At 50.7% G+C, this 142,826-nt stretch overlaps 3 protein-coding genes and 1 long non-coding RNA gene across 4 annotated transcripts; 1 reads left to right on the forward strand and 3 right to left on the reverse strand.

Moving 5' to 3' along the window:
- Positions 1-7,706: 7,706 nt before the first annotated feature.
- On the reverse strand, positions 7,707-30,175 carry mkxa (mohawk homeobox a). The gene is made up of 7 exons (XM_030099733.1): positions 29,868-30,175; positions 28,589-28,907; positions 26,395-26,554; positions 24,527-24,680; positions 22,794-23,156; positions 10,082-10,115; positions 7,707-9,996 (listed from the first exon to the last, which is right to left on the reverse strand). The coding sequence occupies exons 2-7, from the start codon at positions 28,762-28,764 to the stop codon at positions 9,795-9,797; spliced, it is 1,089 nt and encodes a 362-aa protein (XP_029955593.1). The 5' UTR covers positions 28,765-28,907; positions 29,868-30,175; the 3' UTR covers positions 7,707-9,794.
- A 12,567-nt stretch (positions 30,176-42,742) lies between these two features.
- Positions 42,743-89,066, reverse strand: odad2 (outer dynein arm docking complex subunit 2). The gene is made up of 21 exons (XM_030099558.1): positions 88,946-89,066; positions 83,958-84,144; positions 83,527-83,684; positions 83,089-83,281; positions 82,880-82,986; positions 80,284-80,420; positions 79,228-79,344; positions 75,137-75,354; positions 74,477-74,608; positions 72,765-72,918; positions 67,369-67,515; positions 66,891-67,100; positions 65,509-65,727; positions 64,604-64,714; positions 64,367-64,521; positions 57,615-57,795; positions 57,467-57,528; positions 54,238-54,352; positions 50,625-50,813; positions 48,394-48,615; positions 42,743-42,856 (listed from the first exon to the last, which is right to left on the reverse strand). Exons 1-21 carry the CDS (start codon positions 89,064-89,066, stop codon positions 42,743-42,745), a joined length of 3,249 nt encoding a protein of 1,082 aa, XP_029955418.1.
- Positions 89,067-104,552: 15,486 nt separating this feature from the next.
- LOC115394549 (MAGUK p55 subfamily member 7-like) lies at positions 104,553-142,105 on the reverse strand. Its single transcript, XM_030099893.1, has 7 exons — positions 142,072-142,105; positions 129,616-129,786; positions 117,359-117,439; positions 115,810-115,903; positions 112,374-112,482; positions 111,237-111,380; positions 104,553-105,254 (listed from the first exon to the last, which is right to left on the reverse strand). Exons 1-7 carry the CDS (start codon positions 142,088-142,090, stop codon positions 105,075-105,077), a joined length of 798 nt encoding a protein of 265 aa, XP_029955753.1. The 5' UTR covers positions 142,091-142,105; the 3' UTR covers positions 104,553-105,074.
- Positions 125,010-126,161, forward strand: LOC115394552 (uncharacterized). Its single transcript, XR_003932112.1, has 3 exons — positions 125,010-125,149; positions 125,259-125,344; positions 125,695-126,161. It is a non-coding gene; the product is annotated as an uncharacterized LOC115394552 (long non-coding RNA).
- Positions 142,106-142,826: the final 721 nt, after the last annotated feature.

Raw genomic sequence — 142,826 nt, forward strand, 5'->3', positions numbered from 1 at the left:
ACAGTCCGAAGGCTGGAGCGTCGCGCAGCAGGCTCCGGCGGTGTTCACACTCGCTTTTGTCTTCACGAAGGTGGAAAAACATCCGAATGTTTGCATTTTCTACAACAACTGGACTTGATTCAGGTTCACATCCAGGTCAGGCGGATATTTTGAAGTTAGCTGAAGTGATGTAAACAAGTCACTTCCTGGAAAGCAGCTGCGAAGCTGGAACTTCCACACGACTCGGTGCATGCACAGACACGAGCCGGCAGGAGCGTGAAGCTCCAGCACTTCGCTTCACGCCTCCCGAGGTTTGTTACTGTCACTTTCTCTTTGTGGCAACAAATGCACACACACACACACACACACACACACACACACACACACACACAATGGTAATGCGCAGTGGTATTTGTTTCAGCTTTTTCCAGAAGTGTTTGTGAAACTGCCAGACATTAAATCATTTTCAGGATTTTAATTATTTCATGTCAGTTCATGTATTTGAAAGTTTTTTTTTTTCCATAAAGCAAATAACACCGTGGATCTGGTGGTGAGGAGAGTCTTGGATTTGTCAGAGATTAGCAGCATAATTGAGCTGATTGTAATAATATTGTAGTTTTTAGAGCCAGATTCTCCATTTTTACCCTTCTGTCCAAGAATGCTCCAGCAAGTTCCATTTAAAACACTTTTTAAAAACAAACCTTACTGCTGCAGCAGCATGAAGCCTTTCTGCATTCTGCAAAGTGAGCATTTCATTTAGAAGAAGCGTAGCGAGGCTTGACAACTGTACTGCACGTCGCCACATTTAACCACTTTTCCATTGTATTAGTTTCATTCTTACATAAAAATTCCCTCTTTGTCCCAGTCATGTACCGGAGCCAGGTGGCCCCAGTGTGTGTGTGTGTGTGTGTGTGTGTGTGTGTGTGTGTCTATGTGTGTGTGAATGTGTGTGTGCATTTACTGCTCCAAACCTTTACAAGTGCCAATTAAAGACTACACCTACACCAAGAAACACCTAGATCTTTGACACATTAGAAGTCAGAAACACAGAAAACACAGCTTCAAAAAACCTGCTCCCTCAGTGGAACTTTTCAAAAACTCTTTGACTTTGTGGAAAAGGGAAAAAGTGCAGCTTTTTGAAACCGCAGCTCCTGCTCATGCGCACCATGAGCCGCTGTTCTGGACATGCTCAGTCGACGGATGTGAGAAAAACGAGCTCAGATTGTCTGCTTTTATTGTGAAACAGGAAGTACAGCCTCCCGGTGTTGTCACCTTGTGTCGGTTCCTCTCTGAGTCACATGCAGGTTCTTTCCAGTGGCGCTGTGGTCGGAGTGCACTCTCCACCTTAAAATAAGAACACAGCGCCATCCACGTAATGTCTTGTTGTCGTGACCAAAGCGGCCGGCCACACCTCAGCTTCAGACCCACTGCAGACAGTTAAAGCAGCAGCACAAAGAAGAAAAAACCTCTTTCCACCACTTCGGTCACGTCCTCACCCGGGCCAGACGCTGGAGAGCTGCATCCCGCCCGTCTCTCCTCACTCGTCCTCTGCTGGAGGCCACTTCCTGTCCGCTGTGTTTCTGTGTGCTGAGTTTTCTGCAGATCGTCCAGTTTCCTTTCAGCCGTCCAGAAACTGTGTCTGGGACTAATCTGGGCCGTCCTGTCTCTGACGGTCCTGTGATGGACGGCAGGACAGATCAGAACAGAGGGGCTCGTCACAGCGAATCATCTTTACTGTCTCTACTTTTCACCAGCAGCTTGACCTCAGAGGTCGCTGGAGGATTCCTGCTCCTCTACCCAAGCTGCTCGGTGTTCCAGGTTCTGGTGAAAGTGAGAGCAAAACGAGGGCCGGGCACAGCCAGGACCTCGGTCCACCTCTGGACCACAGTCTGGATCAGCTGGTGAGCGTGAACGAGCTGAAAGAAGAGACGGCGGACTGGGAACATTTTCCGGGTGATTTCCGGGACGCCGAATGTCGACAGCGGACTTCATGTGTATGAAAACAGAGTCGGCGCTTTAGCTGTTGTTTGCTCCCCACAAGTGGGAGCAGCAGTCCGGCCCTCCGCGGGCCCTCCGCGGCCCTCGGCCTTCCAGCTTCGCCTTCATCCTGCGCTGGCAGCTGTTTGCCGGCTCGCACCTCTGGAGGGAGCCTCATTGTTTGCAGCAGCTGTTTTTTTTTTTTTTTTTTTTTTCCAAGCCGTTTTGAGGCGCTCGCAAAAAGAAGAGCACTTACTGGGATTTAGGCGGTTTGGAAACAGCCGAACCTCCTGCTCCATGCTGCCGTTTCTGAGCGTGTGTGACTCTGGGACGGAGGAGGAAATTCAAAGGAATTATGCAAACAGGCCGCGGTCCGCCTCATGGTGAGGTGCATGGTGGGATGTCTGAGGCTGGGGGGAGCGATCGCAGCGAGCCTGACGGCGGTTCTGCTGCCGAGGCTTGAGGCGAGGCGGATCCTGGGATTCTGAGCGTTTACAGCAGGGGAGAGGAAATGATCTGCGAGGCCGGATTCAGCGAGCGAGGCGAGAAGCGGCCGCGGTCGACGGAATCAGGGGAGCACAGACCAAAACCGGACCTCAGGTATCAAAGCGGAGGTTTGCTGCCGCGTCTCTTTCCTGTTCCGCTGGGTGAAAACGTGTCTCGCCGCTCTGTGTTTACTCTGGCAGCGCCGCCGTCTGCCTTCACCAGGTCACAGTGAGCGCCGCCGGCTCGAACAAGCCCAGCTGACCTCTTTTGTTCATTACTGGCATGTGTCACATTTTTCCCCCTTTCCACAAAACAAAGAGGAGACGCCGTCCACCTGGAATAACACCCGGCATGTCCTCGTTTGGCCAAAATCAGCCTCTTCTTGCGGTCTCGTGTAAGCACGGCGCTCTCACTCCTGTTCCCGGCGGTTTTCTGAAGACGTTTATTATGAGAAATGAAGACAGGAAATATTTTTCAACTGCCTCAGGTTAGTTCAACAAGGAGGAGCCTCACGACAGACCGACCCGAAGACGAGCAGAGAAACGTGGCTTCGTATCATAATGGAATCATGGAGGCAAACACAGAGCGTGCTGAGCTCTTTAAAGAGGAAATGATTTATAATCAGAGTCGACTTAAGAAAACACGAAACTGATCTCGGAGAAAGGATCCAATTATTTCTTGGGTGAGAAGATTGGCACAATCTAAGAAACAAAAACTAAACTGATGCTGAAGCGCTGCATTGTTCTCTGTGTGTGTCCATTTTCTTCATTTCACTGATGGTCTGGGACGAAGCAGGACACACCAAGAGAACAGGAATCACACACACCTCACGGAAACCTGAGAGAGAATACCTGACAAAACATGTAAACCCCACAAAGAAGAACATCTGCCAGAAACCCAAACCAGGAGTATTGTGAAGGAAATCTGTGAAGTAGTGCAGTGAAAGACTGGTCGCTTACGGAGGGTGTCGACTGAGAAAATCTATTATCTCAATACACTCTCAACACTCCATTGTGCTGAGAGTGTATTGTTCTCTGTGTTCTCCATTGTTAATGTTCGGAGTGTATTGTTCTCTGTGGTTTCCTTACAGACAGCTACAAACAGCAGCACCTCCTAGTGGACCAACATGCTAACTACATTGTTTTCAGTATTTCTGCCGTTTCTGAGGTAACAGACATGGTTTTTAGAACGCCGCCTTGTAGACGTGAAACCTTCTGAAAGAGAAACTAACAAACGTGGCGTCTTCACTCGAGACGTGTAAACAGGGCTTCAGTCTGTGACCTCTGACCCCTTGGCCATGGGTCGGCTCAGCAGGAGGACATTAAAGAAGTGAGGACTACACCTGAACAGCATGTCTAGATGTGGAAACCCACCTTCGCTCCAGCTCCACTGCTCCGATATGAGCTGTGAACACTGGGCCCTGAGGGAGGCAGCGATCCCCGCAACGCGCCGTGGAAGACTTTAATAGTCCATGTCAGGTCATTTTCATTAACATAATTCATTCAGTCAGTATTCCTAATGTCTCCTGAATCCAGTGGAAGCTCACGGTGCCGTGTGAGCTCCGACGTGAAGACTTGAAGGAAAATATGCTAATTTGTGGAGTAGTGACGCCTCTCTGGCACCGTCTCCCCTGTGATTAGCTCTGCTTCACACCGCGTCTGTGATCTGACTGCCTCAAACACCCGTGAAGTTTACATCTGATCCAAAACAGCCCGACTCCCCCCAACCTGATTACAAGGCCGGACCCAGTTTTCTAATCAGTCAATTCTTTCAGGAATCTAACAATCACGGACGGTTTGCGTCCAAGGGCAGAGTGAGCGGCTCTAATGAAGCATCCTTCACAGCAGGCTGGCTAATTACTTCAGCATGCTGCGGGGGTCGTGTTTCCTCATCAAACAGGGAAATGATTTTCAGAACGTCTGCGTTCTTGGATTTTGTTCCGTGTGGTTTCACCCTCCGTGGCTGAAGCCGGGTTTCTGGCGTTCGCGGCGGCCAAGGTGAAATCTGGAGTCTGTCAAGTCCGGAGCCGCGCCAAGCGAGAATCTCCACTTGTCCGTCTCGTGCTCCGCGATAACCGTGCAGTTCCTGACTTCCCTCAAACCTTTCAGCAGCGCGCTGGCGAGGCACGGACGGAGAGGGGGAAAGAAATCAGGCGGTGTGGAATTTCACTGAGGTGTTCAATGGAAAAAGTGTCTCAGCGGTTCTGGGATTCAGCCAGGGAGGTCAGAGGAACCTGTTTGAGGAAGTGTCGGTCCAGAGGCAGCAGACCTGCGGGGGAAGCGGCGGGGCCGCTCCATCGCCGTGTCCTGATTGGTTCAGTGGTCGATACTGGAAGAAATCTGAGTCCTCTGTAGAGTTACTGCTTCTCGCTGTCAACATCTGCACTGTTTCTGCAGTCCTGGCTTCATCCTCGGTCCACTTTTTATTTATTTTCAAAACCTAAATGCAAAACCATGATTAATTGTTGTCATTGTTTGGTATTATTCCTTGTTCTTTCTACCATTTTATTCATTTTTCTGACTTTCTGAATTGGAAATTTACTTATTTTTTTAAATTAATTTTCTTGCTATTTTTGGTTACTGTTTATATTCAGCCCATTTTCCAACCATAATGATGAAAACCGTGTCATCATTTCAACAGGTTCCAGTCAGAATCCAGCATCAGAAATGTGAGAAACTGTCACACGGAAACAGTTTGTTTCCCAGTGGCCAGCTCTGCTCAGCTGTCACTTTCACTACGACTTGACTTCTCTGGGATAAAGACACTGATCCGTTTAGTTTATTCAGTTTAGGATGAAGACGATTCCAGGTCACACTGGGTCAAATGTGTTTCCAGTTTATTGGGTCAACGTACTTTAAGGATAAAGTTCAAATTCTTCAAATTCATTTGAAAATCTTAGCCTGGTCGGTAATACATCCATAGAATAAGTCAAATTCATGAATTAAAACAACAAAAACAACTAGTCTGAATCATGTACAAATCATACAACAATTAAAAAATAGGAAAAATTTACCTTTAACATGGAAAGTATGTTAGTACTGAAAGAAAAAGAGCAGTTAAACTGAGAGAAATGTCAAATATTAAAGAAACAGGAGCTACTGCTGTTCCTCCTTCGTAGGTTTGGGCTCCGAGTGAAAAAGGGAGAAGGGAGATTTTCCCTGAGCGTGAGGACACACTTCAGAGATGTGGAACAAAGTTCAGTCTTTCCCAGGTTTCCCTGAGATGGAGAGAACTCTGCACAAAGCCTTGGTTGTCTGCTGACACTATCGTGCAGGATCCACAATACCGCAAGTGTTGAGATTATAGCTGCCGACTAGTCTCGGTATCCACGTCACGGCAGCGGATATAGAGGACTCAAACTTTATGAAATCTTTATTTAAAGACATTTATCTCCCACTGCTGCTGCCCTGTTGAACTCCTGGGAAGCAGATTTCCCTCTGATCCCGGGTCAAGCAAACACCCAGCATCCTTGCGAAGGCAGCAAAAATACACAGGAGATCGGCGGGGCCGGGGCCCAGACCGCTAATGTGTGGCGTGCGGTCGACGCTGCTGTATACATTGGGCTCTTCCACTGGTTTGTCATGATTAGTTTGTTTAGCTCTTAAAAACCGCCCCGCCTTCGCTCGTAAACAGATGTCTCTGGTGCCGTCGGTGGCTCGCGGCGGGGATCCAGACCTTCACTCAGTGACAGCAGCTTGAAGTGGCCGTTCAGCTGCCACGTGCTAACGTCTGTGTTTTCTACAGGTTAAACCCTGACAGAAAAGCTTCTGCCTCCAGAAAAACAGCAGATCCAGGGTCAATATGTGTACGTTAGCAGTAAATCTGTGGTACCGACGGCATGTGAAGGAGGTTTAAACAAATGGCTTCACGCTCTGAGATGTCTTCATTAAGTTCGCATGAGAGCAGTTTAAAGAGAATTGTTGTTTTCTCTGTAGTCAGACACATAAAAACACAACGGATTTGATGGTTTCATTTTCATTGCAGACCTGTATTTTCAATCAAAGTGTAAAGCTGGGGTCAGGGTTCAGAGGTCATGCTCAGGGACCCAGCAGTGGGATTCAAGCCTAAAGACTGCTTCTATTACCGCTAAAGCCACCAAACAGAACGACACAGTCTGAACTCATGGAAAATGTTCATAGATCAGAGGTGGATCATCAGTTTTCTCGAAGGGCCACATCAGGGTGGAGCCTTCGGTTCAACCAGCACTGTTAAAACACATTTTTTGTTTTCTTACATGATTTCTATGAGCTACTGTTAGCATGCGTCACTTTTTCTTTTCTAGCCCTTTTCTGAAAATCTTTACATTTTTCTAAATTTGAAATTCAGGGGGAAAAAATGAATAAAAAAAGATGTCTTTTTTAAATGTTTGTGTGTGTGTGTGTGTGTGTGTGTGTGTGTGTGTGTGTGTGTGTGTGTGTGTGTGTGTGTGTGTGTGAACTAACAGTTGTTCGCCCTGCAGGCGACCGGATCAACGTTTTCTTACCAACCAGGACATTTTCAAAGCTGCAGCATCAAAATTGATCCAGAAAGAAACAAGAGAAAAACGCTGTTTACTTCCGGGAGACGTCATTACGTCACAGCCGCCGTGTCCAATCAGAACGCTTCACAGACCCCGGCGTGAGAGAGGAGTTAATCCTTCGTTTTTCCCATGAAAACATGACGCCCATGAATATAATTCTGAATCACCTAATTCAGAATAAACTAATTCCGAATTAAAAACACCCTGAAACCACACTCATCTATTACTGAAAGCAGAAGCTCTGAGGGTGCTATCCTGAACTTTGCGTGTGTGTGTATGTGTGTGTGTGTGTGTGTGTGTGTGTGTGTGTGCACATCTTTTCAAAAAGGAAAAAAAAAGACAAAGTACCATGAAAGAAAAGAAAGAGAAACCCTCAGTAACCCCCGCTGTTAGTGAGGTTGTTTAGTGAATAAATCAACATTTTCATCACATAGTCTCTGCACTACAACAAATAAAGACTTTACATTTCATTCTAAAGGTTAATATCGCACTGTTTTACCGGTTCAGCCCATTCAAAAGTGTGTTTGACACCCCTGATCTAGAGCATGGAAATCACTGGTTTGAGGTTCAGTATTTCGTTTTCTTTCCTGTTTGTTTCCACTCTGGCAGTTCTGTTCCTCATCATTCGCTCTTCGTTTCCATTTCAATAAAGAAAACACCAGATTTGAGTCATTTCATTCATTCATTCAGGTTTATTCTTTGCGTTGACCAAGTAACAACCAAGTGTTTTGTTCTTTAAAAAAAAAACAATTTACATGAAAGCAAATCGGACAATAATAGGAGATATGCATTTGGTCATTGGATTGAAAATCCAGTCTCTATCAAAAGAAACAAAGAAAATAAAACTAAATATAACTTAACAATAAAAAAACAAACCATGGTCACCACTTTTCTTGGTTTTGACAAAGCCTGCAGTAATAATTTATAAGCTTCATTACATCCCGGTGCTTCATGAGGGAAGGTGCGTACAGTACCGAAGTGATGGCTGTGGAAGGCCCTCTGTCAGCTCCCGCGGTGGGAGCGAGAGGCGGCGGGACAACGGAGAATACGGAGGTCTCCTTCGGCCTCTGAAGACTCTGAACCCTCTTTCGACCTCGTGCTGGCTCTCCTGGCCGTCCTGTGAGGAGAGAGTCACAGGCGGTCCGGAGGTCCGGAGGTGTGTGTGGAAACACCCTGAAGCTACACACCCGGCCCGGGCGTGGAAGGCCACGCTTACTCAATAATTTCAAGTGAAAATTGAAAACTTCCGGATCGTTTCGGGGTCCGGGGTTTACATGACAAAGGTGATCAGAGCCACTGAGAACACAACTTTCTGAAAATGCTTCGACTCGGTAGAAACGACAGATGTCATGTAAACGGGCCCGAAGAAACCCGCGGAGCCCACAAACCTCTGCATGAGCAAATAGTGCGATTTATTTCATCTAATTTCCATAGGCACACTAAAGGAATACTTTCAAGTTGTCCTTCATTTCTTTGACATTTCTAAAAACTTTTAAGTGCAGCTTCTTCTTTCTTTTTTTTTTTATTTGCACATTCAAGACATGTAAAAAGGTCAGGAAGTTGCTTTCATGCAGCTTCACTTCCTCTTAAAGTCCTTGACCAGAGGCACAGTCTGGGTAGTCGAGAAACAAAACAAAAAAAACACAACAGAATTCCGGAGTGTACATTTGGACTCACATGAACAGTACCTTGAAGATATACATAACATGAAAATGTCAATAGGAGCCGTACCAGAGCGCTTCCCCCACAGAGCCAATCTCTAGATCTTCATGCGACTCGGCCGGGCAGACGTACACAGCCTGACCGTATCGACACTTGGAACACTTGTTTGGTGGACAGAGAGATAACACTGACGGGTGTTTTTGAAGTCAAGAGAAAAAAACTCACAAAAAAAGAGTGAGAGTGGGGGGAGGAATCCGGACCGTGGAGCCTCTGGCTCCTTGTAAACAGTAATTTGAATGTAATGCCAAACAGCTGAGAGAGCCGGGATCAAAAGGCTGCGAGCGCCGCTGCCTGTGCGCACTCCCACTATCTTGTTCGGAAAACAGAAAGCAAGTGAAGCACTGATAGCGCCAAGAACACATCCCTTTTCGGTCACGGCATTCCTCCCGCTGCGTACGTCTGCCGTGGTCTCCTGGCTCTCCGGCCCAGCTGAGCGCCCGCTCACGTTTCAGCCGCCGAGGGAAGATAAGGCAGGAATCCTTCGCCCGTCGGCAAGGCCGAGATGTTGACGAGCATCCGGCGGCTTTATCTGCGGATCCAGCGGGCCGCCGTCGGCCTGCCAGCGTTGGAGAGTCCTGCTGAGACAAAGCAGCGCCGAGTTTCCAGTCAAAACCAAAGGCTCCAGTCAAAACACGGGAAGAGCGACGCCTTCGAGGGAATTCGCACAACGCTGCCCCAGTTCATCAGCGCCTCGGCCGCTGAGCTCACTCAGTCCGTCTTAAGGCACTGGCTGTGGAGGGGGAGGTTTTCTCATTCACTAATCCTGAGTCCAGAGCCTGTGCTCTCCAGAGGACCTCGGAATCTCTGCTGCACGGGCGGCCAGTTCGTCGCCTGCTCGGACGAAGGCACTTTGGCAAAACGCAAACATTTCATAGTGTAAAAAAAGGAGGAGTAACAAAAAAGACTCGTAAAAAAATAAGTTAACATTAGAAAAGTGTCTCGGTTTAGGAAATACTGCTGATCAGGGAAAGGATGGTCAAGGCCTCTTTGAACTGTTTTAAGACACCAACAACAACGGCTTCTCCCTTCAAGCCTCCGCCGACGGGAGTCCATTGGAAGTCCAGGAATGTTAGCTGGTTTGCATAGCGGGACGGGGAAGGGGGCGTCGGGGTTAATACTTCTGCAGCAGCACCGGCACTTTGACAGTCTTGATCTCTGCTATATGAGAGGACTTCTGGATGATGCAGCTGGTGGTCCCGGGCGCGCTGTCCTTCCCTTGTGCCAGGTTGGTCAAGGCCATGGCGGCGTTGATCTCCTTCCAGTAAGTCTCGTCTTTGCCCTTCACCTTCTCCTTCTGCGCAGCTCCGACGCCACTGCGGAGAAGAGAAACAGGAGTTAGAGGTCGACGCGGCGGCGGCGTGACGGATGTGACGCGGCTCGCAGAGGAACGCCACTCACTTGTCACATTTACTGGAGGCATGGTCCGTGGTTTCTGAAAACAAAAGCAGAGAAAGAAAAGCCGGTTAATTCTGAGTTCTCTGGGGTCAACCAGGATTTATTGGAGGCTCGGCGAACACACACACACAACACACACACACACACACACACACATGTTCGCAGTGAGCCTCTCTGCTTTCTCTCTGCTCCTCAGATGCTGGACACGAGGGACGTTTTGCAAGAGGCCGTCAAGCATCAAGGTGACTAACAGGACGGAGCTGAAAGATGTTCCTGATGACTCACAAACTCCATTCCCTAATATTTAGTTGGAAAACAAATGGGGCCCGGCCAGAGTAATTGAGTTGTCTGAGGAAATCAGATCGAAAGTGACGGAGCGTACGAGATTCGAGGGGGAACAAAACAATGGCAGAAAGATGGATGGCTGATTGTTTTCTTTGTTTCTTTGTTTCTTTGTTTTTGCGCTCCTCTGTATCTCACATGTGAAACATTAACGCTGGAAAGAGCAAAATCATTAAACAATGAAAGCAAACTGCTCTTCGGTGTTTATTTCAGAGTGCTGTTCACGCAGTGTGTGTTCACGATAAACCTGCATCGAGTCTCGTCTGGGGTCTTGGATCGGATCTGGGTCTGGGACCGGGTCTGGGACCGGGTCTGGGTCTGGGGCCAGGTCTGGGACCGGGTCTTGGTCTGGGGCCAGGTCTGGGTCTGAGACCGGGTGAGATTCAGCCCGTCAGTGAACATGATGACACGGGCCTGGCCTTTCACGAGGCGTGAAGCGCCTGGCGGGCGGCGGGCCGTGCGGCGCTGCAGGCGCTCTCTTCAGGCTGAGGAAACACTGGCTGCAGCTCCGTCAGCTCCTCAGACGGCCGCTCTCCAGCAGGTTCGGCCGGCTGACGCCAGAAGAATGTTCACAGGACGGAAACTTCGTCCACGCTGCACGGGGCTTCAGTTTCCCCTCAAACCTCTTTTCACGCCGACAGTCCGCTTTGACCAAACTTTAAGGTCATCAGGGAACATTTTCTTCAGTGTGTTGACTCGCGTGCATGTTTTCTCTGAGACGCATCTCAAAGCGACTGATTTAGGTCGACTGGGTTTGATCGTATGTCTTTAAAGAGAAGTTTGTCTAATCAAAGCAGCGGCTTGATCTGATGAAGCCCTTTAGATAAAGGCCAAAACATCCTCCAGTCCACCGGATTCGATGACTTTGACGACGTTTACGCAACATTTCAAATGCAATAGTGTTGTTTTTGAATTTCCATTTTAGAAAAGTTTCTCAATAATGTAACTATGCTTTGAAAATGAAACGGTCATTTGGCACAAACGTTAAAATCAAAGTAGCCATCATGGTGGTCCACTGTTGTGTAATGAAACCACACACACACACACACACACACACACACACACACACACGCTGTAGAGAACAATACACTAAACGTTAACAATGGAGAACACAGACACTCATATGGACAGAACACCAGGTTGGATTGTTGTTACGGTGACTGTCAACTATAAAACTACCAAGTCCAGGAGAATCTGGGACCAGGACCAGGACCAGGACCAGGACCAGGCGAGTCTGGACTGGGAGTCATGACACTCTGGAGGAAAACACTGTTCTTTTTGGCGCTTCCACTGTCTCCATGATGTCCATGTCGGGCCCCAACAACTGAAAATGGTTGCGTTTTCAAAAAGTTCCACGTTGGAAGCTGGTTTCAAAAAGTTCCATTATCAGTGGCTCTGAGCACCGTTGTCGTGGAAACAGACATCTGAAAGGCAACGCATTTGCTGTACAAACCTGGCCAATAAAGCAGATTCTGATAAGCAGTTAACGCTTGACATCAAAAATAAAATCCTGGAGTGGTTGTTCCTCACGGTCCTCTTTCTGGAGGAAGCTCTGTGGAATCAGGTTTTCCCTCCAGAAAGAGGAGCGGTGAAACACGAAGCTTGTCGCTGATCTAAACTCCACCACTTGTCTGTTTTCGACCCGACATCATGTTCAGAACACACATTCACACCCGCTGGCCACTTCGGAGGAAGTAATTCACCTGTAGTACATGGAAACCACACGCTTGTAGGGAGAACATGCAAACTCCACAAAGAAAGGCCTGGAAGGCAGACTCCACCCAGATATGCTCTGCTTCACATATTCAGGAACCACTTGCCTCAAGCAGCTGCGCCAAAACAAACGCTGCGTTTCCCGTCTGTTTTTCTGAAGGAGACTCTGCTCTGCGTCAAGAAGACGTTTCACCTGGAGAGCCTCCACCAGCCAGCAGTAAAACCTCGTAAACGTCCATCAGTAACGACCAGCTCCTGGTCCTCCACAGACGTTCCACATATGAGGACCCAGAGGAGCTGCCTCCTCATTCCCAGCGCCTCGCCCTTGTCCCGTTCCAGCATGGCGCGACCACGGCCGACACTACCTTCCTCTGTCTTTTCACAGAGGCCCTGGGCTGATGTGGGCCTGATTATGACATTTCCTGCACTCCGTTCTGTAATGGGTGTATTCCACGGAGAGAGATTGACTTCAGTCTACAGTTCTGAGCGGGTCACTCTAAGACAGGAGAGGAGGAATGTGTGTGCGAGTGAGATGAGGACGAGATAACCCAGGAGGACAAACCGCAGGACAGCGTTTTGGCTTTCAGTGCATCAAGCCATTTCGGCTAAAGCCTGGTATTTTGGCCTGGCCACAGCCCCCTGCTGCCCCCCGGCGTGTCCCTGGTCCTCACGCCTCTCGCTGTAATGCCTACAGCTCCAGGTATTCACCGCCGCCCGGCCAAAAGAAACGCTGCGCTTTCCGTCTGTCTTCCTAAAGGGCGACTCTGCTCTGCGTCAAGAACAGGTTTTATTGGAGGAACCTATATCATCCATAAGTCTCCTCGTTTTACATCTCCTGTGTTTTTTCAGTCATTTTTCAAACTTAATTTCCCAGATAGTGAAAGTCGACTTCATCCTCTTGATTCTGGCCAGCGCTGATTCACAACGCGCCCTCCATAATTACAGGCCGACCGTCCATAAATACATTAGTTTACTGCCGTGCAGCCGTTGGGCTCAGGTTGGCGGAGGCGGCGAGAAGGTAGCGAGCAGCGGCATCAAAGCGCAGGGCAGAGTGTGTATTTGTGTGTGAGTCTTTCCATCCGCAGCTTTAAGTGTTCCCAGCGCGCCGCGCGGCCGTCGTCCGCATGCTACGCTAACAAAGCAGCGGCGCTTTGGTGTGGACGCTAAACCGGCGCCGCGGCCCACCTGGGACCAGACACCAGGTGTTGGGAAACCCGGGCCCCAGAATCTGAGACCGGTTGACTGCAAAGGAAAAAAACCCAACAAAACATCTTATTTCCAAAGCCTGCTGCCTAAAACATCTAAAAGTCAGATTTTTTAAAACAAGAACAGCGCCAAAGACTCAATAAATCTCCAATAAATCAAAGAGGACCTTTTATTATTTTCTCATTCTTTTTCCTTGTTTTTCTCTCCGGGTTTTTTAAACTTTAGTACTGCGCTACTGAACACTCCGGCGGCTCTGCTGTTGCCTTTGGGCTTCGCTGACAGCGGGGGTTTCGCACAACGCCAGAGGGGAAAGCTAAGAAGCCTGATGGTTTCTGGCATCGTGCTGGAAGTCCAAAAATTCGAGAAAAAAAATCACTTAACATGACGGCGGGGTGACGGAGGGAGGGCGAGGCGAGAGGGAAGCAAGGCTACCTTCAGGAAAAGCTGCTGACAGCCAGGCGGCGTGGAGCGGGCGCGAGGCCTCACCTGTGCAGGCGGCCGAGCGGCAGAGCGCTGCGCTATCGTCATTACCATCTGCTGCTGTTGTTAGCAACACGCTGCAATAAACAAGGCAGGCCCTGTTACACAAACCATGGGCTGGGCCGAATTAGGCAGACAAATAAACACACGAACGCACACACATGCAGGCATTTTATGAGATTTGAGGCTTTCAGCTGGCGGCCTGATCCAAAGAGACTTAAAATAAGTGTCAATTCTTAGTCACCCAAAATTGCATGCTGCCAAAAATAAGTCCTCGGTAGGTTTACAATAATCTCTAAAAAACAACAAGGTCAAAAAGACACGACAGATACGAGAATGGACACTGCTTTTATTGGATGGTTTGAGCTGTTGGGGAAAACCGGTCCTGCCGTCACGACTTAAAGTGTTGCTGCTGATGTGAGTTCATGAGCCTCCCGCTGCATAAACTCTGGAACAGGGTGCCTGCTTCGCTTCCAAGTTCAAATGTCTGCTAATTAGCACGGCTGGACTCTCAGCGCCGGTCTGAATGGGACGGCGTGCTCCGGAGTGCTGCACAGTGAGTGCTGGAACAACAGGGCGTGGCCACGTCTGCTTCAGTTACACCTTCCACACAAGTCTCCTAATTCATCGCTGCTGTGTTTTGGGCCTGATATCAGACCAGTTAAAAACATTTTCACTGTTGAGGCTGGAGAGTGGGTTTGCCAAACACCAGTGAAAGTGACAGCTGGAGATCAGGTCTGGATCAGCTGTTTCACAACAAATCAACAGTTTCTAAATGACAGAAATGTGGAAAAATGTCCCGTCTTGGAAAATCACGAATCAAAACACTTCAATCAGAAACAGGAATCATCTAATGAAGTTTTTCTGATCTGCATGCAGACAGTGAAAACGCAGCTTCAGTCTCCTCTTGACGCCGACGCCGACACGGGACGGTCCACGGTACTGATGAAACTCCAACAAGAGGAAATATTAGCCTGTTTGCTGCAACCTGTTAGTATAATTACGCTTTCCTGTCATGCAAGTGATGTAATTTGTTATGGCTGGAAATTTCAAACTCCAGTAAATTACAAATAATTTGCAGATAAGTAGTTGCATGCAGATGAGATCATGGCGCAGGGTGACTTATCTCCAGGAGAACAGAGACTCCAGTCATTCATATGATCTCTAATGCTCTTTAACAATGGAATTGTTTTCTCTCGCTCTCATTCTTCACGCTAACCCAAACTCGGCTAAATTCTTCAAGCACTGCAGTCATATGAAAACGTCACAACAGATACTCTGACCATGGTTTCCCAGAGTGAACTCTGATTAATAACAGAGCCAATTATTTCTGCTCAAGTAGCAGAAAACTACTCCTTTTTTTTTTTACTGTAGCAAAACAACATTTGTCTTACTGGGAAGAAAACAAGCAGACTGATGACTTAAGACGCTTTTTACAAGAGCAACCTTTGGGTTTCTGGCTACTGACTCATAATAAGTCACTCAGAAAACTGCCAACTGCAACGTTTCACTTTACTCACTCTGAATTTTTAGCTAATAGGCTCCATGCAAAGAAAGTTTTCGGATAGCTTTTTCCGAGAAGCGTCGATGGACTTAAACGAACTCAGACCAATCCAAGCAACTGTAGAAGTCAGGAAATGAGCTCAGCTGATTTCCTCTGAGAAAAAAAAAAACACCTGATGAGGAGCGGACCTGACCTGCGTCAGCAGAGGTCACGCCGACCGGCACGCCATCAAGACGAGTCAGGAGTTACCGGCACCGCAGGTGAGTCATGACGGATCCATGACTCCTCAAACCCATCTTAACCTCAGGCGAGTCAGAAGGCTGTGAAAGGACTCCTCAGCTCGTCTTCTGTCTGAAACAAGCCCACTAACATCACACTCAGATCAGCCAGCTTCCACCAGACCTCCATGGAGCATTAGGTTCTTGTAATTTGACACCAACCTCATCACATGCCCAGCTGCTGCAGCGAGCTCAGGAAGAGGTCACGGCGGCCTGAAAGCTGGAATCACGTAAACCTGCAGGGAAGTTCGCTACTCGACGCTCTGGCCGTGTTTCTAGTGAAGAGAAAAGTGGGTGGAGGCACGGAAAAGCGCGGCCGGTCCTCAGGTCGAGACGCCGTCGTGTTCCTCAGATGTGCAGACGCCACCGCAGCCGTCGACCACCTGCAGCCAAGGCTTTCTGGTTTCCAGCGGGAGCGGAACGGCGTCGCTGATCTGAGCTCCAGGCTGCAGCCTGAGGTGTGAGGCCGCTCGCTTCAAACATCTCTCTGATGATCTGTGCCTTTTATAATGTCAAGAGGAGTCTGTAAATGAAGTTAGAGATGCTCTGGCCCGGCGGCGGCGGCGGCCTCGCGCCCTGCCAGCACCCCTCCCATCCTCTTCAGTCTGTCGGTTCCACGGCCCGAGCCAAAGACATCATCCCTCTATGAGTTTATTGCTGTGTGTGTTTGCCCTGACAACACGTCCACCGCTTTGAAAACACTGAATAATTAGCTCTCGCAGTATTAAAGGGAACATCCACACAGACAGCCCGGAGATAGAGTCTCTGCCCGGGAAACACTTTCCAGCCCGCCGCTCTTCCCCCTCCTCCTCCTCCTCCCCTCCTCCTCCTCCTCCTCTTTCCGAGTCTGCCCAGCAGATGACACACTGGTGAGCCTGCGGTCAGCCCGATAACCGGGACCCGGCCACCGGGACGGCCTTGTGTCTCTTCGCTCGATGCAGGAATAATAACAGTGTTGGAGACGTCTAAACGCTGCCAGGTTGTCATTGTGTTTACGAGTGCCAGTAAACACAGCGTAATCAGGGGCCCCGTAAATCAGACCAAATGAGGAGAGCGTCTCGACAACGGAGGAAATAGACTGCTGCGGCCAGTGTGTGTGTGTGTGTGTGTGTGTGTGTGTGTATGTGTGTGTGTGAGGGGGGGTCACAGCATAAACACAAAACAACAACAGGATGATCAACAACAGCGTGTGCCAATCACAGAGCTAACCAGAGCCTCCCATGAGGCCTCAGTGGAGCAGGGTGGGGTTCAGGCATGTTCCCTCTGGGGGGGGGGGGGGGGCACAGCCGTCACCTCACATCTGGAGTTGGAGGCTTTTCTTGAGCCTCGTTTCAACGTGTTCAAGTGAAAACGGAAAACTCTCCCTGCATTCTGAGCGTCTGTGTACAGGACAGCGGCGCTCAGAGCCACCGAAAACACAACTAATGACTGAATGAATTCATGACACTGTGCAGCCGTGCGATAACGGACTTCAGCCTGCTGCCTGTTGCGTTTACAGGTTTACAGTGTTGCTTCGTAATTCAAAGTAATGAGTGTTTATTACGCTCACATTAATGGAGGACTGACAGCTGGAGGAGAGAGTGCTCAGGCCGACCCTGACGTCTCTGATGAATGAACCCAGAAAAGCACACACACATTACAGAGAGCAGAAGGAAAAAGCCCGAACCACAAGTGAGCATTATTGAGATTTTTAAGTGTTTACATGTGCACAAAAATAGCTTTTTTTGGGAGCTGCAGGCCAAATGATATGTTTTCGCTGCACTCACTGCATCATTATGTAGCAATTCCTCACGGTGGCAGTGGAACTGCTGTGTAACACTGGTGTGTGTGTGTGTGTGTGTGTGTGTGTGTGTGTGTGTGTGTGTGTGGGGTCACACCTCTCGCTCGCTCATTAAGCCTCTGCTCGCCCTCCTCTGTCCCGTGGGAACACGACGGCAGCCCATTGTTCTCCACACGGCTCGGGGTTTTTTCTGCTTTTTGTTTTTTTCAGATGGAAACAGTTTGTGTTTTATAAGGAGCGGAGCGGCGCGGCAGCTGCGCTCGCCCGATCTGATGACCTGATTGTGTGTGTTTCCAGAAAAGCCATGGCGTGCCGGGGATTTAAAAGCCATCGGGTCGTGCGGGCCCATTATTCCCAGCAGTCCCTCTGCCCGTCTCGGCAGGCTGAAGCGTCTCCGTCTGCCCGGCGGTCGATCTCACCGTCCATACAGGCTTTCCATCCACCTTCCTGCGCCGCAGCCTAACGCCGGGATTACAGCTCACCTCTGCCAACGGCCGCCGTTCCCAGCGGAGCGGCGGACCACGCCCTGCAGGACGTGATGGAACCTTATCTGATACCGACCGACTCTTCAGGAAGACTTTCCAGCAAGACGCACTCATTTCACCAAATCTGTATTTATAGAGTGGTTCTCAACATGGGGTCTGGGACCATCTCAGAGGACGCCACACATCACAGCAGGGCCTTCTGGCTTCCTCAGAGTCAGAGTTTCACATGTCTGACAGGGTTTTTAGCTCCACTGTCAGGACAAAGACTCCGGGAGCTTCTGTAAATTTATTTTGATGCCTCTGAATTTTAGTGAAAAAGATCAGGAGGTTCAATAAAACGTGATTCTACAGCGACATGAAACACAGAAGCAGCAAGGAGGTGGATGAACCACCAGATCACACTGTGATCCATCCTCCGACAGGGACTGGTGCTACGCTACAGCGTTAGCACAGCTGGATTCAAGCACTCATTTATTAGGATTATTCCAAGCCATGCACACACACACACACACACACACGCACACACACACTCCGCTCGCCTCCAGCGCACTCGTGCAGCTCCCCAGGCTCATTCTGTCCTGTTAACTTGTGCAGGGCCAGACAGACACAGGGAGCCCTGTTGTGTAATCTGGATGAACTTCACCTCCACCTCGCTGTAATGATCGGCCTCTCCCTCTCCCAGAGTCCCCGGCCTGTTCCTGTAACGCCGTCTCCAGCAGCTGTCCTCGCTTTGCTATCTCTGAGAGGAAACTCGCTCATTTCTTCCAGCGTAGTTTCTGAGTGTCACCCTGCCTCTGCTCTCCCAGCAGCCCCCACCCTCCTCCTCGACACTGATTTCTGAAAGTCTAACCTGAAACCAGCGACTCCTGGCAGCGCCGGCGCCTTGGATCCACATCGCCGTCCCTTCCACTCTCTGTCCTTTTTCTTTCCCTATGAATCTGTGGAAAAGGCGAACCGTCGCCAGGTTCTCCTCATCTCTGGATTCCTGGGCCGACGATCCGTCAGGACTCGAGTGCCTGACTGTCACATAAAGGGCCTCTGTCGAGCGTTATCCTTCCCGTTGTCCTGAGGCTGCGCCGTCGTCCTCTGAGACTTCCACTGCTCTTAAATCAGACACGAGAGCCGCCGACAGCCGCTGACGTGACCCAGTAAATCCTCACCGTCCGTTTTCTCTACGGAGACCAAACGAGACCGACGTCCATTACAAAGAAAATCACGTTCAGGAAAATGAAAACAGCCATGATGGAAGTCTCTCTTTATCGCCGGCGACCATCACCGCTTTTCACTTGTGCGCCTCAAGAAATCCAAACACACCGGGGATTTTTTTCCACTTCGCTTTTCTTCCACTAACCTTAACAGCGCCAGCGTCTCGGGGATTCAAGAGCCGCCGTCGGATCGAAGTGGCCGAGGCCGGAGAGCCGTTGGGACGTCAGAGCAGCTTGAAGCAGCTGAAGAACCTTTAATGCAGTCTGTTTGACGTAAACTCGATTCAGGAATCACCGGATAAAACGTGGTCGCTACTTCAACTAGAATCCACTGTCCAAACAGGAATGTATTCATTCTTTGTGAAAGTTGGGACAGGATAATAACTTGGTGAGTCTCTTCCTACGTTACACAATTTGGTGAATCAAACGAAGCGAAGACCAGCCTTCCCCAAACATCCACAACAGCTGCACAGAGCAAGAAGCACAGACCATCACTTTTCAATGAAACGAAAGTCATTTTAATTATTTAATAAAGAAATATCTGACCTTCTCCAGCAGAAACCACCTCCAGGTATCACTGCTGCTACATTCTGATCTGGAGCTGCTGGAACTTCGGACCATTTTCAGTGGAGTTTTCAGTCTTCTCAGCTCCTGGTGCTCTTATCGTCTTGCTCCACTGCTCTTACACGCGGTTTACAAGAAATCTATGAATACTTCTGTTCGGCTGACTCAATGCCTGCAAGATCATCGACGACAGGATGTCTGCGACCAAATCAACACTGACTCCGCCTCCCTCCACCTGGTGCACCAGAACTGCTTCCTCTGCCGAAGCCTCAAATCCGTCCTCAGCAGGACACGCTGGGACCCCAGGACACCTGTCTCTTCTGGACAACCGGAGCTGGTCCCTGATTGATTTACTCTAAATGGAGCTGTGGCTGAATTAACGGATCACCACCACGACTTTGAACCGCACGCCAGGCTTTACCGCTTCCTAAAAACAGCAAAGGTGGACCTGAATGATTTACACCACAAAAATCAAGTCGAAGTCATGTGTATACAAAAAAAGTCATTATCTTATTTTATAACACAAAAACAGGCACATAAAAAGGCAGCTATTGGAAACTTGCAGCTGGTGGCTGTCTTTTCTCCAGCTCTTGATGTTTCTCCACATCAATAGACGGATTGGCGAGCGGTCTGCGCTCGCCGCCGGGCCCCCCGAGCCGGGCTGTAACCAGAGTCCATAAAGGAGAGAACCTGAGAAAACGAACCGACGTCAATCTGGAGTAGAGCGTCTGACCGAGATGGCCGTCCGCAGAAGCGTTTGGAGTGGTCGAGCGTGCAGTGATCTGTATGATACCGGACGGCGGCGAAATCTGGTACCGAGCGAGAAGGAAAACACCGGGCCAGATTCCTGCCATTTAATATCCCATTAAAGGGTAATTTGGCATGAAACCCCTGGCATGTGTGATGGAATTCTACTGCTCCTTCTGTTCAATGGCATTCCCCACGGGCTTTGGTGTGTGTGTGTGTGTGTGTGTGTGTGTGTGTGTGTGTGTGTGTGTGTGTGTGTGTGAGGGGTGTTTGTACTGGACGTGTGCGTGCCTGTGCTTGTACGAGCGTTCGTGCACGAGTCCTTTCAAGCCGGCAGAGGTTTAGTTTTCCGCTGGGCTAAATCTCCCCTCTCCATCTCCCGCCACGTCTGACTGCCCTCGGTGGTCACAGGGCTCAAGCCGCGGCCCCCGGCCCCCCGGCGGGCCCCGGCAGCCCGCCTTCAGCCAATGGCTCCCCACTCGCCTGGCACGCCACTTCTGCTCCCACCAATTAGCAGGAAGCAGGACGGATCGGTCCTCCGTCCCGCTTCACCCTCAGCGTCTCTGGTATCAGGACCGGTGCAGCCGAGCTGCTGTCGGAAAGGCTCTTCTCTCATGATGAAAACGCTGTGAAACTATTTGTAAAAGAGGAATGTGTTGTGTACAGAAATATCTGGAATGTCCAGCCCACAGGAGAAAAAAGGAAATGATGCAAACCGGGTCTTAAAACGATTCCTCTTCTCCACTCTCTCATTTGTTCAGTCTGCGGCGGCGAGATCAAGACGCAGAATTAAAATTTCATTTTCTCTGCCGTCTCTGCTCGCCGGTGTGGGGGCGGCGGGACGGCGTTGGGGGGGGGGGCGGCAGGTGTTCCATCCCATGAGTCAACACCGCCTCGGAGAACTTTCCAGAGCCTCTCGGATGTAACCGAGCAGCACTTCTGTAAAGGTGCCAGAGCCGGGAAACCCAAGAGGGAGACGTCAACGCCAAGAAATCGCATTAACCACAGAGATAAAATAGTTAGTCTCTATTAGAAACAGCAGGCCGGCCAGGTGAGTTCATGCTGTTTTGGGGGAGTTCTCTTATTAAACCGAGGCAGAGGGGAGTTATGGGTCTCTGCTGGTCGATCCGCCGCTCGGCCTCGCTCTCCATCTGTGCGCCTCGGCAGGTGCCTGGCCGGGGAGCGGCTCGCTCGGGTCGTCAGGTTTCGGGTTCTCGGGCCGGAGGACTGTCGCGCTCGCTCAGGCGTTTCACACACACTCCGTCACGCTGCGATAATACGAACCACATTGGTCCCCGAGAGACACTCCGCCCACGCCTCCGGCCGGCCGAGGCGAGCTGCTCCCCTTCAGGAACCCTCTCCTCCGGCCGTCTAGTGACCCGACTTAACTGAACTCTGAGATCAGACAGAGGAATACCGACTGAGACGCCACGCCGCACTTCACTCCTGAATTTAATAAATCCAGAGAAACCGCACAGGCACCCTCATCCCAACTCTTCAATTAGAGACTAGAAAGGTGAGTCTATCTGTGCCCCGGTAGGGAAATACAAAACCACCAGTTCAGTCATACGAAACTTTTCCCAATATCGAGATCCGAAGGGATTTCATGCTCTAACTCGACTGCAGAGGACAAAAAGCCCAATTCTGTCGGAGCAATAAAACGATGGCATGATAACCGAGGAGCAGCGGAAACAGAACGCTCCGAGTCTTCATGGAAAGTGGCACAAGCTGGAAAAGGAAGAGGGTTTCTGCAGGACTTCAGCCTCAGTGAAACAGTTCCCCGAGTGGAAAAGTCTGGAAGTGCACTGTCGTGATTCTTTCTCACAGTTCAGGAAAATAGTAAAAGGTAAACTTATACGGAGGTGCTGAACAGAAGCTTCGGCCTTCTTCTGAACGGCGAGTTAATTCTGTCAGAAACCTCCTGAAGTCCTTCACTTTTGTGGTATTTTTGGTATTTCCTCCCGAATCAGAGGGTGTTCCCTCCGTCAGATCAAGGGTTTACGTTGTTTTTGTGCCGTGTCACACACTCGTGCACGGTCTGCTGCTCTCTCAGCACGACCTGGAGTCCGGATCAAAGCATGCCAAACCCAGGGCCGAGAGCCAGCACGCTGCACACCGCCCTGTTGTGTCTGGACTCTCAAAGCCTGCTCACAGGAGCCGGCTGCACACACACACACACACACACACACACACACACACACACTCAGACAGGGTGTATGTGAGGTGACAGCCAGCCAGATGTAATCTAATGAAAGTCCGGTTCAGGCCTCCTCAGTGCGTCTCGATGTCTGCAGTCACGAGAAACACGTCCAGCGTGACGGAGGGCGGCGCCGGCAGAGCCGCTGCGACCCGGTGGAAGAAGCAACGGAGCAGCCGGACGGAGGCGGCAGAACGAGGCGGGCGGGGCTTACCGGCGCGGTAGACGAAGTTGGCCTCGGCCTCGGAGGAAGACGGCGACAGCAGCTCGTCGTCGTACTCGTTGGAGCTGAAGGAGCCCGAGTGGTTCCTCTTGCGGGCGTCCATGACGGCGTTGGCCACCATGACGTGACGCAGCGAGTCGTTCAGGTAGCGGTGCAGCAGGCTGCTCTTGTACTTGGGGGGGGACACGTAGTCGTCGGGCTCGGCGGCCGAGCGCAGCGCGCCGCCCATGCCCATGCCCATCCCCATGGCCATGCCCACCATGGAGGAGCCCTCCTTCTTGATCACACTCTGGTACATGGAGGGCTTGCTGAGCTCCTCAGGGCCGCTCTGTGTCCTCTGAGGATTGTCCCCGTCTGAAACATGGAAAACATCACTTCAGACCAACAGCAGCAGCGTCTGGGAGCATTTCCATGACTCTGTCCTGCAAATTCAAGACATCACGATGAAACAGAAACAAGCAGAAATGAACACTTGACAGAATAAATGATCAGTGATCAGAGCTCTATGGCTGTATCTCTATCTGCTCTATGATCAGAGCTCTATGGCTGTATCTCTATCTGCTCTATGGCTGTATCTCTATCTGCTCTATGGCTGTATCTCTATCTGCTCTATGGCTGTATCTCTATCTGCTCTATGGCTGTATCTCTATCTTCCTGCTCCGCCCTCAGCCGGACTCCAGAGGAGGAAAAACCAGCTGAAAAGTGAGTTATAGTAACAGATCTGAGTCTCATGTTGCTGTCAGTAACAGTGACGGGGCTGTAATGCTGGGAAAACTAATTATTGAGATTACTGGTTACCAAAAATGGTAACGCCATTTATTTTAACCCAGTTACTCCCATCACTGGTCATAAAGTCCAGATTCTCCTGGTCCTGGTTTAGAGACTCCATGTTCTCACTGTTAAAGTTTAAAGTGTATTGTTCTCACACAACAGCACCAACCAGTGGACCAACAGGAACGTTTTGCGGTTTTCAGCATTTCTGCCGTTTCTGTCTAAACACACATCGTTTTCAAAATGTTGTCACTGAAACACAAAACTTCTCCAAAACGACAACACAAAAATTAGGGGTGAAAAAAACTGGGCCACAGTGTTTGTTATTTGACACCAGCCTCGTGACAAGCGGAACTGTTATGAGAAGCGTTGTGGGGAAAGCTGAGTGAGCTTCCCAGAAGGAGCCGGACCGTGTGAGGACAGAGGCAGGAATGTCGGCAGAGGTCGCCGGGGTCAGCCGGGAACCCAGATATAGAGCCTGGAGGGCGGAGGTCAGCGGAGGGAGCAGGCTGTGGACGACCATAATGCGACGGCGGAGGAGAGTCGGGGCTGCAGCGAGGCTCCGGCGGCCGCAGGCGCACACAATGCAAACACCGTGCAGCATTCTTCCGCCGCCGCACGCCCGCTCGCTCTCCGCTTAATTAGAGATCAGCGGCGCTTCGGCCCCTCGCTTCATCCTCACACTGCTCTCAAGAAATGTCTCCCAGCATGCTTTCGGGGAAAGCGCGACCCCCCGCAGCAGCGCGGGACCGGCTGACGGACAGCCGCCGCTTTCCAATTGCAGGCTGTGAAGCCGGAGGCTGCGTTAATGACAGCGTTCCGCCGCCTGTACCGCCGCCTGACTGTCACTGCGGACAGCACTGGACATTTTCTGATGCTCTGTTTTGTATTGCTTGTCTTTGTTTTGGGGTCAGTGGAGACTGTCGTCCTGCCGTCGAGCCGCAGGTCCTTACCTTCCGAGCAGCTGTCGTCGCTGCTGACGCTCAGCCTCTCGGCGTTGCCCTGCACGTATTTGTTGTAGAGTTTGATGCGCAGCGCCCAGCTCAGGTCCGGCTGCCTCACCGTGTTCTTCAGCCGCCGCCGGGCGTTGGCGAACCAGTTGGACACCTGCGAAGAGGCGAGGGGTCAGAGTCAGAGAACACCTGTGACCGTCTGATTCTGAGCTGGCTCCAATGAAGCAAGGCGGAGGGTCCCCCCCCCCCCCCCAACCGTCTGAGCCATCCCGTCTGAGCCGTCCCCCTCGTCCAGAGCGGAGGAAACGTCCCAGACGCTCTGCTGACTCCTCAGCGAGCGTCTTCAACGCCGCGCAGGAACATCTAACAGCAGGCGAGCGCCGGACGGCCAGCCAGCACAAACGTTTCATTAACCAATGTTCCGACCGAGATGTGCCCCCGCCCCCCAAACCCCCCGGCCCCCCCTGCTTATTCTGGCCTCGCACGGCCTTCCTCCAATAATACATTTTTTCCAACACTGTCTTCAAGACGCAATAAAAGAGACACTCGATCCGGCGCTCGTCCTTCCACTGGGGAGGGAGACCATTCGATGTTATACTAGAATAACTTTTCATGCTCAATAGATTTCAAGCGGCTTATGAAGGGGCTGGGGGGGGGGGGGGGGGGGGGGGGGGGGCGTATGCTAGAGTACTTATTTTTCTCATCCTCTCTTTCAGTGTCATGTTTCCCTTTAACTGAGACCATCCCACATGCTTTTGTCTGCAGCCCGGCGCTGTGGCACACCGGAGGGGGGGTGGGGGGGGTTGGAACCGTCATCGCTAATAAGGGCAGCAGGCCGGATGTCAACGAGGTGAGGGAGGACAGACAGGATGGCAGGCCTGCCCAGAAGACGGCCGAGCGCTACACAGAAAAGGATCGGGCCGTCCAGCCGACACACGGCGAGGAGCGCCTGGTGCCGGCCGGCCTTCCCCGGCGAGGCGCCGGACTGGACTCCACTCTGGAAGAACCATGTAGCCGTGAGCCTCCATCAGCGGCCAGGCAGAGGAACAGCAGCACAGGACGAGAATTAATACATTCCTTCACATCACGTGACTGAAGGTTGTTATTTTGAACACATGATGAATTTTCAAGGTTTGTAAATGTCAAGAAAACCGTGAAAAATGCCAACCGAATGACTCAAGAGCAGCTTTTCTTTTAATGACTTACTTTGTCTGCAATGCCGTCCCAAACTCTAATATTCTTTTTTTTTTTGTGACAAAGCTCAATAAAAGGCAACTTTTTTTTCCTTTTTGCAGAAAGTCTTTGACAAATTTCTGGCACTGGGTTTTCCAGCAGACTCCGTGTGCAGAGAATCCACAATCAGAGTAATTGAACAGGAGACCTCCATCCGGCTGAAGAATGTGAGAATAATTCAGCAGATCGTCTTCGCCCAGCTTCTACAAATCCTCCTGCTGACCTCTGACCCTGCTGCTGCTGCGTGTGTGTGTGCGTGTGTGTACAGTGCAGCATCCCCGGTGTCCAACACAAAGCATTCCTCCGCACTCGGCTCGCTCTCCCCAAAACAAACACCTCCATCAGGCCTCCCCAAATGAGAACCAGATTAAGCGCCGTGGACGGCGGCCCGAGACGGACTCTCTGAGGCCGTATCGGTGGCCTTGTCGGCCAGATGATACTGCACACACACACACACACACACACACACACACACACACACACGAGTGGAAATGAGGAATCACATAAATGAGGACTGTGGATGGACTCAAACCGCTCTCTCCTGGATGTGGAGGAATTAAAGTCACTGGAGGTAACCTCCATGCTTCAGGCTGACACTGACCACACTGTTCCTGCGGACCGTGATGTGGACTGACCTGGACCAGGGTCATCTGGGAGCCCAGGGCCAGCAGGATCTTCTCGGTCTTGGTGGGGTAGGGGTTGTCTCTGTGCTTGTAGAGCCACTGCTTGAGCGGCCGGGCCATGTCCTGAAGGGCCTGGCGCTTGTGCCGCACCTTCCCGCCGCTGGGCCGACCCCTGAGGAGAGAGAGCAGGCTGTGAGGGCGGGGGGCGAGCCGGGGGGGTCGGAGCCCCCCTGATTCAAATCCCACCATCATTAATCGCCACAGGCTGAAAGCAGAGATTTAAAAAACTACAAATTCCCTCAGACCAAGTCTCCTTCCTGCCTTCAAATTACCGAACAATTAAAGAATGAGTGAGATTCTCCGTCAAGCAGGTTTACAGAGCAGATCGTGGAAGAGCTGGTCTGCTGTGTTTACACTCCTCTGCCATTGCATCAGTAACAGCTGGTAAACAGTCCTCAGCAGAATCCGGCCTCCCTGTAATTGGGAAACGATCTGGGCATTCTGGGCCATAAAGGAGGAATCCGGACGGTGCCGTTTATTGAAGGGAACCGAACAATGCTGTGCAGCCGCGAGCGCAGCGGCGATGGCTTATTGTCTGGGCGCGTTAGACGTGACACATGAAGATCCAAATAGCTCCGAATCCGTGCGCAATTTTGTCACCAGGCGTAGCAGAGAGAGAGGGAGAGAGAGAATGAGAGGGAGAGTTTTATTGCGTGTCCCCACAAACCACAACACGTTGCAACGAAACAAACAAAAACACTGAGCATTTCTTTCCCCCGATCGGCTTTTAGGCACCGAGAGAGGAGAAATTACGCACAGTGTAGCTGGGTCAAGGTCACAGACAAAGCTTTCACACACTCAAACACACGCTCAAATAAAGGACAATTTACACTTCTGCTTTTTCCCTTCAGGGAATAAACCAAAGGGCGGGGACTAAAAAATAAAAAAATACAAATTACTGAAAAAAGCGAGAAATACTGAAGAGACGAGAGAGGATCGATAAATCCGTAGAATTGGGAGTAACTTCAGTTTTTGTACATCTCAACATCTGTAAATGAGATTTATTTAAAGCCCGTCCACACACACGTGAAGCTGTGTGACCGAGCCTCACCTGCGGCTCCAGGTTCCACAAACCTGTAGATGTCAGTGTGGCGCTGCGCTCCGCTTCGCTTTATCTCACCAAAAACCAAACGGCACCGCCTGACTGCAGATGTGACATATTTCAGTCTAACCTCACAGTCTGCCCGAGCTCCATGTTCTACAAATATTTTCCTTGTAATCTAGATCGCTATGAACATCCGAAAGGACATTTCACTGCATGTTCTGAACTTTTGGTTCACACACACACACACACACACACACACACACACACACACACACACACACACACACACACACACATGCCTCAGTGTTTAATATTTGAGTGTCCCTCATTAGTACAGACGCTTCCACTGTACAGTCGCAGGTTCAGCCTCGTGTTTCTCCTTGAATCATTATCTCTCCGGTTCCCGGTAAACACGCAAATATAATCACATCTCTGACACCTGCTTCCTATCAGAAAAACAAAGAATGGCATATATATTTCACACACACACACACGCACCAGGCCTTGATGTGATTGACTAGACCACACAGGCAGCTGAAGGGTGAATTTATTTATTGGAAACAGATGGAGACCTCTATAAGACGCTACTGAACCAGGCTGACCTACTTAATAATTCCAGCATCAACACCTAAACAAAAACCAGACTGGAACGCGGTAAATATGCATTTTCTGAGCCATCGCATCCTATCTGGGAGGAATAAACGAGTCAAGCTGGAGGACTGAATTTGTTTCAAAGAGATAAGATGGCGAAAACAAGTGGGAACGACAAACCACCGACTCAGGGCGGATTTTAGCGCTGCGTAAATGTCTGGTTTGAGCACACAGACGCGTAATTACGCACAAACTCAGATACTCTTTAATTGAAATGTGGAGAAATGTGCACGTGCATTAATCAGTAATGTGCTTTTAGTTTGTTCCCCAATAAGTCTTCTCTGAGGCTGATATTTCAACTGCGGTCTAAACAAACAGGCGATGAGACAATCAAACCATTCTCCTCTACTTTTCTCGCAATAAGAGTGAAACAGAGGTCTAACCCCGGAGGAGATCACAGACTCCACTTAATCCACATCCACATATGCTGAGCAGCAGCGCAGAACTCACCCGCTCCGCCGGTGCCTGATGGCCTGGGTGTCTCTGATGGTCTGGTTGCTGGAGAGCAGGTCTGGATGCTGCCCGTCGATCACTTCCAAGTAATTTCTGCTGCTCATTTCCACCTCTTTCGCTTTTTCCTCAAAGAGGACCTGACTGCTCAGCTTGTTGAACACGATGGTGTTCATCTTTGGCTCCACAAGTCCACTGTTTCCTCTCTCGCGTGAAAAAGTTAAAAAAACAAATAAAAATAGTAATAAAAAAATAAATAAAAAATATAAAGAGGAGGAAAAAATCTCCAGGGGATTGTCACAGTGTCCACCCGTCTCTCCTGTGGAAGAAATGCGAATTTGTTACAAAAGAAGCTTTAAATATAAAAATAGAATTGAATTGGCCTTTGGTCCGAGAAGATCGGTCGAAAAAAAAAAACACAACAATTTTAATTCCTGGAGAATGAGCCAAAGCTGGTCCTTGAAAACACGCAAAGTCGCAGATAACTGATAATTTCACTGTGATCTGTGGAATTATTGTCCGCAGCGCGCGCTCACACACACAGACTGAATACAGCCGTGCGTAAAAGGCTGTTCTGATGCGTCATTAAAATACAAACAATTCCATATCACCACAGAGTGTTTACACACACTCTCCGAAGCGATGCAGGTGTGTGACAAAAATCTCAAATAAAAATTTCAAGATCGGCCCGTGGAAACGTTTCCCTTCAGCTGCACGCAGAAAATCTTTATTCTCCCTTTTCAGCCTCTTCATGTCACTGAGTTCTATTTAATACAAATCAATTTTCTGTTTTCCAAACAGCGGAGGCTAAACGACATTCAGCAGTGCAAGTTTGGACTCTAAACATCAAACCTGACTTTTAAACAGAATTTAAGAGCAATCTCCTGTCCTGCTGCTCACTGCGCTCTGATGGTTTATTTTAGTTGGTTGCTTTTCCCACTTTCTAATGCAAAACAAACAAACCTACAGACTGCAGAAAAGTGGCATGTTGTTTTATTCCTGCCTCCCATCACTTTCAATTTAGGATTCCTCTGTGCGGACTCAATACTGAAGCTGTCACGGATGGAAGAGGACGCAGTGATGCGGTGCCAGCTCAGAGAGAACGGCAGATCAACACGGGTAAAGGTTCTATTTCTGAATTCCTGTGTCACATTATTGAGTCATGCAAACTGCGGTTCATTCAAAGCAGGTCATGAATTGTTGAGGTAGATTCATCCTGCACTGCATCCCCGCTCTCCAACTAGAATAAGAGTGAAAACGGTGATCTCTGCGCTCTTACCTGCCCCGGGTCCCTCCTGCGCCTCTCTGCTGTGTGCAACAGTAATCCCGTATCCAGTGGCCCATTCCCTGCTCACATGTTCCCCTCCTGAGGTCCTGAGCTCCAACCGCACGGACCGCCGTCTCCTCCTGCGCTTTATCCGGCGGCCTGCGCCGCGCCGCCCGGGACTCTGAATATCTCACCCTGCTCGTGTTTCCTAGCACGCGGCCCGAGCCTGCGAACATAGCGTGGATGAGTTACACCGGTTCAGGGGCCGGGCAGCGGGAGAGGGAGGGAGGAGGAGGAGGAGAGGGAGGAGAGGCTGCAGAAAGTAGGCTGTCTGAAGCACGGAGAGTCTGGAGGAGACTGGAGGAAGCACCGGATAGAAACCCTACATCTATCTATCTATCTATCTATCTATCTATCTATCTATCTATCTATCTATATTACAGAGCATCTTCCTCCTCTAACTTCATCTAACATCCAGATCAAACCATACAGCTTGCAGTGGTTTGGGTTTGAAGCGGGAATCTGGACTGAGTCTCCTGATTCTTATTCGATATTTTGAAGCAGATGCAGATGAACCTTCACCCTGAGCTGATGTGAGAAGAGGAGACAGTTGCTCCAGACAGAACAGAAAGCAGGACTTGTCCATCGAAGTGGACTCACAGTGTGACTCTGAGAAAGAGAGAACTTGGATGAAAGAGTTGGAAGACCAAACCAGGAAATAAACATTGGATGAAGAGGATGCGGTCTGCACTTGTTCCAGCCTTGAAAAACCTGATTACCAGCAGACTGACTTTAATTACATCCTCAGACCTTCACTGACAGAAGAAGAAGGAGCACATGATTCTTTTTTTAATAATCTGTTAACTGACATGAACACTCCTGTCTGTTGTGGGAATGTAAAGACATGAAGCTGTTTTGTGTGATGGGATGAAGGTAGCCGTCCTTTATTTAATCTCTTGTTTCCTTCTCGAGCACCGCTGCTGCCGTCTAGATGCTGGAAATGCTCTTCAAACCCACTTATACAATTACTGGGCCTCAGTGAAGAAATACGCAGCGTAAGGACATTTTGTTTGGTGAGTTGTTTCTTTGTTGTATGTTTTTGGCAGTACCAGTAATACTGCTGGAAACCCTGCTTCATTTCTGCCTCGTTTGTAGGGAACATGCATTTTTGGGATGAGCAGCAGAGCTCCAAGTTCAAACAGCACTTCTTCACAGTGCTAGGTTCTTATTACCAGAGTAAACATCGAGGTATCGAACATCACGAACACAACCGAGCAGATGTGAACCGCAGGACAGTCATGTAAATATCCAGAGACGCTTTAGCTGCAACTGAGAGCGACACAAACCACAACTCAGACCAGACGGAGAGAACTCACAGCAGGACTAGATCTACACCCAGCAGAACCAGCCTGACGGCCCAGCGTAGGTCAGACCAGTCCCCGGGTCAGGACCAGCCAGGGAACCAACCAGGGAACTCACAAGAGAACCAACGAGAGAACCAGCCAGGGAACGAACCAGGGAACCAATCAGAGAACCAACCACTTAGGAGACAGTTCTGAACTAAGTTCCATTACAGAACAATTTTTTGAATGAAACAGAGAACTTTTGTTGTGTTTGGAGAAACAGTAGTTCTGCATATGTTCAGCAGCCCATGGACATTAAAGTTTTATTACATGCTTTTCAAAGTGTAATTAAATGTATTGCATAATTACATGCGCATTACAGTGTAATTACAAGTGCGGTACAGTGTAATTATTTGTGTTTCAAAACGTAATTAAATGCGTTGTGTAACTACTTGTGCATTACAGTGTAATTACATGCATTTACAGCGTATTTACATGCGTTTTAAAGTGTAATTAAATGCGTTGCATAATTTCATGGTACAGTGTAATTACATGCATTTTAAAGTGTATTTAAATGCATTACAGTGTAATTACATGTGTTTTAAAGTGTAATTAAATGTGTAACAGTGAAATCACGTGTTTTAAAGCATAATGCAATGCATTCCGTAATGAATAACAAGCACGTTAGAGTGTAATTACATGTGTTTTAAAGTGTAATTAAATGTGTTACAGTGTAATTACAGGCGTTTTAAAACGTAATTAAATGCGTTGTGTAATTACATGCGTTTTAAGCGTAATTACATGCGCTTTACAGCACAATTACATGCTTTTTAAAGTGTAATTAAATGTGTTACAGTGTAATTACATGCCTTTTAAAACGTAATTGATTGCGTTGTGTAATTACATGCGTTCTAAAGTGTATTAAATGTGTTACAGTGTAATTACATGCCTTTTAAAACGTAATTGGTTGCGTTGTGTAATTACATGCGTTTTAAGCATAATTACATGCGTTGTGTAATTACATGCGCTATACAGCACAATTACATGCGTTTTAAAGGGTAATTAAATGTGTTACAGTGTAATTACATGTGTTTTAAAGCATAATTAAATGTGTTTTAAAATGTAATTAAATGTGTTGTATAATTACATGCGCGTTGCAGTGTAATTACATGCATTTTAAAGTGTAATTAAATGTGTCACAGTGTAATTACATACATTTTAAAGCGCAATTGAATGCGTTGTGTAAGTACATGCAAATTACAGCGTAATTTCATGCGTTTTAAGTGTATTTACATGCGTTGTGTAATTACATGCGTTCTGTAATTACATGCGCATTACAGCATAATTACATGCTTGTTAAGTGCAATTAAATGTGTTACAGCGTAATTACATGTGTTTTAAAGTGTACTTAAATGCGTTTTAAAGCGTAATTAAATGCGTTGTATAATTACATGCGCTTTGCAGTGTAATGACATGCATTTTAAAGCGTAATTAAATGCGTTGCATAATTACATGCACGGTACAGTGTAGTCACATGCGTTTTAAAGTGCAATTAAATGCGTTGTGTAATTACATGCAAAAACAGCGTAATTACATGCGTTTAAAGCGTAATTACATGCATTGTGTAATTACATGCGTTCTGTAATTACATACGTTCTGTAATTACATGCGTTTTACAGCATAATTATATGCTTTTTAAAGTGTATTTAAATGTGTTACAGTGTATTCACATGCGTTTTAAAGAATAATTATGTGTTGCGTAATTACATGCGCGTTACAGTGTAATTACATGTGTTTTAAAGCATAATTAAATGCGTTTTAAAGCGTAATTAAATGCGTTGTGTACCAAGCCCTGGACTTGGTAGTTTCAGAGTTGACAATCCCCGTAATAACAATGTCTGTGTTCTCCAGTGTCAGTGTTTAGAGTGTGTTGTTCTCTGTGTTTTCCGTTGTTCATGTCTAGGGTGCGTTGTTCTCTGCAGCATGTGTTTGTGGTTTTATTACAAAATCAACCAACAGCACCCACCAGTGGCCTGACATTCTAATTATGTCCCTTTTAGCGTTTCTGCTGTTTCCGTGTAAATAGGCATACTTTTCAAAACGTTGTTGTATAAATTTGAAACTTTTTTGAACAAATACTCAGAAACAATGGTTTTTCATAACAGTGTCTTGTAAACAGGATCTCAGTTTTTTCCTGCTCCGGTGAAAAAACCTTTTTTGGCAGTCATGAAATCAACGGAACAACTGTTCCTAATGACTGATGAGCCAAACAGCAGAAACAAAGCGTTTTAGATAAACAACCAACATGCACACAGCAGCAAACAACCTTTTATTAAAGGAAGTTAAGGTTTATTTAAGGGACTTTCATTGCAAGCTAATGCTAAAGCTAACATTCGTTGAGGAACAAAACCAACAGAGACAGCAGCTCCACACTTCAATTTAAAACTACATTACTCTGATGTTTTCCCTTATTAGAATTCAGATTGTGAATGTGTATTAGTGTGTGTCTGTGTGTGTGTGTGTGTGTGTGTGTGTGTGTGTGTGTGTGTGTGTGTGTGTGTGTGTGTGCCTATTCTCCTCTTTCGCTCTGTAAATTGTAGCACCTGCTGAAGTCGTGCTCCAGCATTGTAAATTCACTCTTAATGAAATAATGATGTGTGGGCGTGCAGCAGGGTAAACACCCAGCCGCTAACTCCTCTCAGAAGAAAACGTGGCCGTCACTCGCAGTATTTGTTTTATGGCTTGTGCACCGTGCATGGAGTCTGAGGCAAACCCACTGTCTGCTGCAGACACACTTTACAGTCCTGTAAACCTGTTGTTGATGCTTGTAAAGGGAGTGGATCATGCTCCGTCCCAGCAGGACTCCGGTCCTAAACTCTCTCATTCTAATAACAGCTTCACCGACCTTTTTAAGCATCTTCATCTTCATCAATCAGCAGAATGAGAAGCTCTTCTTGAGACCATCCAGGGATCCTCTGGTGTCTCTGAGAATATAAAAAGCGAGCGATCCTTCCTGTATATAGCTGTGCCACTGCTGATTACTGCTGATGCACCCTCTCATTGACTTCCATTATAAACCTGTCACGTTAGGGCTCTGAGTCATGGCTCTGAAGCTCTCCGCTGTGTGTTCCTCTGGGGTTTATCCAAGGTAGTGATTCGAAGGTCGTGACTAAGCAGCTGGAGCCATATGAAGGGTTAGGGCCATGTGTAATTATTGTTTATTTGTGCTTATTTTCATTTAACGGGGGAAGTTCACTTTTACTAACAGCTTGTGCAAACATGCTATGAAAGGCCCCAGTCATGTAATCACTTTAATTAAGGTCGGGTGGGTTTATTTGCTCGGAATCTACACAATATGTAAGTTTGACTTCTCCCCCGGGGTGAACTTCTGTTACCTCCCTCGACCTCCGCGCTCTTATCTAAACCTGCGGCTCCACGCAGCCTTCTCTGGGAAAACACAGAGGCTTGTTACCGGCATCTCCTTCGCCTCCTTCATCCTCGCCGAGGCGTCCGGTAGGTGCGGTGTCCAGTGTGTGGGCGACCAGATCGGTTCAGCAGGTAGCAGGGCCACATCAATCACGACGAGCCTGGTCATCGGGGTTGGTGGCTCTGCGGGAGATTCCTCTTCACGGCTGTTTCATCTCAGGCTGGAGTTCATGAATTCCTACAACATCTGCTTTCTTCTTCTTAAGGATCTACAATCCAAGGTTTGAGAGCCCCTCCAAGGTTCCTGAAGCTTTCACACAACTCATGTAAATGAACTTTTTCATCAGATTTCAAAGGCTCTAATGAGGCAACTCAAAGAAAACAAGGTCTAAGATTTGTAGAGCCTCCTAAAATGTAACCAAGGAACAAACTAAATAAGTACTAAATGCTAAAAAGTTGTCGTGTGAACCGACACCTGAAGTGCAGCTGAGGTTTTGTTTTCACTTAAGAACATTGTGGCGTGAACCTTGGTTGCAGGTCGTCACCACCAGAGCTGCAGCCCAGCCCCCAGCAGCTGAGGATAACGCTGAGCCCAGCTTGGCATCGTGACCCCAGTCCAGCCTTCGTTATCAGCAGACAGTCAGAACAAGTCCTGCCACCTGCCAGGGTTTGAAACTTCTTCCTTCCTCTCAGCTGGAATGTAGCTGAGTCAATACTGGCTTGTTAAAAATGAACCTCTCGTGTCCTCAGACTCTGACTGTTAATATGAGAGTGACAAAATAAAAGATGTTTGTTCTGAATACTTCGGATGTCTTAAAGTCTTTCTCAACATCTGGAGCTTCGTCTTCTCGCCGCTGGTTTAACACGGCCCGACCTCTCTTCCAAAACAATTTGAAGGGCGAGTCGTACGTCAGTGTGATTGGGGAAGTTCTGGACCTGCTTCAAATCTCTGCATGTTTTATATACAAGCGTCCCTCACTCTTGTATTGTTTTATATCACTCCGCTGGAGTCGGTTTGTATGTGGGTTTGGTCGGGGCTGCCAGAGGAGCGTTCGTAGTGAAAGTTTTATTTCCCGGCACTCATAACATTTAAATTTCCAATTTTTCCTTTTACGGAAAAAGACAGGATTCTTTCAGGACATCAAATATCTCTGCTTTTTAAAACCTGAAGGACTGAAGACGAGGAGGGCAACCAAACTCTAGTTCTCTGTCCTTTACATGTGGCTGTAAGCAGGAGGTGTAGAAGTGAAACAGACACTCAGGACACACCGGGAGTCCAGCTGGGAACTCCCTCTTCTGCCACTTCATCATTCCCGGAGCTCTGAAGCCTCTGACTATGAGAGGTGGCAATTACATGAAATCAGTGTTAGCTTAATGCCACCACCGTGCACCATTACAACCCAAACGATTTCTAACACTCCAGCCTGCTGCACACATAATCTGCCCCTCATTTAAGACCATGTTTTCACTCCAGACTGGGACTTTAATTGCTCCATGTAAACCGAGTTGGAATTACATAGCGTAGCGACTTAAAGTCTGTAAAGCCACGGACATATTTGTTCAATAGTTCACCAGCTTCAGTGGAAAGTGTGACGGGTGAGAAAATTTGCAGGTTGTTTGAAAACGGCCCAATTACCGTCTTCAGAGGAGTTTTATACTTTTGGGACACTAATCAGTGAGGTGAGGCGTGCGCCGTCCACACGTCTCACAGTCATCCAGAAAACACGTCCTAAACACGGCCTTCCAAGAGTACACGGCTGGCCGCTGAGTGGCGCACAGCAGGAGGTGATGGACGCTCCTGTCAGGGAGCACGCTTCAGTCCAGAAACGAAGCGCACGTTTTATCAGCACAACTGATCCCAGTTGAATCAACAAAGCATTCTTCAGTGCCAGAAACCTTCCGCCATGAGGCGCGTTTGGACCGGCTCGTCTGTGATGCCCGCACATTGGTGTGTCATGGCGTCCTCCGCCCGTCCAGCCTCCAGGTACTCTTCCTGGGAAGCAGTCGCTCGGTAAAGGGAGCATCGGGGCATCCTGACGGACGGCGGCGAGCTCCAGTGGAACTGGGGTTATTTATGCATCAAACAGTGGGAAAAGACATTTGTTAGGTAGGACAAGCACGCTGGAGCAGAGAGGTCAGACAGAAGGTCACGCCACGCCACATCAACAGAAATCCACGTCTGAACGTCGGCCTCATCCAATCCTTCACTCTATAGAAACCCAAGCCGCCGGCGTCCACCACGGCGTTGTGCTCTGTGCTCCGTCTGGAAGTGAGCAATCAGTTCCAGATTTAAATAGGATGTCCCATAATGCCTTGCTGATGATTTGTTGATTTGGTGCTATTCCCCTCCGTTACATGTCTTCGCCTCAGGTCTGCCGCTGTGATAGCTTGATGAAAAGGCGCTGATGAAAACTCTGGGATAATATCATTTTTGGTTGGGTGCCACGCTGAGCTCTCAGGTTGGTTCCCGGTTCCTGGACGGAGCTTATGGCTCGCAGCTGTGCGGCCGAGAACGAGTGCCAATTCATCACTGTCCGCTGCGTGACGATCCCGGCAGTCTGGAGCGTCTTGACAGGGAATTACCTTCAGTCTGCAAGTGAACGGAACGGCCGGCTGGCTGTGAGCATCCGCAACTTCAGTCCAGTGTAACTGTAAGAAGGAAAAAGCTCCGGAAAGGCTGCGGGTCACGGCTAAACGTCTGTGAACATAAATCTGAAAGATGCGATGAGCATCAACACTTCACACATCGAAAGGAACGCTACAGGAAAAACTGCATCAAAGAAAATAACCACCAACATGGAGTTCCTCTAAATAAAATGCAGTGACCTCATGAGCCAATCAGCCTTTTTTTAAAAAGTAGAGTCATCCAAGTTTCATCAAATCAGAGCAGCGGTCTCTTAGATTTCACAATTTCCTCAATTTCAAGGTCAGGTAAAGAAACAAAGCAGTGATCTGTTAATGCGGCTGACAGGCATATCGTGAACCCCGACCCGTCCTCCTGCTCCAGCTCAGCCTGCTGCTGCAGATCCGGCCGGCCACGGCCGTTTCCTTCGAAACGCTTAGATGTTAAATGCCGTAACAGTTCACCGTGATTGCTCCGTGAAGCCTCTTCCAGTCGGATTTGTTTCTTCCATCTGCGGCATGTCGGAGTTGGAGATGCGGGAGGAAAAAGCGGCGCTGTTAAACACATCACAAATCCACAGTTTAACGGCCTCCGCGCAGCAGAAAGCAGCCAGCCGAAAGCTTTCTCTGCGTCTTCCTCAAAACAAAACAGATTGGTCACGTCGTGCGATCCAACCTTTATCACACCTTTAGGTCTATGGAGGTGGAGTCCGGAGGTCCAGGTCTGGTGCCAGAGACTCCTGAGGGAGCAGCAGGTGGAGCGTCCACAGCTCAAACCCACTTTTCACTCTGCCGATGAAGTGTTCGCTGTCTTCAGGCCAAGAGCTAAAGCGCTCTCTGAGGACTGCCCATGACAGACCACGTCTTCTCCTCTGGCCACAGATTCACAAAGACCTCCAAATAATTCTAAATCAATCATTAAAATAGGAAGAAACTCTTCCAGTGGTGTGGATTTCAAACGATGGCGATTTCCTTGAGACTGAAGGGAGAAATTGATGAGACGAAGTCGGAAAGTTTCCCCTCATGATCTGCTCTAATAACTGCTGCTGTCGGGTTCTGGGGCTTCATATTCACAAGATTAGACCTCCAGGGAGAAGACGATTGGGTCGGAGACTGTTTCTCTGTCCTCTTTATGCTTGTGTGGTATTTCTCCACAAAAACCTCCCATAATGCAAAGAGAGGCTGAATAATTTATAGATGGTCACAGCTGTGTGGCGGACTGAGACCTGTCCAAAGATCTGAACTCCTGCCAGCGTCTGAGAATTTTATGAAAAACAACAACAGAGGAGGAGAACATGCAAACTGCACTGAGGAGATCTGCCAGGCCTGGTTTTCTTCCTCTGACGCAGGAGGGCTAACCAACCCCACGGTGCAGCCTAAACAAAAACACCGAGGAAGCGGGGGCAAGGCGAGCCTCGAAGGCAGAGTTTATTTAGAAAATTCCATCAAAAAAGCCACGCTCCCTTTTGGTTGTGCTCAAGTATAATTTTGGCATAAATTTCAGGTTTTCTAGGTGCATAAAATAAATTACATCCTCAGAACTGGGACAGAAATATTCCACAAGGGGCCTTTTCAGAGCAGGTCTTGCATGCGGCTGACACTTGGAGCCTGCTGTCAGGAAAACAAGCCTGACGCTTGTAATGAACCGACGTGAGCGTCCAGCTTCCCCTGCTGTCACTGCCCATCCAGATATGATGAATCACTTCAGACCCTGATGGTGAAACTGCGCCGCGGCGTTGAAATGCGACCCAGACGCTGCGGTGTTTGCCCACTCGCTCCTCTGTTCATCTACCGTCGTGCCAGCTTGTTATTTACACTTTATGGAGAGGGAAGGTGTGAGAGCCCGTTTCAGAAACGCTGTGTGGGAACACAACGGGGCGACGCTTCACTGTTTGAGGAGCAGCGAGTTCGGCACACATTCAGCAGATCTGAGGCGTGAGCAGCTGGAGTGATAGGAGAGCTAATTTACAGGTGGAGAACAGAAGCCGTGTTCACCCTCCGGGCCGGCGAGCGGAGAGCGCTGCCCTCCGGACGGAGCTCTGAGAGGCCGCTGTGTTCCCCGGCAGCTAGCATGTTTAGCATGGCAGCGCAGGAAGAAAACCACACCGCTGCTGCTGCTGCTGCTGCTGCTACTGCTGCTGCTGCTGCTGCTGGTTTGTCATTTTTATATTAAAAGTGCTCTTTAGACACAGGACGGGGACGGAAAGCCACTTCTGATATTTGGAACCGAGTTTTACTGTTCATTAGTTTCTTGTATAAAATATTGCAGCAGGACGCCTGTGGAGATGTGGGATCCTTTAAAACAGACTTCAAACGGAGAAATTGCATTTTAAAACAATTGACTTAGTATCACAACACACAGCGAGTCCTCAAAAGGGTTCCACGGCCGTAAAAAGAAGGATATATATTTATTACTTCGTCCGCCCCAGATGTGGACAGATGGGTTTCACAAGCGTTTCCACACATCGGTCTTGTGTAATGTGTAATAAAGCGCCGGCGTGCGGTTCCATCCATCACTCTGACCGGTGGGAAAACGGAGTCTGGACCGGAGGTCAAGGTCGGGTCGCTGGTGGGACGTAGCAGCTGAGATACAGGGGTGTGGCGCACGCCACGGCCCACATGTTCCCTCAAAACAGGACCAGCGACATCAGGGACATCCCTCCGCCGTTTCCCCGCCACGGGAAGCTCGGGAGCTTGAAGGGCGACCAGGAAGGGCCGGAGCCGGACATAATTGCGGCCCGTGCTGAGGCGTGGATGCAGAACCTCTAATTTCCCTTGAATAATGTCCCTGCGCTGGACGGCGGGCCGGAGAAAGTGGCAGTTTGTGTTCTCAGAGGGTTCGCAGCCTCGGCTAATACGCTGTGCTGTGGCTTCATGAGCGATGAGCCCGAGGGCCGGGCCCGGAGCCGAGGCGCCGCCGCCTCCCGGCCTGACCCCGCCGCCCCGCCAGGTCCAGCGCACGGCGTGAAGCACCACGTCGCCGCAGCAGAACCGTGCACGTCGGTTCACTCGCCACAACATGTGCTGGTTGGAAATCTGGCTCCAGGTGAGTCTGAAGTGGAATTTCACCCTGTTGACTTGTCCCCAAACAAAACCCAGAAGCCTGGAAAACCTCGAGCCGACTCCGGTTCAGCCAGAGCTCTGCAGCGTCCAGCCTGGGAGCTCCAGCAGCGGGGATGGCTCACTCTGCCCTCTCTCACTCTCACCCCTGTAAAGTGTGACACTGGGGAAGTTACAGGAGCAGGACATTTTTTTTTCACACTTTAATGGATTTCTGTGCGAACACGGTGCCATTAATACACTGAGGGTTCAGATTGTTGAATAAACAGCAGTGAGATGTGTTTGTGGCCTGTGGAAGACTGAGTCCAGGCTGCCTCTTAATCAAACACAGCCTTTTCTCTGGACACTCGGTGTGTCACAAACAGGTCCTGGTTATGAGAGGTAGAGGACCTGCAGATCTGCTATATTAAACAGGGATAAAATTATTTCAGCTGAAAGTTCCACATGCATTTTAGCTGTATTTAGTACATGAACAACATATAAAAATCTCACAAATGTAATGCGAATTAGGAAAGATCTGGAAAGACTCATATCTGTCTATATCAGGTCCCACAGCTGGACGTTCATGTCAGGGCAGAAACAAAGCCTTGAAGCCAGAGGAACCATCTGCAGACCTCCAGGACAGGATCGTATAGGACCAGGTCTGAAGAGCTCAGTGGGCTCCGTCATTCAGAACCACCAGGACCCTTCTAGAGCTGGACGCCATCGAGGGAGAAGGGTCCAAAGCCACTGGCTGTCCTTTCTAATAAACAAGCTGACTTCAGGCGGGCTGCTTCTCTGCTCTCTCACCGTTCAGGCTATGCTAAGCTACTGAAGAAGAAGCAGTGAGGAGACTGATGGGAGTGAAGGGTGAGCCGGGTCGGAGCTGAACTGAAGAGCTCAGTCTGTCAGTCTGAATAAAGGGAAGTCTAAACAGCCACTCAGGAAGAAAACAATGTTTCCCTCTTTGTTTGTTTAAGAGCCGACATGCTTTTCCTGAGAGCGATTCCTGACAATCACGGCTGACATGGGCTCACGTGGCTCAGGCCGCAGAGCGAGCAGCGAGGAATTAGAGTTCAGATGAACGGCTGAGCCTCTGCTGCTGCGAGCGGTTTGCAGGCAGCCGCTGCCTCTGTGCCTTTTGTTCTGAGGAAGCTGCTTCTTCAGCTTCAGTAAGCCCTCCCCGCCGCGCTCTCCCCTCCGTGCTCTCGCGGTGACCTCCGCCGGCAGCTGGGAGCGTTTAAGCTTCAAAGAGTGATGAAGATTTTTTGACCACATATTTTGGGTGTCTTGCTAATTTTCAGATTTTTGCACGCGGCCGATATTAATGGTGAACGTCCCGCGAGACTCTGCGGCCGGCTCTCCGCGGTCGAGCGCCGAGCATCTGAGAAGCTAACCGGGACCAGGACAGCGGGATCATGGGAGGGGGGCGTAGCCAGAGGGGGGCTGGTGGAAGACAACGGGCTTTTCTGGGGGGCAGACATGGCCTGTTGGTGATGAACAGGAAGACAGAAGGATCCAGACGAGCAGCTCTCAGCGTTTCTAGCACCACAGAAAGCTCAAACTGGAGAACCAGCTGCCCCGAAACGCCGCCAGCAAACGGTTTTATAGCCGGCTCTGTGCTCTGGTACTGATATGACCCCGGCCGGCCAAATATCTGCAACATCTGAACTTTTACAGACAGAAATAATGAGCCTGTTTAGAAAATCAGTTTTACTATTTATAATAAAGATCCCTACAAACTCTGTAAGTAAACGATGGAAAATCAAATATCTGCGCTGGAGACAGAACACGCTATTGTGTTACTCATCTCTTATACACCAGCGGGGCCTTGAATTTATGTGCTCACGTTATTGGAAGGTATTTATACACAACACTGGCCAGCATTGTAGTGAAATATTCTGTTTACCTGAACCGTCTGGTGGCAGATTGTGTGATTTGGGGGCCGGGGTACGCTCGCACAAGTATGGCAGAGTACACAACGGATAAGAGGCGGTTGAGCAACCCCAGCAGATGTGGGCGTTGTTTAGACATTGTGGTCTCGTCGGGATTACTTAAAGAAGGTCTCTGCACAGAAGGTGGCTCCAAACACTCCCGACGAGCAGCGCGGCGTTTGGCAGGAGAAGAGAGGCGGCGGGGAAAAGCGCTCGCTTTCGGTTTTATCATGGCAGAATTAGCGAGTGGAGAGGAGGGCGAGTGTTTGTATGAGCTCACTGCTGCAGACGAGGAGTCTCAAAAGACTCACAAAGACAATAAACACTCAGCCGTGCAACACCAGAACATGGTTTTATTTTATTTTTTTGGATGCTTGAAGTGGAGCCCGGCCTGCGTCGTATCGGCAGAACCTGGAGAAGATAAAAACACTGGTGAGGAATGTCACTGAGAGCGGACAGCAGGGATTATCTGAAGATTATTCAGAATTACTCTCTAAAAACCAACATTGCCTCCTGATCGTCCCTAAAGCGATCGGCTCTTCATGTTGGCCAGCGCCAGCATCCGGATGTTCCTGACGCATCCGGCCGCCGCCTCCTGGAGCTCCTCGTCCTCGGACGCCATGATGACGATCAGCGGCTGCGGGAGGCAGACAGGTCAAAGGTCAGCCTTCAGAGACGCACGGCGGCTGGTGTGAGCGTGGCAGTGCCTCAGCACAGGGCTTCAGGCTGCGAGCGCACATGCTTCTGGGAGTCTGCTCAGATGAAAGTGGCGCTGGAAGCGTGAAGCACGCCACTGCACAGCCTCTGCTCCACTCCAAAGGTCAGACTCTATCCCACTATTAGTGGCTTGTGTAATGGATCTGGTCAGATCTTACTGCAGAACAAGGTTTGGAGTTCTCCCGAAATCTCCACTTTTGGAAGTTTATGTTTTGGTTATATAAAGTTGAACATATAAAAGGCTTTTCAAAGAGCTGTGAATCATGAATGTGGGCCTGGGGAGGATAAGAGAGCTGACTGGATGGAGGGAATGCTACTGAGGGGCATGTGTTTCTGGGGTTTTGTTTTTTTTCACCCGTTTTATCTGCAGCGAAATCACTACATTATGTTTGTGGGCGGCTGCGGGGCTGAATCAAAATAAAAGTAAATGTAAGCATAAATACGCTGGTGCAGTGGATGCCTCTAAATTTGTTCAATGTGTGCCGTGTGGTAAAATCACAATGGTGTGCCACTGAGGTTTCCCAAGCCACACTCGCAATTATTCCAGATAGTCTTGTTTACATCGATAATGAACCGAAGGCAACATTACATCCCTCAACTGAGCACTTAAGGACTCTCCGCTCCTAAACACAACACAGCCTTAATAAATGCAGCGCGGAGACGTTCAGCTGCACCAATCAGGAGGCGGTTTGCAGCAGAGCGCTGCAGCAGGCCCGTTCGGACACCATCTGGACGGTTCCCTCGGCTGGGCTTCGAGAGGGACCGCGCTCACCGCGGATCCACACGTCAACACAGGAAGCGACCGGATCCCTTTGTTTTTCATCAGACAAATAACATTTCAGTCCAACAATGTGCTGTGAGCGAGTCTGATCCTGCAGTTGGTCGGTTTGGTGTAACTTGGGGAACGAGCGACACACGAAGGAGGCTTGAGCTTCGACAGCGAGCCGGAGAGCCGGGCTTCACCTGCAGCTACAGCTTCACTCCGCCGCGGCCAGACTTTCACCGCATTACCGGGTCTGTTCACACATCAACAGAGCTCGGAGCCGCAGGAAGCAGAGTTTTCAAAAGCAGCTTTTATAAAATGGTGTAAACAGACGGAAACGCAGATTTCTGGAAACACTCTGAAACGCTGTTACTGTGCCAACCATGATCACTGACCCGCTCCGGGGACAGTGGCAGGTGGGGAGTTGGACTGGGGCGGTACACCTGTCAAACGGTAACGCAGGTGTCCTGAGGCGAGCTCAGGGAGGACAGAAACCTCCCGGAGAGCAGAAGGGCAAAAGCTCGCTTGATCCTGATTTTCAGTATGAGTACAGGACCGTGAAATCGGGGCCTCACCATCCTTCTGACTTTTTGGGTTTTAAGCAGGAGGTGTCAGAGAAGTTCCCACAGGGAGAACTGGCTTGTGGCGGCCCAGCGTTCATAGCGACGTCGCTTTTTGATGCTTCGATGTCGGCTCGGAGCCTTTAAACCTGCTACCTGCCTGTTAAAAACGTCTCAGATGCCTCATTTTCCTGGAGGTAAATTTCCAGTTTGAGAGCATTAAGGTGAATTTCCTTCATTCAGAACTTTCTGAATCCATAGTTGCTAATTCGTGCAACATTTCAGCGGCAGCGGCTCCCTCGAGGTTCTGTTTGTGTGCGTGAAGAAGAGCTGAGATTGACTCCTAATTGTCTCCATGCTACATGTGAACTGGAGCCACCACGTCACTCCATTTGCACGGCCCGAGAAGCGGAGCGCAGACGTTTCCAGGATTTTCATGCAAACGTAAACAGTTAAAGGATAACAGATGAGAGCTGCAGTGAGTCAGCTCGTGAACCTGACAGCAGCCGGCCGGTGAGAAACTGAGAAACCAATATCCTTCCCCCTGATTATAATCACAGCGTTTTTGTGGAAAGGCCGATCGGCGGTCCAAGAGGCCTGCCGCTGCCTCTCCCAGCCAGCCAGGGGAGAGGAGGACATGTCCAACGCTCGGAGCTTTATAGGATTTTTAAATAGCATCCAAAACACCTCCGAAAGCAAACTTACATCCACGAGCCCCAGAAAACATGCAGCCCGCCGAAACAAGTCTCTTTTGTGGAAGCAGAGGATGCCTGAGAAGTGCCAGAGGCGGCGCTTTGGCCGGCCTCAGAGCGTGTCATTCAGACGCCGCCAAACGGGGTCCTGAGGCTGGCCTGAGATAAGCCTGTCTCTCTTCGCCGCCGCGCTCCTTCCCTCCCAGCTGGGATCTGGAGGGACATAATACACCGCTTGTTGCTCGCTCCCCGACTGCGGTAACACGAACACTCGCACCACGTTTGGAGGGAGCTCCGGGAGCGAGCGGCGACCCCCCCGGCGGAGCGGTGAAAACACAACTTCTCCTTACAAAAACATCCAACAGCACCAACTACTGGCCGGCGTTCCTGCCGGCGGCGTGTAGACGTAGGACACTGTTTAGAACGCTGTGGCTTGAGTACACAGGAGGAGGTGTGACGGCGTGAAGCGTGCTCCGCCGGGTCCCCGAGCCGGGTCCCCGAGCCGGGTCCCCGAGCCGGGTCCCCGAGCCGGGTCCCCGAGCCGGGTCCCCGAGCCGGGTCTGACAGCCATGACAGCCTTGCCGGCCCCTCCGGCGAGCTCCACTCTGCACCGCCGGGGCAAACGCCACAAACAGACAGCAGTGTTTAGCCGGCCGGAGGGGAAGCCGGAGAGGTAAACAACATTCCCTGCAGCCTCCAGCGAGCCGGCGGCGGTCTCCACAGAGGAAGGAGGAGGGCAGCGCTCAATTCACAAGACTTTCTGAGGAAGGTTTTGCTCTCAGCCATGTGTGTGTTTGTCTTAAAGACGGCTGAAGGAGTCCCAAACATCACGCTCCACGGATGTGAAAAACATGGTAGTCATAACAGAGCGCTGGACCGCCACACCCCCGACCTGAAGTCATGTTTCACACCAAGCGGAGGAAGCTCAGGCCCTCTTTACATAACCACCTTCCCACCAGGAAACACAAAAACGATGCCTTTTCACTGAAACGGGGTCTAAAGCTGTGATGAGTCGATTCCTGCGCCGACACGCAGTCAAACTCCACAACCACTGCTCCAGCGTGTCAGAGAGAGAAAACACTGAGGCCGACAGGCTCGGCGTGCCGGGGGCAGGAGAGCGCTCATGGCAACAAAAGTGCAAACGTTTTTCCCATTTAGATTAGCTTAAAAGCCTAAAATACACACCAGGACCTGGCAAAGGCTGCGCGCTGGAATACCTTCACATGAAAATTGCCAATAATTACCATCTGCATTTTGTAATTTTCATCAATTTACATTGCAAAGCCCCTCTTATGAAAGAGGCTTTTTAATACAAATAGCCGGCCGAAACCTGTCGACGAGGATTTATGGCCCCGGCAAACAATCCCCAGTCCCCCTGGAAGCCCGGCGGAGCGCAGAGGAGCGGCCGGCCGGGCCGCCAGGCGACACAGAATGAAGCTCTCTGGATAAAACTGCCAGATACCAAGAGAGGATGTCAAATCAAACAGTGTGATTCATCTGTGGGCCGCTCCCTCTCTGCTCTGACTGAAAGCACCTGAATCCCTGTTTGTCAAACAGACTCGGAGCTGATCCAACACATTCCTCCCTCAATCTGGGTAACCCAATCAAAGCACAAAAGCAGGTTTTGTCTCAAACAATAAAATTAAGCTGATTTATAAGTGTTTAACGCTCGTAGCGCTGAAAGTAAATAGCAGGGAGGATAAAAAATTGAATGTTTTGGTTAGGGCAGGATAAAAACACCGGGACGGGTCACTAATGTGTTTTCCAGTGTGAAATACTTTCTTTTCAATGCCTAATTTCCTCTGAACCTTGAGGGACTCGGCCATGTACCATTAAGCGTGCGGCGGAGGAAAGTCGTCCTCTGCAGCACAGACCTGCTCATTTAACACGGGGCAGGCCGTGTGGGCGAGCGTGTTTGGAGAGCTTCTCAGAGGCACAGGAACACGCTTTGAAATACAGTTGCACAAATACCGGAGGCAGCCCGGAGTTTTACACCGGGCCGTAAATCAGACGCGGCTCCCGATTCAATCCTGGATAAAACCCATTCAGAACTATCCTGGATATTGTTTTAACAAATTCTTCCGCGCGGACGCCTGTATATCACCGCCGAGCCCCCGCCGCCGGGCGCGGGGGGGCGAGCAGGTGAGGATCGGCCTCAGACGGGCCAAGTCCGCAGCCAGACCGAACAATGAGGCTGCCTGTGTTGTGTTTCTGCGGCGGAGATTTAGAACAAACGCAACACTGCTGCAGTTACGTGGCCTTTGGTGATTAAGCTCTTTAAAAGTCCAAAAATACATTATGGAGTAGTGCTGAGGCTCTTAGCTGGTACATTAATAAGGGCAAACACACAGAGGCAGATTAAAAAGGGTGGCATGCTTCAAATTCACACACACACCCTTATTCTCACATTAGATCTTAAATATAGAGAGCGGGAGGGAGAGATCGTCCACTTTTTGTCGTGGCGCAAACTACAAAAAGCATTCGGCTTAACGACTTCTGCAAATTGGACATAACTCCTCTGGAACACCCAATGTTTAGCCCGGTGATCCAATTATGGCGGCCGTGGAACCACACGCACTATAAGAGCACATCGAGCTGAAGCGCAGCGTTTAATGAACATGGGAAAGAAAAGATCTGGCTGCGACCGGATAACCACTTTGTAATTTGTATCACAGTTTTATTTAAAAGAGGGGGGAGGGGAAAAAGTGACCACAGAACGATTTCTCATGTGAAACTCTAGTTGAAGTAAAGCAATGTGCAGGACTGAAAAGTGACAAGACGTCAATAACGGAGCGCCGTGCACGGGAGGCGGGGCTGAGCCTGGAAACCAGCGTCACGCTGAACAATGCTCCTTCCCTCCACTGCCAGCGTGGAGGAAGCGGGCGGATGTAGGCCGGCGGAGCCCATAAAAACACATTGTTGTGCGTCGGCCCTGGAGCGGCCGCGACCCCGCTCGCCGGCCCGCATTCTGCCCCGACGTCCAGGAACAGCCCGGAGCAACAGTTACCCCCGGCTACAGCCCTTTGACTCCCGCCGCCGTGGCATCCAGGGTCTCCCCGGCAAACGGCGCTTCGCACACACACTGAGCTGTTTGCTTTTCTGGATTCCCATGACGGCTAGAAAGCGGAGTCATGTTTCCGCCGTCGGATAAAATTCGCTTTGTTTCTGCTCGCTCCGGTCAAAGGCTCTGGAAATAGCTGCTGCGCTTCAAAGTTTATTACTCTGTGTTTTTCACACTTCACTAAAACAAGAGACCAAAGCGCCTTTTCCTCTGCAATTACCACAGATTTAGTCTTAATAGCACTAAATAAAATAAGAAACTGCTGCAGTGGTCAGAGCAGATGTAATTTTAGATTCTCTCGTGTTGCTTTACTCGATTTAAAAAAAGAATATTAATTTTTGACACATTTCTGGAGGGTTGGTGTGAGTCAGCAGCACTGACCTTGACCACTCCTTTCTCATGCATGGTGATGATGTTCAGTGGGTCCTTGGAGAGCTGGTGCAGGGCCATGGCCGTGCTCCGCCGGACGGCGCTGTCCTTGGACCTGAGGAAGTGCACCAGCGGGGCCACGGCTCCGGCCTCGCCGAAGTCCGCCCTGTTGCTGCTCCAGCGGCAGCAGTGGCCGATGGCCTCGGCGAGCGGCCCGCGCAGCCCGTCGTCCGTCTGAGGAGGAGAGGGAGGGAGGCATTGGTTACCAGAGACCGGACTTTACAACCAGCTGTGCAGCAGAGCAACACCAGAGAGGCCCAGACAGGAAGGAGCAAGACCGCGGGTCCTGATGGGGTGAGCCCCAGAGTGCTCAGGACCTGAGCCACCCAGCTCTGTGGAGTACTCCATCATGTCTTCAGCATGAGACAGTCTGTGGAGGGTCCCTGTCCCCAAGACGCCGAGTCCCTGTGGCTCCAGGGACTGCAGGCCTGTGGCACATCATGACCCTGAAGAGACCGGTTGAGGAGCAGCTCCCTGGTCAAACCACACTTGGGCCCCCGACAGTTCACCTACCAGCCCAAACCCGGAGTTGGGGATTCCATCATCTCCCTGCTCAACCATTTCTCCTCCCACCTGGACCAGCCACCAGCACTGTGAGACTCATGCTTTCTGACTCCTCCACTGCCTCCAAACACCGTCCGTCCGGCCCTGCTGGGGAGGAAGCTGACGGCGAGGCAGGTGGACTCCCCCCTCGTGTCCTGGATTCTGGACTACCTGCCTGGCAGACCAGCGTTGGTTTTCCTGCAGCACTGTGTGTCAGACAGTGGTCAGCAGCAGCAGGGTCCACGGCGGACTGTCCTCTCTCCCTTCCTCTTCACCCTCTACACCACGGACTCCACTCCTCTCCAGGAGTTCTGGGATGGCTCTGCAGTGGTTGGGAGGATCAGTGGGGGATGGGGCTGAGTACAGGGCTGCGGTGGATAACGTTGTCACACGGTGCGAGCTGAACGACCTGCAGCTGACGTGATGAAGACCAAGGAACTGGTTGTGGACATGAGGAGGACTAAGGTGCCGGTGACCCCAGCGGGCCGCGGAGGACATTGTTGATAATTACAAATAATAGGACTGCGTGTGTTTACATGAGACTTTTATTCCTCTATAAATACCAATAAAGTCTAATTCCGCTCTAAGATGACCACAAATGGCTGAAAGCTTTATTCAGAAGTAAGTTTAAATCGGAATAGACCGGCGGGTTTATTCTCCTTTGGAAGCAGAGTTATCTGCTAATTCCGCGCCGCTTCATTCTGCTCGTTCTGCGCATGCTCTGTCATGATGACGCAATTTTCCAAGATGGCGGCCCGCAGCCCACGTTTCGGCTCAAATGGAGACGATTTACTTAACGGCAGTTTAAGAAGAACTGGATACAAACAAACGAGCGGCTTGACGGGCGCTTTACAACGCGGACATTTCCACAGCTGCAGCGTCAAAGTTAAACCAGAAGAAAAAGAAGAGAAAAACGCTGTTTGCTTCCGGGAGACGTCGGTACGTCACAGCCGCCCCGTCCAATCAGAATGCTTCACAGACCCCGGCGTGAAAGAGGATTTAATCCCTCGTTTCATTTTCGCTCATTTCTCTATTTTCTGAGGCGACTGAGGTCCTTCAGCGTCTGCAGGCCGATGCTCAGGATGTCCTCTGAGTCTGTGGTCGCCGGTGAGGGGGTCTGACGCCAACAGGCTGATCTGCAGAGCCGAGACCAGGCGGGAGTGAAGCTGGACTCTCTGACGGAGGGCTGCGAGGAGGATGGTGTCCAAGCTGCAGGTCATGTTGGACAATGTGTCCCTTCCGCTCCACGACCGGCTGGTCAGCCACAGGAGTGCATTCAGGACCAGACTGGTCATATGAAAAGACACCAGAGCGTCACAGGACACCATGTCCGCCTGTGACCATCAGACAGTAGAACTCCTCACTCAGTGTAGATCCAGAGCAACGCTCGTTCAGATTTGTCTTTTTGTTTCGGTCTATTTATTTGAATGTGTACTTATGTAAACTGATTTATATATTTTGTGCTTTGCTTCTTTCTTTGACCTTTGCATTATGAGCGTCTGTGACAGAGAGGAATTTCCCTTTGGGGATGAATGAAGTATTTCTGATTCTGACCCTTGGCAGTATCTGAGCTGCTCTCATTAGCTGGATTTGCGCGGCAGTGAGCGGGAAAAGCCGGAGTGTTTGTGAGCTGTTCTTACTGTTGCAGTCAGCCTGGCCAGCAGCGGGACGACCCCGTGGTCGGTGAGGACTGCCAGGTTCTCCTCGTCTTTGGCTATTTTAGTGATGACGCTGCAGATGCTCGCCAAGACCTCTTTGTTTGTTGACTTCAGCAAATTAACAATCACTTCCAATCCGCCGACGAAGGAGCGCACCATCTCCCCCGAGTCCTGCAGCGAAAGAGGCTGTTATTAACCGGAGTGAGCGATGAAGAGACAGGCAGGATAATGACAGAGGGAGGAGAGAGGCTGGCAGGGAAATCCACACACTGCAGACAAAACAACCAGCAATAAATAAGTCTAAACATGCAGCGTTGCATGCAAGGCGACACCCATTCCGACAGCAGATCTGTGGGTGAGTGAAAGTTTGACGTCTCTGTCAGCGTCCTCGCCTCGCACCCAAGCTTGTCATAATAAAGATGGAACATGACATTTACAGCTTAGGGGCGACGTTTGAAACGTTTCTCGCCACTGAGCCGACGGTGAGCAGACACGGCGTGACTCCACGGCACCGGCGGCTACCGCGGGACTCCTCGGCCGCCCGTGGAGCCGTGCCTACTGAAAACCCCAACAGCGACCGCAGAGGAAGAGCTGGCGCGGACGTCGGCTGCACTAAGGCTTTGGCACGTCAGGCCGCCGTTTAAATCACAGCTCACCAGACTGCCAGAGCACATGAAGGTGCCCGGGTTTGTAATGTCCACTGCTTTTGAAAATAGAATGGAAACTTCCCTGGAAAGCATGCAATTATGGATAGATGCATGCAAATGACAAAGCGCGCTTAATTTGAGCCCATCATGACATCAATGTACTGAAATCCAACTGCAATCACACAGTTTACTGGACACACTGCTGCCTTTTGATTGTGATGCACACAAACGTTGGGAGGGAGGGCTGAGCACGGTGCGTCTGGGTCCTGTGATGGCGTGCCAGAGGATGAGCCATGTGAAGAGAGGGAGGGGGGTTGGCCCAGGAGCTGACCCCCCACCCCCCACCCCCACCGACACACAGGAAGCTCTTCCTCAGGAATACAGATGACGGCTGGCCCAGGAGTCCCTGCGACAGAGGAAGCTCTCTCAAGCCACCAGCTGCGACAGACTATCCAGAACCTCTTTCATGGCCTGGCCGGCCCCCAGATCTGAAAACCACCGCATTATGAGGCTGCACACGGAAAGGCCTCTGCTGCCGCCTCCCCTCCCCTTACCCAGGATGAAATGAAATAGGAAACACATTATCTGCTGAGCGTGATCTGAGGGGCTCTGGCATTCTGAGAGTTCGGCCTCCAGTCAGTAACCTGGAGAACGACCCCGTTTACACCACAGCCGTTCAGGAGAAAACGCATCGCTTTCTGGCTTTGGCTTCAGAAAAGTTTCATGTCTGCATGGCAACCTTTGAAAATGATGTTTTTTTTACATGGAAATGACAGAAAGGAGGTAGTGAGCATGTCAGGCCACGAGGCTGAAAACTACCAAGTCCAGGAGAACCTGGACTGGGACCAGGACCAGGACTATACTGACAGGAAACACTGTTCTGATTGACCATCTACTGAGCATGTCCAGACCGACTGGTCGCCACAGTCTCGTCACACACGCGTTTCCAGGGAGACGGAGCTTTTTCAAAAAAAATTCCATCATGGGATTCGCTCTTTAAAACGACCTGATGAGAAATTTTGTGTTTTCACTTGAAATTGCTGCCATGTGGATCGCCAGCGTTTAAATGTCCTTCTGTGGGAGGAGAAGGATATGATAAGTTACTTTCATGCTACTGAATGGACTGAAACTGGCCTGGCAGCACAGCGTCTGAGTGGAGGGGCGGCGGTACAGTATGGAGCATCCAGTCGACGCATTTATGCCGCGGCTCTTCCATAAATCCACTATAGAGCTGCTAACTGGAACCACATGAGGCTTTATCTAAACAGCGGCGGCTGTATCGGGTTCCTCCGGTCGATGGGCACAGAGCACTCTCTCGCTCTTGTCATTGCCCCCCGTCCCAGAGAAATCACCCCAAAAGCATGTTCGTGAATTTCCCCCGAAATTGGCACGCTGACGTCCAGACAAACATTGTCAAACTTTGTTAGCGCTCAGCAGTGGCTCTACGCTCTGGCTCCATATGGCCGCCATGCATCGTCTTTGCTTCACTCCTGGGCCGGAGAAATTCCAGCCAGCGGGGAAAAAAGAGAGAGCTGGATCCCGAAGACACCTGCCTGGGCCCCAGGATATCTGTTTAAACTTATCCAGATTGTTCTGCTGACAAGCTGTTTACCCTAATCACAGTGATAATCTAATAGAACAACATTACGCTTGGAGCTGGAGACCATGCGAGTGCCCGTCTGATCAAAGACCCGCTGATGTCCGACTGAAATTACAGCTGATTGACAACAGCGCTGCGCAGCGGCCTGCTGACAATCTGAAACAATAACACACAGGCGCACGGCTCGACTCAGCGCTGGACTCGTGCAGCAGTCTCACTGACGACAGACGTCCAGAAGGCCGAGGAAAGGAAGGGGAACATCAGTGAGGCGCAGACCGAGGTGGACTCGTTTCCACCCTGATGCCAAACTGCAAAACGGGTCTGAAACGAATCAAAAGCAGGACTGGAACTGCAGTAACCACGGTTCAGATCAGGGTCAAAATCAAGTCCCCACGTGGCGTGAAGCTAATCCTGCCATACCTGCCTCAAAACCAATGCAGAACTGGGGTGTGAGGCGAGGATGCAGCTCCTGGCTGAGGAATCAAGCTGACAGTTTAAGGTTAAGCTAAAATGTTCCTATTGCTGAAACTGAAGGTTTTAAAGTGAGAATTACCAAAAAAAACTTGGCGTTTAAAACGTACAGCCTCAGATCATCATGGTTGTGAAGTAAATATGTGAAAATACAGGTGAGGACAGAGGAGGGACGTGAGTAAAGCGCATTTAGACTTTCTGGAGAGCAGTGATGCTGCTGGGTTGTTATCACAGCAGCACGGTTCTCTTCCAATTCCCCAGACTGTTTCAGTCTTTTCCCACTTTCACACTCGCAGTCTTTAAACCGGTACAGACGGGACTCGGGACGTTTTATAAGACGCTGCACAGCTCAGCGCCGAGCCACAACAGCTTTACACAACATTGTTTGCATACAATAAACAAACTGCAAGAAAGCCGCAATGTTGTGCTGCAGAAAGCCTGTCGGCGCGCCGCACTAACGAATCTTTCTGCGTTATGTAAGCAGAGTTGGATGAGCCTGTGACTTCGCTGCTTTCAGACGCTGCTCGGCACACGGTGCTCTCTGAGCGGATCTGTAACCAGCAGCATGTCGAGGGGAGATTTTCAGCTGGGAAATCACAGGATATTACTCAGTCTCTCTCCCGATTCACCGATCCCGGCGTGCCAGGCAGCCTCCTCTGCTTCTTATTAGCGCAGAGTTCATGTAAGCCTCCTGTGACACGGCGCTGGCCCGGCTCGCCTCCCAGCAGCAGCGGCAGGTCGCAGCTCCGGCTCACCCCTTCCTGCTGAAACCACACCAGCTCTGCAGGCCTCTCTGATTTACGGGCGATCTGTGTGCCTTTGGTGTGCTCCGACAAGAAGACAAATGTATTTTCAAGCAGAAAAAAAACCCCCCTACCTTTGCGTTCTGGATGCATGGACAGAGAGCCCACGCGGCGCTGGACTCCACATCTGCGCTGGGGTTTTTCAGCAGCGACCACACCAGGCGGACTCCGTCAAGCTGGTCGATGATTCTGAAAAGAAACAGAGAGAAATATTACGATCCCTCGCCGTTCCATGCTTGAGAAAATGATTTCTTTTCAGCAGTGATCGTCAGCCTGGCCTGCAGGAGCTCGGAGCAGCTGCAGCCAGACAGGATCAAAGAGCCAATCGATTTCAGCAGCGGCTTTTCATCACCACTTGTCTGCAGTCCGGCTCGCTTCCTCTCCAGGCCTTCTCAAACCCACCCACTGTCTGCTCGCTCTGATCGCGCTCCACAGAGGAGCTCGCCATGCCAGCGGGCCAGAGGTTAACTCACAGCGCTCCCAACGCAGACTTATAAATAGAAACCGAGACAAACTTACACTTTATGTTGGTGGCTTGTTTTTAAGCCCCGGCCAAAGAGAGGACTCTTTTCCAAATCAAACAGAGCCAGAGACAGGTCGCTCTATATTTCATAGAGTCTGAGTGAAGTTTACTTAAGCATGAGCAGTATTTCATGTCGTATACATGACTGTTTTCAAAACTGCAGTCAAGGTCTGAGAACTGGGAGAATTACACCACAGAGCAGCCGTTGTCTGGTATAAATAACATGTAACGTGTTCCCCATGTGTGCTTCCACCAACAAGGCCGACATTGAATGCTGTCATAATTACTTAAACACTCCCTAATCACAGTATCTCCGTGACTGGCAACGAGCGAACACTCATCGGGGACGTCCCCAGCGCCGTCTGTCTTCCGTTTGCACATAAATCAGTCTAGAGGGATCTTAGCATCAGACCCGGTCTGCGGGGCTTCTGTACTCCGGACCCAAAACAAGACGCAGAGCGTCACATCGGCCGCCAAAACAGCTCCGTCTTCCAGCGAAGCAGGTATGCAACAGATTAGCGATGCAGCGGCGGACGACAGTGATGGATTGGAGGAGGAGACCACAAACCTTCCAGGCATTAAACAACGAGTGTTCGCTCGTGTAGCTACACAGGACCGCATGCAGGAAGCGCTACGTCACCGACCGCACGCCGCCGCCGAGGAAGACAAGCGCGCCACTGTTTCACGGAGGACTTGAAAGCCGTGGCTGTTTGTTTTGGGATTTGAGCAGTTCTGAATGACCTGAGTGGAGAAGACGGTGAGAGCACGATGGCTCTGGTCGTTTATTCATGCTAACAGACAGGAACGCTGTAAGCTAACCGCGCGGCGTCGTACGCACATCAGCGTCATATCTGTTAGCTGGCCAGGCCCCGTCGATCGGGGTTCATCTGGAAAACGGCGCCGGCCGTGTCGGTCTGGAACAGGAAGCAATCCAACCCGAGCTGTGCTAATCGCTCGGCAAACTCCAGCACACCGACGAGTCTCAGGCTGAAATAAGACCTCTGTGTTTACGGCGACGTGTGAAGCCTGACCTAAATATTCATATCGTGAGAAAACATGGAGGACTAGTCCAAACATGGAGGAATACACTCCTGCGGCTGAGTGGAGCTCGCCACAGCCGCTGACTGTGTTTTGACGTGATTCACTCCAAACAATTGCAGCAAACTTATACAACGGCGAGCAAACAATGAAAGCCGAGCCGCAGCGCCGTGTTTGTGTCCAGTGCTAATTAGGAGGGGTCTCAGAGTCCACAACAGCCTCGTAAAAGCAATGAGGCACAGATGGAGGCTGCGCAGTCCCACAGCATCGAGGTTACACGAAACAGCCGTGGACCGGGGCTGGCTGTGTTTTCCCATGCAGCGCTGGACAGGCCAGGGCGTTAGGTATGCCCGTCTGACCGGCCCAGCTCTGAAGGCCGACCGCAACGCCGCACTAAAACACCGGGAATTAAACCACAACCATATTTAACGCAGCATGTGCAATAAACAAAGCTTTTAAAATCTGTCATTAAGCCGAGGATGAAAGGGCCAGCTACCTGCGCACTCGCAAATTAAACCGGCGGTAAATTTCCTGAGGCATCGGCCAGTGACAGCTTAATGACACTTCTGCTCACGCCGCCGATCGCTGTGAAAACACGACAGCAGGACTCAGCTCAGGAACATGAGCTGGAGATGCTACTGTAGCGACGGCGAGGAGGTCAGGAGAAATCCACACGGGGCTGGTGTCCACAGCTGGAAACATCAGGCGACGCTTAGCTGACTGGACCGACAGCAACTGACAGCAGCCGGAGCAGCCGGAGCAGCCGGAACAGCCGGAGCAGCCGGAGCAGCCGGAACAGCCGGAACAGCCGGAACAGCCGGAGCAGCCGGAGCAGCTAGAACAGCCAGAACAGCCGGAGCAGCCGGAACAGCCGGAGCAACCGGAGCAGCCGGAACAGCCGGAACAGCCGGAGCAGCCGGAACAGCCGGAACAGCCGGAACAGCCGGAACAGCCGGAGCAGCCGGAGCAGCCGGAGCAGCCGGAGCAGCCGGAGCAGCCGGACAGCCGGAGCAGCAGGAGCAGCCGGAACAGCCGGAACAGCCGGAGCAGCCGGAGCAGCCGGAGCAGCCGGAACAGCCGGAACAGCCGGAGCAGCCGGAACAGCCCGAGCAGCCGGAGCAGCCGGAGCAGCCGGAGCAGCAGGAGCAGCAGGAGCAGCCGGAGCAGCTAGAACAGCCAGAACAGCCGGAGCAGCAGGAGCAGCCGGAGCAGCCGGAGCAGCCGGAGCAGCTAGAACAGCCAGAACAGCCGGAGCAGCAGGAGCAGCCGGAGCAGCCGGAGCAGCAGGAGCAGCAGGAGCAGCCGGAGCAGCTAGAACAGCCAGAACAGCCGGAGCAGCAGGAGCAGCCGGAGCAGCCGGAGCAGCCGGAGCAGCTAGAACAGCCAGAACAGCCGGAGCAGCCGGAGCAGCCGGAGCAGCCGGAGCAGCTAGAACAGCCAGAACAGCCGGAGCAGCAGGAGCAGCCGGAGCAGCCGGAACAGCCGGAGCAGCCGGAGCAGCAGGAGCAGCAGGAGCAGCAGGAGCAGCCGGAGCAGCTAGAACAGCCGGAGCAGCCAGCTCGGGATCAGCAGAGCTTCCTCTTCATGCTGGAGTCTGGAGTCCAACAGCGACGCTCTCAGGTGAAAAAGGACAAACTTCTTCGTTCTGGGCGCCGTTTCCAGGTGGAGCGTACTGAAAACCCTGAAAAGCGGCTCCTGCACACGAGCACCACGGCCGCAGTCAATAGCCGACAGAAACTCACGCCATGTTTTCTTTGTCCGTTGCGCACGCTCCGATCGCCTTGGTGACGTTCACAAGCAGCATCTGGTTGGACGACAAAAAGCACGCATGAATGGATCTGGGAGGCGTTACTCAAAATCGGTCCAGGATGAGTGTTGACGTTCTCCGACCTGGTTGGTTCTGGAGAGCAGGTCAACCAGCCGCCTGATGCCTCCACACCGGCGGATGTGGGCTCTGTTCTCAGGTAAACGGAGGAACTCTCCCAGAGCTCCGGCCACGTTCACCAGCACGGCTTCAGGCTGGTCGCTCAGCAGGCCCACCAGCGTCTCCACAGACATGAACTCCTGAAACCTTCGGGGGGAACACAGGAACAAACATCCGCAGGGGGCAGATCAATACGGGGCAGCTGCTTTACCTTCGCTATGAAAACAAAACGCTAATGAAAACACTGGAAAACGTCTCGTGTTGCTTCCCTGTCATGCCTGAGGAGTGCGGTGTGAGCGGCAGGTAGCGGCCGCTCGGCACAGGACCCGTTGTGTAATTCAGCCACTTTTCCCACGGCTCCTCACAGTTGTCCCTGCTACTCGCTTTGCATAACCAAGGCTTTGCTGTGGCTTGGAAGCCGCTCCTCCCTCTTTAGCTGTGATTCTGGCCTGTTTGCCGATGCTACAGAGTGGTAAACTATCGTAAACATTTAAAGGGGTATAATGCGGTGGCGGAGGAGAAACCTCAACAAACCTCTGATGTACGGTTAAGCCCGGCGACTGTTTTTATTCACAGTTACGGTTGCTGGCATCGCGGCCCCGCGAGCTGTTGTAGAGGGCCAAGGTCATGTGGTGTTTTTGGTCAGGGTCCATCGGGAGGCAGCCTATTCTTGCAAGTGAAAACACAGCTAATGAACAGAGCGGCTGCCAAAGCTAACATCGGAGACATTCGGCGTGTCGAAACACAATGGCGTGCCTGTGTCATCGCCGGAGCGTCATCGCCGACCCGGCGCGGCAGAGTTATGTAGCAATCACACGTTTGATAAATGAACATCCAGTCATGTCTATTTTTGTTAGGCCGAGCCCGGCCGAGGTAATTACGTGATGCGGGAGCGGCGTTACAGGAGGCTGCGCAGACCTGGAAGCCTCTCAGCTGCTTCTGTACGGCACCGCTTCAGGACCGACCGGCCGCCTCTCCCCCTCTCTGCACCCCAGCACACCCGGCCCAGTGCAGAAAGACATTCTGGATGCTGTAGCTCTCATTTTAATCTCTTTCTTTTAGCCATTTAGGATGTTTCAACTGTCTTTTCGTCTCCAGTTTTGCCTTTTTGGAGCTTCTAACAGGATGTTTTACTGTCTCTTCACAGATATCTAATACAAGGCAAACCAGCATTTTTTTGCACTGAATGTAAATGAGTCTGTTTAGTTATTCTGAATTAATTTAAATGTCACATTTGAACCATAAACTGCAAGTTAAGGTAATTTGATGTGCGAATAAAGGTAAGCTTGATGGTGTTTTTTTCCCTTCTAATTAGCTTAGAGTCCACTCAGAACGGGGTGGCAAACATAAGGCCCGTGGACTAAAACCAGCCTGCAGAAGGCTCCAATGCGGCCCACAAAACAACGAGGCAAATGGGAACAATTTCTGAGAAAACACAGATTTTTTTTTTTTTTAATTGCAACACAACACAACACTGAGATATCCTGATGCTGCCGAAAAAACACCCATAATGCCACAGTACCAAGTTGTTTCAGACACTTCACTGGAGTTTGCAGCAGAAAGTTTAATTAGAATTAGCTTTATGTTGAGTTTGCAGTCATTTCCTGTCGTGATTGTTCGATTTTGTGAACATGTGGACATTTTCAGCATGTGTCCTCGGCGCCACCACAAAAAGAACTTTAAAGCGGAGCCTTAAAGGTCATGATGGCTCTATTTGACTGAATATGGGGTGTATGTGGCCCCTGCACTGAAACGACTTTGACCCAGCTGCACTCCAGAGGAGCTGCAGAGCTGAACCCCAAACCGGAGGCTTCAGGGACTCTGACCTGCAAATTACTGTCAAGAGAGGACGGAGAGAGCACGGTCTGGAGCACCTCGGCGTATGGGCCGCACGTCGACGCAGCCATAAATATGCTCAGTGTTCCAGTGTTTCCAGCTCAGGCGATTTTCCCTCCTCACACACACACACACACACAGCCTTGGCCCAGGTATAATGGAAGTCTTAAGAAAAACACAAGCTTATGACAATGTGGCCTTTGAACAAACACAGCTAACGTTTTGAGTGTAATTATATTTCGGGGCATCGATGCGCTCTGGTCGTGATGCGTCATTAATCAGGAAAATGGCTAACATGTGCAGCTACCTGTCTTGGCTGGAGGCCCTGCCCCTCCATCCACCCCGACCCCACAGCTGTGCTGTCCAGACCGCGAGGACCGTCAGTCACATGAAAGAGAAAATCCTGCCGTGGCCCGCTTCATTTGACCATGAACTCCATGAAAGAAAGAAGGGAGGAAGAGAAGAGAAGGCACACTCTCTGCCTGCCATTACTGCAGAATATGTATTCCAAAATGATTTTCAGTTCAGTGCAGCCCTGGGCTGGTGATTGATTGTGAAATGAGCGCACGGCCCTGGAGCGCTGTTACCATTAGCAGCCGCTCCTCTCTGACAGTAATGGCTCGGCCCCTCGTTCCAAGCGTTTCTGCCTGACCCAGACATTTTAAGTGATTCAAATAAGCCTGAGAGAGCACGAGAAAACAGATCCACTTACGCATTCAAGTGGGCATTAAAAACATTTGCCCGGCATCGCGCTGGTTTCCTCCCAGAGAGGCGGCCAACTTCACCTCCGTTCACACCCAACTGCCTGCAGCATCCAGAAAAACAGGCCTCCAGAGAGAGCACCAGTCAGTGAGCGCTCTCTGCAGCTCTCTGGGGCTTTAAAGTGAAGACGGGGCCAACCAAAAGCGTCGGTCAGTGACGTGCCGCTAAACGTGGCTCAGGTGTGATTAATGGTGCCATCATAACTATGTCTTCTGCTGTTCTTACCACGGCGGAGCAGCTGCTCTGCATAGCAACAAGTGTGACGAGCGGCGGAGCGCCGGTCCTGGCAGCAAACCTGAACGGACGCCAAATTCAGCGAGCAGCTAGCCACAAGCAACCACGATGTCTTCTCTTCGGACCATCTATCAATGAGCGCCTGCTCTGACTCACCACTCCTCATCTGACCTCTGACCTCCAGACGTTTTCAACTCTTTTTTTTGTTCGTCCACTTCTTCTGACTTGCACCGCTTGCATTGTTGACTACCCAAAATGCATTGCGCTCAGCGCTACAGCCGCTGGAAAGTCCGCTTGCAAGAGAGCCGAGACCCACGGTCTCAAGTGGACCAGAGTTCACTTGTTTGGTCCGGATCAGAGTGCAGAGGAGCATGAACCAAAGGAAAGTCCCTGAAGTGGACTCTGGTCCGGATCGAGCGGGGTGGCTGTCGAAGTGCCCTTAAATTCAAAAGAATAAGCTGCAGGGGAAAAAGAGCTCATCGGCTGAAATCTGCTCTTACGACAGCTAAAAGAATCATTCTCAGGCACTGGAAAGGACAGAACCATCCCACTCACACAGAATGGTATACAGCTTAGTCAGAGTCCGCTTCATATGAGCGCCTGATATACAAAATAAATGACCGAATGCATATTTATGAAGAGATTTGGAGCCCTTTGTAACTTCACATGGGACCTGAGCACAATCTTAATCCTGCAATGCGCTTGGGTTGTTTCTCTTTGTTTTGTTCTCTGTTTTCTTTGTTTAGTTTTTTTTCCCCTTTCCGACTGGCTGGCGGGGCGGGATACGGGATGAAACACAAAGTGTTCCTTCATTTGTAAAGTTTGTAAAAATGTATGTCGCATTTGGCTGTTTGTGCACATCTTTGGATGTTGAGATGTTGAGCTTGTGCCTTCAGTGCTGATGTGCATCTTGTCCACGGGGATGTATCGGGACGTCAACGCAATGATTGCGGACGTCTGTATGTGTGGAATGATGAGGGAATGAATAAACACATTATTGAAGAGAAATTAAAAAAAAAAAAGAAAAAAGAATAAGCTGCACAAACACAACACAAGCAAATAAAACACAGGCAGCCGTTTAGTTGTCCCACTCTGGAGGACCTGAGACGCTGGGCTGAAACCAGACCTGGAAGTCACTGAAAAGACGAGGATCCTCTGTCTCAGAGTGAGAGCCGGGCTGGCCTGGTTGAATTAAAGCTCCCACATGGTTTCCTTCATGATGAGATACAGATCTGTCCGTCCCACTCCGTCATGCTCCCGCCGGCTGAGGGAATCCTCTCCTAACTGGATGTGGCAGCAGGCGCTCAGTTCCAGTCGGGAGGATTTAACAGAGACTTTAAATGCTGGATATCATTCTGTCACTGATGATCTATGGGGTGAGGAGAGATCCGTGTGAGTGCTACCGAGTCCTTCTCTTGTTAGTTTTGGAAATCCGCTGCAATTTAAAGGCTTTAAGGACAGTAAACCTCACAGTGTTTAATACAGAGATCAGAACGGACAATGCCTCATTAGTTTATAAGGAGAAGGGGTTGAATTGCTAAGTATGTTACTGAGGTATTAAATCCATGCATATGTGGGATATATATTGCAGAGTTGGCCTCACGCGGAATAAGAAAATAAATATGGTTAAATCCCTCTCTTTCGCTGGTGGAAATGTGTGAGGCTGCCAGGGCACGGGCTCGGGGCATTATTTATTTTAGAGGGAAAATTACTGAGTCAAGACTCATCTGACGCTGAGGCACAAGTCATAAATCCCTTCCAGAAACGTCACAGCAGAGAAACCCGGCTGAACGACACTTAAATAAACCGCCGCCTTACATGACGGATGATTAAAGGCCGCCGTCAGCCCGCGTCTTCTGCCATTAGAAAATCCCGGTCTGCAGGCTGATTCTTTCAGCATGCTCGCGTCTGATTGGACATCGGCGGGCCGCCGCTAGCACCACGCTCGGGCCTGTAAAGTCAGCACGTTCACTTGATCCTTTGTTCGCTGTGGAAAAACACTGAATCGAAAAGCGAGCGGCCCCACAAAAGATCAGAGCTGACGGAAACCGTACGAAAACTTACGCTGTTACACAAATAATCACTTCACCCAGACGCAGCGATAAACGGATCAGAGAGCAGACGGCGAGCGGGGCGGGGGACAGCGCCCGTCCCGAGCCAGTGAGAACCACCACCACGTCCAGTAAAAGTCCCAGAGAGTGCACGATGGCGCTCATGCACACAAGATGGCTGGAAACCCTCCTGCTCTGCATCCATCATGGCCACATCAGCTCGACAGGAACATGCTCCTGACTAGGGATGGGTACCGAATTTCGGTAATTTTTTGGTACCGACCAAATTCCCGCTGAAGTACCAAGTATCAATTCACGGGAAATCCGTCGGTACCACATTTCGGTACCTGAACACATTTTTTTTTTTTTTTACCCTGAACACACCTTGATATTATGCATCGGCAAGAGCGGAGGACACGGTGACGCGGTTACGTGGATCCAAAATCTTCGGAGTATTTCGACTCGCAGACCGGGAGCAAATATAAAATATACCGGGAGAGCGGACACGCACACGGGCCGTGAGAGCGGGCGGGGGGGGGACGGCCGCTTGTGGCCGCCGGCCGGAATAGACCCCACCGACCCGGGACACACCGGCCATTCGAGAAACCTCCCGATGGCCACCACGCCCCTGTTCGGAGGTGTTCGCGGGAGGAACAAGCTGCTTCTGCGGCTTCTGCTTCTGCGATGGTCGCTCCCGCTGCATGTCACTTCCTCAACAATGCTCTGCGCATGCGCGGCTCGAAACAAGAGCGCGCATCGAGGCGGCGACTCGACATGATAGGTCATCACGCAAAAGCGGTCCTACGTGGCTTTTGATTGGCATTATGACTGCCCAATCACGAGTTGGAACCAGGGCCGGGGTGGGGTTGAAATTCAGCCCGGGAGCTTCCTTTGGAGACGCTTTTTCCGAACCTCCCGATGGCCACCCCGCCCCTGGTTGGAACCATACAATTCTGATTGGTTCTAAGGATCCTCCAGTAAACCTTTAAGTGTTTGTTTACTGTAGAGGTGCCTGGTGCTGCTAATGTGAAACATTTCATACAGTTATTTATTTTGAGTCTATTTATTTTCATTTTGTTATTTATTATTGTTATTTATTTAAATTATTTACTTTATCCCCACACACATTTTTCTCAAGTTCTATGTTGGAGTTATTTCACTTGATGTTATTGAAGCATAAATGTTCAAAATTCCGAAGTTTTGACTATTTTTTTTAAATATACAAAATAACTTTAATTACCTAATGCATATTCCTCCCCCCCAATCGCAAAAAAAAGGATCGAAAACAGGTATCGAAAAATACCGGTATCGATTTGCAGGTACCGTGTATTGGTATCGTATCGATTCAGATGTGAAGGGTAGCCATCCCTACTCCTGACCTTTAACCCACACTGAGACTCACCAGGAGCATCTAACTCGTTTCACTTCAGAGAACACAGAGCAAGCTCATGCAGGCCGATTCTGGCCCACGGGCCTTATGTTGGAAATCCCTGGTTTAACAGTTTTCCCTGCAGAAGATAAATTTTGGGTATCCCATGTTGGAAATTCTGAGTAAATCTAAAAAGAATGTTCCAGGGAAAACTGGAAGAAACACTCATTTTGTTACCTTGTTACAAGATGAAACTGATTCAGTGGATAAAATGGTTAAAGTTAATTCTAAAGAGGATAAAAATGGAATAAGAGAAGTGCTACAAATTCCATTCCATTAAAAATGCATGTAGTGTGAGTTTCTTGACAGAGAAGCTCAATAGAAACCCGCCTTGCTTCCAGCATCACGACACATCAGAACACATCCAGTCTTAACAGACAGCCAAATCAAGTGTTTCTCAGCTTACTTGACCACATTCTCCGTGCTGATGGAACATTTCCAAACGGCTCCGGCGGCGGCGGCCAGAAGCTCCTTGTTGTTATTTTCTTTCAGCAACGCCACCAGAGGCTGCAGGCCGTTGTGTTGTCGCACCACGTCACGTGTTTTCTTGTCCTCTGCGCACTGAAACACAGAAAAAGGGTGGCGATCAGCATGGATTCTGCTGCACAGCAGTTTGAGAGTGGATCTTCAGGAAGTGAGCTACCTTGAAGATGGCGCTGGCACAGTGCATCTGCAGCTCCTGGTTGTCTCTGCTCAGGTTTCTGACTAAATCCTGGATCATCCCTTCAGTCTGGATGGCGAGTCTGTAGCTTTCCTGTCAGAGAAACCACAGGCAGGGCATTCATTCTTAGCAAAAACATTACGGTATTTATTTCTTAAACAAATGCATATGAGTGATGTGTGCTTTACATGATTTAAATGCCACAGCGTCCCTCGACTCTAACATCTGTGTTCAACCACCATCATGTGGCTTGATAGATGGACAAGATTGCTTCACTAAAAAAAGGTATTTGTCCCAAAGAAATGGCAACTTCAGGGTAACCTGATCAACTTCCTGAGAAATAATGCTACGTGCTACATGCTAAAGAGCTTCAGGGCTCACACACCACTGATGCTACATGCTAAAGAGCTTCAGGGCCCACACACCACTGATGCTACATGCTAAAGAGCTTCAGGGCTCACACACCACTGATGCTACATGCTAAAGAGCTTCAGGGCTCACACACCACTGATGCTACATGCTTAAGAGCTTCAGGGCCCACACACCACTGATGCTACATGCTAAACATGATTAAACTCCAGCTGATTCGCTCATTAACAGGGAGCTCGGTCTCTGGGTCTACAGTCTACAGAACACACAGCTCAGTGTGTGGCTAGTCGCTACACACTGCTCTGTATGCTGGTTTGCAGTAAATGAAAATCCTTTCCGTGTGGAGTATGGAGTAGGCTTTATGGCAACTCATAAGTATTTGTATCAGAACTCAGTATCAGTGAGTAACTTCAGGACAGTACTGGTTCTCCTACTGGTCCTTTCAAAAAGTGCATTGGGTGCATCGCTACGGCAGAGAGTACGTCTGCCAGCTGGTGCTCAGACTGACAGGCGCTCACCTCCGAGGCGCACTCCTGCAGGGTTCCCACCACGGGGATCAGCATGTTCTCCAGTGGAGACTGGAGCAGGCGTCCCAGCAGAGGGATGCCACCGGCTCTCCGGATGGCCTCCTTGTTCTTGGTGCTCTTGCTGCAGCTCCACAGGGCCAGAGCTCCGCAGCGGGCCGCCTCCACATCCTGCTCCTGGTCTGAATGGGGAACGCAGTCCAGCAGCTTCACCTGGCGCGCACACACACACACACACACACACACAAAATGTATAGATGGATCAACACAAACACACAGACAGACCGTGTGTCTTCAGACCTTCAACTTCCACGCACGCTTTAATAGAAACTCTGTGAACCAGACTAAATCCAAGAGCTCGATTCAAACGTTTGCTTGCAGAATCGAGGCGATAATGGATGATTCCAGATGGGAACAGCATGTTTCTAGCCATGATTAAGGGCGTAATTAAAATTCTATTACTACTGAGTCTGCGAGGATAAAAACGCATGAGATGCTGGGAGTGGAACCGTGTTGGGACAGATGTTGACATTAGGCATGGAAAGCCCAGCGAGACGCTTTATAGCCGTCATTCAGGGTTTAATCCATAGTTCCTGGCCGGTGAGACAGAGCAGGCAAAGCTATTACACTCTGCACAGTTCAAAGGTGGTCTCCAAGCACAGCGCGAAATGAATCTGCCTCCGTGAGTGGCTTGCACATAAGAACATCCGATTTGGGGCCGAGGAAAATACACAAGGCTCGGAGGCTTTAATCACAGCTCCTTTTGTCAACAAACATGAATGCAGGTCAGAGGAGGAAGCGGACATTCTATCTGTTTTGCTCAGCGCCCACACTGCAGCTCACAGAGGAGCGGCCCGGCCACTGTCTGGCCGCTCGGTGTGAAAACAGGCAGGATGTCTAATTGATTTGCACGACTTCAACATATTTTACACTTTCAACGACGTTCATGTCAGGATCTGGTCAGAATCAAACTCCGTGCCGTTCCTCCAAGTTTCCAAGCCGTCTGTGGTGGAGTGCAGGAAGGCTTGCACTGAATCACAAACTAGCTGACACACATAAACATCAGCTGTATGAATGGAAAGTCTGCCCCGGCGGGACAGAACATATTTCAGTGGTGCCAGTGCTGAAAGATCAGAGCTCCAGGATCGTTTGCTTCAGTTCAATCAGACACGAGCAGCTGAGGCCGTGGTGAAGCCTGCTCTCGGTGTTGTACTGTGTCCACTGTCTCAAGAAGAACAATGTTTTACAATGTACTTGGTAGTTTGGCTGGATTAGCACCTCTTGTGGGCCGTTTTTTCTGACCTTTGATCGTCAAGAGTTTGACACCCGAATGTGAGAAACACCACGGAACCGAACCAAAAGCTGCCGATACTCACCAGCTTCTCGATGCCTCCGTTCTGCCGCACAGTTCTCCGAGCTCTGCTGAACCTGGCCACGTTGGCGATGGTCTCGGCAGCCAGGGCCTTCAGGTCTTTATCGGGTGAGTCCAGGAACTCCACGATGCTCTGCAGGCCTCCCATGTCGACGATGCTCCGGCGGATTTGCTCATTGTGGCTGATCTTTCTCAGGATTTTGAGAGAGCCGATCTGAGGACAGAAATAAGTCCAAGTGTCACAGATTAAACAACAGACACAAGTTACAAGGAGGCTTCCATCTGCATTCACTGACAGCAGACTGGACAAAAAGCAGCAATAAAAGCACAGGTCATTAACACAACGGAAAAGACCCTGCGTCTTTACCGGCAGGCTGTCTGCCCTGCCGTCGTGTTTCTCTAACTAAAACCCCGGCTGGCACACGGGCCGCTCTGTTCAGGCCCGCAGGCCGCCCCGGTCCAGCTTTGGCGCCTCCACTCGCCTTGCACTTGATGACGTTTGTGTTGAGGAGGTTGACGAGGACTTCGAGGCCACCGAGGTCCCGGATGGCCAGCTGGCACGTCTCCTGCATCAGACTGAGGTCCATCATGTGGCAGAGAGACAGCACAGTGACCGTCTGGTCGCCTCCCTGAAAGGAAAAGGACACAAACAATGATGCCAAACACGAGTGAATTAAGGAGGAAGAGGGGAGGAAACTGAAGACGGAGCAGACATGTGGAAGGAGGAGGTAACAAGCCTCCCTGGATCCCCACAGCCCTCCTCCTCCGCCCTGGCTGCTCCCCATGCCGGGTAGTTTTCTTTACACCACAGTCTTGTGCATGTTCAGCTTTATGGTAGTGAACACCAATAGAAAGACATTACTTTGCTAGAACAAGACTGAGCTCCATTAATGCTCAGCTCAATGAGAATTAACCCATTTCTGCAATAAAAGCTATTCTGACGCTTGGGATTTATAATACACAGCTCCGGGGAGAGCTAACGGCTGCAGAACGTTCCCAAGTCTTCTGAATATGCACTGGTTAGGCACACAGCAGCAGCAACATTTCTACTTCGTGACATATGTACTTGCTTAACCGGCTTTGTTGACATGCACTGGTTTTAATCATTATGTGGGGAAAAAATCAGTAGTCAGATAAAAACAGAAGTTCACGGCACAGAAATGGATCAGCGAGCTGTCCTCATACCAGACATGTGCCACGGCTTTGACACGTGACACTGAAACGCCGACTCCACAATCATCTGGCAGCTGAACAATCGCGTTATTCCTTTTTTTGTTTGCGCTGAGTAAAACTCACCACAGACAGAATTCTCATTGAGTGGATTCAAGGCCGCGCCCCGCTTCACAAGACGTTATTAGCTGCACACTTCACGAATGATTTCAGACTCTGGCCCATCCTAAATAGATTATATCAAGCGAGCAGCAGAATGTATCATGTCCTGCTCACAGCGGCCCATATAAGTAGAAAATAGCCCGTCGCTATACCGTCCCGCAGGCCGTGCCAATAATGTGTTTGGTGCAGCTGCTGGAGGGGCCGGCTCATCAGCGCGGGCCTCCACCACAGTCTCAAGTGGTGTTTGATCATATCTGCCTGGCGGAGCAGCGCTCTGACACAGCAGGGTAACGGCCACATGTGTTCTCCATATCACCACGCGAGCCTAAATGTGAACCATTTGCCCATTAACAGCAGTGGATCCGCCGCTTCCTTTGTCTCCTCCGCTCTCACTCTTCAAAGGACGCCAAGCCGGGTTGCTACCTTGTAAAAACAAACACTCCCCCCTTCAAGAAAAGAAGCTGTGTTTGGGAGCGATAGCTGGGGAAACAGAAGGCAGATCACATGCTTTCATTTTTGTGAGCTTTGCTCTTGAAGTATTGTCGACATTCTTTAAAACGCCGACAACACGCGACCATCTTTTCTGGAGGAAGATCTCCGGCTCTCTGGAACAAAGTCAAACACCATTCGATCTCAGAACAAGGACCTGAGAGCGGTTCAATAGTTTAATAACTGTAACTTGGAAGAGGGGCTGTGCTGGCTCGCTGCTCCACATCCAAACCAGTTCAGTTTGAGTATCAAGAGAGAGAGATCCGTCAATGAATCCACACAATCAGCACACTTTATCTCCTTGGAAAAATAAAGTTTGAAGCTGCTGAGGCCAATACTTGTGAAGATGTTTTACTCCAATCCAAAACCCATCAAACTCGAAATTCCACAAGAGAAGACATTCAGCAAGGCCAAAGACAACAGTTCATCCTGTCTGCAGCATCAGCCTCCAGCCCGTCTGAACCCAACCTGCTTAAATCAACCCGCCTCACACATCCAGGGAACCGAACACCAGGTCTTCAGTAGCTCCACATGAACTAGACCAGGGTCTCTTCCAACAATACCTCCCTGTGTGAGCCGCGGCCCCGACTATCGATGAGCCTTTCATCTGTTTTATCAAGGTTCAGCTGGAAGTGGTTGGGAGTCCACCATTCCACAAAGTCCTTAATTGTGCCCTTGCAACTCCTCCTCCTGAACTGATACAACAAACGGCCGCTGAATCATCAGGAAACTTCTGAGAGCAGCAATCTGAGTCCTGCTGGAAGTGGGACTTGCGGGAGGAAGCCGGAGTACACAAAGAAAAACCCATGAAAGCAAACTGGGAGACATTCAAGCTCCACGCGGAAAGGTGGAGGCTCAGACAGAACCGGGACAGAATCACTACGAGGTGAGAGAGCTGATCGCCACACCGGGGGAGCCGGGCCCCCGCGGGTCTGACCGGGAAGTAACAACCTTTCAATTTACACAAAAAACTCTCCAACGTCCAACGGCCAGTGAAATGTCCAGAAAGCTTCTCAGCCTGTTGCATTATGGGTGTTGTTTCAAACTCTATTTTACCAGCCCCCCCCCCCCCCCCCCCCCCCCCCCCCCATTTTGCCCCCCCTTCATCCGTAAACATACCCATAAACATACATGACCGAGGACCGGGAGCCTGAGGCTGAAGCAGCAGCAGGATTCAGAGCTTCAGGGCTGGACGGAGGTCTCTGCAGCGAGCCGGTGAGGGACGGGGTCAGCAGGGCTGCCGGAGACACCCGGTGACCTCAGGCGCCTCGCTCCGCCCCGTCCCGCCGGGTGGACACGCTGCCAGCGGCGCCCGCAGCGCAGATTAAGTGCAGCGCCGCGATACTTAGGAGTGTGTCTGTTTCTGGACCGGGGCCACGGACACACAGCTCCGGGTAAAGGAGAAGTGTTGTGTCTTGGCAGAGGTGGAGGAACAGAGGATGCAGGGCTGCTCTGCTCAGACTCGTCTGCAGACTACTAACAAGAGCAGCGTTCAGTCTCCAGGGTGGAAAACGTCGGTAAACGACTGGCACCGGCTTCTAACTGCATTCTGGACATGGAATGTTCTGCTACAGCTTCAAGCAGCAGAATTCTTCCACGGACAGGCAGCGTATGAAAAAGTCTTGATGAGGGCATAACAATGCAAACTGACGGTTTTTCATAAAAAAAATGAAATGCAGAATAATGGAAACTGTTGCTGGTACCAAATGATTCACTGGCTGGTGCCGGTCCAGATGAAGACCCCTGCCGTAACATTAAACTCCATCGTTTCATAGGTCTGGCAGTCATGAACAACAACAACACGCTGAGCAAACGTCTAGTCAGGCCTGCAGAAGGAAAGCTGCTCGACTCACGAGGGCGCAGCAATTAGTCCTGTTAGAGAGATTCTGCCTAACGAGCACTTAAAAACTAAATGTTTTCAGCATTAAGAGAGCCTAACTCCTCGCAGCGCGGCTTAATTAGGTGCAGACTGACTTCTGTTGGGAGAGAGAGCTGGAACTGGCATCCTGCACGCTGGAGACTGGATTAGTTTTTAGTGCTGCAATTAGCGGGATGGCTCTCAGGAGAGCAGGGCGGCAGTACCGGGCCCGGCCAGCAGAGGGGGGCAGCCGTGATGAGGATCCTCACAGCACCAGCCTGCTGCTCCCCTGTGAAGGAGTGAGAATCTCTCAGCTGTCACAGCCTCAGCTGAGGTGGAAGACTGACTTTCTCTTTAAATGAGAAGAAGAAAAGTCCATTGCTCAGGGGGGAGAAAAAAGGGCCAATTACGAAAATGTTTACAGGGCAAATTTCTGACTTGTTTACCTGCTAACTGGTAACATATTGTATATCAGACAAAATATTTATATCTGTGAGCATATAAAAATTGTTTTGTGTTTAGAAAGGCACAGGCCGAGCTAACTGACAGCAGCTGCGGCGCTCCGTCTCTATTTAAACACGGCAAAATCCTCAAATTATATTTCTTGGCGAGCTTGCTAAATTTACCATGTGAAGCAGTTTAATGTTGTTTAGTCGTGGCTGGCGGAGTCGTGACCCCGCGGCCTCCGCGCTGCGCCGCGTTTCCACAGCTCCCTGCAGCCCCGTGCTGGAGCTGCTAACTCTGTTCACACTCCTTTTCCATGTCAGTGTGTTACACACACACACACACACACACACACACACACGCATGCTTCAGTCTGCAGTATGCCTCACACTCAATATGGACAGATCTGGAGTCATGCGCACGGCAGTCCCTGGGCAAACATCCCTCTATAAATACCATTAAAACACAAAACAGAACATCCATGAGCCGCTTCATGAGAGTGCTGAACTTCCTGGAGTACAAACGGCTGTCTATAGTGTGAGGGGACGAGGGGACGGGGGGGACGGGGGGGGACGGGGGGGCTCCTCCTAAAATAAAACAGATATTTAACTTGGCCCAGCGTGACTTTCAGCGTCTGATGGTAATGATATTATAAAGTGACTACTGGACAAACCCCATAAATAACTGCGCCGTGTGGTTTCCAGACAGATAGAAGGCTGGGACACACACACACACACACACACACACACACACATACACACACACACCACAATCCCACTGAAAAGGACCAACTATACAAACCAATGTTGTGTTTTTTTTCAATCTGAATTTGCCTCTTTCATATCATTAACATCAACTTTTTCCCCTCTCTGGAACGGAGTGGGACTCGGCTTTCAGAGTACGAATTTCCTTCCATTACATTCTATTTTCAGTGCTAAAAATACTAGAACTGTTCAGGAGTGTTCTCTATAAAAGATTTACTCGGAACTCAAAAGCCAAATTAGTAAGAGCAGGAAATCCCGCAGCGTGTGAAATTATATAATATTACTGACTGAAATAAGAAGCGAGGTGGCACTCCAATGAAAGGTGGAATGAAACCGGCTTGCAGCGTGCAACAGAGCAGATTCCTGTCAAAACAGAGGAAAAGTGTTTGTGCAGAAGCTGTCGGTGTGACAGAGTCCAGATCAACAGATAATGGCAGCGCCTGGAGGAGGCACGGTAATCTGCGAAGTCAAGTGGTCGGAGGTATTCCCAGCCAGTCTGGGTCAGCCTTCCATGTTTTGACACATTAATATTCCCCATATGCCCTGTCAGGACGGCGGCGGGCGGCTCCTGATGCCTGCGCGCTGTGGTCAGAACAACACGTCCAGCTGCTGCCGTCAGACAGCGCCTTGGCTCTGAGCGGCCGGCCGTCGGCCCCGAGTCAGACGCCCGGAGTCCCGGCAGCAGCCAGCCACTTCAATCAGCCCTTCTCCTGCCGGGCTTCCAACGGGAGCCGGCTCCACGCTCTGCGGGTGGAAGTGACTCCATCCCCCTCAAGCGGAGCCGACAGGTTGGGATTATGTCATAGGAAAAGGACCTGTGGTGATATGAAGCCTTCCTGACTGAATGTGATTTTCCAACACTTCACTCCTGAGGAGGATTTAGAAAATGGACTGCTGATTCGGGTCAGCGTCAGGCTGCTGTGTGGGTGACAGGAGGGGAACGCTGGCCCGTTCAGGTGATCCACCGGAGGGGGAGGAACCGCCGTCGCACCTTGAGGAACTTGACCAGTTTCTGGATCTGCCAGTACTCTGGAGGCAGGTCGGTGCTGCTCTCCGGCCGGCGCTCGGACGGATCCGCTTCCTCGTCGCTCTCGCTCTCGCTGGAGCTGAAAAGTTCCACCGACGTCGCTGCAGCTGAGGATTTACTGAGGGAGGAGGAGAAAAACACATCAGGCACAAGACGTTGGCGCACAGGTCAGAGACAGACAATACAAATCCAGACAAAAGGGATGGAATTCAGCGTCCATCAATCCCCTTTCCGGTGCTGCGGATTGGAAAAACAGCCAGGCCGTCCCACACAAGGAGGCCCGTTCAGAAGTCTGAAAGTTTCAGGTTTGAACTGCAACGGGAGAATCCGGGCTGGAATAATGTCACGAGAGGACTGGAGCCGTCATCATGTGCACAGCGCGGGCCGCTGTCCACGCAAACTGAAACGCAGATGGTTTTTTAAACGTGCTCGGATGACTGTATCACGTAAATTGGGCACGGTGGAGCAATGAAACTTGGTACACGATCAAATGGGGCCGCTGAGAGGCCGTTCACATGTACGTGCAAATCGCATTTCCAGGGGAGCGTATCATCACAGGCAGCCAGCTGATACCGGGAGTGATTTCCAGGATGCGGCGTGATAAACACCGAGCGAGGCCTTCCTCTGACGAGCCGGGCCGGCGGCGGCGGCGGCGGCCTCCGTGGGCGTGAGGCGATGAGTGTGACTGAGTGTGACTGAGTGAAAGCACTCCGGGGCCCGAGAGGAGCACCGTCAGTGGAGAGGGGCCACAATCAGGCTTTGTTGACTGGCTGCGCTCGCAGGCTGTGTACATTGGCAGCTCGGAGGCTGCAGACAGCTGAAGTGTGTGGAACTGCCAAGAGGCAGGGAGGGAAAAAGATCTGACTCCAGGCGCTTGTTCAGAACAATGTGAGCAATGTTTCCACGACAGGCTTCACCTCGGCTAAAGCGACACCCAATACCTTGCTTATGGCACCCAGCGAGCGGCACCGAATCAATAAAACCACTCCAGTGTTTTATTGTGTCTCTGCGGAGGCGTCCTCTGCCATTCTTCACACCTGATTATTTTCATGTTTTCTTCTTCGCGTGTCAGGAGAGACACTTGGCCACGTCAACTTTTACCCTCTCTCCACACTTGGCTGTGACGGCTGCAGTTCTGCTGAGCTCTCTGTCAGAACGAAGAGGAAGGTTCTGCTGCCGAGGCCTCCAGCCGAAACGCACCTCAGATTAACTAAGAAATGAATAAGAAGCCTCCAGACCGCCGAGGTCCTCAGGAAGAGGTTTACTAAGCTTTGCCCACATCTGAGGAAACAGGCTGAAGCTCCTTATGGTGTAGTGGTAAGCCCTCTCACCTCACAATAAGAAAATCCAGAGTTTGAGTCCAATGGGGGCCGTTGTTAGAATAGTAAACCAGCCCCGCCCACTCCTCATCCACATCCAAATGAGGATGAGGAGTGGGCGGGGCTGGTTCACGAGGCTAGGCCGTTGTGTGCTGAATAAAGTTAATCTGATCGTGTTGACTTGTCCACAGCAGTGAGTGTGTGTGTCTGGAGGTGTGTAACCCGTCTTCTCCCAAAGGTAGCAGGGATCAGAGCCTCAAGGCCGCCACCCATGACCTCCACCCATGTCTGCCATCAGCTGCTACACCTGCAGGACCTGACAGACAGCTCACAGAGTCTGATGATCGGGACATTTACATCTTCTGGGAGGAAAGACGTCCGGGTAGCGAGGACACGGAGACGTCTGCCTTCATCTTGCCTCTGGCTCCGGCTTTCCCCTTCTTCTCCTCCTCCTTCAGGCTCCGGCCGGCTTTCTTTCCCCCTGTGTTTCTGTGAGGATGTGAAATCGGAGTCATCATGCCAGCTTCTATTTTCAAAACTCTTATTTTTTCCAACATAATCATTATTTAACAATTGGAGACAAGGGTTCAACGGGAATTTCTTTCAGCAGCTGAAACACTTTCATCCCGAGCCAATTCCTCCTCCAGTGGGTAGAGCTATCATGAGGGACATCTGCAAAAGCTCAGCTCTTGTGAGATCTATTTATCAATCAAACACCATATGTGACAGATCTCTGAGGGATTTGTTTTCCTAAGTTATGGTTCTGTAATTGGAGGGAGAGGGTTTTCATACTTTGAGGCATCTATTAGGTCTGCTGGTTGTGTATTCAGGAGTATTTTCACTTTCCCTAAAGTTTATAAACCGTACACTCATCTCTTCATAATGTGCAGCTGCTGGCAGACACATGTGGCCCAGACAGCTCCGGCTCATCTGCTCCCGGACAGAGCGCTGCCACGCCTGGCACCGACGCGCCGGCAGTATTTCAGAAGCACCGCGGTGAAGGGAAGCATCACGTACCCGGCTGCAGACAGGAGACCCAGATTCCTCCACCTCGGACACGGGTCGTATTTCTTCTCGCCGCCCGCCTTGTTCGGCTCGTGTTGTCGTCTCGCGATCTGACGCACATTCTTTACCTGTTGCTGCTCAGACCTCTGGGGTTGGCCCGGTTCCTCTCCAGAAACCGATTCCACATGCTGGCTCGCCTGTGGACGCTCCTCCACGGCGGCGGCGTGCTGCTGAGGGAGGAAAAAGGATGAAGAGCAGGGAAAATGGACAGAATTTAAACAGCACATTTGGATTGTAGAATTCTACTTAATCTGGTTGCAAATTCCTCCAAACCATCTCTATTAAATTAAACAGTCATCCCCGTGTTGCTGTCTTGAAGCCATGCGCTGGATTTTCCAGGCGTCTTCTGCAGTGACGCCTCTGTCTTATGATCCATGTTCGTTTCTGACGTGCCGCTGGCCCCGCCGGCTCAGTGACGGATGCTCCAGCTCACATCAGCAACACACTGCTTCCATTTGTCCCTGAGCAGCAGAGGATGCATGTTCTCCCTGAGCATGCTCGGGATTTCACCAGTTCCTTCAAACATCCCAGCGCAGTGCTGACTTCAGACTGCCAGTGTGTGTGTGTGTGTGTGTGTGTGTGTGCGCAACTGTTGAGTGTAACCACGACACTCAGAAAAGCCTTGTCCTGCAGTAGAAGCCAGTCTTTATGGAGGGACTGGAGGAAAGCAGAACTTTCCAGAAGAGCTCTCTGTTTGCTAATTGGCTGAACAATATCAAAAGTTTATTGTTTCTCGACATTTGCTGAAACCTGTTCAGCTTGGCTCGGACTGAGAAACGCCTTTGTGTCCCTGTTATTTAGGCATGATTAGTTTTTTTTTTCTCCAGCTTTCAAGGTCTTTATACCAAACTTTACAACACACACGCGAACGCCAATAAGACACATATGAATGGTTTGCAGGCAGCGGAGTTTTTAATCACAGACACCTGCTTTTGCACACAGTGCAGACTGTCACTGGCTGTTAGGGACTCGCCGTCTGTTAAGGGGAAGGGGAAAAAGAATTAAGGCGTATTTCTACGGGTTGTGTTCGCCCACATGGCCGAGCCAAGCGTGCCCAATCGCTTTTCCAAAGGCTTGTTTTTCATAAAACACAAAGTGACCTGCTATTGGAAACATACAAGGCAATTCAGCCGACCACAGAGCCACAGTCTGACTTTATTAGGCAAAGCAACCTTCTTTAATTCTATTATATGTGAAATGGACAAAGTCCATGTGCCTGAGCAGGAGGGACGTGTGGACATGCCAGAGCGAGAAGTCCTATTGCAGGTGCCTTTCTGCATCTCCCAGCTCTGCAGGCTGAGACACAAACAGCAAGAGAAGCCTGAGACCAGAACTCCGGGAGCTGTTAGAACAGCTGACACTCAATCATGAGCACCGGAGTTTCATTTAAATTCCTTTGACGGGACTGGACTGCTGAACTCTGGACTCCAGGTACTGACGAGCTTCAGTGTGGACCTGACCCGCAGCGACGGAGAGGCAGCAGCGTGGCGCCTGTGGCAGGACTCAGGAACAACAAAAACAAACTCAGATCCAGGCTTTTCTTCCTGCCTCTCAGCGAGCATCATGGGAGCACGTCCAGTCCCCAGCCATGCATCTGGGAGGACGGAGCATCCCTCTCCGTCTCCTCGGGCTCATTTGATGGAGGCAGCGCTTAAAGAAGACCTGCTTTCCTGCACTGAGGGATGAAAACTGGAGCACGACTTCCGATCACTCCATACCTCATGAGGCTGACGCGCGCGGCGGCGTTTGATTGCAGTGGTCAGAAATCAATCAGGGGTTTCAAAGAGCTGCGTCCTCAACGGCGCCACATGTGAAGGGTTCGCTCACACTGCAGCTACAGGACGCTGCGGGCTGCACATATCAAAGGAGCTGAAGAATCTCCCAGACTAAGACCTTGACGGTGATTTGTGCCTCCGCTAACTGGCTCACAGCGTTTTTTACTGCAGCTGTCCGTCATTTCTGGACGGCTCGGACTGGAGGCACGGCTCTTCACGCAGCACTCATAAAACATAAAAGCGCAAATGTCTGTTTTTTACACCACTGCCTGGCACTGCTCAGCGGTTTATTGAAGTCTTCACTAACCCCGAAGAAGCTCACTGTGGCACCTTCACATGTACCGCCATCCTCTGCAGACACACTTTGATAAATACAAGAAAAGAGCCATAAAGACCCGATGTAATGTTCTGAAGCCATCCAAAATCTCCACTCCCTGGACTCTAAGCAGCAGTCTGGAGCCTGACAGAGAGATTTCAGCAGCGTGTGCGTCATCGTGTCCGTCCTGACAGGTGTAGAGTTACAGACACTTGGTCTTCAGAAAACAAGCGGAGGGATCTGCCTGGAAGATGGATGGATGGAAAACCAGTCCAGCGGCGTTCCGCAGACAGCTCCTCTGCTGGAGCCGCGGGGCGTTCTGAGGCCACGGTGCGGCACCAAGACATTCCCACTTCGGCAATTAAATTAAATGGTGGCGAGTAAATTCAGCAGCCGGTGCTACTGTGAAGCTGGAGCGCCGTGAGGAGGCGAGAGAGCGGCGGCGGGCAGGATCATCCTCCAGGGAAAACTGCCGATCTGGGGATTCGGCTATTCGGTCCGAGAGCCGCGCAGGAAGCCTTGGTCACGGCTTCAGTCGACGACGCTGCGCTGTTTACGAGCGTCGTCAGCTCGCCACGGTGTCAGGACCGGCTGCGGCGTTCTGGTTGATCACTGCAGTTTGGAGACTTTGGAGCTGTGAGAGCCAGAAACTGGACGCTCGGAAACCTTGAAACGCCCCGCCGTCCTGTTATTACTGTGTTTAGTCTTGCTGTCTTCCGTCGTGTTTATTAGCCGCTGGTTGTTCCAGCTGTGCCTTGTTTTCCTCTGCACCGGGACGTGTACACAGGTCCGAGTCTGTGACGCTCTCGGCTCTGGCTCCTGCCTCGGTGACCGGTGGCTCTGAAGGCTCCACCGCTGTGGCAGTCAGACGGAAACCCTCTGCTAACGGATCCCTTTGCTATCTGGACACTCTGAATCCTGAATCCTGAGGAGAAACTCATCACCTCGTTCCAGGAGGTGGAGTTCGATGTGTTCACTTCATGAGTCTTTCCCCACAGCTTGCTAAAAACCTGTAAACAAACCAACGCTTCCTGTTTTCACTGCAGGGTGAGAATGGAGCCTCAGAGGGCCTCATGTATCAGAGCTGGAGCCTGAATGGAGCTCAGGTTCAGCCCAAATAACCTGAAGGACAAAAAATATCTTTAATACTGGAGCTGAGCGCTCACCCATCTCAATCAGAACACACTCTGTCATTTCCTTTCATATTTTCACATCTTCCAACTGATAAGAAACATTTTATGCATTTTCATCCCTGCTTCCACTGAAACTAACAGCTAAAAGTACAATTAATCTGACAGAATGAATATATATATATATTCATACATTTTCTGGTTGATGATTAAATTAGCTTTTTACGTAAAATAATAAACTTGTTTCTTGCCTCTTTTACAAATTTGAAGTGATTTTAATGAGAAGCAGTGAGCAGTCCGATGAGGCTGCAATGATGCCACATTTTCCAACAAACATCAGTGAGAAAAAAAAGAGTCATCTTTGAAATGATTAGCAGACGTCTGGGAGCACATGGAAGCCATTACTGGGCCGATTTGTTATGTCGTCAAATTACTGGAGCAGGAAACAGCACTACTGAATAAATCACACGTATCTCAATGTCTGGAAATGAGCGTGTGTGTGTGTGTGTGTGTGTGTGTGTGTGTGTGTGTGTGTGTGTGTGTGTGTGTGTGTATGTGTTGCTGTTTGGGTGTCGGAGGAGGTAGATTCAGAAATGTTTCAGCAGAGTGACGAGCAGACATTGGCGTGGAGACGCTGGTCTGTTTGGGACGGTGAGTCAGATCGTATCAGAGCTTCACACTGAGGAACGCTGAGGCGTTCCAGGCGTTCGAGGCGTTCGAGGCGTTCCAGGCGTTCGAGGCGTTTGCGGCGTTTGCGGCGTTTGTGGCGTTTGAGTCGTTCTCACACGTCAGTGGAACCCGCGGCCGAACTTCCCACCGTACCTGATTCTTCATGCTCTCAGCGAAGCGTGGAGACTTGCTCTTCAGGAGCGTCACTATGTCTGTGAACGTGGCGCCGGCCGGCTCGTAGCCGCTCTCCTGCTGCTCCTGCCTGATGCCCTGTGAAAGGAAGGGGACTCTTAATGCAGAGGTCAAGGGTCAACTGCACCTGTTTTAGCCAGTCCATCCATGAATACTCTGCAAACATGCATGTTTCTGTCGTGTGGCTGAGGGGACTCTTGTTCTTCACTCCTTTGTTTGCTGTTCAGAAGCTGCTTGTTGCTCCTTCATCCTTTGCTGTTTTCTCATTTTCATGGATGGGAGGATTTCCTGAAAGCCCACTGGGCTTCTTTCCTCTCCAGCAGTTTGGTTTAGTTTCTTGTACTTCTGCATTATTTGCTTATTTTGAACAAGTAAAAGACAATTTCATTAACACCAATGATACTGAGGCCCACATGTCAGATATAACAGGAGCCTCAGTGTCTCCAGGAAGCGTAAAACCGTGTAAACCATCTAAATGAGCTTGAAGACTCTTCTTCTCTCTCAGGTTTCATTTGTCAACACTACTATTCTTTTTTTTCTGCTCCAACTGTTTCCAGGTGAAGAAACAGAGACAGGAAGCCGAGTGAAATGTGCCGCGGCATCCAGATTCTCACTGAGGAGTAATTGCAAACACATTCACAGACAGTATGTGCAATAAGAGGACACCTGAGCACCAGTGAGCGCTTTACGTCTGGACAGGAACGAAAGATCTGAGGGACAGATCGAGTTACTGTTCATCAGAACGAGGAAGATAAAACCTTGACATGATTTTGAACCATCAGAATGTGTGACTGACAGCGGCATGATGGTTAACAGCAACTTTTACTAATTACAAGTTCAGAGCAACTCAGAGGAATGCTGGGAAAACAAGACACTGGAGCTGTGTGTGTCACACCGAGTCGTCTGCTTGATGGAACCTAACTGGAGCAAAGCTGCTGCTCTCTGTTCATGTGCAGTTAGAAAGAGAATAGAGCGCAGAATACAGTAAAACTAGAAGAGGAGCTTCAATCAGCTCACCCCGTTCAGAAAAACACCATCGCTGCTGCAGGTGACGTGGAGGACGTCAGTGTCGCAGGGTTCAATCACCAGATAACACATCTCCCCGAGAAGCTGCCGCCATGGCGGGGAGCGGCAGCCGTTTGGAAACTCCACATCTGGAAAGACAAGAAAACAGGACTGAACATCCACCACCACAACTCTGGACTGCAGAGTTACACTGCAGGCCACACGGCTTCACAGCTGGCTTTCCCAGCCTTCAAAATAAAAAACACTGAGCAGCTACAAATGACAACCTCATATATGAATGTATGGATGAATGAATGAATGAATGAATGAATGAATGAATGAATGAATGAATGAATGAATGAATGTGTGTTTAATCCATGAATATCACAATCATGAGCAGTTTCACTTCAGGCTACTGTGGAGACTGTTCTTCTCATCTCAGGTCTGGGAGCGGCTGGTTGAATTGAGACATGTCAGGACGGCAGTGGTGTGTGTGTGTGTGTGTGTGTGTGTGTGTGTGTGTGTGTGTGTGTGTGGGTGTGCTTGAAATCAAATATATTAATAACAATATAGTTAATAAATTCGGATTTATAATTAATAAATAATTAATAAAAAATAATATACGTAATTAATAAATAATTAATAAGGACATATTGCGTATATCAGTGTTTACTGTACTGTTACTTTATTGAACTATAAAATGAATAAATGTCTATATTTATCGATAAGGCCACATTAAAGCAGAATACTGGCTATTTCAGCGTGAAAGCATGCGTTCTGAATGTCAGAATGTCACTGAGCTGTCTCTCTTCTGCTCAGTGCTCTCTCTCTCTCTCTCTCTCTCTCTCTCTCCTGCAGTTCCCTCTTCCTTTAAGAGAAAGCTTTCTTCCTTTTGAAATGGACTTTTTCTTTTCCACAATCACTTAAAACCAATACATTGTAACTCCTCATCATCTAATTTGCATATGTGCTCATTTGCATATCCAGGTCACATTAGTTGATGATGTCATTTGAAATTGATACATTGTTGCAACTCCTCAGTCAGGAACATTCTGAATGACATCATCATTGTTTATTGTATTGCTTGTTTTAACATCGTTCAACCTGAGTTCCACTTGTAGCTGAACTGCACTGCGTCATGTTGTATACACGAGAGAAACTGCTTCAGATGTGCTGCAAATGAATTCCCCTATGGGATCACTACAGTCTTCTGAATCTGGATCTGAATCTGAATCATACAGACAGTCAGAGAGTGATACAGCCATAGAGCCCTGATCATTCAAAGGCAGCCTTTAAATGGAAGTACAGACATCTTTTGATGTGCATCTATGGTGTTTTATTCTTTCCTTGAAAATGTAGAAATATACCTACAGTTACAAATCACATGTGATTTTTGTCTTGTCTCATGTATACAGAATAATACAGCAGGTTTTGAATAATTTAGATTAATGTAGTGTTTCCTGTTTGTAATTTATTCTGTCAAATCTCAATTTATTTCATTAATCATGTATTCAGTCTTATAATCAATAATTTAACTTGCATCTTAAAGTTCCATTCAGAAGGAATCCAAATTCTTTGACACATTAAACCGGTTCTGTTACAGGAATCCAATAGTTACTTTGCCAAGGAATTAGTTACTTTTAAGATATTGTAACTCAGTACCTAACTCAGATACTTTTTGAAGAAGTAACTAGAAACTATAATCACTTTTTAAAGTAACTTGCCCAACACTGCTGAATATTTTGGGAGTTGTGATTGTTGGAGTTGTTCAAACGCCTTCCTCATGGGGGACCCATCCAAGATGGCCGAGTTGTGCCAAAAGCAGAAGCCTCTTCTCCTGTGTAGTGTGTAAGAAGCTTTAAGAACGCAACAAAAGAACTGCTAATACGGATCCAATCGACCATGAAGAATTACTGTTCAGGCATCATCAAGGCATCACATTAGTAGAATTCAAACAAAACTTCATTTGAGATCTATGTGTGACGCTGTGTCACCCCAGCAGGCTCTGCAGTGAAAAGAGGCTCTGGTGATTCATCTGGTGCTTCGTCCCTTCAGGGATTGTGTTGCTCGAGCTCCAGGCTCGTCCTCTGGCCATTTTTATTCATCCTGAATTCCTTAATTAGCCAGAAAACAACATGTCAGCAGCTGGGACCTCTACGTCCTCTACATCTATGTCAGAGGGGGTAGGTGAAATACAATTTGTTGGTTTGCATTTGGGGGCGGGGCTTAAAACTCCACTATGGTCAATGCATCCATGTTCCTGTGCCATAGATCCATGCTGGAAGCAGTTCTGATCGTTAGTCCTGATCCTTCCATCAGAGTAAATAGCATCTAATGTTTGATGGCATGATGTAATTTTCTGTCATGTTTTAAATCTCTGTGCACGGTGAATATTCAACTGAAGCTTGATTTTAATCGTGGATTGAATAAAAATCCCAATATCTGGCAGAAGAATCACCGTTAGATTGTTTCCTTCAATCGCTGAGGCCTAAATGATGCCCATGTGACGGCCTGGTGAAGTGGTGAAGTGGTGAAGTGGTGAAGTGCCTCCTGTCCAGCGGTAGTGTGAGCAGCGAGCGCTCTGCTGATCCCTGCTCGTGATTCAAACCTGAAGTGTATCGCAGCGACCTGAGCGGACTGTCCTCCCCGTCGCCGCAGAGCCGCTGCAGCCGCTGCACCTCCTTCTTCACCGCGGAGGGATCCAGCCCCGCCGCCCTGCCGGACAGGAAGCTGCAGTCACTCCGGTGTTCCTCAGCCTCAGACAGCAGCCGCTCCGGCTGGATGTCAGAGTGGGGATGAGGGCGGCAGGAGACCCACCGACACACTTCCTCCATCAGCTCGCCGCCGATCCGCCGGTCCTGGCTGTGCAGCAGGAGGAGCAGTTTGACCTTCGCCTCCGGGTCCGGGGCCCTGTCCTCTCTGACTCCTTCTAGCAGACGCTGGACGTCTTCTGGCTGAGTGACGGACGCCAAGCTGCTGCCCAGAGTCCTCACCATGAGGTCTCTGTTCTCTGAAAGAATCCAGTCCAGGATGAGATGAGAGCCTCCATTCCCACACTGACAGCAAGTCGCTCATTAGGCACTCATGCTTCAGACAGATTTAGATATTTCTACAGACTTATCTGCTTTTGAAAGTTTCCATGTGTATATGTACAGATGTAAAGGATTTACAGTGACAGCATAATAGAGCGGCAGCAGAGCAGCAGCAATCAGGCGGTGTGAGTTCAGACTGTGGGTTCTGAGGGACCCGGCTCACCCTCGAGACACGTCCGAAGCTCCTCCAGACTCCGGTCCCCGGCCAGCTGCAGCAGCGCAGCGAGCTGACTGAGGCTGAGGACGGACACGGTGGGGGGCGAGAGCTGCAGCAGAGGACGGCCGTCCCCGTCCCGGTCCTGGGACTGAACAGCAGAGCCGCTGAGGACGAAACACACAACGCACACTAACATCACTCCGGCATTTAAAGCTTGATTTGCTTCACATGAGAAAAGCAGAGACACTTCAGGGACATGAGAACGTGTTTTAGTTTGTGTCTCCAGGCTGCAGATAGAAGCAAACCGCTCACTGAAAGAAGACCAGGAATCCCGATGAAGTCAAACAGAACGTGGTCCTGAAGCCGAAAATCAGATTAATTCTGGCCTCCTGCTGTGAGCACAGCCGAGGTGAGGGAACTCTGGTGATCGCACCCACCTGACGTCATATCCCGCCTGGAAATCCGACGCCGCCAGAGAGGTTGTCCACCGGAGCGGCTGCTCCAACACGCGCTCGGCGTCCGGCGGCCGCCAGGAGCCGAGGTGCTCCACCAAGCGCTGGACCGCCTTCAACAAGGACTCCGTCATCGCTGTCGAGTCCCGCCTGGCTGACTGGGCTGACTGGGCTGCCCGGGTCGGTGCCCGCCTGGAGCTGGGAGATAGGGCAATGTTTCAGACACATGGAAGTGTTGCGTCGTTAAACTGGTGTTGATACCGGCTACATTTATCTGTTTCTCATCTTGCCTCTCACTCCTGAAGCCTCCCTCACTCATGTAAGAAGTGGAGGCAGCAGAGGAGTAAAGCAGAGCGGCTCCACCACAACATAAGACAGTTTCATTGTTCATTCACATGACAACGGCGGTCACTGGCACCGAAACGTTTCTGAAAATGGCTGAGCGCGCCTTGAGACGGCGGGACATTCAGCAGCACCACCTGGTTCATATTCTCATTTTATAGTCTTTATTGGTTCTTTTATAGTTGAGATTCATCTCGAATAGCTGAAACTGAAACGTAAAAATGAAACATCACATCACATTTGGGGCCGATGTCTGTAAATAATTTCCCGGGTTACTGATGGTAGCTGTAGGCTACTCACAAATTATAGAGATAGCTTGAATGTGCTAAAAAGTAAAAATGGAAAAGTACATTAACTCTAAAAAAAAAAGTACAGTAACTTTTCCAATAGAGTTGAATTTCCATTTGTTTGTTATTTAGGATCTTCCCCTCTTCAGAATGTGACTGTGCTGTTAAACGGAGCGCGGTGTCCCCCAGCAGCCCTCCTGTCTGTCTCTCCGTGTCTCCGTGTCCCGCTCGGAGCGGATCGTCCTGAGTCCGGACCCGTCCGCCCCGCGGCGGCTCTTCTCTGCTATCAGTTATAATCATGAAGTCAAACTCACCTTGTAATTCAACCTGCTGCTCTACAGCGGCGCTTCCGCAGTCCCGGTATCCATGGCAACCACACTACAACCCCCCAGCCCCCAGCCCCCCGCCGTTGCTATGATACATCCGGTCACAACGGAAAGCGGCTCGGGTCAAAATAGAGAAACGCGGTTTCTGAAACGAGGCCAGATGTTAAACTCTGAATGTTAAATTCACATTATTGCGCGTTTCAATACATGTGAAACAAACTCCCTGACACACTCATTTATTTGCTCTTTCCATTGTTGACTTTATATGAATCACATTCTTAATTCACTGATTAATCGTTTTATGCCTTTTTAAATCCCCTTGTTTCAATGTTTTCTTGTCCTTTTCTTAAACACTCTGAATTGTGTCTGAATGGTGCTCTATAAATAAAATAGAAACCCATAATTATTTACTATTTTAGAGAATTATCTTGCACCCAGAAACACATTTCTTTACACATTACTCTGTTTAAAGGAACTTTCATGGCACCTGTTTTTCTTTCAACCCTCTGTGCAATGGTGTGTGGAGATGGCTGCAAACAAAAACCTAAAAACCTTAAAAGTGCAACTTTTTTTTGAGTGTTTCAGATAGCATTCAGTTCATCTAACAGAGACAGAGACAGTAGTGCATTTTAAAACTGTTCTTGTGTCTGAAGCAGGGGTGTCAAATATGACGCTGATGGGCCAAAACTGACCCACAAGAGGCTCTGATCCGGTCAAACAAAGGAAATTGGAACATAAAAAAAAGAAAAAAAATCTTTTTTTTATTGACATTTCTTCAGAGAATCAGAACCAGCACGACACTGAGACCCGAGCTGAGATATCAGAAGTGAGCTAGCTCCTTCTAGCCATGAAGCATTAGCTTCAACGTGACTTAGTAAAAACATGTTCCAGCTATATCAGACATTTTAATAGAACCCACGACTCTTTCACTGTGAGGTGAGAGGGCGAACCACTGCGCCACCGTGCAGCCACGCTGGAGCAATCCCATGTCCCGGCTGAGCCTCCGTCCTCAGAGATTGTGGAGAGATGCGTTTGGCTGCGATGTGTCTTTGCTGGATATGGTTCCACCTAACTTTAGCAGGTGGCTTTGGAGGGCTGTGCTGGGGGGGTTGGCAGGGGGCAGATTGTCATTTTTAGAACAAATGCCTCCTCTTTATTTCTGTACGAACTCAGTGTATCATTTGCCCTTCCTGACTGGGAAAAACACTTTCATTCGTGGAAGTTGAAAATAAAAAAATTCGAAGAAAAAGGCCCGTGCAGCCACACAGTGAACCCAACACATACGCAACGCAGCAAATAAAATATGCCTCCATGAGGCGAAACTACTGTTATCGTGTGAGAGAAGTGCCGAGTCAGTGACTCCGAAATGTCAAATCAACTGTTGTCACCATAATAAAAATCCCTGTATGTTTTCCTTTTACGGTGTCCTCATGACCGCATATTTGAGAGCGTATTTCCTCCCTGCCGCCTGGTCTGGCACCGTCCGGCGGACAAACACTGCGCAGAGAAAACCTTCTATTTGGGAGGACACTCCCAGTTTTGACACGGCAAATAAGTTCCCTCAGTTCAAAGTTAATAATAACGCCATCAGTTCAGTGGTGACTGACATGGGAATTAAAAAAATGATGAATAACAAGCTGCTCTTCTGTGGTGTATGCATTCTGAGGAGCATATATATGAGTATACATGCACCCACTTCATCAGGAGGAGTGAAATCTGATGCAGCGGTTCTCAACCTGAGGCCTGGGGCCCTTCAGTTGGGGCACCACAAGTCTGGCCTGATCTGAGGATGTCAGACAGAAGACAGCTTCTGAACTCTGCAGCGCAACTAGAAAACTTCCTCTTGCTTTTAATTCAAACGTTCTGGTATTTTTTTCATTATATATATAAATATATATATAAATATATATATAAATATATATATATATATTTGTATTTTTTATTTTTTCTAGTAGTTTGTTTTAAATGTAGAAAGGGTGTATCTGCCAGGGGGCCAACAGATGTTCTCACACCTGTCTTTATACATTTTCTTTTTTTTTTTTTTCCCTTGTCCTGTTCGGTAGCTGGGGCGTGCAATATTGTATGATTGTAGCCTTTTACTATCCGAACAGATTTTAATATTAGCAGCAGCACGAGACTGAGTCTCCTCCTGCTGCTGCCTTTATTTAAAGCTGGCATCCGGCATGGCTACCGGACAGGACCGGGACGGAAACGCTCAGAGAGCAGGGACAGAAAGAGAGAAAGATAAAGAGAGGGAGAACGGAAGGGGGGGGGGCACAACCTATGTACAAAGTCACAATACAAAACAGTGTTGTCGACGCACCACACGCAACCTAGAACAATCCCAAACCCCCAATCTAGACAACACCAAAACAGAGCCGACAACCAACACAGAAAATTACAGAACCATACATACATTTTTTTTTTCTTCTTTTTTTCCAAACCATATTAATGAACAGACCAGGCCACAAAAATAAAAGGAGGTGTAGGGGAGGAGGGAAATGCAAGGACACCACAAACCATTTTTTTTTTTTTTTTTTTTTTTTTTTTTTTGAATATAGCTCGTCGTAACTAGTAGTAAACTCGGGGCGTGCATCAAGAGAGGTCTGCTACAGATCACCATTATTCTAACCACCACAAGAAGACAAGGTAACCCAGTATGTGAAGAGTGATTAAAGATCAACGTGATCATGTGAATATGATGGTGACAGTGATGGTGATAGTGATCATGCATATATGACCTCTGACCTCTGAGAAGGCCAGAAGCAGGCCAGAGAGGCCCTCAGAGCCCAGACAGCCGGCGGACATCACAGAGCCCGGATCCAAGCCGCCCCCCCAGGCAGACGCCCACGCTCCGGTCCGGAAACGGGGCAGAGGAAAGCCCCGGCCGGGGACCCCGGCAGTCCCGGGGCCCGGGCCCCGCGGAGCCACGACCGGCAGGAGCCGGTCCACCCCGGGCGCCGGACGCCCGGGGCGGGCAGGGCCGAGAGCCCAAGGCCCAAGAGCCCAGGAGCCAACCCCCCACCCAGGCGAAGGGCTATGACCCACCCGGGAGAACCAGCCCACACGGGCGGCTACCCACCCCGGGCCAGTACACCCCCCAGCGCTCCGGCCACGCACCCCGAGATCCAGGGCATCACCCCCCCCCCCCCCACCCCCCCCCCACCCCCCCCCCCCCCCCCCCCCCCACCCCACCCCACCCCACCTCCCACCCCACCACCCCCACCCGGAACCCACCCCCCCGCCCGTCCACCGCCCGGCCCACCCCTCCCACCCCCTGTCCTCTCCCGCCTCACTCCCCCCCCGCCCCAACCCAACACTCATACCCACTCACTCATACTGACACACACACATGCACACACACACAATCACTCATCCCTAAACCAAACGCACACACACACACACTCACATTCCAACACACTCACACCCTCTCACGCACACACGCACGCACACACACACACACACACACACACACACACACACACACACACACACACACACACACACACACACTCCATCCTACCCCAAACATACTCACATTCCCGCGTCATCCAACTGTCACATCCTGTGGGAGACACCCCCGGAAGGCAACGGAACACCGAACCCCACATCCAGGACCCCCCGCCACCCACAACTGCCGCCCCCACCCCCCCACCCCCCCACCGGAGAGCGACCGGCCAGAGCGGCGGCTGTCCGGACCGGACCTGCAGCTCTGCCACCGTAAAGTGCACGAGAGCAGCCGCTGCATACTGGGAGTGATTTATGAGTTTGACGGAGGCAGCGGTCGAGAGGAATCCCGCTGCGGGCCTCGCTCTGCTGTCCACACTGCAGCCACAGGACCCGGGGGACACGGGACGGAGAGACAGCAGCGGTTCCTTCCACGCTGATTTACAGCCGGGACGTGTCCGGAGACTCCTGGACGCATGCTCCAGACATGCGCTCCGTGAAACGGATTAAGCCTCGTTTCTGCTCGAGAACAGGTTTCTTCAGGCTTCTTTACTGCCTGGCAGCGGCCCACCCATGACGTCCTCGTCTCCTCGGAGGACGGGGGTGTCCGATGGACACTTCCTCAGGCGCTTGCCTTGCTTGGCGCAGTCATCCAGCGGCTCAGCGCGGCGCAGCAGGTGGAACCAAACCATGAGGGCAGCGCTGGACCGGGCCCGCCAGTAAATCAGTCAGTGAGGGTCCTGTGAGGCTTGGGGGGGGGCAGCAGCTCATCTGCGGCGTCGGGGAGCTCGCTGTGGATTCTGCTGTTGTTAGAGCTCTGGATTTACGGGCCTCTCTCCCCCTCCAGGTATTGTATTTGGAACCCGGATGGAAGCGGTCTAAATTAAGAAGCGCCGAGCAGCGGGGCTGCTGGACAGCAGTCAGACACTGACGTGGAGAGAGCATCTGTGTGTCTGGGAAGGAAAACAGCAGAAGTGAAGAGGGATGAAAAGGAAAGGAGCAGAAATGAGGCTTTAATCCGCCTCACCCCGGGGCTCATTAGCCAGCCTAATGGCTGTTTGTTAAAGGGGATTAGATGAAACAATTCCTGCAGCCTGGATCTTTTACAAAGTTAAACAAATGTGCTCTTTGCTCAGAAGCACCTGCTGGCCTCGGACGTTCTTCCACTAGAACCCAATACGGCATAATAAACACGGCGCTCCGCACGCTTCCTCCAGCTCCGGCTCTAATGAGCGGCGTGGAAACACTGAGGACAGGCCGGCGCTGGCCAGAGCGGCAGCACGCCACCTCACTCACTGCACTGAGGAGGAGGAGGAGCTGCTCCTGGTCCGGTCCTGGTCCTGGTCCTGGTCCTGCTTCAGGAGCTGGAGGAGGCTTTTCTTTAGTGCCAGAATCCCATCCTCCAAACTGCTGTGATCTTTTACGGGCTCCGTGTCGGATCCGGTGCAGATCCGGTTCAGATCCGGTCCGGTGCGGCTCGCGGCGCTGCGGTCGCAGCAGGACGGGAACCGGGGGACACCGGTCTTTGTAATGAGCACCTGCGAGACGGGTCTCACTAATCCATTCTAAAATAGAAACGGTTAAAAGCACCCTAACAAGAGGCTGTGACCACATCCCGGAGCAGTAAAACCTTCCAGAGTCCTGCCTGTCCTTTCCCATAATCCTCTGTGTTTTTAGGCAAAGGACTAAAGCGGAGGGGCAAGTGCCTTTAAATGGGCTTCAGCACGGGTGACTGATGATTGACAAGAAAGTTGAAGACCTTTCATATAACTTTCTTCCAGGCGGCGTTTTACGGCCCACATGTGCAGCTCGGCGAGGCGCTCGCTCCGGGCCGCCGCTAATAAGCTTATCTTGTTTGAATCTGACAGACACTCCTGAGGTCATGCAGCCGTTTGAAATAATGGCTCGACTTATCGACTGTTTAAACAGGCGGCGGGACGGAAAGCCGGCGGTCTGATGCAGAGGCTTTTCCTCTCGGTGGAGGACAAATAAAGAACTAGAAGCAAAGACAGCAGTGCCAACAAAAACCGGCCTAATTACTGCTCGAGCAAACAGATCACATCCACAGTAAGCGGTCGTAGAGTGATGATCCCCGGCAGGAACATCCAGACTCAGTGTTCACAGTTCATTAGAACCACTGTAGGATTCATTACTGTCAAAGGAACCAGAACATAAAGGCCACAGAGTGGAGTTTGAGGGTGCTAACAGGTGAGGAATCCTGTCCTCCAGGCTGAAGACCGATGGATGGTCCAGTTTACAACATGAACCGGACTTCAGGTCAGCAGGCAGCACGACTCTCACCAGACACTGGATGTCTTTCCCACACAGCCCTCACCGCCACACCAGACGCTCACAAAGTCTGTGTCCGGTGGTTGTTCGCTGTAACTGTAGTTATTGATGGAGTAACTCTTAATAACGGTCAAACTTGCACAGGAGAAACAAATTTTTTCTTTCCACTTCGCTTCTGTCTGGTCCCTGACCGTGACTGAAGACCCGCTCACACAAGGCTTAAAGGTGCCTCAAGGAGTTTGCACGTTTTAAGCAAAACAGCGCCCCCTGCAGGCCTTGGGCGTAATGCAGCTTAGTGAAAAACTCGTCCCTGTGGCTCGCGAGCACGGAAGAGGGGAACTCCTTCCTCGCTCGTTTAGTAGCGCTCCAGTAAGATGTCAGTGTCTTCTCCCTGGTGGAGTCTGTGTGGAGCTGCAGTGCTAGAAGCCAGTCTGTTCTGACTTCCTGGAAGATCCTGCTCAGTTGTTGCTCACGAAGCATCTGGCGGAGTAATGGCAGACAAAATGAAACCTAACCAGCCAGAGCATGCATTACGTCATTCCTTTCAAATTCTCCCCAAAAAAATGCTGGAGCCGGACCGGCACTGTGACTTTCAAGTGACAGTTTAGCCTGTTAGAGGTTCTGGTGATGAATCTGTCAGGGCTCATTGTACACATCATTAAAAATGTGGAACATATTTATGGTGGAAAATAAGTATTTTTAAGGTTGTAAAACTCCTTAATGCACCTTTAAAGTGAAAACGAAACGTTTTCCCTGTTTACACGGAAACGGCAGAAACATGCAGTCCTCATGCTGGCCACTGGTTGGTGCTGTTGTTTGTTTTTGTCTGAAACCACATGCTGCAGAGATCGATACACTCTAAACGTGTCCAGTTCATAGCTCTCCTGCTTTGACTGACTGCTCAACTTCCTGATGACTGTTCTTCAGTAGAGATGGGATGTCTTCTCCTCCAGCTGATCTGCTGATTTCCCACAATGCCTCCACAGGAAACCCTCGCCAGCGCCGGGCTCCACAGTAGCGGGAGTGAACAGACGAAGCAGCGCTGCCCACCGAGACGTCACACCCGCCTCAGAGTGAACCGACCCGCAGCAGATTTCTTTCTCACCTCTCAAGGACATGCATCAGGTGTGATCCAGGCCCGAGGCTGGCAGTGTCTGCCCAGGTGCTGGTGGAGACTCCAACAGTTACCTAAGAGCTCTGCAGCAGGGCGTTCGCTCCAACACACCCAGCTTCAACCGGCTTCTTGGCACAAAACGGGTCACATTTGGCCAAATGGGGAAAACTCTCACTAAAAAGCTCATAATAAAAGCTTGTCATTGGCCAACAGGGGTCAGCTCCACAGCCACGGATATGTTAGCACATTGCAGTCCAACTGAGCTCACCAGCCTGCGAGGCTTTATGTCAAACATGTGGTGTCTGCTGTGTAATATAGGCTGAGGGACGGCGGTTTTCATGGCGAACAGACATAAAGTTTCTATAATTAGGACAGAGAAATGCAAACAGCACATGTAATGCGTTCAGTCCTGCACACACCCCGGCCTTAAAACCCTCCCGACATACATGTTCCTCTGCATGTCTGTTCCTCTATACTTTGGCCAAAAGAATATGTGCAGATTTAAAAGTGAAAAGCAGTGCGGCGTTGTGAGCATCGGCGGCTGGAGGGGCTGGAGTATCTGCCCTCGTGGCGATATGACTCTGAGGTATGTTTTGTGGTTGCATGTGCTCCCTCAGCCTCTCTGGAAATACATGGGCGCTCTTGTAAAGCGGCCTGAGGATCCAGCAGCAACGAGCCGAGCGCCGCCTCGCCGAGCGGCCACCAGAATAAACAGAATGTGTGCGAAGCGGTGCGGACGGTGGACGGTGTCGCTGCCTTATCCCCCAAAGCCCCGGGGCAATAAATCTTGCATTTCTTCTAAATTTGACAAGCGGCAGTGACTCCCTCCAAAGAAAGCACTGCCACTTGAAATACATACAGCACACAGCGTCTGGAAGCCACAATTACAGGTTAGAGTTATGTTATGTTATGTGTAAGCAGCGATATCGCTACGGAAAAACACTCGCTGCAGGATCAGATCTGTTTGCAGAGACTCGTTTAGAAAAGACTGATTAATGCTGGTGAAGCTGCAAAGCCAAAATACTGACAGCAGCCTGAGCATTTTCAGCCCATTTATCTCTTCATTGGAGTCTTTTCTTTTATTAATATGGATTATTCTTATTTTTACGCACATTTTAATTTATTTAAAGCAAATTACATCAAAGCCACCACTTGGCAGTTTTACAAATGGAAGCCCAACTAATCCACAGGAGCAAGCACAGCGGGAAAAACTGCCTCACACCAGGAAGGAACCGCCGAGAGGAGGAGACTCTGCTGTTCCAGTTTGGTTTAGAGGACAGAAAGAGAAGGAAAAAGAGAGACGAGAGAGCAGAGGACAGCAGAGGTCGAGGGGATCAGGTCCTGAGTGGTTCTGACGTGCAGCAGCGAAATCTGACCTCTTCACTCTGCACGACATGTTCTCTGAATCAGAGCCGGTTCGGTCCAGCTTCTAGAACTGCACACTCCCGTATCTCCACGTCTGTGGAGCCGCAGCAGAGATCACTGTGGACGGACGCCGGTCCACCACAGGACCAGCAGAGGGACAGACAGCCGACAGAGCCACTGTGCTCTCCATGTTCAGAGTGTGTTGTTCAGGTGGAAAGCGCTGACAGTAAGAGCTGCTGACTGGATAATGCCTGCAGGGCTCTGATGGAGTGTGACTCCAGCTCCAGGACGTCTCCGGAGGACGCCGGGGCTCTTTGTTCTGCCCTCCCCGGAGCCGACTCGGAGGGAGGATGAGGATGAGAAAGGAAAGAAGAGACGAAGATGAAGACAGATGCTGAGAGGAAGATGGAAAGGGAAAAGAGGGAGGCTTCTTAAATGCAGTGTGAGGTGAGTGAGAGCCGCTCCCTCCGTCCTCCCTTCATGAAGAGGAGGAAGTGGAGACCTGGCTCCAGCATGGGGGGGTCAACATGGCGGCCTGGAAACACTGAGGCATCCTGCTGAAAGCAGACGGTATGAACCTTCAGCCTGGAGTCAGCTCCACAGTGTGAGCCTCCTGCAGAGGCTGGACTCATCTCTGCTGCTCCATACCTGGACCCGGGTTCGAATCCCTCCTCACCGTCTGTCTGTCTGCTGTCACTCCCATTTAAACCAGGACAAGAACCAGAACCGCAGAACCTCTCCTCTGAGTCTGGCTCTGCAGGTTTCTTCCTGATAAAATGGAAGGTTTTCTTTCCGCCGTTGGTTTTGCTTGCCCATTGTTGTTTTCTCAGTGTAGCGCCTCATGGTGTCTTTGAAACAAACGTCTCTTTATGCACCGAACACGGAGAACACAACAGCAGAGCTCTGTCAGGAAGCGGCTGTCGGTTCTCTTCACAGTGAAAGCACTCTGAGTGGTGTTCTGCACTGATCTGGGCATTTTGGGAAGTTTTTCTCCAGTCCCATATTTCAGTCATGATTTTAGGACATCCACAGTTTACAGCGGAATCATGTTATTGAAAAAGCATTCCAGACACTGTGCTGAATCATTTCCTGTCTGAGCTGATAGTCAGCTGCTCACGCTTCAGCACCAAACCACGTGTTGATGGTTGCTGTTTGTTGCCCAGTGCTTCCTGTGCTGTTCCAGGTGAAGGAGCGCTGCTCTCCGGGAGCGTCCCACCAGCTGAAGGTGGAGAAATCTGTTTCTCCATGAGATTTCATCACAGCGAGGAAAAGCAGGGAAAGCTAGCGCTGTTCTGACTCTGGCGTTTAATCAGGAAGCTCGGTGGAGTAATGTGTCTGTCTGCGAGAGAGGCTCCGCCCACACCGGGAGGAGAGGCTCGGGTTGGGAGATCCCTCTGCCAGGCGGCCAGACCCGGGACCCCGGGCACTCACAGTTAAAGGGGTGCTCCATTCGCTCACCCCTGGCTGGCTGCTAACAGCCTCTGTGGAGCGTCACTCCTTCAGGCCAGAACCTCAGCGCCGCTCCACAACCCGCCGCCATCAACACCTGCTCACACACGGCCGGCGGCTGGAACAGCCCGGCTAACTGGACCCAAAGCATCCCCCCTCTGTTCCCCGTGCACGTCACATGCACCTCTCAGGCTGCGATTCCTCAGAAACGCCTCGGACTTGTGAGAGTCGACGCACCGGAACATAAAGCCGACCGCCGTTGTTTGGCGGCGGCGTCTCCGTCTGGCTGGTCCGTCTGCAGACCCGACGCCTGGCTTCCCTCTGACGGCCGAACACGCCGTCGTTCTGATCCGTCCTCCGTCCTCCAGACGGGACCCGGGAGCCGGCTCCCCCCTGCTCTACACTGGCATCCGCTCTGGACCGGCGGCGCTTATTGGAAATTACATCAGCTGGTAAAGGGACACGACCCATTACAGAATCACTGCTTCTTGTTATTCTTCCTCCGCTCAGCCTCGTGCCTGATTTTGTTTGTTTTCTATCACGTGAGCCTCCATCAGCGCTCCCGGTGGGCCGGCGGCCATCGGGGCTTGATTAGAGCCACTCGGAGGAGCGTGAACACGGCCGGCTGGCGCTCCTCCTCATGCCTCGCCGCTCCGCTGAGGGATGACAACGTGTCAAAACAGGAGCGCAGGTTCCAGGAGGGGGTGGCGGTCGCCGTCAGCGCCGCGCCGTGTTGATACAGAAACGCCAACATGTCACCGTGTTTCCCCGAACACGGCAGGAACAAGGTCTCCGCTGGAGGAGAAGTGCTTTTCTCCAGCCTGCAGGGTTCCTTCCATCCATGAGAGCGGATCATGAAGAGAGCCTTGTTCTCTCCAGAGCGCTGGCGTAGAACACTGCGTGGGGTTTAAGCACGATGTCTGAATGCACTTCCTCAATCTGCCAAAAACACACGCCAGTTGTTTTCCTGGATGATTTTTATCACTAATAGCTGGATTTAAATGCGAGTAAATGTTGATGTGTGTATTCGGTCAGCTGAGCCTGACTCAAGGTAATACCAGCAGGTTCCTGCTGTTTCCATGTAAACAGACATAATGTTCAAAATACTTCCACCTGAAAGCAAGACTTCTTTAAAACGAAAATGCAGTGTTTTTTCCTTTCAGAATGTGGTGTGGACGGGGCCTGGCGCTGAACGGTGATCTGTAGAAATGCTGTGGACTGCTATGAAACGAAGGAGAAGATTCTCAAAATGTTTCAAACTCATCTGCGTGCATCATGAAGTTTCCATCATGTTTTTCAGTAGAAACCTCAGTCAAAGCTTTAATGTTCCCCGTTACATCAATAAATTCAATCAACATTTGATATAGCATAAATTATCTACAAATTCAGGTGCTTTGAGATAGTTTTAGTGAACAGCTCTGACCATGACGGCGTGCTTTACCCAAATCCTGCTTCTATTGAGGGATTTTTCACAACTAATGTAATCTGGAAAAAAAAACAAAACCCGACATACATAAATTATACGGAAAGCTGTGATTCTGGTGCTTCTTCATCGACCAATCCTCACATCACAGTCACACTGTTTTCCAAGCAGCTGGTCTGAGTGCACCAAGGCGGCTGATTTATTCCGAGGTGAGCAGTCTCTGGATGGATGGGCTTGTTTCTGTCCTGTGACGACTTCTTTGTAAGACACAGCAGACACACAGGAGTCTGGTCTGCTCCTGGTGAAGTGAGTTTCTCGACAGGAATGGTTATTTTCCAGTCTGCTCTGTCAGTGGCTGAGCTGAACGTTTACCGAGTGACACAAACCAGCTGATGGAGATGACTGACTGACTGACCTGAGATCCAGACATCTAACGTCCTGCTTCGATGAAACCAGGCAGCTTCCACTGAGGTTTGGGTGAATTTTAGAAAACTACCCAGTTCTCTGCATCAGCTGAGACACATTTCAGTCCTTTAGATGACAGAGAAATATATTGATTGTTGCTGAAACACTGCTGTCTAAAAGTGACTTTTCTGAAACGGAATCATAACGCTGTCCTTTCATCATTAAAACCTGTCTTCCCATAATCTCTCCACTCATCACTCAAATCATAAACTCCTCACTCATCCGGATCTGTCCCACCGTCTCTCCAGCTGGCTGCCATCACCCCCATCCTCAAAAGACCTGGTCTCCACCCGACAACCCTGCAAACTTCCGGCCCATTTCCAACCTTCCCTTTCTGTCCAAAGTCCTCCAACGAGTCATGGCTTCTCAACTCCAAACCCACCTCAGCTCAGTCTCTATGAACCCTTCCAGTCCGGCTTCCGTCCAAAACACAGCACTGAAAAAGCTCTATTAAAAACCACCAATGATCTCCTCCTCTCGTCTGACTCCGCCCATCTCAGCATCCTCGTCCTCCTGGACCTCACTGCAGCCTTCCACACCATCAGCCACTCCGTCCTCTGGTCTCGCCTCAAATCCACCCTCAACACCACCGGCTCTGCTCCGTCCTGGTTTCAGTCGTACCTCTCCCATCGTCAACAGTTCGTCCACATCGACCGCTGCTCCTCCACCACAGCCTCCAACAAACTCCTCCTGATCACCTTCAGAGCTCTCCATCATCAGGCCCTCCAGCCCTCCAGACCTGCTCCACCTCCACACTCCATCTCGCTCCCTCTGCTCCTCCACCTCCACCCTGCTGTCCCTGCCATGTAGGACCAGGCTCTGAACCTGGGGAGACAGAGCCTCCTCCATCGCCGCCCCCACCCTCTGGAACTCACTGCCCCCACCTCTCCCCGACTGCTCCGCCCCCCACCTTCAAGAAAGAACTCAAAACCCACCTGTTCAAAATTGCTTTTAATGTTTAATGTTTTTTTCTGCTGTTGATTTTATGCTGCTGTTTTTTATTTTTGTTTCTGTATTGTGAAGCGACTTTGAGTGTCCTGAAAAGCGCTATACAAATAAAATGTATTATTATTATTATTATTATTATCTTTCAGCTGATCGTTGTCATGTAAATGAAATGAAGCCCTTTGTTTTCCTGCCTCCTTCCGCCTTCGCTGCAGTCCTCATGGATGCCGGCCCTGCTTCTTCAGACGAGGGCTCGTTAGTGGAGAGTAGTGACAGATCGCCGTGGATTTGCTCTGACCAATCCCTCAGTTTTACAGACTCATTATGGGATGGGAGCGGGCCCTCAGGGGCCTGTAAAGCTGAGCGGTGCAGCGCCGGCCTCGCAGGTAAAAGCATTTCCCCGACGCCGCGTATCCATGTCCATCTGTCGTGATCCTTCTGAAGTCCTTTCCAGATTCGGAGCGCTCTCCGGGGCGCTCGCCGTACACCCGGCTTCTCGGGTGTCTGAGCGGTCCCGAGCTCCGTCCCCACGGCGCTGCCGCTGCCACATGGCGGTAACTGTAGCAGACCCGGTATTAATGGTCAGTGACCAGGGCCTCCTTGTAATCCACTTAGCGTCGTTAGGCAGGTCGGCGTGGCTCCTGCTGCTGGGCTGCCGTACCCGAGCTGGACGCCACGCTGCATTCCGCCCAGCGCTGGAGGACGGGGCCATGCAGGAACACTGTTTTCTTACTCACATTTGCATGTATTAGGTTCTGCCGAGGCTTGTTCAGTTGTCGGCGCTGCTGCGGAGAGCCGTCGGCCATTAGAGGAACGCTTCAGCGTAATGGGAACGGACACCTTCAGAGGGCCGGTGACGTTTTTGGTCTCACTCACCACGACTGCAGGAAATCACGGCGGCGCTGAGGCTAATTTGTAGCACACACAGGGAAGGTCCTGACCTCCAGAGCGCTCCGACTTTCAAGATGACAGTTGAGAATCTGTGTAATTAAAACTGCGGCGGTGGAGGCCGATGAGGCTCGGGGGAAGGCCACGCTCAGAGTTTAAGAAAATACAGGTGGACAGCTCTGAACTCCTCCGCCTCGGCCGGGACCCTGCTTTCACTCCAGGTGTCAGAGGCATGCCTCGGCAGCGGGGACCCTCCACGTGAACTTTTACCCCGCCGGGCTCGCGTTGGGAATGCAGGCAGTGTTTACAGACGCCGCCCGGCCCCCGGCACCGCGGCTCTCACCGGGCCTGCGCTGTTATGATTTCCATGCATCCTCATGAGGCATCTTCAGGATGAAGGACATGAAGGACGCCGTGTCCCACCCTGCACCCGGCCCCCCACTGTAAGTCCTGTAGTTGAGAAGTACAGCTCAAGGTAATGTGCCCTGAAGACCCTCTGCCTGCAGACATGAGGTAATGCTGGGGCTAATTAGGCGGCGGAGACAGGGTGGGTGGAAGCTCCCGGCCCGGATCCCCCCATTAGTCTCCAGAACAGTCTCCACGGTCAGGGGCATTTACCATTTACCCCGGGATGAGGAAAACAGGCAGCGCCACAGGCCGGCTCTGACGGCGAAGCCACGGCGATGGACCGAGTCGCCACATGAAAGACTGGGCACAGACACCGGGGACGAGGGACGGGGGACGAGCCAGGTCTCTGCTGGAGTCCCGCCTCCTTCCTACGCAGAACACATTGGTCTGATGCTCGTTGCAAACAATCTGTCACGTTACAATGCTGGGCCTAATCGAACCCTGGCCGCCGCGGGATATCGGCCCCAGCGCTGTCATTTCAAAGCAGTAAATCAAAATGATTGCAGAGCAAAGTGAAACGGAGACTTTTCATTTTAATGGTTTCCGAAATGCGTCAGGAGAGCCGAGGAACCGCTCCGACACGTCGCCGGGACGTTTCCACTGCTCGTGCCCGTCCGTCTGGTACCGGCCCTCACATCCTGAAGACCAGCGCACAGATTTATGAACACGAAACATAAAAAGATCAAAAGGAGATGAAGTGAGTCACAAGACCGTTACTGCGCTGCGACGTTCTTCTCTGGGATCGCAGATGAAAGAGCCGTACGGACTATAAATCGCTCCATCCTGCACACGTCGGGCTGAGCTGTTAGTCTGAATGAGAGCCGGGAGGGGGGCTTCGGACTCGGGGGGGGGGGGGGGGGGGGGGGGGGGGGGTGGGTAGCGGCTGGGCCCTCACTCACATGGCAGCTCACTCGTCAGAGGAAGATGAATAAAAAGCACGAGGGAGATTTGTTATCCTGAATCAGTCCGGGGCTCCAGGCAGACCTTTATGGAGCTGCATGAAGATTTATTGAAGGACGTTGTCTACGACTTACCTGCTGCTCCGTTTCCTCGTCACACTCACGGACCCTCATGTACACACGTCGTATTTTTAAGTATTACATCCTCACTCATTCTCAAAGTACCTTGACATGTGTTGCCGAGTCCTTCATTATCCATGTCGGAGGAAACCTGAGCCGGGAACACATGTTTTTGTCCACTTCACTGGGAGATGAATGCAGCGCAGCATCCGGGGCTGATGGGACGTCCAGGGAGCGAGAAGCAAAAAAAAAACAGCGTGTCTATCACTACCTGGATGACAACCCATCAGGGCACTCGTCTTTTGTTAGAACCAGAGAGGCCTGGGGAGAGTGCACGACTCTCTTCTCTGGCAGTTGGAGGGCTATCAAAACACATCCTGACACCTCAAGCCGAACAAACGCGTGAAACACTCGTTCACCAGAGAAAAAAGAGGTGAATCCTGAGCGCAGTGGGTGGGACTGCTGAGTGAAACGAAGAAAGCTTGGTTGGCTCCGTCAGATCTGTGACAAGGACAACACTACCCAGGAGACGGATGGTAACGAGGCCCAGAAACGCCGTCTGCTTCTGGTAATACGATGTCAGAGGAAATGGGGTCAGTTCACACTCACTCAGGAGCTCCTGAGAGTCTGCGGCGGTCCAGGTCCAGGCGTTACGACAGCCGCTGCAGCGGCCCGCACAGCTCGGTGGCATTTGTCTCGTGTTAAACATGCATCATTGAGCTTGATGGCTTCTGGATGGCGGGAAAACGGCGCTCGGTCGTCAACACACCCTGAGCGCTGGAGCAGGAGGGCAGGGAGGGCAGGGAGGGCAGGGAGAGCCAGCAGCCCCCCCCCCCGGCAGCCTCCAGCCTCACTCTGCTATCCCAATTAGACCAACGAGCAGGAGAAAGATGTGGAGTAACTGCTTCCGCCCCTCGGTTTGGGCCAGCGCCATCACCTCCTCCTGACCTCCCCCACCCCCCTGCCGCCTCCGCCTCGGCCGTAAACCCCCTCCCCTCCCCTCCCCTCCCCTCCCTGCCCCGCTCGCGCTGCACAGCCATCAAAGAGCAGGACAGGAAGGACAGGCCACCTGATTCCGGCCAATTGGGGGATTTTTTTGGAACGTTATCAATGCTTGTTGGAGGCCGAACCTCTCAAGAGCCCCTTTTACCACCCCCACTGACTCCACCCCTTCACAGGACCAGCTTTCAACGGTCCGGTGACATCTGAGTTAGTCATCTGGCCCCCGTCTGCAGCGGGACGCTGGGGTTTAATTGGGCTCTGCTGCTCCGGTGGTTCCAGCCGTCACCGGATCCAGGCCTTCGCTTCAGTCTCCATCCTCCGGCCCTTCAGCGTCTGTCAGGAGGTCGTGCGCCGCCCGCTTCCGTACAGTGTTCATTAATATACAGCAGCACGAACAACACCATATTCATATGTGGAGAAGACTGCAGTCCCACTGAGGGAATTTATACTTTCATTTTTTTAAAAATCGTATCTTCAACTAAGTTTCTGGGGTTTCTTCTTCAAAGTAGTCAACATCCACCTTCTGATTGTTTGATCTGGACCAGAGTTCACTTCAGGGACTTTCTGGCAAAGTCCATGTATTAAAGCTCCCCTGAACTCTGATCCGGATCAAGCAAGCGAATGCTGGTCCCCTTCAAACCGTGGGTCTCGGCTAATTTTCCAGCAGCTGTAGCGAGAGGTCGTGATGTGGAGCGCAACGCACATCGAACAAAACCAAACCAAACGAAAGGAGCGGAACCCGTGTTCTCACACTCATAACCCCGTCTGCTGACCCTCATCATGACCCCTGAAACAGGACTCAGTGATTACCTGTAGGGGTGTCCTCAGATAGTCCACGATTCGATGATTCGTTCGAAGGGGCCTGATTCGACGGCCAATCATACAGTCAAAGCATCGAAAAAATGTGGTTATGAAACGAGGACCATTCCATTCCAGCTGTATGGGGGTGCTGAATGACTGATTTTACATAGAATTGCTTGGTTTTTTTTCAAAATAAACATGATAAAAATCCTATTTGATATACATGTTAGCCTATCAAATACACTGTGGAAAAATTTACTTAACTTGTAGTTTTATTCAATATTCTATCTATTTAGTGTTTGTGAATGAACCACCATGGTGAGTGGCACAATGCAGAGCTCCATCACAGAGCAGCATCTCGGTGGTGATTTGGCTGAACTTTAAAAGGCTCAAAATGTCGAAAAAAAACGTCAGAGGAAGTCAAAGATGATCCAAAAAAAAAATCAAATGCAAGTTGTGTCCTTTCATATCACTCCACAACAACATGGCTTTCCACCTTAAACGGGTAAGTAGCCAGATAACTGGGCTAATAAAAGACGGTTCTGTTACTCAGTTCTCATTTTTAATGCTGACTTTTATTTCGTTTAATTGTAATTTAATAATTTTAGGTTATTATATTATTTTTATTTATCCAAAAGGCTAATTCTATTTAATTTAGTGTTTGTTTTTGCGTGGATGTTGCGCTGCCAAACGGACTGACACAGCGCAATTAAGCCTTTCATTTAATTTGAGCAGATAATGTGAGAAACTGTTTAGCCAAAAAATGTGAGCTTATCTGCAGAGATTATAGATACAAATAAATGACATGCTGTAGCCCGTTTGTTAGAAGAGGGTTTGGTTCTGGTCATCTGAACTATACTTCATTTCAGTCTGTGTTTCAGTGTGTAGGAAGAAAAATAAGTGTTGTTTTACCTGCCTGCGCTGTTTCTTTTTATTATTGTTAGTGCAATCAGGGGGCGCCCCGACGCTCCATGTGAGCACTGCTCTGCACTGTGCTGCTCCGATGTCCCATGTAGGCACGCTTCACAGCAGTCGATCACGTCCTCCTCTCCGTTCTGCACTGCTCGCCACTCTTGTCATTTACAGAATCAAACGCTGCTGGAAAACTGTTGCTTGAGAAAGAGCAGCAGATGTGGACCTCCAAAACACTGAAAAGTACTTTTCGCTCCGTCCCACCTCAGGCTGCACCAGTTCAACGGCTTAAAGTGATTCAACAGCTTGGAAATACAAGGTTAGTTGGATTTTCTTTAATATAAAATGCAGCAGTTATCAAGAATAATGTCAATTCATACAACAGTATATCATTTACAGCAAGAAACTAGACACGTTTTCCAAATACTGTACAAATCTGACCAAACCAACAGGAAGCGTGTGGAGGAGACAGGAAATGAACCTCATTTAATCATCACTGCGGTTAAAATGAAGACTGAGGGCTGTGAAGTCCCTTTCACTGGTGCAAACTAACATCACTCAACAGCAGAAGTCCTCAAAGTACCCTTTTTAAACATGGATCCCTATTTAGTACGTTAATATTACAACACAAAGAAAAAGACCAATCATTTCACATGAAGACAGTTTGGAGGAACTCGACATGAAACGCTCAGTCGAGAGTCAGAGGAGGTTTACTGTCCGGCAGACGCTGATTAGAGTTTTATTTGTAGGTTTGAACCCTGCAGCTGAGAAGACGGTGGGACTGGCTTCTCAAAAAGACTGGAGGCAGGCGGAGACAGAGAGCTGAACTCATCTTCAGTCAACAGGAAGTTAGCGTTCTCCAGGCTTCTGATTAGGTGATGAAAGAGGCTGAAGAAGCTCCTCCAGCCAGTCATTTCACTCATCATTCTCCTGAAGGTGTTTGCTAGCATGTAGCCAGACGGCGGCCACAACAAGAAGATCTTACCTTCTAACTCAAACTAATTAAATGACGGGAAGACTTTCAGCAGCTTTTTGGGCAAAAAAACAAGAGCTTGTAAGAACGATCTCCTCCAATCAAAGTAAATTAAACCTCAATATATTCAGTAGCGACAGGATCAAAACACCCGATGGGCCTTTTCGCCAGAGAACCAATGCTATCTTTGAAGCTATGCTAACTTTGGACGTGGTTTACATATTCACCCTATCAGTCAAGTTCATGGTGGCATTTTAGGAAAATACACTGGAGTATTGTATTAAATATTGTGTTGCTAGACTCTTGCCAACTCTCGGCTATCTTTTTACAAGCTGGAATGAAGCTTAAGTCCATAAAACCTCAGCTTCAGAAGCGCTAACAGAGCCCGGCTAGCTTGTTTCCAGTCTCCACGCGAGGCTAAACGTGTCTCCTCATGGCTCTAAGTCCATATATTAAAGGGATTAAAAGTTTTTTTTTTCTTATAAAAAGCGTCGGCGAGGGAGCCAAACCTGGATGGGGATGTAACCGTGTTAATCACTCTGAAAACTGATGTCAGGCAAATTAAAATTCAAGCGGTTTATGGCGAAAAAGAAATATTCAGAGTAGAAATGAGTTCGAGCTGGGAATGGGGAACTGAAATTAGCAATAAACTCCTAATGCTCATAAAGTCAGGAGCGCCTGCTCGGGTTAGAAATCCTGGAAGTCTGCTACCAAGCCACTATTAGCCAATTTTATGTGAATAAAAATATAGACTCCACCCTAATAAAACACCATTGTGAACATTTTCTTCTCGCAGGCGGCCAAGTGTGTCCAGTTGTGGGACTTTTAATGGCGGAGCTGTTATGCTGGGCACCTTCACACGAAGGGTGGCTTTTCAAACGGCGCTCCTGAATGGAGCATACAACACCTCAAGAAAACGCCTGCGCCGGAGCTTTGTAGGGGGAGAAGGAGACCGCCGAGACGAAACCCAAACAGCGGAGTGAAACCCGACCCGCCTCAGGTGTCTCACTTCACCTGGGGTTGCTCTCAGAATCAAAACCTGCATATTAAAAGGTCTTCCAGCAGCTACTGGAAGGTTTCACAAAATATATTAATTTCTTTTAAATAAAGTTTCACCTATTGCCCGTTGTGGGGAGTGTACCTGACAGAGGTTTAACAGTCGTGGAAGAATTCTAGAAGCACAGAAAAGGTTCCTTCCCCTCGAGGCTCTTTGAGCGACACACAAACGAAGGCGGTCCACCGAGAACCAACGCTTCCATCCCTTTTGGCTCCTAACGCTCTGACGTAATGAACACACTGATCGCCGGATCACTGCTGCTGCCGTGCTCGTCCCGGCCCCAGGCCCTGGTTCTGGACCAGGACAGAGACTCGATCGATGTCCAAGACTCCAGTTCTGGACAGAATCCCTCAGCGGATCCACGTCCAGGCTGAGCTCTAAATCCTGCTGGATCCAGACACCCGACTTTAGGCCGGCCCGGCTCAGGCATGGCGACGCTGGCAGTCTGGCGCCGTCTTGTTCTATTCCTCCCAACACCAGTCGATGCAGACACACACACACACACACACACACACACACACACACGTAGAAACAGAAGATAAAACCTGCACATTGCTCTAGAATCGCTTCCCTCTGTCTCCTCTACAGTCTCAGGAGTGAGTCCAGCTGACGGGAACCCAGTGAGTCTCCGTCTCCACGCTCTTCAGCGCCGACCGCAGCTCGTCGAACGCCGCCGACAGGTCGTCGTTGACGATGACCTTCTCAAAGAGGTGGCCGTACTGAGCCTCCATGGTCTGCGCCGTCTGCACCATGTCCTCAAAGTCCTCGTCCTGCAGAGACCAGAGGAGGGAGGACGTGAGAGGACGGAGCGGAGCCGTGACCTTCCCAGAGACGAAAGATCTCACAGCCGAGGAGGAGAAAAAACACCACGTGGCCTGCAGGGAGCCCGTTTTAACCTCCCACAGACTCCGAGCCACATTTGGACCCCAGGCACAGACCACGCTCCAAAAACCTCCTGACCTCAAGGAATTTTCATTATTTCCTCCAGTGAAGGCAAACGCTCGTCCCATTCACAAAGAAAATAAGATCTTCTCAAAATAAGTTATGGAGCAAAAACACACACACACACACACACACACACCATCATTTACAGAAGAGACATGTGAAACACACCATCCTGTCAGCAGAGTGAGGAAATGACAGCTTGTGTTTCCTGGTCGTGTGAAGCGGCAGAGCCTGAACACATCGGCCGTTAGTTAGAGGAGGCCTGGCTTCTTCGTTAGAATCCGGAGCTGTGAAAAGAGTGATGCTGTTGTTTCACACGAGCCAGAACGAGCAGCCGGCGACCCGGACCGACCGACCGACCCATGACCTCTGCCGACCTCTGCTGAGCGCCAGCTTCAGGCCCATCACGGACAAAAACACACTTTATACACCAGTGTCTTCATCTGTAATCTTTATCCCAAACAAATACAAAGACAGATTAAGGATAAATGCGGCACTAAAACAGTCTCAATAATCAATGTGTCCTTGAGGGTCAAACAGGAAAACCAGACAGAGCACCAGAACATGAAAGCGTCGTCAGTGAGTGGCGCTGCAGGCTGGGGTTACATGAGCTGTCTAAATACCCACACGGGGCAAAACCTCGCCCGACTCAGACCAGCTGTTAACTGTCTGCAAAAACAAAATCACATATTTTCATCGGTCCGGGGTAAACACTGGAGACCCGGGCTCCTGTATTCACAGAACGAGTTTCTAGAGAGAGAAGAGGAATCCGTGCGGCGTGGCATCCTGCTTTCAGCCTCGTGGATCCAGCTTCAACAGAATTAGAAGCGTTTTCTGGAAACTCTCAAACTTCAGATCTGTGGACAGATACGGTTCGAAACCCTCTTTGCCAAATAGACAATTATAAATAGACAGATACACATTCATGCTGGGAAAGTCAAACACACACAAACCTGCAGGCTCAAACGGAGTGTGTGTGCACATAAACACGGCCGGGTCTTGAAAAGGCTTCATCCGTCCAGGACTCACTTCACAATACGACCCCTCCCTCCCAGCCACAGAGGAGCAGCCATACCTGAGGCTCATAAAGCGACGACCGATCCCTCTTTCACACGTCGAGGTCGACCGTCCTCAGCCCGAGGCGACGACTTTTGTCATCTGGACCAAAAATCTACAACAAATGTTGAAGAGCAGCGAGCCGGCCGGCAGCCAGGCCACCCTGCACGACCCTGGACGAGCCGCCATGTTTCCATTTCCACCGCCGAGCCGTTCTGAGATACGGGACATTAATCCCGGCAGGAATCCGCCTCAGGGGCAACGGCATGGAAACCCAATCACAATCCGCAACCAGGAAGTAACGCCGTCAACACGAGGACGCGGTGGATGGAAACCCGGGCGAGGAGGACGGGCTGGAGGCGTGGCGTCTGGGAGGCCGGTGAGCTGAAGCCACTGCTGCAGCAGGACGGCCTCCGGGACTCATTCATCCCAGTAGATTGCTTAATTTCCACATGAAGTGAGGTAGCGTCTTGCGCCTGTTTTAGCACTTGGTTTCTGGCCGTCGGTAGCATCAGGCGAGGACACGGCCTCGCCGCTCCGCCGCTGCACGGGGATTAAGGGTCTTTTCACCAGACAGAGTTCGAACGCAGCGTCTGGCCTCCTGGACGTGTCGAGGATGAAACCCTGGCCCTGAATCTTCCCTCCTGGCCGAGCACCTCTCAGACGTGTCGGCTGAAGCTCAGGCTTGTGGTGTTGGTTCAGTCTGCTGATTACCGTGTCTCCGCCGGGTGCTGTTCATGCTAACGTTAGCCCCTCCCCCTTCTAGTCTGCAGACGTGGAAAAATATGAAGTCAAACAAAGAAGTTTCCAAACTCCTGAGGGAAACTCTGACGCTGCAGTCAGAGCTAATGCTAACTAGCATGTTTCCAGCCGATTCCGCTGGCGGCGAAGGCTCATCTCCATGTCTTCATGTCAGCAGACGCATCAAAGCTGCCGGTTCTCCACTCGCGCCTGTCAGCACCGGAGGACCGTCCAGCTGGAGGACCAACAAACCCAGGGTCTTTAGAAAAGCAGCGCTCTTCTTTTCAGCACTGCAGCCACCTCTGCGCCTGCTGACGGGATCTTTCACATCAGGAACACAGCCTGTCGGGACTTCCTGTCACGTCCGGCTGCAGAGTTTTCAGCATTTTTCAGGGAAACTGAAAGATGAGGCAGAAAACTGGAGCAGGTGAAGACAACCCGCGGCAGTGGTGCTTGTTTCTGGTCCTCAGGCTGGAGAGGACGGTTTGGGAAGTTGGCAGGATCGATTCACCACTGCGGGTCCCTGAGCATGACCCTTGACCCCATCAGCTCCCTGGAGAGCCTTGATGACATCGACACCGTCAGTGCTTGAAAGGGAATTTCCTCAGGAGGACTGATCAAGTGTGGTTAGTTTAATAAAACACGGACTCCAATCCTTCAAACAAATGCAGAGTGATGGCTGGAGCGCTCAGAGCTCGCTGAAGGCGAGCCGCTGTCTGCTGGTCTCTGAGACGCCCGAGTCCTTCACAGCACAACAGATTCTGCGTCGCTCAGTCTGACCGTCCTGGGAGAATACACGGCTCCATTCCAAACGACGTCTGCATCTCTTCAGGTTGAGGTAGGTCTAGTTTACACTGCAAAGACGAACGACTCAGAGAGACGGGGGAGGTGAAGACGACGAGCCGGCTCCTCCTCGCCGTCTTCACTCTGACGGTCCTGCTGCTCCGGGGAGTCCAGCTCTGGAGGCCAGTGTCCTCCTGTGGTCTGTAAACCCGCTGAGCAGTCCAGAGGCACGCAGCAGCACGCGCCGCCTCAGGTGTCGCACACACACACACACACTCACACTCTCACACACACACACACACACACACACACACACACACACACACACACACACACACACACACACACACACTCACACACACACACACACACCCCGTCCTCGGTGGGGCTGCGGCTTTATTGGTCCATTAAAACACACCTGTCCTCTCCATCGGACCACGGACCTCTCTGACCTCCACACACCGGCTCGGCGCCTTTTCCTCCTCGTTCTGGAGACAGATGCTGAAACCGTCGGAGTCGCTCTGTGAAGCAGACGGACTGCTGAGGCGGATCGCAGCGTCACTTCCAACAACCGTTCTTCTTCTTGTTGAGGAAAGTTCGGGTTCGAATCCCAACACTTGGACCAACCTCTGCCTCCCAGCTCTACAGAGCGCTCCAGCTTCATAAAGGTTCTCCTTGTGACGGGTTCAAACAGTCATGTTTTCAGTGGCTGAGAGCACAGCTGTCACCTCCACTGACCTGAGAACAGTGGTGTAACAGGCTGCTCTGGACTGGAGTCTTTCTGGATTTCCGTGGGCCGAGCAGCAGGTCTGAGAGCCGCCGCTGATCTTGTGTTCGCTCCATGTGCAAACAAAGTGACGTTTCAACTCAGACAGACATGGAGAGAGACTCAGTCACCAACAGATGATCTATTTCTTCAAAGTCAAAGAAACACGGACTCATTGGTCCTTCCCAGCGCTCTACTCCTGCTCTACACTCTGGAATATCAGCTCTGATGCCCGCTGACGCCGGATGGCCCCTCGCTCCGCTGTGAACCGTCTTCACATCAGAAATCCCTCCATTACGACACAATTAAAGAATAATCTCATCATACCGCTGCTTGTTTCTTCACCACGCCTCCACTTATTGCGTTTTGAGGAAAAGCGCCGCGCTGAACCGTCTCCAAGTCAAACCTTGCGGCGAGCCGAGGCCGCCGCGCTGGAACAATGAGCCGCCTGTTCCCGGGCCGTTATCACTAAAGCAGACCGGCGCTCCTCTGGGCTCGCTCGCTGCGCCACAGCTTCTCTTCCACCGCAAACGCATCCTGTCAGCCCGCCTCAGCTCGGCGGCCTGGCGGCAGCCTCCTCCCGTCACACGCTCACAACAAGGCTGGGAGAATCGGAGGCTAGTAAAGGGACGGCGAGCGGCAGCAGCGGCGCTTTTCTGACAACTGAGGCTCATTGTTCTAGAGGCCAGCTGGGAAATGAGGCGCAGGCTGAGGCCAGGCCATATTTACCTGAGCGCTGCGAGGCTTTAAAGGCTCGGAGTTAAATATCTGCAGGAAGCGAGACGGAGCTGACCTTCCAGGGGAACCCGGCTGCAGGCTCAGCCTGAAACGAGATCTTCTTCAGGAGGACTCGGCTTCCTGAACAGAGGAGACGCTGTTCCTCGGCCCGGGGGACTCGCCGTCTGCTGAAGACCCACCTGCAGGTCCACGGTGTGGACTTCACCTGGCTGCAGTCCAAAGACTGTCAACAACGGCCCAAAGGTTTCAGAACCACAGCTCTGACTGCGGCGAGGTTTACCCGTCAGGTACTTCAGTGCTAACATGACTGATGACATCCTTCAGTCTCGTGTATTAAAAGTGTCTTTCTCCCTTTTTTTTTTTTTGTTAGCTGTGTTGAGCTGATTTTTGATGTGTCTCTCAGTCCCTCGACCTCTGTGTCTGGTCTCAGAGCAGAGGTCAGGGACCGCCGCTGGACCGGGAGCCGGTCCACGGCCCACATTCCTCACTGCGGATTCTGATCGCCGTCAGCGGTCCACGGGACGCAGCTGCAACCCCAGCAGTCTGGAGATGAGCGCTCACAACAACACAACCCTCTTTCACACACACACACACACACACACACACACACACACACACACACGCACGCCGCCGCCGCCAACTTTCCCTTTCTGTCCTCTGAATTCCGATCTGAGTCAATGCGGTCTCGGCCGTCTAATGATCTGAAAAGCAGTTTCTGTTAAAAATAGAGCAGAGGCATATTTTTAGCGGCTGGAGGACGGCTGTGAATCGTGACGCAGAGCGCCGGGTGGAAAAAGCAGCCTCTCGCCGGGCGGCGTCTCTGAGTCAGACCCGGTGAGAGCCGCAGTGAAGCCGGTTCTGCTGGGCTGAAGCGGGCCTCAGATACCGATCCAAACATGGAGCTCAGGGAGGATCTGACTCTGGAGCCAATCAGAACCCGGAGCAACGCAACGGCCCGTCTGTCGTTCACAGCCTCCGACATCCTGGAGACAACTTTATTAAAGCGAAGCTGGTTTACACTCAAACGCAGAAACGCTGAAAAGGACGAAGCTCCGCTGACAGAAAGACGACTGCAGACCAAGGCAGTGGAACTCATCTCCTGTGGCCTTCATCTGGATGACCCCCTCCTCCTCCTCCTCACCTGCCGCTCCCCCGTCCGGCCTCCAGGATGCGTGCAGCAGACGGGATCTCCGCCTTAATGCTGCCCGTGGTGAGCGAGACACGCGAGCGAGCGAGCGAGAGCGCCCCGGGCCCCGGCGCTGCTGGGAAAACCATCATCCACCCCCACTCCATCCCCAGCAGCAGGGCTAATTGGTCTCATCTGTGTCCCCACTGGGCCGGGGTGAGGGTGTGTGGAGGGATGACCTCATCCACACTCACACACACACACACCGTGAAGCTGGTGTTGCTGCTGTTGCTGATAATGTGTCAGTAACTCTGCCTCGTCGCAGAGGAAGCGGTGGAGCTCCGAGCGTCTTTAAAGCTTCTTCTCCGTCTTCTTACTATCTGCTTCCTGTTATTCCTGCTGTCATGAGCCGATTTCCTGGCCGAGTCATTAAACTTTCACTTGACTTCGTTTACCGTGGTTGTATTCACAAACAACGCGCCGCCACAGCGATCGGCTGAGGGGAGAACGCCGGCTCCACGCCACGCATCGATCAGGTGAGAAGAAGCCAACGTCCCGGCCTGAGCGGCGAGGCGGACGGCCTGCAGAGCCTCTTACCGTGAACGGCTTGGCCGTGCCCTTGTCGTCCTTGCCCGATATGACCTTGGCGGTCTTCCTGGTCTCCCTCAGCCTCTCCAGCGGCGGCGGCTTCACGAACACCACTAGAGGCTTGAACTCCGCCGTCCGCAGGTGTTTGATCGTCTGTGAGGAACACATTAAACAAGACGTCCTTTTATCAGCACAATAAGAGACACAGACAGCTAACATCTGAGGGTTCGGGTCTGGATATTCCAGTGAGAACATCTCATTCAGTCAGGAAAATAAAGAGTAAAACTACATCCTGTAAATATCTTTTACGTCTCTCCAGTGATCGGTGATTGTCTTTTCTTTCTTTTATAACTGCAGGAGACGGGAGGCTGGCGGATGCCGGAGATAGCAGGATGGGACAGCGCGGCGCTAATGACTGGGTGGGAGAAGCAAACCACCACCGCGGCGGAGGCGTCTTCCTGGGGACAGCTGAGTGAAGCCCAGAGGTCAGGATGGTTGGCGGTGGCGTCAGGTCTCTGGATCTGGAACTCCTGACTCCTCCTGGGTCCACAGCCATGGCCGATCGGAAGATACATAAAAGCCCCAGAGGACGGGTGGAGGAGGAACCCGGCGTGGGAACAATACCCTGCCACGGATCAGGTCCACAAGCCTCGGAGCAGGACGGCGGCGTGACACCGCTATCAGACCCGGCCCGCTCGCTCCCAGAGCCAAACACATAAATGCAGGCTTCAAGGCTCTCAGGCTTCCACAGATTAGGTCCGGGTGGTTCAGGGACCTGCCAGGCTTATCGGCGTAATGCCGGATTTGTGCACGGGTGTCATTATCCACTAAGCAAAAACAAACGGGAGAAATTGGACGGTAAAGTCCCGGCTCCGGAGATAATGGCGGTCCTGCCCGGCTGGCTGGGCCTGCGAGCAGGGGTCTGACCGCCACCACCCAAGACACATAAGCCAAAGAGGAAATCTTCAAATAGGCCAAATTAGCCATAATTGCTCATTCAGACCTGCTCTGGTAACTCAGCAGGCTTCCTCAAGAAACGCTGACTGAGAGAGAGATCTGCCTGCAGATAGATGGCAGGGTGGAGGGACCGCAGGGCTAAAAATACAAGGTGAGAAGCAGACGAAGGAGACGAAGGAGACGACTCACGTGAGGCTGGACGTCCAGCAAGCACACTTTACTCTTCGAGAGGACGGAGCGGACCGAGTCCAGGCTCGTCCCGTAGTAGTTCCCCTTGTACTCGCCATACTCGATGAACCTGGAGAGACAACACGAGACCACATAAGGCCATTCTATTCCGTTCATACAGCGCCGAGCAAGCATGGGCCGGGGCGAAGAGGAAGAACTCAACCGACAACCGCACTGAGAAGAGGCTGTCGGGCTGAATGGGAGGTGGTCTGGCAGGTAAGCAGCTCTGTGGGCGGAACATATCGCTGGCCGGCAGCCTGGTCGGTGGGTGATGATCGTAGGTGGCTCAGTAGGTAGGTAGCTAATAGCTATGGTAGCTTGGTATTTACTAGAAATAGGAAGCTCGGCAGGTAGGAACTAGAGGTAGGTTGCGTGATACGTTGGTGAGTAGCTCAGTCGTGAAGCAGTTTGGTTGGTATGTAGGTCGGTAACTCAAACAGTGTGATACATTAGCTTTAGATGTGTGTTTAGGTAGAGGTCGCAGGTCGGTACCTACGGTGGTTTACCAGACCTACCCAGGTGTCGGTATGGAAGGCAGGTTGGCAGACACTGGATGTTCTACCTGCATGTGTTTTCTTTTTCCCCACCAGCACCGGAGACGAACAGATGGCTGGAGGCTTATTGAGCTGTGCTCGCGAGATGACAAGATTTTCTAAAAACCATCGTTCTAAGGAGGGATTCTGAATCTAAAGAAAGACTAACATCCCCCGAGGGAAGCATTAACAGTCTCGTCCTAACCTGGAGGACTGTGTCAGCACCCCTCCTCCAGATTCATCACAGAAATAATGACGTATAAAAACCTGACAAATCCACAGAGACAGTGGGATTACTCTCTCCGCCGCTGACAGATCTGGAGATAGCACAACTTAAAAACCAGACGCTCTGGCCCGGCGGTGTTTTTTATATAATCCCCTCCGCTGCCCGGTTCAATCAGTAACACCTGTTTGTTCCAGAGAGAGCGCTGAGGTGCCCCAGAAGCCAGATCCAGCCCTCTCCTCACGTCTTTTCTAGGCTACAACAACACAGATGCCAGCGAGCAGAAAACACTTTTCCAGCAGATTATCGTCTCTCTTTCACGCCGATCAGCCACCGGGAGTATTTTTAGCTGGAAACAAGGAGAGAGGCAGAAAAAAAATGGGAGAGAGAGCAACAGCGTGGAAAGAATGTGAGGCTAATAGGGCGCAGTGGTATGCTCGGTCTGCACATGCCGGGCGCCGGACGGAGCGCTGCCTCGCTGTGACTGAAGCCGTGTAGAACCAGCTTTATGGTAATTGCTCATGTTAGACAGTTTTACTCAGTTATTCTTTTTTTCTTTCAAAGACAGAGGCCTGAGAAGCCTCGTCCAGAGCGACGGGGCCGATGTGCGGACTTGTCGCTGCACCCTGAGTGTGAACGGCCGCCATCTTCACGCAGGGCGGGGCTTGTCCTGGGAAAGGCGTCGCAGCCTGAAACGCACGCCGCGGCCCGAGCCTCTTATTGTTTCTGCTGCGAGCGATGAGGCAGAACACAAACAAGTCCATCCCGCCGCTCCGCGCCCCGGCGCTGCCTTGTAATTTCGACGTGGACTGTCCCACGCATCCACGCCACATCACAGCGCTGCCACTCACCCCTCCGAAAAACATCGCATGCTTCGACCTACCACCGCAACACGGCCTAAATATACACCCCCCTCCTCCGTGCATGCTCCGGCACACCACCGCAGGCTTCCCTCTGCGTTCTGTGTGTGTGTGTGTGTGTGTGTGTGTGTGTGTGTGTGTGTGTGTGTGTGTGTGTGTGTGTGTGTGTGTGTGTGTGTGTGTGTGTGTGTGTGTGTCTGTGTGTGAATGTTTTGCGCAGCTCGTGTGAGGACCGGCACAAAGGCATCAATCATTCCTCTGACTGTTACAACTTTCATTTCAATCTGTTGGCCGCAAATGTGAAGGCGGGCCGCCGCGGCGTGGCAGGACCCGGGGAGAGGCCGCCGGAGGAGCCGGGGGGACGGGCGGGACGGGCGGGACGGGGGACCGGTCTGAGGATCTGTCGCCAGCGCGGGGCTCGGCCCTGTCAACACCGGCTGCTTTTGAGCCGCCGGCGCCGCCATCCACATTTAGAGGAAGTACTTCCTTTACTCCACTGAACCCGGAGCTGGAGGCGACTGGCGGGTCGAACAAGTCCACCGCTGGACATGAAGCCAGGCTCCATGCTGGACCAGACGTCCAAACGCTCCTGACAGCCGTTAAAGGTGCATTAAGGAGTTTGCATGTTTCATGGGAAACAGCGGCCCCTTCAGGCCTTGGGCGTAACTGCAGATTAGTGAAACACTCGTGCCTGTGGCTTGCGTCCATGTACGTGCACGGAAGAGGGGAAGTCCTTCCTGGCTCTGTTAGCAGCGCTGCAGTAACCTGTAAGGTTCTCCTGCCTGGTGGGTCTGTGTGGAGCTGCAGAGCTAGAAGCCGGTCTGTTCTTACTTTCTGGACGATCCATCCTCAGTACTGCTCAGCTGTTGCTGCTAGGCCTCTGGCGGAGGAATGGTGGACAAAACGAAAGCTAAGCCAGTCAGGCCAGCGGGAGGCGCATTACGTCACAGCCTCTCAAATTCTCCCCAAGAAATACTGGAGCCGGACCGACACTGTGGCTTTCAAGTGACAGTTTAGCGCTGTTAGCGGTGCTTACTATGAATATGTCAGGGCACATTGTACACACCACTGAATATTTGTAACATATTTATGGTGGAAAATAAATATTTTAAAAGTTGAAAAACTCCTTAATGCACCTTTAAATTGTCACTGGAAAACAAGCATCCTGAGCAACGAACTCTGACCCTGAGTTTCAGCTGAAATGTTAGAGAAGATGTTAAGATGAAGAGGGCTCCAGCTTTAGTTCTATTCTCATTTGAACGGGACTAAAAAGAAGCTCAGGCTGCTTGTTTCTGTCACTGCTTTAGCTTATCGTGAGAATGAAACTGTAATCACACTAAACACATGACACGTGAAGAAAACTAACCCATCTGCCCGTCCTCTGAGCCTGCCTTATCCACGCTCGGTGCACCAGAGCTGGAGTCTGTTCCAAACAAATGATTCTGAGGAGCATCTGGTTCTCTGTTCTTTCCTCTGCATGTCACTTCTTTAACTGAGTTTCACACGTTGCTCAATTCCTCGTCTGCAGAACCAAAGGATGGAAAACTGGGTTTGCAGTTGGAGCGGCGTCACGGACCGCGGCGCTCTGACGTGGTCATGCAAACATTCCGTGACCTCTTGGACGCATCTAAACACCAGAGCTGTGAGTCGGCCTCCCACAGACATAACACACCGCTGCGGATTCGCGCTGAGTGTGTGTCCATTGTGTACAGAGCCGTGTGTGTGAACCAAACACGCCGGCCGCGGTGACCGGGCTTTTCCCCTCCTCCTCCTCCTCCTACTTGTTGTTGTGGATGTCGGTCTCGAAGAGGTGCTTGGAGATGAAGTGGTACTCCACGCCGTCCGTCTCCTGGCTCTTCTTGGCCCGGCTGGTGTCTGCCGGAGAGAGAGGGACGGAGACACGGAGAGACGGCCATTAGCTCCGGCCAGACTGTCTGACTCGCCGCCGAGCCGAGCCTCCCGCTAACGACGCTGGGAGTCTGAGCCGCTGCGGCGGCCGTGCCAACCCTTGTATAAAACATTGTGTAACAGCGCCATAAAATACACAACCTGTAAGCGCCGCAGCGCCGAACCCGCGCTCCGAGCCGACGTTCGACGGCGGTTTACGGCGTCCTAATAAATCTGGGTCCTGTAATGTGGCTGCTCGGAACAGAAGCCGGAGCGCCAGCCACCGCCGTTAGCGGCCGCTCGCTAAACGAGTCCCGCTAACATCACGTCTCTGCGTTTACTCGCCATGAAACCGTAAAGCCCTGCTGTAAAACCGGCAGAGCCGGCGGGTTTCATGGGCTCAGCCTGCACTTCTAAAGGTCACATGTTCAACTCCAAAGCAAACTAATGAAGCACCCTGTGATGGCAGGCGGCAAGGCAGCAGGACAGCAAGGCAGCGGAGGACCGACTCTCCATGGAACACCCGGTGGAGGGAGGTTTCTACAACGTGTGACTTGTTTAAGACGGAGAGGCCGTCGTAAATCCGGCCGCCACGGAGAAGACGACCGAAGATCAATGACTTTCTGTCATCGGCTCCAGACGGCGGCAAGAGGGAAGAGCAGGGAGCAGCGATAACTTACTACTGCTCACACACACACAGACACACACACACACACACACACACACACACACACACACACTTCACTGTGTGCTGCTTTGGCAAAGAAATAATTACAGCGCGACAGAAGAATGTGAGTTTGTTCATTTGTTCATCCACCAGTCGTGGAAAAAGCGGGTCGGCTTGGACTGGACTCAGGAAGTTTAACCCCTGAACTGAGACGGCGGCGAGCGCGAGGCCAGAGGAGGGCTGGAGGAGCGTCAGCTCCGGGTTCAGTGAAGAATAAGAAAATATCAATTAGTGCAAATATCAACATCTTCATCATGTAGACTTAAAGCGATACTTCAACATTTTGGCAAAATGGCCCATTTAGCGCAATTCCTCAGTCATTTGAACAGCATACTTACTGTTTTTGTGAGCGTAGTGAATGTGTGGATTATAACGTGTCCACCAAAGTGTTTTGGGGTTGTTGGATTGTGTATTTGATGAGTTTGACGAGGGGGAACAAAAATACCGTCCACTTCCATTGTGTCCGTCCCGAAAACCTTCCCCGACTCGCCTCTGGATAAACAACAGCTCGCCCTCACAGAAACAGTCAGTCTGCTGTTCTAATGACTGAGGAATTGCGCTAAATGGGCCAATTTGCCAAAATGTTGAAGTATCGCTTTAAATGTAAAGGTTGTCATGGTTTATTCTGCGCTGCGGCCCCCTGCTGGGCTGCACGCCGCCTCTGAACCGCCGTGTTTGGCTGAAAGCTCTGAAGGACTAAATGAAGTGAGACTTACGTGGGATGGTCACGCTGAAGTGATGGGGGTCAGAGACCAACAGCTTCCTCTTCAGCTCGTTCATGCCGACGCCCGTGGGTCCTGCACACAAACAAACAGGGACGCACCCCGCTGTGAGCACCCGGAGGGCTTTAGCTTCCAGAAACTCCTCTGCTCTCCAGTGGAGTCTGCAGGAACCGGGCGACTCGGAAGCTCAGGTTTAATGAGTCAAACGACGGCCGCATGCCATTTAGCTGCGGACGCCGTGTGGCCGCCACACTGTCTCCTTTAGCAGGAGGCTTTTACAACACCAAACACGTCAGGAAGAAATGTCTGAATGAGGTCTTTATCGAGGATGGAGCTATAAACAGCATGAGCCGCTTAGAGAGCGTCCTGTGATTTAAACAGCGGTGTGGAAAACGGCCTCATGAGACCCAGCAGGGGAACTGGACCAGGACCATTCAGGACCAACAGATCCAGTCAGCCACCTGATGAAGCTGGTGTCAAATAACAAGCACTGGAACTCTACAGGTAGACAGTGAACAATTACAAACCACTGGCCAATGTGGACAGCAAACAACAGCGCCAACTAGAGGAGCAACATCAGAACTACAACATTGTTTTTAAGGTTTCTGTTGTTCCAGACGAAACAGACACGGTTTGAAAACAGTTGCCATGAAAAACGCGGGGTTTCCACTCGGCCCGAGGCTGGTGTCAAATGACAGAGCAGCTTCTCGCCTGTCAGAATAAGAGCGTTTCAGACAGCTGGAGCTGGAGCTGTCCGGTGGAAGATGAGGATGAACAGAATGAAACGAGCTGGAAGAAGAGTGACTGCTGAAGTGCTGAGGTGTGTTGAAGAGCAGGTACCCTGAGGAACGCCGTGCGTACTTGCTCATGATATACCGGTCACACTGGCGTCGGGGAATTGCTTTCACACAAATATTTGCTCTTATGATATAAGTTACTAAAGCCACATACTGCAGGCCGTTTCTTATGCTGTCATCCCTGCAGCTCAGAGTTCGACTCTATTCATGTAGTTCTTTATCTGCTTCCCTCCCTCCGGTCTCGCTGCAGCTGTAAGCCCAATGTCCCCTCTGGGACTCATGAAAGCTTTACTTTCTCCTCTTGGGTTACACTCAGTCCGCTCCGGCTCCGGCTGAACCGGGACCCTGCAGGTCTGCTCTGCACCAGGATTCAGCCGCTCACAGATATGAGGACCGAAGCTCACATCCAACTAAAACCTGATCAGTGAAGCTGAGCTGGCTGGAGGAAGACCGGAGCACCAGGGCCTCACTGCGAACAGACTCCACCGTCTCCAGTCAGCTGGACTGTCCATCAGGTCCCGGGGGGGGGGGTTAGTGTGTGAGTGGGAGGCCAGGAGGCAGCAGAGGCGAGAGTGTTCACCGGCTCCCAGAGCAGAGCCAGGTCAAAGGTCAAGGTCCAACCGACGCTCAGATCCAGGCTGCTCTTCACATTTCACTGATCAACTGAGCTTTTCAGGACGTCCATATGTTCCACTGGAGCGAAGCTAGCCTCCTGCGCGCTGCGGTCCAGACGATGGGAGGTGTGTGAAGTGTTCTGCCTGCTCTGCAGGTGTGACGTTCTCTCCATGATTTAACAGCTTCACCAGTAAACAGCGAACAACAGCGCCAACTAGTGGTCCAGCAAGCCAAAGCCACTGGTTTCCAGTTCTCTGCTGTTTCCCTCCTTCTCCAGTCGATGCCAGAGCTGCAGAGTCCCATCAGTCAAGCTGGATTTTAGTGACACTGCGTCACTTTAGTTTCATTTGAACGTTTTCTTCACTATGAGAGCTTCCTTTCTGATTTTTACTGCAGTTACTTTACTTTACTAGCTGTGATATGCTGTAAATAAAGACATTTTTTAAACATTTTTACCTGGAGTAACAAAAATATCTAAATAAGTTACTGTTAGTTTTGATACTATGATATTCCACTGAGACTGTTTTTCAGTTCAGATTTCTTCTGGTCTCCTCTTCGCCCCTGAAAGCCTTTTTCCAGTGTTTTTCTCTCTGTTAGCGGGGAGCTACGTCATGCTGAACTGTCGACGGGCATCAGCCTCTCGGCGCTGGCTGCAGAGCCGCGAGCGGCCGGACGCCGCAGCGCGGCGGCGTGCGGACGGAGGCAGACATGGCCCGATGCTCCGGCCTCGCAGATTCCTCGCGTGCCTGACGTTTTAGGCAGGCGCTGGAGTCGCATCCAAACCTCCTGTTGGAAAAGTCGTTCCTCCAGGCAGATGCGTTTAGCAGGCCGCCGCTCTCAAACAAACGGACAATGAGTTCAGTCAGCGCTGTGCTCCGGGCCGGGGGGGGGGGGGGGGGGGGGCTTGTTTCCTCTCAGGCTGCTGCTGGATCCTCACACAACAAGGTGCAAACCCACGCAGGAAGTGATGGAAGCTGTTTGCTCTGTGGATTCAGAGGAATAAAGGCGGGGGGGGGGGGGGGTACCTGCTGGTCACCGCCATCAATCTGAGTTTCTCAGAACTGCAGGCTGCTCTGATTTATTAGAGCCAGGAAGCAGACTCCATCCCGGGTGCTTCAGCGGCGGCGGGGCCGGGGTGGAGGCGGGGTGGAGGCGGGCGGTCGGGCGGGTGTTGTTGTAGGTGCTGGAGGTGGCAGAGCGTGGCGGAGCGTGGCGGAGCGCGGCAGCAGCACGGCTTTTATGAGCCGGATCGCAGCGCTGCACACGCTCCTCTCAGCAGGACCCGGACCCCGGCCGGACGGACCTCGTTCACCTCGGCGTGACTTACGGCCGCACGTCGGCACGCCCGTAAAATCATCTGCACCTTGTGCGTCACCGTCTCGCTCGCCGCCGCCGACTCCAGCGGCCGGCTGATCAGAGCGGACTCCGGCTGTGGCACCGCCGGCCAAACGGGGCCCGGCGGGCCGGTTTACGAGCGGCAGCGGCGCCCCGCGGCCCCCGGCCATCCCGTGGCCCCCGGCCTTCCCGCCTCACCTGAACGCTCGCCACCTCTTTGTCCATTGTTTGTTTTAACAATGCCTCAAACACAACGGCCACAATAAAGTCAAACAGAAACCCTGGAAAGCTGCGGAGCGGAGCGGCCTCCTACTGGCACCGTGCTCCTCTCTCGCTCTCTCTCTCTCTCTCTGACTGCCGTCAACCTGGTCAGACTCGTTACAGAAGCTCTGATTTCAGGCCAAACGGGGAAGTTCTCCGGCCCAGGGCCTCCAGATCCGCCTCACGTGGAGAACAGGCGCAGAAACTTCCAGTGCGTCCGCAGCAGGCGGAGCGACGGCGTGGAAACCACACACACCTCATTTACAATGCAGATTTTCAGCAGCCTTATTACAGACTCCCACCTCTCTAAAAATATATCAGCCTCCCGCAGATCAGCACCCGGCGAGACCAGGGCGCATCTGACATGTGTTCAGGGTTAAACCCCAAACGAAGAACCTTCAATCCGTCAAATCCTCGCCGCTCGCATCGATGGGTCGGGTTACATGGAAATGTGGAAATCAACGCAGCGTTCTGTCAGGCTAAATAATCACATTTCTATCAAAACCATCGGCGGTTTGCTCAAACTATGCATGCAGGATTTTAAAACTATATTTTCATTGGCCGTCTCGGTTGAGACCTTCGAGAGCCCAGATAAGCATCTTGATGCGTCTTTGAAGAGGATCTCAGACGGCGGGCAGTGGGTCACCCAGTGGGCACTGCCCCCCTCACACCCCCCCCCCCCCCCCCCCCCATCACCCCCCCAGAGAGGACAGGCGGGAGATGAGCGATACCGCGTGGAGCGGATGGAGAGACGGAAATGATGTGGGGCAGGAGTCGGGCCTCCAGCGCCAAGCGGCCTTCACCTCTCTCTAATCCCTCCATCTCCACAGAGGCAGATCACTTTCAGCTTCTCCTGCAAGACGAGCCATCGCTGATCGAGTCCAAAGATCTGAGCCCCAACGCCAAAGACGAACCAGCTGGGCTTTACATTCTGATAACACACGCCCAACACTGCAGCCGGGAGGGGTCGATGCTGGCGTCAAATTACACTATTGTGCTGGCCAATCAGAAGAAAGATTTCAATGAATGAAAATCACTGCAACAGAAGGTCTGATCAATACAGCGATTTGATCATTTCTGGTGAAAACCCAGGCAGGCTGCGTTTCTCTGGACGACTGCTGCAACTTCAGTTATAATTATTACATATTGGACCTTTTAGAATAATATTAAGAGCAGATATTATTAGTGGCACATGTCCTCGTATTCACAAGGGCTTCACCTCCAAAGAGAAAAACCAAAAGACGGAGCGGTTAGACAGAAACGTTTGTTGGAGAGAAAATTCTCCGAAAAAGAAAAATCAAGCGGTTCCAGGGAGAGGAAGAGGGAGAGAGGGGGGCGGGGGTGGGGGTGGGGGACATAAAGCAGAACTTTCCCCGGCCCTCTGCTTCGTTATGCCTGATATTGTCCACAGGTTGTCCTCCGCTGGACGATGACAGCAGGGAGACGCTCAGCATCCACCGTGAGAGGAAGATGATTAACAGGAGCCCCGATGAAGGACCTGGGGGGGGGGGGGGGGGGGGGGGGGTCTAACTGAACCCAGGTCTGGACCATCAGGGTGGAGGGGGGCGAGAGAGAGGGAAGGAGGGAGGGAGAACCGTGGAGTTTTCTGCGCTGGCTGCCAGCGGTGTTCATTTCTAGGTAAACTTCATGACTGTGTCAGAGAGGCTGCTGCTGGACCAGCGAAGACGAAGAGCTGAAGACTGAAACAGATGTCTGAGTCCTCCGGCCGTGCTCCAGCCAGCCTCTTACCTCCATGGATGGAAATATCAGAAACAATCAGGCTGAAACTCAGGAGAATGTTTTGTTCCGTCTGTGTTCGGGACATTCTCGTCATTTTTTGTTACAAGTAACAAACCTAGAACGGCCCGACGTGGAAAAGCCTCCTCACGGAGCGGGACTGGAGTCTCTGGTTCTGCACCTGACTGTAACGGACCGCTCCACCATTCACTGGCAACGCTCGCCGTGCAGCCACAAGCAGAACCGAGAGCTGCTGAACTCACTTCAGGATCTTTGTAGGGCTTCATAACACCTGCTCCTCCAGCTAACCCCCCTCCTCCAGGTAACACCCCTCCTCCAGGTAATACCCCTCCTCCAGGTAACACCCCTCCTCCAGGTAATACCCCTCCTCCAGGTAACACCCCTCCTCCAGGTAATACCCCTCCTCCAGGTAACACCCCCTCCTCCAGGTAACACCCCTCCTCCAGGTAATACCCCTCCTCCAGGTAACACCCCCTCCTCCAGGTAAGCCCCCTCCTCCAGGTAACCCCCCTCCTCCAGGTAACACCCCTCCTCCAGGTAATACCCCTCCTCCAGGTAACACCCCCTCCTCCAGGTAACCCCCCCTCCTCCTCCTCCAGGTAACACCTGCTCCTCCACACTCAAAAAAGTGAATAGGGTGGGTTGTGCACTGTATATAATTTTTCTATGTTCAGTTTACTTAAAATACATGTCTTTGTTAGGCTGAAATATTTTTTTCTCATAAAGTCCATGTAATTATGTCTTTCGTTATTTTCACAAAATAATTATGTGTTGGTTCATCTCAAATCATTTAATTTAAGCAAATCATGATTGAAATACTTATTACACCCAGAAGGGGGCAGTATGAAGAAGATTCAAACGCTTCACAGTACGCATGCGCAAACGGACGCCGTCAGCCTCCATAGTTTTGGCGGTGAAGTTGGAATTGGAAACGTTGTCTTCGTCTGCTAACCTGAGAGAGGTCGGAGGATTTTTTTATCCATACCTATTATAGTATTTTCATATTGAGCATAACTTGATTGTATATTTATGATAACACATTGCATATACTTCCGAAGTATTTGTGTTTCAGAGAGCAGTAATTTGTCGGTGAAGGACTTCGGGGGGAGGGGGAGTGAGAGTTTGCGTAGGTTAGCTAGTAAAGCACCAGCGGTACCAGTTGATTTGAGAAGCGCGTCTGCGGCGGAGGCTAACCGCTACCGCCAGCTGAAGTTAGCACCAAGCTAGCTCATGACAGCGCCTCTGCAGCCTGTCAGGGCCTGTTCATGTTGGCCGCCTTGCGGGGCCTGATGGCTGTGAATCGGTCTGCGGCTCCAGAACTTCACTCAGACCATTTCTTTTTCTTTGCAGACCTGCTGCTGACAGAGAGGTGAGAGCACTTGTTAACATCCAGACAACTGCTGGGGCTGGTGGCCCACCGACTTTTCTGCAAGTATCATTTATTTGAGGGCAAAAAACACCCTCCATACTCTACCTTTTTAAGTTTAGTGTTATAAATTACAAAATGGAATGTGGTTGTTTTTCCTCTCATTGAAGAGTTAATACTAATCGGGCCCTCTCGCATTTACAGGTGAAGGATACAACTTAAGGCTGCTCTTCATCCTACTCATATTTGAAGACGTGACTGGTTATATGTAAGTATAATTACTTTGAATGTTAACTCACGTTGTTATTCTGGTTTACTTGATTTCTAAAATGCTTTGATCAGGTGTTTTAGACTTATTCTTAGTGTGACACATGACATATTGTTTTCCTGAAATGTTGAGCTGTCCTTGAAGATTAGAAGTGGCTGTTATCACAGTTCACCATTGGTGTGAATTTCATTTTGAGTTCAGCTGCAGAAATCGGGCACCAACTAAAGTGAACATAATAGCAAAAAACAATATGCGTGGACTGTTCATTCACTCAGTCAGTGGAGTTTCCCACATCAGAGTTGTATTTGCTGTGAATTTGTGATTTAAGACCCAGCTGTGATGTGATCATGCTTTCTGATGTTGTACTATGCTTCATATAGAAAGTCAGTGGATCTTTTGCCATAAGAAGTTTGTTCATATTCTTTCAAAGAAGAATGAATTAATTGAAGCCGTGTAGCTGCATTTAACCCAGAAAAAAACACATGAGAGAGCAGCCAGTTTGTGGACCTGTGGTGGTAAGCTGTGGACTGCATGGCATTTCTAAGCAGTCTGGCAGGGCTGATCCACTCTGTGATCAAGTTGACATTTTGCTTTACATGTTTGTGTACACTTTAAAATATTACCCTGGTTTTTTGTTTTTAACTTGGGTTGAATGGATGTCGGTCATGGTGAAGACTGACATGAAAGGAAGCATATATGTTCATGTTTTGGTTTTTTTTTCTTTTGTATTCATGTTGCAACATTTCAGGTGCTGGTTAGAGAGTGAGTCCTGATTCCTCCTCCTTCCTGCCGGCCCATCGCCCAGCACACATAACAGGTGTGATCAAAAAAGGTGCTTTAATTACTGTGAATTGAGTTGCCAGTATTTCTATTTTAAGAAACATTTATCAGGTGACTGATTAATTCTCTTACTCTTGTTTTGATTATGTATTTATTGTTTAGATTCTCTTCTCTTTAAAATAAATAATGGGCTGCAATACTTTCTGACTCCTGTTACCATGATGAATTTCAGATCCTGGGTGTGTTCGCTGTTTCCTCTCTCATCGCTGTGGTGCAGATGGCACTGCTGAGCTCGCCTGTGGTAGGTTAACAGTCAGACTTTACTTTTTTTAAAACTGTTTTGCAAATTGAGTTTAAAATTTGTGGCTTTGCACAGCCAGTTTTTATATATTCTTGTGAGAGTATTTCCCCTTTAAATGTTTCAATGGGTACCAAAAATGATTATAATTGGACATTATGTTTTCAGGTGGAAGCGGAATTAGTGAGGATCACTCCTTGTCCCCTTGTGTCAGAGTTCCAACATACTGCCCAGCTGATCAGTGTTCCAGGAGAAAGGAGGCTCTGCAGGAACTAATAGCAGCAGGATTTTGCTCCCAATCACACAGGTACAGTGTGTCTGCTAGCGGGAGTGAAGAATATGAAAATCTAACCTGATGATGTCTACTCAGTTTTGTTAAGTTAACAGTCATAATTTTTTTTTCCCCCTGTCTTTAGAATGAAACTGTTGAAAAGAGGAGGGAGTGCATCGTTGCAGCACTTGAATGAAGACCCAGACATCCTCTTCGACGAATACCTGCTTGGTAATTTTAATAGTTGAGTGTAATGTGTAACCTGTAATAAATCAGTTTCTATTTTAACTTCTGTGGGGGTGTTTGCGGTTCGATGATGCCCTGGGTGTGACTTTGTTAGTGCTCCATTCTGTTGTAAGAACAGCCAGCTCGAGAGATATATTAGATGAAAAAACTCAACTGACAAATTCATTCTCTAACATTTTGGTAAAAATCACTCAAGGTTGCTTTGTTTTACACAAATAGTGCTTTTTGAAATATGTGATTTTCATTGGGAGGAAGCCTAAGGTTTAAGAGTTACTTTGAGATTCTACAAAACCTGTGATTTTATAAATTGGTTGTCCTTTTTTTTCTCCTTATAGAGGATTCTGATGGCACTGCTGCACAGAGGAAGCTGGAGCAGCTTACCCTTGGCATCTACACCATCAAAGTGGAGGGAGGTGATGCCACCACTCCTCCTGCTGAGGTTGGAATTGTGATCGAGGGTGTTGAAGTTCTGCATGACCTGGGAGACGTCGCCTCTGCATGTGCACTCTTAATGGGTGGAATACATGCACTGAACTGCAGTTATCCTGAGGAAGTGAAGACATTCTTTGAGGTACTTCAGAAGCTCTTCCTTCAGCTCGATGCTGGCAAACTCTCAGCCAAGGTACAGATGCTCAAGAACAAACTGTATCAACAATTGATTTGGATGCTGATTGTGAATAAAATGATCTGTTGGAAAATGGAGGAAAAAAAAGTCACTTCAGAAAAATGAACAAACATTTGGAGAAGTTTTGGGAAACTGCTTCCATAAGTCAAAAATGATAGTGGAGCGGGGTTCCCACACTTTTAAAAATCCTTGGAAGTATTATTATGTTTATTTTTTGCAAAAATAGAAAAAGCAAATCTTCTAGCTGAAATTCTTAATGTTGAAGTAATTTCATCACCAGTTAAGAACTTCTTACAGTAGCTACTGCATGAGCTGACATGTTTTTAAAAATGCTAATAGCAGTTGTTTTCCTCCACACTGTTAAATTAAGGATTGACAACAGCACATTTGTTGTTGTAGTTTGACTATCATGCTGTTTGGGAAAAAATTGAGAACTACAAGCTTGTTCTGTTGTCTTACAATCATGTGACAAACCAGGGATGTTTTGTTGGAGGTTTCATTTGTTTCTGCTGCATCAAGATGGTTCAGAACCGTTTATGTTGGGCAACAATGCTGCAACACAAGTTGACCTGTTAGTTAATATACATTTCATTTCAGGGTTTTCCCTCAACAATGTTAAAGTGAAATTTGACAGCAGCATGTGTGTGTTATGGTTAAAATATGCTGTTACACAAAAAGCAGAGAACTCCATGCTTGTTGTGTCAGACTGCATGAAAGCAGTTTACAGCTGTTTGTGGTGAAGCGTGCTGCGCGGGGTTTTACTTTGGACAACGTGACAACAAAATGTCAAATAAATACTGGTGAATAAAGGAAATAACAAATGATACGTTGGGTGTACGAATTTCATTTGTGTGGAACCTGTTGACAAACTATAATTAGGTCATACTAATTAGTATAAAATAAATTGGACGAAAACCTATTTTTGATAAATCGAAATTAAATGTATTATTTTACTTCTATGAATAAAACATACATTTAAAGGACAAATGTTAAATGTGTTGCCTGAAAATATATTATTTATGTCCATATAACAACTGTATTTGAGTAGATCAACTTAAATATATTTTGTTGAACAGAAATAATTTCATCTAGTTGGGTCAATTCACATTGTGTTCAGTTAATACAAGTTCATTAAGTTACATGAAGTTAACTTTTTTGTTTTTAAGTAACATAATTCGTTTTCGTGGAACCTGTTGACAAAATAAATTTAATTAAAGTCAATGTTTCATTTTTTTGAGTGCAGGTAACACCCCCTCCTCCTCCAGGTAACACCCCTCCTCCAGGTAAGCCCCCTCCTCCAGGTAACCCCCCTCCTCCAGGTAACACCCCTCCTCCAGGTAATACCCCTCCTCCAGGTAACCCCCCCCCCCCTCCTCCTCCAGGTAACACCTGCTCCTCCAGGTAACACCTCCTCCTCCAGGTAACACCCCCTCCTCCTCCAGGTAACCCCCCTCCTCCAGGTAACACCTCTCCTCCAGGTAACCCCCCTCCTCCAGGTAACACCTCTCCTCCAGGTAACCCCCCTCCTCCAGGTAACACCTCTCCTCCAGGTAACACCTCTCCTCCAGGTAACCCCCCTCCTCCAGGTAACACCTCTCCTCCAGGGTGGGGGTGCTGGAACGCTGGACTCATTTCTAAGATGTGTCACCGTGCAGGAAGGCGACGACTTCACAAAATCTGGCGTTGCTATATGGCCAGGTTTGACAGCACAAAAAGAACTGAGGGGAGCAGTGAGACCAGAGAGTCCCAACTGCTGGAGGACCACCGGCCTGTGGGGGGCCCTGGCCTGCTGGAGGACCACCGGCCTTTGGGGGGCCCTGGCCTGCTGGAGGACCACCGGCCTTTGGGGGGCCGTGGCCTGCTGGAGGACCACCGGCCTGTGGGGGGCCCTGGCCTGCTGAAGGACCACCGGCCTGTGGGGGGCCCTGGCCTGCTGGAGGACCACCGGCCTTTGGGGGGCCGTGGCCTGCTGGAGGACCACCGGCCTGTGGGGGGCCGTGGCCTGCTGGAGGACCACCGGCCTGTGGGGGGCCGTGGCCTGCTGGAGGACCACCGGCCTGTGGGGGGCCCTGGCCTGCTGGAGGACCACCGGCCTGTGGGGGGCCGTGGCCTGCTGGAGGATCACCGGCCTGTGGGGGGCCCTGGCCTGCTGGAGGACCACCGGCCTGTGGGGGGCCCTGGCCTGCTGAAGGACCACCGGCCTGTGGGGGGCCGTGGCCTGCTGGAGGACCACCGGCCTGTGGGGGAGTCCAATCCACTCACGGCAAAAGGTGAACTATTTAAAACAATGTTTTCCTCCTGAGCGTCATGACTCCCAGTCCAGATCCTCCTGGTCCTGGTTCCAGTCCAGATTCTCCTGGACTTGATGGTTTTAGAGTTGACAGCCACTGTAAAAACAGTCCAACTTGATCGTTTGTCCTGGTTTTATTACAAAAACCATCAACAGACCAACTCCACCTTTTTCATCCGTTTCCATGTTAACAGACGTCGTTTTCAACACGTCGCTGTGTAAACATGAAACTTTTCCAAAACTAAAACGCAAGAATGATTAGCTGTTCCTTAACACATCCTTTTGTAAAAAAATTGCTGGAAACATTTACTGGATTGTGAAAATCAAACTCTCTTGTAGTGAGGATGAGACTATTCTATTTTATTCTTTTGCCTTCATAAAACTAAAACGCATTTCTTTCTTATCAACACAGAGGACAGGCTAATCAGACCACAGTGTGAAACACTGTGCAAAACCATGAACGACATGAAGACTGATTTCATTAAACTGATCTACAAACACTATATGTGTAAATCCGACAGAGGAAAGCAGTCATTCAAGCAGAAATGGTAACTTCCTGTTAACAGGACTCAAACTCTCACACTGCCCCTACACAAATGGTCCTGAACTAGAGGACACAAAAACCAGGAGCAAAGTGGGAAATCAGGAAAAAGATTGGATGTTTTGGTAATAGTATTTCTCTCATGACTCGAAAAGAAGGCAGTTTTGTTCCAGCACAGCAAAGCTGATCTCATTCCTGCGACGCGTCAAAGTGCCGGGAGGTGAACAGTTTTAATAAAAGGCGCCGCGGCTGCGCTGCCAGCTTTAATAACGTTAGAGCTAAGCAGGGACATCAGCCCTCTCAAACACCTCCTCATAAACCTGCTGGCTCCCACACCGTCCAGGACCCCCGTCCTCCCCCCAGTCCAGTGACTTAGAAAACTTCAAATGTTGGAGTGAATAAGAAAACTAGGAGCTCGTTTACACATAAACAGAAAGCTTCCTGTTTACAAGACGACACTGCTTGAAGCCACTGGAAACAGCTTTGTGAATGCCTGACCTTACCTACAAGCACCACCGTTCGGTTCCTGACCTTATCTAAGATCACTACCGTTGGGTTCCTGACCTTACCTACGAGCACCACCGTTCGGTTCCTGACCTTATCTAAGATCACTACCGTTCGGTTCCTGACCTTACCTATGACCACCACCGTTCGGTTCCTGACCTTATCTAAGATCACTACCGTTCGGTTCCTGACCTTACCTACGAGCACCACCGTTCGGTTCCTGACCTTACCTACGAGCACCACCGTTCGGTTCCTGACCTTATCTAAGATCACTACCGTTGGGTTCCTGACCTTACCTACGAGCACCACCAGGCGGTGCTTGGCTCCGCTGGGCCGGCGGTAGGCGGTCACCTCCTCGTACGTGGGCACGTCGGCCGTGTCGTACATCTCGCTCTTCTTGCTCTCGTACATGGACTTGTTGGTCTTCCTGTCTCTCCGGCTCAGACGGAAGCTCCTCCTGAAGCCGGCTGGAAGTCGGGAGGAAAGAACAACAGAGGAAGACGTGAATCTCCGGACCCCGGCTCAGAGAGCCTGTGTGAGGCCACACACACTCCCTCCCAGGTGATTCTGGAAGCATCTCAGCACATGTCCGAGGGGTCAGACGTCCATCCAGACAACACTCGCACACTTCAGACTTCCCCTCCAGTCCTGCGTATCTCCAGCTCTACATCTGCTGAGGCCTCATGGCGTTCAGCTCTCTGAGAGGCTCCTGTCCTTCAGCACATGACTGGAAGTTTTTCTCCTGAATTATATTCCAATCAAGCTGGTTCTGTTCACATCGGCCTGGCGCTTTGACGAGCCAAAGAAACGAGACGTTCCTTTCCTGTGATTTACTGCGACAGAACGAGGAGCTGACTGAGAGTCGGGGCCCGGCTGTCAGCGGGCAGCAGGTTGGGAGGTTCTGATGTTTGGTGTTTGTTCTGTTGGGCCGAACAGCCGCTCGCTTCACGCCAGCCGTCGTCTCATTTGTTTACGGCACAGCGTGTCCTCTGAGAGCACGGCCGTCCTGGTCTGATGGAGCGAGGCAGTATCGAGAGGAGACCTCCACCTCTGATTTGAGGACTCTGCGTTTGTATTAATGTCAGATGTGGGTGCAGCTCGGGACCCGGGGACGGCTAAGATCGCAGCTCTGCTTACTCTCGCTGGCGTCGTCTGAATTCTCTTTCAGTTTTAGGAACATTTGGGCTGGAAAACGGGATTCGGGGACTAAATAAGATTTACTTTAATAAAAGAAGAACTTTAATACCCACCATTAAAAAGGGCTTTTAGGATTTTTTTTTTGGAGTTAAACATCAATGACAGTTCAAAAGGCAAAAAAAAAAAAAAAAAGTTCAAAACGAAAAAGCTGATGCTTAATAATTGTGGATATTTCCCCAATAAATTAAGGAATAATATTATCATTGGCTATGCCATTGTTTCCCTTTTCCTTTTATTTCTTTTGAGTTTTTTTTGTTCTCTGCTAAGTGATTTTTTTTTCACTCGATTGAGATTATCGTTGGATGCATATATTTAAGAATAACTGGAAACAGTCTCCTTTATTTATAAAAGCCAGATAATAAGTGAAGTTTTCTCTCATTTGCTCACATCATAAATTCATTAGTTTATTGTCATCATTGTCAGTATTCTGCATCTAAACTACAGATGTTGACTGTCCATTCACCAAATATTCTAAAAATTTTAATTTGTCGGCGAACCTGACCTGTCAAACTGCAGCAACATCAAAAATACTATAAACTCATTAACATACGGACTCAGAGAAGTGAGAGTGAAGCTGGTTGTTTTCATAATCTAAGAACAGTCTCTGGCTGTCACTTCCCAGCTGGAAGAACGAGTCAGAAATGACAAACTAACAGATATTTTCATGTATTCCATGTTGTAAAGAGTTTAATAATCAGTCAAACACAGACGAGTTTCCAGACCTCTGACCCAGATATGAATGGATTTTGGAATGAGACACTTAAAGTGGGGAAAATACATTTCCAGGCCCAGAAACTTCCACTGCTGCTAATCACCCACTTTCTGTCATTCCTGTTTTCATCCTTTTTTAATGTAATGACGAATCAGTCACATCAAAGAACTGTGGTTCAGAACAACGCAGCCTGAACAGCTCCTGATGCCACCCTCTCATTCAAGCTGCTGTCCAATGAGGACCTGCGCTGAACGCACGCACACACACACACACGCACACGCACACGCACACACACGGCCGGAGCAGTGGATATAGTGTTACAGTGAACATTGAGGGCAGACTTTGTTCCACTGCGGCCGCTCTGAGGCTTCTACAGTCTGTGCCATTTCTCTTGTGGTTAATCCACTCATTCAGCAGGCCCCCCCCCCCCCCCCCCCCCCCCCCCCCCCCCCGCCCCGCCCCGCCCCCGCCACACAGTGGAAAACATGCCCCGCTCATCTGCATTTCTGCTGCAGAGACATCAGGCTGTAACCAATATCCACAGGGTTGACATCATTACAATAAACAGCGGGGCGGAGAGCGGGACAGCGATATCCTGCTGGAGGTTCGGGGCCCCACAAGCCACACCGGCTCCTCGTTTATCACGCCGTAAACACACTACCGGCTAATTAGGCTTTGAATAACACGGCGAAAGTCATCGGTTCTGTCTGTCAAGCCGTGGCGGGCCGGGCGCCGCTCCCCAGGCAGGTGCAGCGAGCGCTGCTGGTAGGAAGCGAAGCCACGGCGCTCACAGAGCCGCTCCTGCTCACTGCAACACGCCGACCGCGGTCAGATTCCCTCTGGCAACAGCCGGACTACCTGCAGAGACAACGGAGCACCAACCGGCGACCCTTTCCACCGAGTCTGACCTTTGACCCATACACTGGCAATTTAATTCAGTTTAATTCTGAACTGAAAACGGCCCAATTATTCACTTTGCAGGCTTCAGATCTTCAGTTCAGAGGGTGGAATCACACACACCACCACTGTGGGTCCCTGAGCATGACCTTTGACCCCCATCAGCTCCCTCAAGAGGCTGCACCCTGGAAATAGGATGAGGAAATGGAAAGAGCAGTTCCCTGAGGGACTGAAGTCGCTGTCTGTCTGTAAATCCAGCTGGAGGAAGATCAGGTCTTCCTAAAGCGCTTCCTTCTTTCTACGGCTTTGTGCGTTTCTGTTCTGACACTGATACTTCGACGGTGTAGCGTGAAACGAGTCAGCCAGACGTGAGTCAGGACTCAATCTTCCCGCCGCCGCTGGGCCGGTCTTCTGAAGCAGCTCTCAGTCACCGTCTGGTCCTCTGCGGGGATTTGACGGCCGGGATGAACTGAGCCTGGTCCAGGACCGGGGGTTGACTCAGGGCTTGTTTGACTGAAGGAAGCCGGCCCACTTGTCAGGAGAAGAAAGCCTCAGCTATGCTGGAACGCCGGCGTGTTTGTCACAGACGACGCGAGCGGAAAGGTCACCGGTCGGAAAAGAGCCGAGGACGCGAGCGGCAGCGAGGGGCCGGCCCGCCGCTCGGGGCTTTGAGAGGCCACAATCAAATTTGCTGACTTTAATTGTGTTTTGAGTTTCCTTGGAAGGAAAGCTTAGCGGTGGCTGGCGGCGTGCGTCGGGGTTTGGAGTTTACGTTTCTTTACTGAAGTCAAAGGTTTGACAGAACACATTCTACCGAGGCAAAGCCCGCCTGGGCTCTGGACCTGGACCCGCAACAGACTGGAGGCCTGCAGGTCGTACAAGACCACACACTCCGGGACACTCGGGGACACTCCGGGACACTCGGGCTTCATGCTGTTTGTTCCAGCTTCTGACCATCACAACTAAACCGCAGCTTGTGATTTCAGCTGGATGTAAATGAGACCGTGTTCCTTCATTACGGAACATTCAGTCTAAACTCTGCTTCATTGTTTTTTCCAAACGGATTCTTACTGACGGCCCTTCAACCCGCATCTCTGATAACATCAGCCTAAATTCAACAGAATCTTCTCACGAGAAACAGTTTTCAAGTGAGAACGATAAACTTCTGAAGTGAGAGATCACGTTCAGAGGATGGATCCCAAACAACCAGCTTTCCCTGGATGTACCATCATCTGATGCATTTCAGAAGCATGCACACGTCTGCAGCCATCTTTAATCCTCCCTGTCCACTTTCTGGTGCGATCGTGTCTAAAGGGCAAATTGGAAAACTTTCTGATCACAAACTGCCAAAAGCAATAAAGAAAATGAGAGAAATGTTCTCTAAAATAAGAGGTGACTCATGACGACTGGAGGTGTCTGTAAGACGAGACGTCTGAGAACCAGACCAGCGTCCAGACGTCTCACCTCCAGCAGGACGACCACACGGAGCAGAGGAGGAACGACCCGGTCCGTCCAATCACACCTCATTTCCACCACGACGAGGCGAAGAGGAAACCCTGACCGAGAAAACACCTGCTGAGAGGCCCCGAGGTGCCGAGGGCCCGACAGCGACCGGGCAGAGCCCGCCTTCCCACCAGGGGCCCCTCTCTCCGGACCTACAGGGTCCAGGTTCCCACCAGGGGCCCCTCTCTCCGGACCTACAGGGTCCAGGTTCCCACCAGGGGCCCCTCTCTCCGGACCTACAGGGTCCAGGTTCCCACCAGGGGGGCCTCTCTCCGGACCTACAGGGTCCAGGTTCCCACCAGGGGCCCCTCTCTCCGGACCTACAGGGTCCAGGTTCCCACCAGGGGGGCCTCTCTCCGGACCTACAGGGTCCAGGTTCCCACCAGGGGGGCCTCTCTCCGGACCTACAGGGTCCAGGTTCCCACCAGGGGGGCCTCTCTCCGGACCTACAGGGTCCAGGTTCCCACCAGGGGCCCCTCTCTCCGGACCTACAGGGTCCAGGTTCCCACCAGGGGCCCCTCTCTCCGGACCTACAGGGTCCAGGTTCCCACACCGCCACACGGTGAACCGCGGCTCCTGGTTTGTCGTCAGTTGGTTGTTGGACTCTGAAAGCACGCCGACACATTCTCTCTCTCTCTTTATCTGAAGCCAAGAAACTGAAGCCAAGATGATAATCAAGGTACCGTACGGTTTGGATTTCAAATCACGTCCATCAAAAATGCAAAAACATTTGCGTTCCAGATGGTATGTGGCTTTATGTTTTAATAAACTCGTATTGGAGCGAGTCACAGCTGAAAAACCTGAATTACAGTCAGAGAAATGTGGTCAAACGCTGCTTAAATTCCTCAATAACAAATCTCAGTCAAGAAATGCATAATGAAGAGGAAACAAACATAATCTCAGTCCCGTTTGCGTCCATGTCCAGATGCGCATCCTGCTGCAGCAGCTGTTGATCCACACACAAGCTGAAGTGGTTTGGTCCTGAACGACAGCACTGCTCCAGCTGAACACCCACTGAAAAGCCTCCAAAGCAGAGAACCCGGACGGTTCCAAATGGACCCTGCACCCTTTGACCCCGAGCTTCCCACTGTTACAATAGGACTCCTTCTGGAAAATGTTTTGAGGGAGCTGAGGGCCGGGGGCCGTGGAGGGGGGCAGTTAGTGAGAACGGCGAGGTGGCTGTCCTTCCACTGCTCCCACCTGCTAAAATGATCACCGCGCCGTAATAAAGCGGGCTTCATGCTTGATCTTTGGATATTTGATTGCCTCGGGCCTCGGAAGTTTTCCAGCAGCAGCTGAGTCATTCAGGACGGAGTACAGAACCCACACCGACCTGTAGAGGGAGCAAGCGAGAGTCAGACGATGACCTTCAGAGCGGGCCAGCCGGAGAAGCCTCTCCACGGCGGTCCGCTCTGCCAGCGTTCTCTGGGAGAACACACTCCGGAGCGGCCTCCACGGCGCCGGCCTCGGGGAAGTGAACCCAGTGTTACGGGCTTCCAGAGCGGGGCGGCGCTCAGACGGCCATTTGTGTCAAACGCCATTTGTTTTTCCCCTCCGTCTCAACCCACAGCTGTCTGGGCCGAGAACGTCTGCTCTCCAAGCGATGCCTAATGCCTCAAGAGCTGGCACACACACACACTCACACACACACACACTCCTACTGGAGTCCTTGAAAATCCTCCCAACAGGCCAAAGATGGTCTCTGAGAGCCAGCGAGGCTGATATTAAATGTTGAATCCCTGTTTGTCTCATCAGCCTGATGCTGGACAGAAGATGCTCCAAAGAGACAGAGAATCACGTCTCTCCTCAATCTTTAACTGAGTGAATGAACCAGACTCAGGACTGACCTGCTCCGACTGAATCCAGGGTTGCTCAGTAAACGGGGAACCATTAGAGTGTTCAGACGGGTGAAAAACAACAACTGACTAATCCTGAAGTCTTCCTGCAGCTGAAGCCTCAGCTGGTGAACTGGACCTGTGAGTCCAGCTGTCCTCCACTCAAGTTTTCATCCTGCGTCTGGTCTGTCCTCATCTCTCTGCTCATTGATCTGTTCTTCTATTCTCCCTCCGTCTGTTCATCTCTCCATCAGTCTGCAGTGTCGTTCGTCCATCTGTCCATCTGATTCGTCTCTCTCTGACCATCTATCACTCCATCTTTCCATGCAGCTGTCTGACTTTGTCTTTTCACTCGTCTGTCTAGAGCAGGGTGATGCGGCCCAAAATTCTCAATAAATGTTCTCAAAATGGCTATATACAATTTTCCTCAACAGTTTTACCATAAACACAATTCTGGGTCAGAGTCAGGGGCAGGCTGGCCATCGGGAGGTTTCCCGAACGGCCGCTCTATTCCGGGCCGGCGGCAACAAGCGGCTGAGACTCAGAATAAGACAGATATATATTCTATCTACGGTCTGACGACGATGTCACGACGTGTTGAGGCTAACGGCTCCTGCTGGATGCTAACTCTGCTTGTCTCAGTTCCAGACACGTGATTGGCTCAGAGCAGGGCGGCTCTCTCTACCAGTGGCTGTCCATATTCTCGAACAAGACATGGATGAATGCAGTCAACGGAAACCTTTGTCCACCATGTCTCATATGTCTGTCTAGGACGAGTTATTTTGGGATATATCTCTTTATCGTTTCATGGCCCAGCGACGTCAAGTGTCTGTCCACTCGTTCACCCATTCACTGATTCATAAGTCTGTCCTTCTGTCCACTCCCTTCATCCTGACAAGAAATCTTTCCACAAATGTTTCATAAAGACAGTAATGGCTGCTGGAGGGGGGGGGGGGGGGGGGGGGGGGGAGGTGCTGGACTCAGGCAGCGCAGGAATCCGCTCGCCCCCAAGCCGAGCTCCAGGACGGCTTCTGGCAGAAGACGCTACAGACGTTGCATCACGGAGTCGAGCATGAAGGGAACACAAACCGCCCCCCCCGCGCCGCCGCCGCTCCTCCATCTCCCCGTGCAACCTCAGTAGCATTGCAAAAGCATCTGTAAGCTCTAGGATTTCAAACTTTTCGGGACGGGCCAACTTTAAATCATACAACCACATCCAACAGAAGATGTATTATAACTCACTGTACTTTCTCCTCCTCCTCCCGAGGCTCTCCCGTTTCAGCTCAGCCTGGTTCTGGGCTGATGGGGGGGGGGGCGCTGCAGTGTGTTTGGGTACCGAGAGGAAGAGGAGAGCCTGGGGTCAACGACCTGACGAGGAGGAAGGGTCACTGCAAGGGCAAAGCCTGCGTTTGGCGAGGAAGGGACCCTGGTCTGACACGCTTCACCTCCTGATCTCACGTCTCAATACAGACAGGAGGAGATGAGGACGGGCCGAGGGACTGACGGGTCTGACCCGGACTCAGCCGGTTCCGCCTGCGGTCCCCCGGCAGGACCGGGCCTCGTGGTCCGTCAGGGAAATGACAGCCGTAATAGAAACGCCATGGGAGGAGGTTCTCTCGACAACACAGGGAACTGGAAGCAGCTCTCTGGAGAGGGCTGCCGAGGCGAAGCGGGCCACGGCGATCGCCATTAAGTCTGACCAGAACCACATCAACCGGACCTCCACAACAAAGCCCCTTCCTGAAACCCGAATCCTCCAGGAGCGTTCAGAGACGTCCTCCGACCAGCAGCAGAGGCAGAACAGGATAACTACATGCTGCAGACCCATGATGCCGTGAGCCAGGGCGCTCCCGCTGTCAGCACCCGGCAGAAATAGCTCCCCGTAGTGCCCGGCCCACGGCACACACACACTCCGGTCCAAACTCAAACCAGCAGCACCAACACGCTACAGGGAAAACACTGCTCCATTCTGTCTGGGAAAAAGGACAAAACGGGACGAGGACTGGTTAGAGGGTGAGCAGAGGACGGATCTGATGGGTCTATCAGAGACGAGGAGGAGGAAGAGGAAGAGGAGAAGAGAAGAAGAGTCCTCCCCAGGTGGAATCCACTACTATAGTCAATGTCGTCTGGAGAAGCGAAGAAACAGAAGCCAGAAGAAAATCACAGCATCTATGTTCAGAGGAATCAGTCACAGCAGGCATCGACTGGTCTTCACAAAAACACCAGAGAGACAGAGAACCAGGTCTTCTCCCAGCGGCGGGTCTCCGGCCGAGCAGGAGCCACTGACCTGGGGTCAGCGCTCACTCTGCTCTCCGGCAGGAGGGGTCATCAGGTCACGCTGGTGACTCAGCCTTTCTGTACAGTCATTCCCAAACTCTCTGAAGGAGTCAAACTTCCACCACTGTAAACTCGACCTCACAGCACACCGCCGGAGAAATCCAGCTTCTCTGTTCCCGTCGGAGTTCCTGTTTCCTGAGGACACACACTCTGGCTTCACACACAGCTCTGGTGTCTGGCGCTGTTCCAGCTGCAGCTTCTAACTTTCATCTGACAGCTTCTCACTGCTAAACATGAATTCAGCTTCATGGAGTCATGTCTGATGCACTTTATCGGTGACACTTTATATTATTTATTTTTTGACAGATCCATCTTCTCTTCAGCCTGACAAATTACCCTTTGTGTGTCTGCCAGACACTTCGAACTACTGTAGCTTCAATGAAAATCACACATTCTAATGAGAACGTTTGTGACATAATGAAATACACGTCTAAACATTAAGGAGAAGTCAGACCCCTTCCAGCTGGACTTGCCAGCGTGAGCTGATGAAGTCTCTGGTAGAAAATGACCTTGAGGATGAAGAGGTCCTGTCGACCCGGCTCCAGGCCACCTCTGCTGCTGCAAATGCAACATTTTGGAAAAACCTGGTCTTTCTGAGGCTCGAAGCCTTCACGTTCATCCAGAGAGAAAACAGAAGCCCCTCCGGGTCACCTGAGAGACCCAGGTGTGTCCGGGCCTCGAGGAGCCCTGGAGCAGCAGCTGGACCCGCCCGGGGACGGCGCTGGGCTCAGAGGACCTCTGGTGTCTGTTATCCCATTAGTACGATGTGGGAGTCCGGCAGATGTGGTTACAGATGTGATGGATGATTAGGAGCAATAAGCTCTGCCATGAGAGGAGGAGGAACACAGAAACGGAAGCACAGGGAGCAGAGACGAGAGGTGAACCAATCACAGCGGGTGCTGCAGGAAGGGCTACCCAACAGGAAGTCAGTACCTTCAACCTCCTCAGCTGGGAGCGCCGGAGCAGCAGAGGGATGGAGATGAGTCCCGGTTAGAAAAACAAGGTCTGTCCGCAAAAAAGCAAGTGGAGGGATGAAGAGAGGGAAGAAGAAGAAGAAGAAGAAACCTACCGAAGTCTACGGCCACGTCGTCTTAGACGAGCAGGAGAAACGACAGAGACAAGGAGAGAGTTAAAACCTGCAGCTCAGAGGACAAGTACAGAAAATACACAATGCGGACACAACACACCACACACACACACACACACACACACAGTCAGAGAACAATGAACAATCTTGTGTTTTCTAAAACATTCTCTATCGCGCAGAACCATCAGCGGCTGAGGTTAAACTGGATTTTGAAGGAGTGGAAAACCTTTCAAACCAGCGTCGCTCTCATGACTTTTTCCACTGGTTTATGGATATTTATATATCTCTGGCAGGAAAGAAACTCTGCAATACCAACGATGTGTATCAGACCAGCGTGTTTGTTCAGGAAGGATTCGGCGCTGCCGTTCAAATACATCACACACTGCTGACTATTCTCCGCCTGGAATGCTGAGAACCCAAATATTTAAACACATTAACTGCAATTGTTGAGCTAAACACATCACATCTGAAAGGTTTAGAAGCTTGTGGTTTAACATTACTGTTCTTTAAACTGTAATTCCTCTGAATGTGCCAGTGCTGTAAAGCTTGTCGAGTTCACCGAGCAAGCGCTTTCATGAACGTGTCCATCAGATTATAGACCTGCGTAGACAGACGCTTGTTTTCACCTGAACCTGTTGAGGTGTGTGAACAGGGCCTCAATAAGAAAAACCTCTTGGGACAAACATGAACTACACTCGGGGTTGTAATCTAAAACTGGCCACACGATCTCGTTTACAAGCACCATCCCAGCTGGTTAAACCCTCCTGCTAGTTGCAGGTTTTGCTTTGAATTAAGTCTTCTTAAAAAAACTCCAGAAATCAGGACAAGAGTAAAAACAGGAAGTGGCTCAGTCTCATTCTCACAACAGTCTTAAAAAGGAAAACGTAATAAAACAACACAGAGTATGAATCAGTCCATCTTCAAGGTCAACCTTCCTGCTTTAAAGCGTCAAACGTTGAAGAAAGGTTTGAACTGACGCAGGTTTTAGAAGAAAACAGAGCCACGGTTCATGAACACAGCAGGAAGTGGACCTTGAGTCTGGACTTCTAGAAGCTACTGAGAGACGTTTTCTACTGAGACAGACAGGACAGGCCGCCAGCGTTTACCTAGTGAGACACAGTCTGAGGGACATGTCTGAGGAGCGTCTGCGTCTTCGAGGGAAAAGAAAACAAAGAAAAGACATTCAGATGGGCGGAGCTCTGCAGGAAGACCTGGAGACCCTCCACAGTGCAGAGCGTCCTCAGGAGGACGGACTGACCGGCAGCAGAGGGACCATCTCTGTGGTTTAAGACGCTGAGGACATTTGGAGGAACTTACAGACGCTTCCTGTCCTTCACGTGTTCTCCAACATTCGGCCACAGCGCCACGTTAGCTTACTGCTAACTAATCATCTGGGCGCTAGCTTTGCTGTTTATCTGACGTCTGCGTCCTCCACTGAGGACGCCGCCGTCCTGCTGCCTTGCGAACCAACCTGAGCGGCTGCGAGCCAGACGGACGGTAGAGGTGGTGGCGGTGGGACGACGAGGGAGGACAGGGGAGAGTTGAAAGAGGGAGCAGCATGAGGATGGTGGAGATATGGAAACGCCCTGCGCTCCATCTCCAGCCGGGAAGCTTTCATCTGCTGCTCCAGATAACGCTGCAGAATGTAAATGAGACCTAAAGTGTTCCTGATTTCATCCAGAGGTCTAGCCGTGACCCGAGGAGAGCACGCAGTGGAGGGCGACATCCGGCAGCCGGTCACCGCGCTGGACGCCAGAGACGGACCACGGAGGAGGACAGGAGAGGCGAGACGAGGAGGAAACGTTACGGGGGGAAAGAAACACCTCGTATGCTAATCCGGTCTGAAGACATGACGGCATCGCAGCCGAGCCCCGAGGGCCCGGACAATCAGCAGAGCGCCGTAACACAAGGTTTGGCAGGACCGCACAAACCGTTTACCTGAATTAAAACCAACAGACCTGATGGCATCGGTCCCTCCGAGCACGGCCAGGCTGCGCGAGCACGTGAGGAAGAGGAGGCTCATCAAACACTCCTCCTCAGCCGGCCGATCGGGCAGCGACGCCCACTACTGCTCTGCTGTCATCCTTCCTCTTTATTACCTGGTAGAAAGGCATTTCTAGCAGTGATGCTACCATGCTACGCTAATTCTACATTTTGACTCAAACAGGCTGCCTGCTAGTTTATCATCAAATCTGTTGTTTTATAGTTTCCCTCATCGCCGGAATATAAATTCATTCACTTTCTTCTTCAGATTCATTTGTTGAAGTAGCAGCTACTGCGCTATGCTAGCGCTGCATTCGGACTGTAGTTCTTCATCCTCGCTCTGTTATTTGTCAGCCGTTGGAAACATTTATTTCCCTCATCTCCCAGATTCCTAGCAGTGCAGCTGTTATCGTCTTCCTCCTCATTGGGTTTGACTTCAGCTGCATTTTATCATTGAAACATCTTTGGCAGCGATGCTAACTCAGTCCTGCTAACATTAGCTTTGGGGTCAAACAGAGGTGGCTGCAGGTCAAATAAATTCAATGGTATTTTTTTTTATCTTCCTACTCACTGCATCTTTCATTAAAAGCATGTTTTTGCCAGTTATGCTAACAACGCCATGCTAGTTTTACGTTTGGAGTTCAAATCCTCCATAAATCAATCCATCGTTCTGGGTGTTTTTTTCATCAAGTTTCATCATTTCTAAGCTTTTCAAAACAGAGAAAAATGGCTTAAAACAAACCAAGAAGGCCAAGTATTAAATAAATATATGAATAGAATTCACACTCATTAAGCCTCGCGGTGGTTTGGTACGTCGGCTCCCGGCACCGAATATGAAAACTGTCCAACCTTCTGAGTCACAACATCAGCTTCACCCTCGCCGTATATTCACTCCAATCAGAGAGACGCGGATCTGCAGCTGGTAACAGGAAGCCTCTCAGTGAACCAGCAGCCCGCCGGCAGACACACACCTCCTTCCAGACGGGACACACTCTCTGCTGGTCGACAGAACTTTCCAGATGAGCTAAATCTTCACCACACATCTCTTGGCGCTCAAGCAGAAAGCAGATTATTCAAAGTCAGGAAGGAGACGAGAGTGAAAGACAGGAGAGCTGGTCTGCATTAGCACCCTGACTGGAGGCGGAGCCACGAGCCGGGGCTCTTAATGTGAAGGAAGGACTCCATCAGCCGGGGCTCTTACTGTGAAGGAAGGACTCCATCAGCCGGGGCTCTTAATGTGAAGGAAGGACTCCATCGGCCGGGGCTCTTAATGTGAAGGCAGGTCTGGATGAGTGAACTGCTGAGGGTGGTCTTCACAGGTTCATCTGCTCTTCTCCTTGGAGAATAAGGACATTTCCTTCTTCACCCCGTGAGCTCCTCGTCTCCGCTTGCGTCTGTAAGCATTTAGGCTCAGAACTGAAACGGACGGATAAATGGAGCGCAGGGCCGAGTTCAGGGCCACTTAAGACCGATTTCAGAATGTTTGGGCTGTTCACCAGAGGGAGGAGGGGGCCGGTGCGGAGGGACCCCACGGTGAGCCATAAGTGCGTCCACGTGTTTGGCAGCCTGCGGACCGAATCAGACAATGAAGACAGTGGAGAGGCCTGCACGTCAGGCACGCTGCAGGAACCCGTCAGGACGTCCGCCAGCTGCAGACGGAGCGGCTGGAGCCAGCAGGGCTGACGGCGGCGGCGGCGGGGGGGGGGTACGGCGGGACGATGAGCCGGTCCCGACACGCCGCCCATCGATAGCTCGTCCAGGAGGAGCAACCGGCGGCGCTTCACTCCTTCACTCCTCGGCTCCACGGCCAAAGAACGCCTCGGTGGAAGCGGCAGGAGCGCCGCCGAGCGCGGGGAATATTTATATCTTTGCAAATGCTGGGCGTAAATGGACACGGCTGAGGAACGCCGGCCGCAGCCCCTCGCCAACACCAATATTGTTGCAGCCGACGGAGCT

Source organism: Salarias fasciatus, chromosome 9, assembly GCF_902148845.1.
Source record: "Salarias fasciatus chromosome 9, fSalaFa1.1, whole genome shotgun sequence".
NCBI lineage: Eukaryota > Metazoa > Chordata > Actinopteri > Blenniiformes > Blenniidae > Salarias > Salarias fasciatus.

What these genes read in the sequence shown, in the direction of transcription:
- mkxa (XM_030099733.1), bottom strand. Translation starts at nt 28,764, where the DNA reads ATGAACACCATCGTGTTCAACAAGCTGAGCAGTCAGGTCCTCTTTGAG. An exon ending in CGACGACAGCTGCTCGGAAG is followed by an intron (nt 23,157 to 24,526) that starts GTAAGGACCTGC and finishes TCCATGTTTCAG; the next exon opens with ACGGGGACAATCCTCAGAGG. An exon ending in CAACTTCGTCTACCGCGCCG is followed by an intron (nt 10,116 to 22,793) that starts GTAAGCCCCGCC and finishes TTTTGTTTTCAG; the next exon opens with AAACCACGGACCATGCCTCC.
- odad2 (XM_030099558.1), bottom strand. Translation starts at nt 89,066, where the DNA reads ATGGTTTGGTTCCACCTGCTGCGCCGCGCTGAGCCGCTGGATGACTGC. An exon ending in ATGGTGTTTTTCTGAACGGG is followed by an intron (nt 79,345 to 80,283) that starts GTGAGCTGATTG and finishes TTCCTTTCACAG; the next exon opens with GGCATCAGGCAGGAGCAGCA. An exon ending in CTGAGAGCATGAAGAATCAG is followed by an intron (nt 75,355 to 79,227) that starts GTACGGTGGGAA and finishes TTCCTCCCTCAG; the next exon opens with CAGCACGCCGCCGCCGTGGA.
- LOC115394549 (XM_030099893.1), bottom strand. An exon ending in ACCGACATCCACAACAACAA is followed by an intron (nt 112,483 to 115,809) that starts GTAGGAGGAGGA and finishes TTGTCTCTCCAG; the next exon opens with GTTCATCGAGTATGGCGAGT. An exon ending in TGCTGGACGTCCAGCCTCAC is followed by an intron (nt 111,381 to 112,373) that starts GTGAGTCGTCTC and finishes TGTTCCTCACAG; the next exon opens with ACGATCAAACACCTGCGGAC.